Below are 144,179 nucleotides of genomic sequence, written 5' to 3' on the forward strand. Positions count from 1 at the left end.
CCAATCAAAATGACACAAAATGACACTTGAAATCAGGACCGTGGGGAGGAGTAGCAGCTTCAGCTACTTGCCGCAGCCACACAATGACAAGTGCGCAGCAGCCCGAGCGGGGACGTTCCTGGGTGTGGATGAGGGACAGACTGTTATTGGTTCATCGCTAGTGGTCGGGATGAATCCTAGAAGCTGATTGGTCAGTGAGCGTTCCCTGTGCCTCCACTCTTCCTGTCATTGATAGTTGGAGGGATTGTGAGGGGAATGTTTATGTTCGGATGGAGGTAGCTGGTGGTGGGCTGGATAAATGGCCTCCGCAGGCCATATCTGGCATGCGGGCCATAGTTTGGGGACCCATGTTTAATTTCTCCACAGCACAACCTGACCATGTCTCATGGCATACTAGTGTGCCGCAGCACACTGGTTGAAAAACACTGTGTTGGAGACCTTCACACACACACTTCATGATCTGTTCCTGTTGTTCCCCTCTGGGAGGAAGCTTCAAACTATCTACAGTAGGACTACCAAATTCTGTAATAATAATAATAATTTAATAATTTATTAGATTTGTATGCCGCCCCTCTCCGAAGACTCGGGGAGGCTTTGTTCCCTATGCCCTCTGTCTGGTAAACTTGCAAGATTTGTTTCTCTTGCCATGTGCTTGTACAATGAAGTGCTACCAAAAATTTTACTACACACTGTAGGCATGGCTTATTCAGGACGCCCTACATTTTCTTTCAACATATTTCAGTGCAAATTGGGTGCTCTGGGGTGGAGCTCCATTTTCGCTACCCCACTGCGTTTCCCCCCCTCCCGCCCCATCCGGGCAGTAGCCCACCCTTGTTTGTATACATCAGAACTAGACTGTGGTGTTTCTCTCCCATATAATACATGCATAATTTTGTTTATTTTTTATCTTGTCATGTGTATGTAGTGTATATTAGAGGTGGAGGCCCTTTGAGAGCTGTAGGCAACAAAATTTATTTTAATATTTGCCGATTAGTATACATTCAATATGACAATACTGTTTGTTTGTTTATTTGTTTATTTGTTTATTTGTTTATTTGTTTATTTGTTTATTTGTTTATTTGTTTATTTGTTTATTTGTTTATTTGTTTATTTGTTTATTTGTTTATTTGTTTATTTGTTTATTTGTTTATTTGTTTATTTGTTTATTTGTTTATTTGTTTATTTGTTTATTTGTTTATTTGTTTATTTGTTTATTTGTTTATTTGTTTATTTGTTTATTTGTTTATTTGTTTATTTGTTTATTTGTTTATTTGTTTATTTGTTTATTTGTTTATTTGTTTATTTGTTTATTTGTTTATTTGTTTATTTGTTTATTTGTTTATTTGTTTATTTGATTTGTTTATTTGTTTTGTTTATTTGTTTATTTGTTTCAAAACATAATGAGGGTTACAGAGGATATACTCATAGTAAAATATATCAATGAAAGAATATGAGAAAAGATATAGGAATCAAATAAATCAATGAAAGAGTAGAGGAAAGGATATAGGACTAGAGAGAAAGATATATAAGGAAATTTAGGAGAGACAATAGGACAGGGTACGGAAGGTATGCTGGTGCACTTCCAGCGTAAGTCTTATTATTTTAAGTCTCGCGGTACTGTCTAGTTAACAAAATATATTTTTTTTATGGGGAAGTAGGACAAAGAGAGACCTTGAGGAAGTCATTAACTGATGAATAAAGACTGTCCTTGTTTGAACCTATGGCAGCGTTGAAGAAAGTGACTTACAACCAGTCTGTGCACCTGTGAACATCACAATGTCCTTGCAATCACATGTTCTGCCGGCGTGTTTCAACAGCCCGTAATTACAGGGTAATTAGTCCAGGAAGACACACACCACACGATAAAAGGAAAACCCAAAAGTTTTTATAAACAGAAAAACAGAAACAGCTCCCTTTTTAAATGTCAAAGGGATTTCCTGGTACACACAAGGCACAGGTTAAATGCAATCCAATTGCTCATCCAATAATTGGTAAATTGAGTCCAATTCTAAAGTCCAGAGAGTCCACACACAATCTTGAACAGCGCAAAAACCACAATCTTGACAAAACAATGAATCAGATAAACTGCCATGTGGCTAAAACACCAGGCTGCACTTTTACTTGTAGCACTAATTACAGCAGCCCCCACCCAACCACAGGTGGCCTCATTTTCTCTTGTAATAATCCTTCAGTTGTTGTCTCCTATGCATCACTCTACACATGTGTGAATGTGTCATTAATTTCTTGTTCAGAATCCAGGGATGATACAGATTATTGATCTCCTTCTGGGCTGTCTGCCAAACTCCTCTCCACCCCCCCCCCCCCCCCCTCCCCCCCCCCCCCCCCCCCCCCCCCCCCCCCCCTCCCCCCCCCCCCCCCCCCCCCCCCCCCCCGCCCCCCTCCCCTCTTGGTTAGAGGAGACTTCGTTGGCAGATTCCACTGGGAGTGAAACAGACCTGAGGCATGTGGAGCTATGCTCGGTACACATGATCTTTTAGCCCATTGTTTTTAACATATGCTAATCCCAACAACATGCTACACTTGTCAGTCAGGGGGTAAGGCGTAATGGTCCCAAGTCTGGTGGCACAAATAGATCTTTAAACTTTTATGGAAGGTGAGGACGGTGGGGGCATTGCGAATCTTCAGGGGAGGGACTGATTCCAGAGGGCCAGGGCCCCCACAGAGAAGGCTCTTCCCCTAGGTCCCGCCAAATGACATTGTCTAGTTGAAGGCACCTGGAGAAGGCCGACTCTGTGGGATCTAACCGCTTGCTGGGGCTTATACGGCAGAAGGCAGTCCCAGAAGTAATCTGGTCCAAACTCTTCTCTTCCTCAGGTTTGCATCACAGAAGCCTCTCCTACCCTATCATCTTCTATCAGCCTTGGTCCACAGAAGCCTCCACTATCCTATCCCTTTATTTCTCTAAGTAGTGGTTTTCAACCTGGGGATCGGGACACCTTTGGGCATCGAAGATTCGTTTCAAAGGGGTCTCCCATGTGAAATTTCCCATGGTGTTAGGAACTAAAGCTTCAATTCTGGCACTTTGATTAGATTAGATTAGATTTATTGGATTTATATGCCGCCCCTCTCCGCAAACTCGGGCGGCTCACAACAATAATAAAAACAGTACATAGTAACAAATTCAATTCCCACAAATCTAATTACAATTTTAAATTTAAAAATTCATAAAACAATCCCAATATACCGTATTTTTCGCTCTATAAGACGCACCTGCTGATAAGACGCACCTAGATTTTAGAGGAGGAAAATAGAAAAAAAATATTTTGAGCCAAAAAGGGGAGAGGAAGAGAGGAAGGAGTGAAAGAAGGGAGTGAGGGAGGAAAGAAGGGAGGAAGGAAAAGGAAAGCAAGAATGGAGGGAGGAAAGGAAGGAAGGAAGGAAAGAAAGAAAGGGGGAAGGGACAGGAACAGAGGAAGGAAGCAAGGAAACTTATGAAAGGGAGAGTAAGAGAGGAAGGACTGAAGGGAGGGAGGGAGGGGAAGAAGGTAGGAAGGAGAAAGAAAAGAAGAAATAGAGGAAGGGAAGGTAAAAGAGAGAAAGAAAAAGAGCAAGAAAGAAAGCAAGAAAGAGAGAAAGAAAGAAAATGAAAGAGAAATAAAAATAGAGAGGGGGAATGAAAGAAATGGAAGGAGGGAAGGAAGGAGAGAAAGAAAGAGAAAGAAAGAAAGCAAGAGAAAGAAAAAAGAATGAAAGAGCAAGAGAGCAAGAGAGAAAAAGAAAGAAAGAGAGAAAGAAAGAAAGAAAGAAAGAAAGAAAGAAAGGCAACTTCAAAGAAAGGCTCACTGAGCATCTCTCACTCTCTCTCTCTTTCTATCCCTCTTTCTTTCTTTCTCTTCCTTTCTCTCTCTCCTCTATCTTTATTTCCTCTCCCTCCCTCCCTCTCTCTTTCTCTCCCCCCTCTCTCCCCCTTTCCCTCTCTCTTTCTCTCTCTCCCTCTCTCGCTATCTCTCCCCCCTCTCCCTCTCTCTCCCCCCTCTCCCCCCCTTTCCCTCTCTCTTTCTCTCTCTCCCTCTCTTGCTATCTCTCCCCCCTCTCCCCCTCTCTTTCTCCCTCTCCCTCTCTTTCTCTCTCTCCCCCTCTCTCTTTCTCTCTCTCTCCCCCTCTTTCTCTCTCTTCTTCTCACTTTCTCTCTCTTGTTTTCTTTCTGTCTCTTTTGCTTTCTCTCTCTCTCACTCTTTCTCTCTTTTTTTCTTTCTCACGCTCTTTCTTTCTCTTGTTCTCTCTCTCTTGCTATCTCTTTCTCTCCCCCCTTTCTCTCACTCTCTCTTTCTCACTTTCTCTCTATCTTGCTGTCTGTTGCTCTCACTCACTCTCGTTCTCTCTCCGTTCTTCTCAGCGGTGACGCGTGCACGCCCTGCCCCGCCTCACCTTTGCCGAGAGCACTTTCGCCCCGGGCTCTCAGCAAGGGGGTTGCAGGAGAGGCGGGGCCGGCGAAGGTGATATTCAATGTCGGGGGCGCTCGGGCGGTTGCGCGCGCTCCCTATCTCCCTGCTAGCCCACTCGGAATATTCAAAATAAGAAAAACCTTCGCCGGCAAAGCAGGGAGATAGGGAGCGCGCGCAACCGCCCGTGCGCCCCCGACATTGAAGACCTCCGCTGAGAAAAACCTTTGCCGGCATTTCCTCTCGGCGTCAAGGAGGCGCAGCGGCGGGCGGAGAGAGGGAAGGGGGGGCAGCGGCATCCCTCCTGGCCTTGGCGGGCCGCCCGACCCTCCCCACCTCCTGCAAATGTGGCGGGCAGCGGGGGGAGACCGAGGAGCCGGTTCTGGCGGGCGCGGGGCTTGGCTGGCTGGCTGGCGGGGGGAGCGCCGCTGGTGGTGCGGAGGGAGACCCTCCTCCGGGAGGGAGGGGGCCAGGCAGCAGCTAGCCAGCCAGCCGGCGGGATGGCGCTTCCGAGTTCGCAGCCTCCCCCCCCCCTGCCTGCATCTTCGCTCCATAAGACGGGGCTGATTTTTCTTCCTACTTTGGGAGGAAAAAAACTGCGTCTTATGGAGCGAAAAATACAGTATATAAAAAACAGGCACACAGTCAATCAATCAAACGGCAAAACAACATGGGCAAAGGGGAGATGTTTTAGTTCCCCCATGCTTGACGACAGAGGTGGGTTTTAAGGAGTTTACGAAAGGCAGGGAGGGTGGGGGCAATCCTAATCTCCGTGGGGAGCTGGTTCCAGAGGGTCGGAGCCCCCACAGAAAAGGCTCTTCCCCTGGGTCCCGCCAGACGACATTGTTTAGTCGACGGGACCTGAAGAAGGCCGACTCTGTGGGACCTAACCGGTCGCTGGGATTCGTGCGGCAGGAGTTTGGAACTTTGGAACATATTTTTACAATCCGACCAATAAGGTGTTTACAGTGGGGGTGTCTTCGCACTAGATTTATGAATGGGGGTCACCACAACATGAGGAACTGTATTAAGGGGTCATGAGATTAGAAAGGTTGAGTACCACTGGTTTGTTAGAGCTGGCTGGAGAATTCTGGGAGTTGAAGTCCACAAGTCTTAAAGTTGCCAAGTTTGGGAACTCCTGCCCTAAGTTGTTGTCAATATGGGTAGCTATGTACTTTGAATGAATGAATAAATAAATACATAATTTTTTTTAAAAAAATTGCTGTGCAAGCAGTAGCTGAGCTGAGAAATTGATATAACTGTACTTTCCTGTCTAGTGTATATTTTGCTAATGCCATCAGCTAGAACAGAAAAGCCAATTTTTCTTAAGCTTATTTCTTCATTCACAGCGTACATGACTGACATGTCAATTACTTTGCTAAATAGCTAGCCACTGATTTAATTTTCCTCCTTTATTAAACAGTTTTATGTCCATCTTTTGAATTCTGGGAAGTACCAGTAACCGTGTTTTGTTCCTGCTTAATTCATCATTGAATCAAAATGTGTGGCTTATTCCAGTTCTTCCATTTGGGGAAAAGGCTATTCAGACAACGAACCAGTCTTGATCAACCAATGGTAAATTTTCAGAGGAAGTGCTTAACTTGCAGGTGGAGAAAAGAATAGCAGAGAAACATGCTTTTAGCTACAGGTAGTCCTCACTTTGCAACCCTACCCTGTGTTCTGTCTGGGTCCCCCCAGACGCCAACACCAACCAAAAAGAGTAGCCAGACACTGGTTAAAAAGCAAAGGCAGTTTATATAATTGAAAGCAAACACAGGTAAAAAAACCTGTTCTTACAGACAGGAACACGATGAAGCTTCACAGAGGTTTCAGGAAGGCCAGGCAATAAAACAGGATTCTTGCTGGCAAAAACAACACTGGAGATAATAAAACCCATGCCTCCCCCAAGTCTTTCAGCCTTCTAGGCCACAAGCCAAGATCAGAGACGCCAAGAATCGAAGCAAGGTCACAGGACTCCCAGTTGATAACTCTCCACAAGACTGTAAGGGCGGGCCTGCCTTTTCAACCCTGCTGAGGAGAACCACATCCAAACCCAGCTGTTGCCAATTCAGGGATGGAAATACCTTTCTAATTGGCCCCGTCTTTGAGCTGCCTCATGTCTCTGCCTCATGTCTATTATAGCCTGTGCGTCTTCATCCAATGAATCCAGGCTACTAGCTGGGGAGAGGGGCCCCCCCGGGGGTCTCAGGCTGCTCTCCCTCCTCCTCTTCCTGACGTTCCTCTCCCCCGTCTGCCTGGTCCTCCCCCTCCTGGTCACTGTCCTCCTCCTCTGGGCATGGATCCGGCAGAGCTCCAGCCGGTCCCTGAGGAGTCTCAGGCTGAATCACAACAATCATTAAGTGAGAAAACACAACACCACGACATGTAACCTCCTGTTCCCTTACCCAATAGCATTACTTGTTGGAAGCAGACAGGGAAAGCAACAGTGACCACAGGACAATCAGATGACAATCAGATATCATAAATGTGGAACAGTTGTCAGGTGCCTCAATTGTGCTTATGTGATGTTGTGGTTAGCTCTGGCCCAGCTCCTGCCCCAAGGAATGTGCAGGTGGATGTGGCGGAGAAATCTATGTGCCACAGGCCTGTTTTGCTCCCAGTAGAATCTGCCGACAAAGTCTCCTCTGACCAAGGAAGTGTGAGTGACAGGGAAGAGGGAAGTTTGGCAGACAGCCCAGAAGGAGATCAGTCATCTGTATCATCCCTGGATTCTGAACAAGAATTGATGACACATCCACACATGCATAGAGTGATGCATAGGAGACAACAACTGAAGGATTATTACAAGAGAAAATGAGGCCATCTGTGGTTGGGTGGGGCTGCTGTAATTAATGCTACAGAAAAAAGTGCAGCCTGGTGTTTTAGCCTCATGGCAGTTTATCTGATTCATTGTTTCATCAAGATTGTGCTTTTTGCTGTTTAGGATTGTGTGTGTGGACTCTCTGGACTTTAGAATTGGATTCAATTTCCCAGTTATTGGGTGAGCAATTGGACTACATTTAACCTGTGCCTTGTGTGTACCAGAAAATCCCTTTGACATTTAAAAAGGGAGCAGTTTCTGTTTTTTGTTTATAAAAACTTTTGTGTTTTCCTTTTATCGTGTGGTGTGTGTTTTCCTGGACTAATTACCCTGTAATTACGGGCAGTTGAGACACACCAGCAAGAACAACTATTACTATTTGTTCTACCGGGCTCTCTGATAGGTGCCTCCCGAAAATTCAAGGATACAAATTTTAGACACACACACACACGTTTGAAAATTCAAAACAATGTTCTTTATCACAAAAGTCAAAATAAACTAAGCACTCTTTTTGTATTGCAAAGAGCACTCTTCCCAAAACAACCGGGTATTCTGTACAATATCCTTTAAGCAGTCATTAAGTACTTAGCCAGCAGCTGTGAAGAAACTTCACACCCCTCTTCTTCCAAGGAAGGGCGACACACACACACACACACACACACACGTTGCTCTGTTTGGTTTCAAAGGCGTGAAAAAGCAACAAAGTCCAGCACACATGATTCCTGGCGAAACTGCAACAGATATTCTTCCACAATGGCCAAACCCACATGCTACTATTTATAGCCGCAGCCCTAACTACTGGAGCCCTACCCAAACACAGGTGGCCTCCCTTATTTCCTGTAATATGTTCTTACTTGGTCTCTTCTACGCATAATTCTGCGTTTGCGTGGGTCCAAAATGTCATCATCTGAAGCAATAGAAGATAGGGAAGATTGCCTGCCTTGGTTGTGTGCCAAGCCCTCCTCTGCCGAGTCACTCCCACCTTCTTCTTCGTCGGAGGAAACTAAACTCTGATCTGATTCTGTCGGCAATAACACAGGCCTGTGACATGTTGAATTTTCCCCTGTATCCACCTCCCCATTCCCTGGGGCAGGAGCTGGGCCAGAGCCAACCACAACATTATTACTATTGCTATTACTATTACTATTATCTCTTTTATTCATTAAACATGAGACTTAGTCAACTGGGCATTTAAAACAAATACCACCACCACCACCACCATCATTATTAGGTATTATTATTATTATTATTATTAGTAGTAGTAGTAATAGTAGTATTAGTATTAGTATTCTCCCAATAAGGTGACTTATTGTACAATATAAACTCTTCCATCAGAAAAATAGTTCAGACACCTCTTTCATAGGCTAAATTAATATTTTCCTCAATTTTAATTTATGTTTTATTATACATTTTATTCTCAGCTCACATTTTTTTTCATTTGATTGCTACCCACTTTTTTGTTCTGATTAGCAGACTCAAATAAACAAACAAACAAACAAACCGACAAACAAACATCAAGCTCTGAATATGTCTAATAGTACCTTTTCAGGCTAATTTCTAATATTTGGCTATCGTAGAGTAACATAGCTTTCCTCCTAAAATGGTTTATAAAGTGTAACTGGAGATTATGTTAATGACTGTGCCTGCATTACTAAAAAGGTACCTTTTTCTTAGAGAGATCAGCTGTATACTCACAATAGCTGAATCTTCTTCAGGTTTTCTCAAAGATCGAAAGATTACCTTTCCCCCTTCAATCTTAGCTAAAGGCAATGTAATTGGCTGTAATTGAAATGCAATTTTTCAGGGGAACTCAGAGCTTGCAGGGAGTCTTTGTGTAAAGCAATCAGTATTTGGATCTGTTAGTTTGGGGGTTATCTGATATGTGCTAATAGATTTGACTGTTAAGGTTTTGCGTCCCTTTATTTTAATCTGGGTTTTTATAAACAATAAATCAATCAATCAATTGGTTAAGATCATAACATGACATAAGCATTTAGCATTTTCTTTCCAAAGGAACCATAACTAAATACAGTACTGTGTTTCTTTTAAATATTCCATCATTGACGAGCCAATGTTTGTGTGTGTAATAAGGAATATAGATACCCATTTAGAGAAGCACATATAAAAAAGTAATAAATAAACATTAGAGTTACAAAATAGCTGATTTAAAGACAATTTAGGCAGATACTGTATTTAAGTCTGTGAGATCTTAGAACATTTGAATTGGTGAAGCCAACAGGATACCTCAAAATCAATTCAGACGATATTGTGCTTGGGCAGATATTATTTTCTTCTAATCAAATCCAAACAAAACAGAGCAGATTCAGTTCAAATGTCCAAACTGGGTTGGATCAATTTTCCAGATCAAATTGACATTTAGATCAAAGTACGTGGTTTATACCGAGCCTCACAGATCATGTAAGGAGAAAGTTAGACTCATATCCTGTGCTTGGATCATAGATGATACAATTAATTTACTAATGATAATGGATCGGATTGTAAACAGGAATTTATGGTCTAGCACATATGGGAAAATAGTGGAAGAGCAGGGATGGATCTTTTTTTAAAAAAATATAATTTTATTGATTTTTTAAATTTTTTACAAAAAACAAAACATAAAGCATAAAATGTGCCATCACCGAAAATAAAAATAAAAACTCCCTTCACCAAGGAAGATTCAATTTTGTATCCTTCATTTGCTTCATCTCTGGATTACATTGTTCATTCTTTATAAAGTGATTGATTTTATTTCTTACATTTGCATCGCTTACTGATGTTGTTAATATATAATTTTTGACCTTCTCCCACCGCCTCATTGTTGCTGCTAATTTCTCTTCATTATAGTTATGTAGTCTGATTTCCATAATTTCATAGTGAATGTGGTCCGCCATGTATCTGCACCAATTCTTTATCGTCCATTTATTATCATCTTTCCACCCAAGCACTATTGTTGCCTGGGCACTTTCTATCGCTGCAGTTTTGATTTCTTCATATTCTTTTACCTCACTATTTTTTATCAATAATGCTGCTTCCTTGGTTATTTTCCAATTACATTCGTAATTTTATTCACTTCTGTTTCTATTTGTTTCCAAAATTTTTGAACTTTATTACATTCCCAAAACATATGCATAAATACTCCTTTTTCCTTACACCCATGCCAACAATTTCCTTTCTTCGTTGTTTGAAAACGTGCTAATTGTACTGGTGTATAATACCATTTATGTAATATTTTTCTTCTCATTTCTCTTATTCTTGTATTTTTAATTCTTTTAATATTTTCAATTATACCTTCCATATCCCATTCATCGATTTCTAATTCATCCTGCCAATATATCGTCAATCCTTTTACTACTTGTTCTTCTGCTTTTAATAATTCTCTCTCTATATTACCTGTTTGTGCTTTTATATTCTTACTCTTTTCCCTTAATATCTTCTCTCTAAATTTGTTTCTTGTCTAATGAATATTTCTTTATTTTCCCTTTTACATAAGTATGTGCTTATTGCATTAATTTGTAACCAATTTTGTTGTCCAAGGCACCTCTCTATTTCATTTCTATTAGCTCTTTCATCCTTTTCGTATAACTGTTCTATTCTCTGTATACCTTTCCTCCTTAATTCCCATATTATCTTTGTGAGGTTACTTTCTTTCTTTATATTTATCACATGCAGCATTGCTAATTTATAGTTTGTCATTTTCAATTTATCTTGCCATTTCATCCAACTCTCTATTATCGCTTTAGTAGGGATGGATCAAACTACCAAAAACTCAGGTATGTTTATGAGGATATAGATAAAAAAGAAATCAGTATGTTTACCAGAATGCTATTATGAAAATCCCTGATTATTTTTTATATGCATCACATATAAAGCACATATTTAACAAAAAGAACTGAGGCTTCAATTATACAGTTGCAGAGGCCCTCCTTAATTTTTGACACATACCCACAACCCATAGCTACTCCTTATAGCAGCCATTCTGTTCTCCCAGAGGCAACTCACACCTTATAAGTCTTCACTAGAATATGAGGTACCGGCATATTTGATTGGGTCCTGGAGGTGCTACTGAATTCTCATAATTGGTAACTATTAATAGTATCATCCTACATGCATTTATCTATAGTGTTTGAAGTTATCACTGTGACTTATAATAATTAATTCCATAGTGCTTCGTGAAGAAATCCTTTCTTTTATCTCTGGGGAATCAGCTAGTATTCAGCTTCACTTACCTTGTTTTAGAAAGAGTTGGAATTTGCTTTTGTGTTTGATCATTTCAATCATTTTCACTGCTGTTATTAATATGCAAGATTTAAGCAAGCAAATAAAGACAGTGCTTTACAATGCTAATGGAAAGTTCAGAACTAGTAGGAAAAAGCATCAGATTCCGCCCAATTGCATTTGAGTTTTCCCTAGCGATTAAATTATAAAGTATTATTATCTATGTATGATCCAAATGTAATTTGATTGTTGAATATATCCACTATTTATTATTTATTTATTTATTTATTTGTTTGTTTGTTTATTTATCTATTTATTACTTACTTACTTACTTACTTACTTACTTACTTACTTACTTACTTACTTACTTACTTACTGTTCTGTCTGGGTTCCCCCAGACCTCAACACCAACTGGAAAAAACAGCCAGACACTCTGGTAAAAGCCAAAAGTATTTTATAACCGGAAAAAATAAGCACAGAGGAAAACCTGTTCTTCCCAACAGACAGGATATAATACGGTACAGCAGGGTCCTGATGTCCAGACAATACAGCAAGCTTCTTGCTGGCCCCCCCCCCCCCCAAGGTTTCAATAGTCAAAGGCACAAACCAGGATTCCAAGACGCCAAAGTTCACAGTCAGGTCCCACGACTCTCAAAGATAAAACTCCACAAGCCAGGAAGGGTGGGTCTGCCTTTTAGCCTTTCCCAAGAGCACCACACCCAAACCCAGCTGTTGCCACTTTAATGCTGAAAGTATTTAGCCAATTGATTCCGTCTCTGAGTAGCTCTTCGTTGTCGCAGATCAATTATGGCTTGTGCACTTTCCTCTAAGGAATCCAGGCTGCTTGCTGGGGAGAGCTCCCCCTGGTGGGACTCTGGCTGTCCTCCCTCTTCTTCAGCCTGGGATTCCTCCTCCTCGTCTGTCTGCACCTCCTGTTCCTCAGCCTCTCCCTCTGAGCTGGAAACCGACAGAAGGTCAGCCGTTCCCGGAGGGGCCTCAGACGGAACCACAACACTTACTTACTTACTTATTTAGTGGATCTGTATGCTGCCCCTCTCTGAAGACTCAGGGTGGCTCACAACATATCAAACAATATACAAAGTACATATCTAAAAATCCAATATAATATCACTAAAAATCTTTAAAAACTCTAATAACATTAAAAATCATTCATTCCCATTCACACAGCAAGACATACACACTTCTCGGCCAGGGTGCTAGGGTCAATGGCCCCAAGTCTGATGGCACACATAGGTCTTTAAACTTTTACAAAAGGCGAGGAGGGTGGGGGCAGTGTGAATCTCTGGGCAGAGCTGATTCCAGAGGGCCGGGGCCCCCACAGAGAAGGCTCTTTCCCAGGTCCCACCAAACGACATTGTCTAGTTGATGGGACCTGGAGAAGGCTGACTCTGTGGGGCCTAACTGGTCGCTGGGATTCATGTGGCAGAAGGTGGTCCTGAAGGTATTTTGGCCCGATGCCATCTAGGGCTTTATAGGTCATAACTATGTCAATGGTGGGTTATTCCCGGTTTGGACTGGATCTTAGAACTAGTAGCAGTGGTGGCAAGAGGCTTGGCCACCCACCCAGGATGCTTCCGTGCATGTGCAGAAGCATCATACGTGTGCTCATGCACACACACACTGGTTGAAATTTAATTTAGAACCACTGCACTATGTGTTTTGTAATCTTGCTGATTTTTTTCTGCCATTCCCACTGAAAACTCTTCATGGTCAAAGGTACAACATAGTACAGTGAAGGCAAACATTTTCTTTTTGCTTGGGTGGCAAAAGGTTGCACATATGCACTGTTCTGGTACAAGATCAACTTTTCCCAGTCAGATAACTCAGCACAACGAGGTATCACAGATCATTTTATTACAGGCATTCTCACAATAATTCACAGTTATGATGCGATTCTTCTGCAGTATAATCTTTCCCATTGTGCAGGTAAAAAGAGATTGAATTGACCCCAGCTCTGGGTGTAGCATCTATATGCTGACTGGCTTAGTGAGTGAAGACAAAAGACCCGCTGGAATGCTCTATCCAATTATCCCTCATCCCGAGTCAGAGCCAATAGGAATACACAGATGTGGTCACATGTAAAATTACATTACACAAAGTGCAATTTCACTACATTTCCCCTAATGCAATATCTTAAAAAGAAACATGCCTAAATACAGTCCAACTATTATTATTATTATTATTATTATTATTATTATTATTATTATTATTATTATTTAGTAGATTTGTATGCCGCCCCTCTCCGTAGACTCGGGGCGGCTCACAACAGTAATAATACAATATAAACAAATCTATTGGTTAAAAATCACTAAAAAAACCCTTATAAAAAGAAACATGCATACAAACATGCCATGCATAAACTGTATAGGCCCGGGGGTGATATCTCAGTTCCCCCATGCCTGGCGGCAAAGGTGGGTTTTAAGAAGTTTACGAAAGGCAAGGAGGGTAGGGGCAGTTCTAATCTCTGGGGGGAGCTGGTTCCAGAGGGTTGGGGCTGCCACAGAGAAGGCTCTTCCCCTGGATCCCGCCAGACGACATTGTTTAGTCGATGGGACCCGGAGAAGGCCAACTCTGTGGGACCTAACCAGACGCTGGGATTCGTGTGGCAGAAGGCGGTCTCGAATATATTCTAGCCCGATGCCATGAAGGGCTTTACAGGTCATAACCAACACTTTAAATTGTGACCGGAAACTGATCGGCAGCCAATGCAGACTGTGGAGTGTTGGTGTAACATGGACATACCTAGGTAAGCCCATGATTGCTCTCGCAGCTGCATTTTGCACGATCTGAAGTTTCCGAACACTCTTCAAATGTAGCCCCATGTAGAGAGCGTTACAATAGTCGAACCTCGAGGTGATGAGGGCATGAGTGACTGTGAGCAGTGACTCCCAGTCCAAATAGGGCCACAACTGGTGCACCAGGCGAACCTGGGCAAACGCCCCCCTCACCACAGCTGAAAGATGGTTTTCTAATGTTAGCTGCGGATCAAGGAGGATGCCCAAGTTGCAAACCCTCTCTGAGGGGGTCAATAGTTCCCCCCCCCAGGGTGATGGATGGACAGATGGAATTGTTCTTGGGAGGCAAAACCTACAGCCACTCCATCTTATCAGGGTTGAGTTTGAGTCTGTTGACACCCATCCAGACCCCAACAGCCTGCAGGCACCGGCACATCACTTTCACTGCTTCATTGACTGGATATAGGGTGGAGATGTAAAGCTGGGTATCATCAGTACCTCACCCCATGCCCTTGGATGATCTCACCCAGCGGTTTCACGTAGATATTAAATAGCAGCGGGGAGAGGACCAACCCCTGAGGCACCCCACAATCTCTGTCTCTGGGGACAGCACATGCACAATGGCATGATGGTGCATACCCACACCCATAAAGCAAAGGCCTCCTCTCATGTATACACACACAACCCTCCCGCACTGCCTCTACATTTCCAAACTTCTGGTTGGCTTATTAATTTGTTTATTAATTTGTTTATTAATTTGTTTATTAATTTGTTTATTAATCTGTCTATTAATCTGTCTATTAATCTGTTTATTAATCTGTTTATTAATCTGTTTATTAATTTGTTTATTAATTTGTTTATTAATTTGTTTATTAATTTGTTTATTAATTTGTTTATTAATTTGTTTATTAGTTTGTTTATTTGTTTGTTTACTTGTTTGTTTACTTGTTTGTTTGTTTATTTAATTTGATTTGATTTGATTTGTATGCGTAGACTCGGGGTGACTAACAACAATAATAAAACAGCATATGACAAATCTAATATTTAAAATAACTAAAAACCCTTATTAAAAGCCAAACATACCATGCATAAATTGTATAGGCCTTTGGAGAAAGGAATACAGTATCTCAATTCCCCCATGCCTGACGACAGAGGTGGGTTTTAAAGAGCTTACGAAAGGCGAGGAGGGTGGGGCCAATTCTGATCTCTGGGGGGAGCTGGTTCCAGAGGGTCCGGGCCACCACAGAAAAGGCTCTTCCCCTGGGTCCTGCCAAACATTGTTTAGTCGACGGGACCCGGAGAAGGCCAACTCTGTGGGACCTATCTGGTCACTGAGATTCATGCGGCAGAAGGCGGTCCTGGAGATATTCTGTTCCAATGCCATGTTGGCCCATGTTTTGCCATCCACAGACTCCAGAAACTTTTCTGAAGCCTGGGGTATGCGAAAAACAGTCCAATGGGTGAAGATGGCTTTCCCCCGCCCTCCAGAAGGCCAAAAATCAGCTGCCCAGTGAGCACATGTGCATTGGACTTAATAGAGGACCAAGCCTCGCGTGCCTTTGGATATGGCTCCATATGCCACCTTTGCTACCCATGCCATAGGTACCCGTGCCATCACTTACATAGTAGATGGGATTTATAATTATATTACCAAATACAATGACGTAATTTTTCATTATACCTAAAAATAAAAGAAGAGAAATCTAGAAAATAAATACTAAGAGATACTAATTGGTGCTGTTTTTCCTCATGTTTTGAGATTTATTTATAATAAAAATAATATAATGGTAATAACTGATCATTATTTGGAAAGATTACAGAGAATTCTGATACAAAATGGGCAACTCTGCTGGTATACTTCCTGGTTGCAATTTAACTGGAGATCTTGTTTTTTAACTGCAGAGCTACCAGTAGCTGGGGAAATGTGAGGCAAAGGGTCCCTTCGAGGTAAACTTTACTCTGATTCCTTTAGCAATGACATTCCAAAAGCTTAAGAACAAAGCAGGAATGTATATATGTGTATGTATGTACTGAGCTGGTGAACATGGCCTCTTGATATTTTAGTGCTGAATGGCTGTATTGTAACTTGGGGAATGAAAAAATAAATAAAAGGTTTTTGCAGCCTAGTTGTCATATTTATGGATATGTGCAGTTATATTTGAGGCAAAAATGTGAGGGGATAAGAACTGTCTCTCGCGTCCTTTTTGCAAGAATATATTGTTTTTACAAAGTCCCAACATGCAGGATTTGATAAAGAGACTTCTATACAGTGGTACCTGGAAATATAGAACTCTCTCCCAGCTTCATTCAGAAGATTCTTCAAAATATTGGCCTTCTTATGTATTTCTAGATTGGTTGGATGAAGATAATGATGCTTTGTGCCTGATGACAGATTTTTGACTTTAAATAAACTGGTAGGTTTTTTAATGATCAGGGTGTTGTGATTCAGCCTGAGGCTGCTCAGGGACCAGCTGTGTCTCTGCTGGCTCCATGCCCGGAGGAGGATGACAGCGCAGAGGAGGGGGCTGAACAGTCGGACGGGGGAGAGGAGAGTCAGGAATGGGATGAAGGAGAACAGCATGAGAGCCCGGGGGGGGGCCTCTCCCCAGCCAGTAGCTTGGAGTCATTAGGTGATGACGCACAAGCTGTCATTGACATGAGACAGAGACGTTCACAGCAAGGAAAGGAGAAGTTAAAGAAATATTTTCACCAGTGAATTAGAAACAGCTGGGTTTGGGTGTGGTCCTCATCAGCAGGGTTTAAAAGGCAGGCAAGGCCTTGAAGCCATGTGGAGTGTTATCAATTTGGAGTGGCGTTATCCTGTCTTGTTTCTGGGCGTCTCTGTTCCTGGCTTGTGGCCCAGCAGCTTTGGAAGACCCGTGGGAGGTGTAGGTCTGCAATTTACAGCCTTGGCTTGGCAGCAAGAATTCTGTATTGCTGCATGGACTTTTGCCTGTGTGGATATATCTGAAGATACAGCATTTTCCTGTTTGTAAGGACATTTTCTGTTACCTGTGTTTTTCTTGAATTTTATAAAATTGCCTTTGCCTTTTACCAGTGTGTCTGGCTTCTCTTTTTGGGTTGGTATTGGCTTCTGGAGTAACAGACAGAACACAGGGGAAATAATTTGGTCTTCCGAATCTAATTTCAATCCCATTTCATTAGTAATATTTTAACTGTAAAGACAAGTCTTCTTGTCTAATGTCATAAGCGCTGAAAACTAAATTTTAGTAAGAATTTTGTACATTAAACAAGAGAAAATGGCCTGTACCAAAAGTGAAGAATCATAAACCTCAACGAAGTGATTATTTACATCCTATACTTTCATGCCATATCCCATTCACACATTATAGCTGCTCTACCAGGGTTGTAAAAATTCAACCAACCATAAGAGAGCAGTAAAACATTATTGTCCTGTGTCTTTTTGTTGCCATGTTAAATGATTTTAAGAGTTTTGTAGCCCAGATATTATAGCCCTGCTATAATATATTTTAACATATATTATTCAGTAAAACCCTATTCAGATTTACACTCACCGAAATAGAACTAGGTTGGATTTCTAACACATACTAAGTTATGCAAAACCCAACATGAAGTAAAGTTGAACAAGAACTAAGATTAGTACATGATACAAGTGCATTTGCTAAGTCTACTGCTCATTTGGTTAAACATTTAGTGTGAAGTAGTTGGTATAAGCTTTGGTTCCTACAACTTATGGATATGTCATCTCAGAATGTATTAAGAGGATCTCAGAACATCTAAGTCAGTACTAAGATTGTCATGATAGCAGTCTTCCAAAATTTGAGAGGCTGTCACAAAGAAGGATGGGAGGACAACCTATTCTCCAAAACCCCTGAGGGCAAGACAAGGAGTAACTGATGGAAACGTATCAAAGAGAAATCCAAGAACTAAGAAGAAATTACCTAATAGTAAAAACAAATAATGAGCAGAATAGCTTGGATTCAGAAATTGTGAGTGCTTCATTACAATTTCTTCACACATTTTTAAAGTAGAGATTGGGCAGCCATTTGTCCAGAATGGAATAGAAATCTCCTATTTGGTCAAGGGAGTCAGACTAGGAAATTTCCAAGGTCCCTTCTAACTCTATTCTATCAATTTAGATGCATTTTTGCTTTGCTCCACTGACAACTGGTTGTAACACTGAGCCTGGGAACACGAAGTTGTATTCTGAGGATAGAATTTCTATGGCCCCATGTTTTTACAAGTTCTCCACAAGAAAGAGGGACAAACCATACATTGAAGTGTTGATGACTGTTCCAGTATGTGTTGTCATCCATGAAACAAACCAGCATGGGGGGAAAACCCCTCATCAAATAGTATCATGCATTTTATTCAATGTACCATAGTAATGTATTTTTAGCTATCCAGCTTTAATTATTACAGAGCAGAAGGGGTACGTTTGGGATTATATGTTCCCTTTCTACTATTAAACTTACTGGGTGGCCTTGGGAAAATCATTTTTTTCTGCCTGACCTACTATGAAGTGGGGGGAGGAGGGGATAGACAAAATCTGAGCTGCAATGTCATTTTACTCCAGCCGACTTCAACATTCTCCAGATGTGCAGGAGAATAGTTCCCAAAGTTTCTAGGCAGTATGGGGGCCAATGAACTTCTGACCAAGAGATGGGGTCCCCATCCCTTATGCTGGGGAGACACCAGTCTGAGGGAGGTGGCATGGTTGATTGAAAAATCAGGGAGGGAAAATATTCCAGAATCAAAATTGTGCCAAGATGTTTGTACTTCTCTCTTGCTGTAAAGTCATGTTGCTATAATTCTGCATCTTCACCTTCTAATTTAGAGAAACATGATGGGCAGGGTTTGATTTCCTGGGTAAAATGGTCAAAGCATTCATATTTTTTACTGCCATGTGCCAAAAGTATGGCTAAAACTTTCAGACCTGAAGCCAAGGAAGGAAGAGGAAGAAGTTCTTGACATTTAGGAAACATATGCCTAAAGACCTGGATTCAGAAGCCTAGCCTGAGCATCTTCTTCAGTGGTGATGTTCAATCTATTTTTGTACTTTGCAGCATCGTTTTGCTTTGACTCTCCTGAGGTTATATGGGCGGTTACAATACTGGCAGAGTTACACAAATACTGTGTTCATAGCTCAGCAATCTTTGGATCCGCATTTGGAGTTCAAGGTGGGTGGCATCTCAGCAAATGCCAATAGAGAGGCTACAGCAAGGTTGCTACAGAGACTTGGTGACTCAGTATAGACCCTATGCAAACTCTCAATTAAAGGGCCAGAAATCTTTTCTAATTACTAAAGAATGATGGGCAAATCTCAGTTCAAGGCAATTACACTAAATGACCATTTTTATCTACAATTCATCATCCACAATATCCAGAAATGAATGGCAGCCTTTTGCACAGAGTTTTTTTTTTCTAAAAAAGAGTATTTTATTTCCTGTAAACTTGCAGAATTGTAGCTGCACATAATATAAAGATTGATATGATCTGAAGAGAACCACAATATATACGGAAGGAAGAAATCCATGAGGAGGACACAAAAGATGAAATGAAACATCACTTACTGATTGTACTGATAACAAATATCCTTACAAACCATAGGACTTGTATGGACAAGACAGGTTGTATGTGGTTTCCCAATAACTCAAAAATTGGTTCAAAATGGGTGTTTTTCATGCTGCAGTTTCTGCATCCTTTCCTTCAAAGAAAATGAGAATAGGGATACTTGAAAACAATATAGCAAGAGTACTAAGACTTATATGCTGCTTCATAGTGTTTTTACAACACTATTCAAGTGGTTTACAGCAGTGTTTCCCAACCTTTTTTGAGCCATGGCACATTATTCATATTTTCAAAATCCTGGGGAACACTGAACGGGGGGACGGGGTGGCGTGGGGGGGCTAAAGAAAAGTTTGGACAAAAAAAAATCTCTTCCTCAATTTCACTCTATTTCTCCCTCCCTCTTTCTCTCTCTTCCTTCCTTCCCTTCTTTCTCTCTCTCCATCCCTCTTTCTTTCTTTCTTCCTCTCTTTTTTGCTCTCTTTCTCTCTCTCTCCCTCCTTCCTTCCCTCTATGTCTTTCTCTCTCCCTTGCTCTCTCTCTGCCTCTCTTGCTATCTCTCTTTCATTCTCTCTCTTTCGCTCTCTTTCTGTCTCTCTTGCTATGTCTCTTTCTCTCTCTCTCTGTCTCTCTTGCTATCTCTTTGTCTCTCTCTCTCTCTTGCTATCTCTTTCTTTCTTTTTCTCTCTCTCTCTTGCTATGTCTCTCTTTCTCTCTCTCTCTGTCTCCCTCCTTCTTTCCTTTCTATCTCTCCCTCCCTCTTTCCTTTCTATCTCTCCCTCCCTCTTTCCTCCCTCCCTCTTTCCTTTCTATCTCTTTTCTTTCTATCTCTCCCTCCCTCTTTCCTTTCTATCTCTCCCTCCCTCTTTCCTCCCTCCCTCTTTCCTTTCTATCTCTTTTCTTTCTGTCTCTCCCTCCCTCTTTCCTTTCTATCTCTCCCTCCCTCTTTCCTTTCTATCTTTCTCTCCGTCCCTCAGCGGGGGCAAAGAAGAAGGAAGGAAGGCTGCAGAGGGCACCAAGGACAAGAGCGCTCGCTCGCTCCCTCGCCCTCTGACTTCCCTCCCTCGCTGCTGAAGGGACGAGCACGGGCACGCTGCAGGAAGGGTTTTTTTTGCTTTTTTTCCCTTCCCCCGCCTCACGGGAGAGAGTGAGAGAGAGAAAGAGCAGCGCCCTGTCGGTTCCGAGCGCAGCCAGGGAAAGCGGCCTCGAGCCGATTGCGAACTGCGGGATGCGGCAAAGGACTCCTTGTCAACCAAAAAAGGGTGGGGGTGGCAAAGGCAAAGCCTGGGAGGCGGGGAAGGGAAGAGCGGGAGACCCCCAGACAGAACGGCTGAGGGGAAGGAAAGATGGAAGGAGGGAGGGATTGAGAAGCGAAGCCAGGGAGGGCTGAGAGAAAAGGGGAGCGGCGCACGCGAGAGAGGGGCGGGGCGTGCATTCCCGAAACGGATGGAGAAAGCCCTCTCTCGCAGCGAAAGTGCTCCCAGCCAGGGGGCTGCGAGAGAGGGCTGGGAGCGCTTTCGTCCCGAGGAGCTGAAGCTGCAGCCGCCGCCGCCGCGAGAGAAGTCGCGCCCCAAGGCAGGGGGCGGCAGTGGAGGAGAGGGGGCAGATCGGGCGGGGAGCTTGGCGGCACACCTGCCTGTGTCTCGCGGCACACTAGTGTGCCGCGGCACACCGGTTGGGAAACGCTGGTTTACAGAGTCAGAAAATTGCATCCAACAATCTGGGTCCTCATTTTATCAACCCTGGAAAGATTGGAGGCTGAATCAACCTTGAGCCAGTCAAGATCAATCTCCTAGAATTGAGCAGAATTTGCCTGCAATATTACATTCTAACTACTGTGCCACCATGGAGACAAGTCACTCCCATTTCCTTCCTTAAATGCTGCTCCCATTCCTGGTTCCAAATTGCAGTGCTAAAACTAAGTCCATTCTCCCCAAAAAATTTAGTAACATGATTTCAGGATTTTTTAAAAGAAATTTTAATGGTGCTAACAGTGTTCCCTCTAATTTTTTTTGGGGAGTGGGCGGAAAAGTATAGTGTCTGAGCGGCAGTCCCTTTGGGACTGGGCGGCACAGAAATAATAAATAAATAAACAAACAAACAAACAAATAAAAAACCCACCCTGTTTTGCCTCAGAGAATTTCAAAATAAAATACTGTATTGTGTGTCTATAACAGTGAGCTCATAATAGGGCAACTCTATCAATATCAAAATGCCACTTAAATAGTTGAGCTAGTTTCAAACTAGATTTTGATTTTCTTTCTCTCTTCCTTACTCCCATTCTTTTTCTTTCTCTTTTCCTTCCTCTCTTTTTTCTATCTGTTTCTCTCTCTTCCTCTCTTCCTCTCTCTCTCCTTCCCTCTCACTCTTTCCCTCTCGGCTTCTGGGCAGGTTTGGAAAACTCTGAGTTGATGATGATTTTTAAGTGAGCGATTGCTCACTGCTCAGCTTAGAGGGAACTATGGGTGCTAATAGAAGAAAATTTTATTTTAGAGGCCCTTGGCTTCTGTTTCACTCCCGTCTTTTAAAAACCTCACAAAACAGAGGTAGTACTAGTGGAATAGTAGTATAGTGGAATAATGAAAGACAGCTATCTTTTTATTAAGTTGATTGCTTTATCTGACTTTATCTCACTTTATATTTCAAGAACTTTTCGCAGACTTACATGTTTCAGGGAGTGAAACTACAATCTTTTGCATGCAGTATATATAATTTACCATTACATTTTTTCCATCTTGGGGGATGGTGACTAGCTGGCCTTTGCAGAGCTAGAGTCATCCACCTAGATACCATTTCTGTCCATTTTTGGGCTTCTCATCTCTTTTCTGTGAGTGGATAACCTAGTAAATTACTCAAAAAGAATGTAATCTATAATATTAATAAAAGATCTCACCATCAGTCTTCCTTTAAGGATCCTCCAGATGTAGTGTTTCAGTTTCCACATTGCCCAAACTACCTGATTTGCAATCAGGCTGGTTTATAGGTTATGGAAATTGTATGACACATCTGAAGAATATCAGGTTGGCAACTGCTTCTTAATCATGGTATAGGACAGTGATGATGAACCTTTTTTTCCTCGGGTGCCAAAAGTGTGAGTGTGAGTGACCACATCCATAATTTAATGCCTGGGAAGGCCAAAAACAGCCTCCCCTATCTGTGCGTCCATTTCCCGACTTCTGGTGGGCCTGTTTTTCGCCTTCCCCAGGCTCCAGAGGCTTCTCCCACCCTTCCATTGCAGAGGTCCTCTGGAGGCCGAAACTGCCTGCCCAGAGCCTCTGTGCAAGCTGAAAATCAGTGGGCTGGCATGCACACGTGCACTGGAGCTGAGCTAGGGCAACGGCTTGCATGCCGACAGATAGGGCTTCTCCTGCCACCTGTGGCATGTGTGCCATAGGTTTGCCAATCCTGGTATAGGGAGAACAGACAGAGGTTTTTAAGCAATGCCAAACAAGAACATTTAGGAACCTTCAGTGAAAAAGGATGAAATAAGATTGGGAAGACTTAACTTCAAATTCCAGCCATAGCTAACCCATTTATAGGGTTTTTGTTGGCACATAGCCAGGAGTGCCTGCAGGAATGTCAAAAAAGTCAAGATGATGGCTACAACAGTATGCTGATGATACCCGGTTTTACATCTCCACCCCATGTCCAGTCAATGAAGCAGTGGAAGTGATGTGCCGGTGTCTGGAGGCTGTTGGGGCCTGGATGGGTATCAACAGACTCAAACTCAACCCTGATAAGACGGAGTGGCTGTAGGTTTTGCCTCCCAAGGGCAATTCCATCTGTCTGTCCATCACCCTGGTGGGGGAATTATTGACTCCCCCTCCACAACTTGTGTGTCCTCCTCGACCCACAGCTCACATTAGAGAAACATCTTTCAGCTGTGGTGAGGGGGGCGTTTGCCCAGGTTCGCCTGGTGCACCAGTTGCGGCCCTATTTGGACTGGGAGTCACTGTTCACAGTCACTCATGCCCTCATCACCTCAAGGCTCGACTACTGTAATGCTCTCTACATGGGGCTATCTTTGAAAAGTGTTCGGAAACTTCACATCATGCAGAATGCAGCTGCGAGAGCAATCATGGGCTTTCCCAAAAATGCCCATGTAACACCAACACTCTGCAGTCTGCATTGGTTTCCGATCAGTTTCTGGTCATAATTCAAAGTGTTGGTCATCACCTATAAAGACCTTCATGGCACCGGACCAGGGTATCTACGAGACCGCCTTCTGCTGCATGAATCCCAGCGACCGGTTAGGTCCCACAGAGTGGGCCTTCTCTGGGTCCCGTCAACAAAACAATGTCGTTTGGCGGGGGCCAGGGGAAAAGCCTTCTCTGTGGCGGCCCCGGCTCTCTGGAACCAACTCCCCCCGGAAATTAGAATTGCGCCCACCCTCCCTGCCTTTCGTAAGCTCCTTAAAACCCACCTCTGCCGTCAGGCATGGGGGAACTGAGATATTCTTTCCCCCTAGGCCTTTACAATGTATGCATGCTATGTTTGTTTGTAGGGATGTTTGGTTTTTACAATAAGGGTTTTTTAGTTGTTTTAGTATTGGATTTATATGATGTTTTTTATTACTGTTGTTAGCCGCCCCGAGTCTACGGAGAGGGGCGGCATACAAATCAAATCAAATCAAATCAATCAATCAATCAATCAATCAATCAATCAATCAATCAATAAATAAATAAATAAATAAATAAATAAATAAATAATAAATAATAAATAAATAATAAATAAATAAACAAACAAACAAACAAACAAACAAACAAACAATGTAAATGAAGGTCTGCTGCTATATTATGTGCATCACAATGAGGCTTTGATTGTGTAGTTGTGGCCATGATCTTGATTTATTTTTGAGTTTCCCTGCGGTCCCCTGATACATAGTCTTTGAGTTCCTGGAAAGAAGGCAAGGTAAAAATTTAAATATTTTTTAAAATAGCAAGTGTTAGGAAAATTCAACTTGACCATCATTGATTATCTTATTTCCATTTATGTATATTTTCTGATTGTTATATTAAAGGAAAGAAGAAAAGAGTTAGACAACTTCTTTGAAAGCAAAAACCTGAACTTTTCCAGTTTCTTTTTGCCATAAATCTGATTGCCAAAACTGAAGCAGCCACACAGAGAGGTAAGGAAAACATAAAAATTTAGAAATGGGGGAAAAAGTAAACAAAATAATAGTACAGTTCTTTACTGAGAGCAGTGATCCTGCCAAAACAGTCCACAACTTGCAGTTAACCATCTCTCACTGAATGTGTGTTTAATTAAAACAAGAAACCAGGCTGAGCTTTCTTTTAATTTTGTTAAATGCAGGTTACTGCTGAATTTAATTTAAAGTCAGCCTTCTAGGCTAACTTTTCAAAACTTTTATTCTATGAGTGCTTCACCTGGAAGTTAATCCTGATGTATACAGAGGGGCTTCATTTCTGAATAAAAATGAATAAGACAGCCTTTCCTTCCCTAGTGGACTGGACTACACCATTCCTAAATAATAAGTGGCTGGGAATAATGGGAACTGTAGTCCTACTCTTCTGGCCTGGTGCTAGGTTGAGGAAGATTGGAATTTCCCTATCTAAAACAAAGATGGGTTAACTGAGGTGAGAGGGATTGGATTTTGCTGTCAAGATCTTCCCAATATACAAAGGATAAAAGAAGATCTTCTCAATGTGCAAAGAATAAAAGAAAATTATTGGGCCTGGAGGGGAACTACATATTTGAAGGCAAATATAATTTCTTCAGATTATATTGTTTATTGTATTTTGCTGCAAAGAGAAAGTGATATCCACTGTTAAAAAAGAAATGGGAACAGAAAAAATATATCATGATAGAACCCTTCTTTTTTATAAGTTCAGTCTCCAATTTTTTTACTATTACACAACTGTCACTGAAGATTCTATGCTTAATATTAACTAATCTATTGAAGAAATATTCTCTCTGAAGAGTTTATTCATTATCTTGAATGAATATTTAACCTTACAGTAAATAAACCATCATCACTTCCTGGTTCTGATGAACAAAACTGTTTTCAATACATTTCCCGAACTGAGATCAGTATTAACATATAACAGAGGCCACCCAAGAAACTTGATACTAGAGATCAAATAGCAAATGTATAAAATATACTGCATTCCTAAATATAAACAGCATTAACTTTAAAGAAACTTCTACCTTTAATTTAATAGACAGGGCAAACCCAGTCCACAAAAACATGCTAGTCCTTTAGTTTTCTCTATCCACAGAATGAAAGTGATAGTTCTCCTAAATACACACCCGTCCAATTGAACAGGAAAAAAAAGTTGGTAAGATAAGGGAAGGAACCATGGCTGTTGAAAAGAAATTCTGAACATTGGCCATGCTTTTTCAGCTAACGTGGCTGCCGATCAGTTTCTGGTCACAATTCAAAGTGTTGGTTATGACCTTTAAAGCCCTACATGGCATTGGGCCAGAGTACCTCTGGAACCGCCTGCTACCGCATGAATCCCAGCGACCGATAAGGTCCCACAGAGTTGGCCTTCTCTGGGTCCCGTCGACTAAACAATGTCGTCTGGCGGGCCCCAGGGGAAGAGCCTTCTCTGTGGTGGCCCCAGCCCTCTGGAATCAACTCCCCCTGGAGATTAGAACTGCCCCCACCCTCCTTGTCTTCCATAAACTACTCAGGACCCACGATACCGCCAGGCATGGGGGATTTGAGACATCTTTCCCCCAGGCTCCTTATAATTTATGTTTGGTATGTATGTGTTGTCTGGTTTTAATATGATAGGGTTTTAGTTATTTCTTTTAATATTAGATTTGTGCCACTATAATATTGTTTTTATCATTGTCGTGAGCCGCCCCGAGTCTTCAGAGAGGGGCAGCATACAAATCTAATAAATTAAAAAATTAATTAATTACTACAGCAAAATTTAGCAGACTATGTTCCTTCATTTGAAATTTCTACATAGTTTGGCCAGCATGACGTTCTGTCTCTTTGTCCGTCCGTCCGTCCATCCATCCATCCATCTATCTCTTCATCTGCATTTACTCTGAAAAGAAAAAGAAACAAAATGCAGTCTTTAAAGACTATATAACTGTATGCACTACAGTTGACAAAACTTATGTAATAATAAACTAATTAGCCATCAAGGTTTTTTGTTATTTTTTCTGTTAAAGACTACCATGGCAACAGTTCTGAAAACAGTAGGGACAGTTTGATCCTGTCTACTATTGGTTGGAAGCATTTGAGGAATAATTGAAGACACTTCTCTTTTGCCTGGTGTCTCTTAGTTTAAGACTTCCTAAATATCGGGGACTTGCATCTCAAGGGTATGTTGGTACATTACATGTACCTCCTAGATGGAGTCAAAGTGAGTTGGCTTGCAAAGTAGTTTCTGAATTAGCTTGCCCTGAATAGCATGATTATGCTTGAGATAAACTGGGATTTGGTTGCAATTCTGGCACAATGACCAAAATACGCCCAAGCTGTCCATAACTGTTTTTACTGTTAGTAGGGAATGCTGAATGTGACATGGGTTCAACTAATATTGGTAATCTGATTTACATTGCTTCTTTCTCAGCCAAATTGGGCAACATGTTCTAAAGAGTAAGGGATAAAAGAGTAAAGCACAGCCTGTAGAATGCCTGTCCAGCCTAGAAATCCTAGGACCAAATACAACTCAAGGTGACTCCTTTTCTCTAGATGCCAAATGTGAAGTTGGGCAAATCTCTTTCCTATGGGAAACCAACTCTGAATATTGGCCTTGCTAGCCTCTCTGTTCAATTTGATTTGTCTCTTACCTGCTCAGGAACCAATTGTTTCTGAGCAGGTAAGAAGCTCAGGAACAATTGCAGAACAATTGCATTTCAGCCTTAATTGAAATGACATCTCTGCATGAAGACAATATTTTAATGCCTACTGTTGGATAATTAGCCAGTGAATTTATTGCCCCCCATTTCAAAATATGGCTTGTCTTCCACATGGGAATAAGTCTAATTTATTTTTGAACTTGTTTTGTTTGAAGGTTTGAAACAGCATTATCACTCAATCTATCTGTTTGGAAGAATGAAAGGAGGAAAAAGTTCTTAGTTAAGAACTGGTTTCTGAATCCAACCAGCCATGGAGAGTGAAATGCCTCTTAAAGCTCACCATTTGGCATTTAAGTGAATATTGGTCTTCTCATTCCCAAAGTTCAAGAGATGCTCCATTGATTTTTGCCAAGTATGATCAGAATATGAAAAACAATTCCTACCAATATTTTTCTAAATATAGGCCCTTGATCAATGATGTATTGTATGTTTTGGATGCAGAAGATTTGAGGTTTAATTCTAGGCACTGCCAAATAAAGCTGGGAAATTCCCTGCTTAAAATCTTGAGGAGCCTCTGCAAGTCATGTATTCTACTAGAATGGTTTGATTTGGAAGACGGCAGCTTCCTGCGTCCCTGTATTGCTTGTTTATATATATATAAGCACCATCTGTTTGTGAATAACTTGAATTATCTGCCAATAAGGGAGAAATGTATCTGATTCAAACAAAGGCTTCAGGAAAACAAACCAGTTACTTGTACTTTGAACTTTGCTTGACATTGTGTGTCCTTGGCAGTAACAGGATTCAGACACACAACTAAAAAGGTCTTTCAGAGGAAAAGGTAAATTTCCAGCAGCCTCTGGAAATAAAGAGCTTCTTTTTCCTTTCAAACAAATCTATGCAATGGATCAAATACAGTGACTTAAAATATTTTTTCAATCAACCTAAAACTGGTTTGGAGCAAAATAGTTATAGACAGTACTTGGTTGGCATGATGCTGAGGCACATTCTGTGTTGCAACTACCTCCCTCTTGATCCTGTTATGTCCTGAGACAGAGTCAGCATATATTGCCCCCAACAATCTGAGTCCTCATTTTACCCACCTTGGCAGGATAGAAGGCTGAGTCAACCTTGAGCTGCTGAGTTTCTATTGGCCAAACTGCTGGCAGCTAGTGATCAGAAGTAGCTTGCAGTACTGTACTCTAACCACTGCACCACCGCAGTGACAAAAATTGAATTTAGTGTTGGAATAGTCACCTCTGTATGGACTTTGGGACAAGGTGTTATGTCTGTTTAAATGCTTACATTTTCTAGCTAAATCCTCATGATTACTGTATTTAAGTACAGTTAGCTGCCTCCACTGTTGCTTCCTTTCCCTCTTATTGCACACACATGATGATGCATTAGGGGCCCACTTGTATAGAATGTTTTATTGTTAGAATAGGAACCCTTTATTTTTCTTTGCAGTTACTTTGCTGTTGATTCAGAAAGGCAATGCATATTTTATGGGTTTGCCTTTGACTAAACCCATTTCTTTTAACTTTTGTATCAAGAGTTTGAATTCTCAATGGTTAGGCATAACTTATTTCAATCACTTGATTTTTCAGCATTATACTCAGGTTTGCTGACTCTCAAAATATGTGTGAGCTACACTATTAAAGAAATGACTCAAAATGTATTTAAAGCCACAGAGATCAAGCCAGAGCTATATATGGGAAGTGCCCAGAAACCAAGAGCTCTAGAGCAGCAATGTGGTGATCAAAAATAGGTCAGGTACAGCTTTCCACCTATCCCATAAAGTAAACAAACAAAATGTAAATTCAGAAGTATCAGCTGTATGGAAATGCAATACCAGCATTCTGTAATGTTCCCTATCACCCTAACAGAAGCACCATTCTTCATCCTGGGAGTACAGCAATTTCCCTAAGAGTTTTGAAATTTTCTACCATGTGTGGTATAGATGTTTTGTAGCAGCTATATAAGAGGAAACAGAGAGCAAGTGAGATAATTGCTTCATAAAATCAAGTACTCTTAAAAACAGTAGAATGGCTCTAAAATGTTCTTTGTTTAGGTTTGACAAAGCTGGGAGAAGGTATTCTCCTGCCCCCAAGTGGCTACACTGTATAATCCACTTTTGTCATAAACTCTCATTATTTCAGGCTTAATTCTGATGAGACAGATAATATAACTTATATAAATTAAATAAACCTAAGAAAAAAACAACCAACCATTTATATAACCATCAAAGATTTCAAAAATTGAATACATATCTGTATGAATCTACTCTGAATTCCAATAGTCCAAAGTATTCAAGATTATAATATTCTAAAACATTAGAATAATTGGAATTAGCATTTTATTCATATGACTCAAATAGATATTTGCTTTAAGAGAGGAATGTAACCCACTGAAAAGGCAATGTTAGGTTACTTAATGTTTATCCTTTGGTGGCACACAAATTACTGTATTCGCACTAAGCACATTAACCTTAGTGCCAGACATGATCTAAATAGCCAACTTATAATTAAATAAAATAATGTTAAGAGTCAGTGATATAAAGCAAATCATATATATGTGGCACATAATATATTTCCAATATTTTATTTCGTCAGTATTAAGTCTATACAGTATATCAGGGGTTCCCAAACTTGGCAACTTTAAAACTTGTGAACTTCAATTCCCAGAATTCTCCAGCTAGTCCAGTTCCGGTGGGACAGCAAGGAGGAGGGGAGGAACGGCTGCTCCCTGAGACAAAGGGTGAAACATCTCTGATATAGGCAATAAATCATGTCAGCAAGCTTACTCCTTTGCAAGTTTGGCTGGGTGAGTTGTTTCTGTTTCTGAAGCTCCCTGCCCGATGTCTTCCCTTGCATTTAGAGAGCTGCCTGGACTGCAAAAGATCGGGAGGCAGTCAGCTGTGCTGTGGAAAATGGCAGTCTCTGTTTAGGACTTGCTGACTCATTGACCCATGCTGCTTTAAGATTTAAGATTGATTGCTGCTGCTTTAAGATTGATTGAGCGGTGGGAGATCGAGTGAATAAAACGGCCCAGGTTTGGTGGATTGGACGGAAGGGACATTGCCGATGGTATTCAAGGCCTAGACACTGGAGCGCTGGTTGGTGGGGGCACTCGGTGTTGGAAGGTCTGCCGGATGATGGGCCTTTGAGAGAGACTAGGCCTGGCCGCGGCGGTGGAAGAGACGGTCGCGATACAGGAGAGAAAGCCAAGGGCGATGTCAAGGTTGCACCGAGGCCACGTGGGAGCGCCCAGGAGCATTCGGAGCTGTTTTGAGGGTGATTGGAGGTGTTGGGAGCATTTGGAGGCCGTGCCACGCCGCTGGGCGAGTGGGAGTTGGAGGTGTCGCCCGAAAGCAGCGGTGTTACTGGGATCTAACTGGAGGCCAACCAGCAAAGAACGGAGGTGGTGCGAGAACCAGGATAGAAAGAAAGACCTGGGAGTGCTGACCGGTGGCAGCAGCTGGCACCAAAGAGCCTGGAGGACAGGGTAATTAACAACTGGCATACCCAGGACTCGGACATCTCCACCCCCTGGACATCTCCCCCCCCACTTTTAGGGGGCATTGAATGAATTTTAGATCCTAAGCAACTCTTGACTTTACCCTTGAGAACTTGGTACCATTTTTGCTACTTTGCTGCTGACCTTATTTAATCTAATGAACTGATGTATTGTATTTTTCCCTAATGAATTTTAATCTATTTCCTAGTTTTTAACCTTTTTAATTTTAATGTTAACTTTTCACTTTTAGATCTTTTAATATTAATATCAGTAGTAATATTTAATTTTTTATTTTTTTTAAATTGATGGGTAATTGGGGTGGCTTTAATAATATGTATGGAATAAGTGAGTGGTATGAATGGGATGGGTGGGGTGGGTGGGATTATGGTATGGATGGGGTAAATGGGTATGATACGAATGATTTACATGGTCCACCTTGTGGGAACGCGGGAACTAGTGTCCTGGAATGTGCATGCGAAAAGCATAGACCTGTAGCATGACACGTATGATGACCCAGTTTCTCTAGCAACATTCTCCTTCTTTGCTGCTGTTCTGTCTGGGTCCCCCCAGATGCCAACACCAACCAAAAAGAGTATCCAGACACACTGGTAAAAAGCAAAGGCAGTTTATATACTGGAAAGCAAACACAGGTAACAAAAACTGTTCTTACAGACAGGAACACTATGAAGCTTCACAGAGGTTTCACGAAGGCCAGGCAATAAAACAGGATTCTTGCTGGCAAAAACAACACTGGAGATAATAAAACCCACGCCTCCCCCAAGTCTTTCAGCCTTCTAGGCCACAAGCCAAGATCAAAGACGCCAAGAATCGAAACAAGGCCACAGGACTCCCAGTTGATAACTCTCCACAAGACTGTAAGGGCGGGCCTGCCTTTTCAACCCTGCTGAGGAGAACCACACCCAAACCCAGCTGTTGCCAATTCAGGGATGGAAATACCTTTCTAATTGGCCTCTCCTTTGAGCTGCACGTCTCTGCCTCATGTCTATTATAGCCTGTGCGTCTTCATCCAATGAATCCAGGCTACTAGCTGGGGAGAGCCCCCCCGGGGGTCTCAGGCTGCTCTCCCTCCTCCTCTTCCTGACGTTCCTCTCCCCCGTCTGCCTGGTCCTCCCCCTCCTGGTCACTGTCCTCCTCCTCTGGGCATGGAGCCGGCAGAGCTCCAGCCGGTCCCTGAGGAGCCTCAGGCTGAATCACAACAGCTGCTAGCCTAAGAAAAGTGCAATATTATATATCATGAGGTGGGCTGATGGGGCCCTTCCCTCGCTCTTGCTTTCTTTTTCTCATGAATCAGCACTTTGAAATGTAACATAAGTTGTATGATTTTTATTGGTTATATTTTGTACGCTTAATACGTTATGAGTTTGAATGGGTGTAACAGACCCATGTGAAATGTAGCATCACAGAAGCCTGCCTTTCTTTGTTTGCTTTCAATAAAAGGGTCATCCTGGATTTAATCTAGGTTGTCTCACCAAAGAGAAAAAGTTGTTTTCAAGTTTCTCGTTCGAGGTCCTTTCTCTCAATTGGATTTGTGAGTAACCCACAGTCAGTTGCCAGCTACGAGCCTCATTAACCCCCATACCACCTGACGAGAGAGAGGCAGGAGGGGGGGAGGCACCGATCTCTGGGGTGGCAGAGGGTCGGAATATTCCAGTGTTGCTGGGGAAAGGCAGATATGGCGGGAGCCACAGAACTAGCCGTTCCAGGGGAACGAGAGATTGCTTCTTAATAACGATCCCTCGTTCTGGCTCTGTGAGCTCACCCCTGGGCACTGGTGATGAGTGTAACCCTGGCCCTGGGCTCAGGCTGCCAGGTTGATGGTAAATAAAGCTGTCCTCATCAGGGATTTGATCCTGGATGAGGAGGCCAACCTGGCATGTGTGACTGAAACCTGGCTAGGCCCAGAGGGAGGAGTTCCTCTCTCTGAAATTTGCTCAGCCGGGTTTCAGATATGGCATCAGCCTCGACCTCAGGGAAGGGGGGGAGGAGTGGCTATTATAGCCAGGGAGAGCCTTTGTCTGCATAGACTCATTGCTCCAGAGATTGCGGGTTGTGAGTCCTTCCTAGTGAAGTTGGACTTAGGGGTTTAGGTGGGCATGTTGCTCACCTACCTGCCTCCCAGCTGCGTGACAACAGCCCTGCCTGTGCCGCTCGAGGTAGCGGGGCTGGCGGTAGGATTTCCCAGACTCATTGTCTTGGGGGATTTTAACCTGCCGTCACTCGGCGAAACCTCTGGTTTAGCACAGGAGTTCATGGCCTCCATGACAGCCATGGACCTGACTCAAGTAATACAGGGTCTGACTCACGAGGGGGGGCACGCACCCGAAATGGTATTCCTCTCTGAGAAATTGAGTAATGGTCTGACATTAAGGGGCTTAGAAGTGTTGCCTTTGTCATGGTCAGACCATTTTCTACTGTGGCTTGACTTCCTGGCTTCAATCCTTCCCCGCAGGGAGGCGGAACCGATTAGGCAGTTCCGCCCCAGATGCCTGATGGACCCAGAGGGCTTCCAGAGGGCGCTTGGGATTATCCCAGAGGCACTCATCCACAGTTTGGTGGAGTCTCTTGCTGAGGCCTGGAACAAGGCTGCAGCGGAGGCGCTTGACCGGATTGAGCCATTGCCACCTCTCCGCGGCACTAGACCCCGTAGAGCTCCATGGTTCAACGAGGAGCTCCGGGAACGCTAGAAGAAACGCTAGAAGAGACGTCTAGAGAAGCGATGGAGGAAGAGTAAGTCTGAATCCGATTGAACACTTGTAAGAGCTTTTATTAAGACTTACAAAGTGGCACTCAAGGTGGCAAGATGCATGTATCATGCCGCCTTGATTGCATCAGCGGAATCCCACCCGGCCGCTCTGTTTAGGGTGACCTGCTCCCTTCTTAACCAGGGGGGAGTTGGGGAGCCCTTACAGAGTAGTGCCGAGGATTTTAACACGTTTTTCGCTGATAAAATCGCTTGGATCCGGGCGGACCTCGACTCCGATTAGATAACAGAGTCGATTGACAACGAGTCAGTCGAGGTGACTGGGACCCGTACTTGTCCACCTCTCTGGGAAGAGTTTGATCTGGTGACACCTGATGAAGTGGACAAGGCCATTAGATCTGTGAGTTCCGCCACCTGCTTACTGGATCTGTGTCCCTCCTGGCTGGTCTCCGCCAGCAGGGAGGTGACACGGAGCTGGGTCTAGGAGATTGTCAACGCTTCTTTGGGGGGGGGGTCCTTTCCGGATCCCTACAAGGAGGCACTTGTGCACTCCCTCAAGAAGCCTTCCCTGGACCCAGCCATTCTTAACAACTATCGGCCAGTCTCCAACCTTCCCTTTATGGGGAAGGTTGTTGAGAAGGTGGTGGCACTCCAACTCCAATGGTCCTTGCAAGAAGCCGATTATCTAGGCCCTCAACAGTCAGGATTCAGGCCCAGCTACAGCACGGAAACTGCTTTGGTCGCATTGATGGATAATCTCTGGCGGGCCCGGGACAGGGGTTTATCCTCTGTCCTGGTGCTTCTTGATCTCTCAGCGGCTTTTGATATCGACCATGGTATCCTTCTGCGCCAGCTGGAGGGGTTGGGAGTGGGAGGCACTGTTCTTCAGTGGTTCTCCTACCTCTCCGGTCAGTCGCAGTTGGTGTTAGTGGGGGGTCAGAGGTCGACCTCTAGGTCTCTCCCTTGTGGGGTGCCTCAGGGGTCAGTCCTCTCCCCCCTGCTATTCAATATCTACATGAAACCACTGGGTGAGATCATCAAGAGGCATGGGGTGAGGTATCATCAGTACGCAGATGATACCCAGTTGTACATCTCCACCCCATGTCCAGTCAACGAAGCAGTGGAAGTGATGTGCCAGTGCCTGGAGGCTGTTGGGGTCTGGATGGGTGTCAACAGACTCGAACTCACCCCGGATAAGACGGATCGGCTGTGGGTTCTGCCTCCCAAGGACAATTCCATCTGTCCGTCCATAAGCCGGGGGGGAATTATTGACCCCCTCAGAGAGGGTCCACAACTTGGGCATCCTCCTTGATCCACAGCTCACATTAGAGCAGCGTTTCCCAACCGATGTGCCGCGGCACACTAGTGTGCCGCGAGACACAGCCAGGTGTGCCGCGACAGCTCCAGCTGCGCAGGGTGCTGCCGGTGCCTCCGACCTCCCGGCTCCTGCCCGATACCGCAGTTTCTGGCGCTCTCCTGCTGCGCCCCAAAGAAGGAAGGCAGGAAGAAGGAGAGCTTCATTCTTCGCGCCTTTTTCCAGCCTTCCCTGGCATCGGCGGCAAGTGTCCTTTGGGGCCCGGTGGGAGGGCACTGGCAGCGGAAACAGGCTGCCGGCTGCAGCGGTCCCAGGCACCGTTCCCTGTAGCACGCCAACGCACCCCAAAATGCCCCCCGCGCACCCTTTTCCAGGGGCGCGCAGGGAGCCGCGGCCACCCGCCCGCCTGATTTCCCTCCATGCGGCTGGGGACGCGGATCCACCACCCTCGCCAGCCCGATCTCCCTCCACCCGGGTGGGGAGGTGGATTCGCCGCCCCCGCCAGCCCGATTTCCCTCCAGTGGCTGATCTCCCTCCGTGTGGGGGGGGGGGGCGACGAACCGACGACCGGGGGCTGTCCGTCCGTGTTGGGTGGTGCAGGGCAGGCACAGGCAGCCCAGGGGAGAACAAGGGAGGGAGAGAAAGGAAAGAGAGAGAAAGGGAGGGAGAGAAAATTGAATGAAGGAGGGAGAGAAAGAAAGAGTAAGAAGTAGAAAGGATAGAGAAAGGGAGGGGGAGAAAGGAAAGAGGGAGGAAGGGGGGAGAGAAAGAAGATATGAAGGAGGGAGAAAAAGAAAGAGAGATAGAAAGGAAAGAGGGAGAGAAAGGAATGAGAAAGGGAGGGAAAGGGAATGAAAGAGGGAGAAGGGGTGAGAGATAGAAAGGATAGACAGAAAGGGAGAGAAAGGAAAGAGAGAAAGGGAGGGAGAGGAAGGAAAGAGAGATGAGAGAGGAAGGAGGAGACAGAAAGAGAGGAAGGAAGGAAGAGAGAAAGAAAGAGGGATGGAGAGAGAAAGGAAGGGAGAGAAAGAGGGAGGGAGAGAGAAATAGAGCGAAAGGGAGGAAGAGATATTTTTTTTGTCCAAACTTTTTTTAGCGCCCCCCCCCCCCCAATGTTCCCCAGGATTTTGAAAATATGAAAAATGTGCCGCGGCTCCAAAAAGGTTGGGAAACACTGCATTAGAGAACCATCTTTCAGCTGTGGCGAGGGGGATGTTTGCCCAGGTTCGCCTGGTGCACCAGTTGCAGCCCTATCTGGACCAGGACTTACTGCTCACAGTCACATGCCCTCATCACCTCGAGATTCGACTACTGTAATGCTCTCTACATGGGGCTACCTTTGAAAAGTGTTCGGAAACTTCAGATCGTGCAGAATGCAGCTGCAAGAGCAATCATGGGCTTCCCAAGGTATGCCCATGTTACACCAAATTCCGCAGTCTGCATCGGTTGCCGATCAATTTCCGGTCACAATTCAAAGTGTTGGTTATGACCTATAAAATCTCTGGGACCGCCTTCTGCTGCATGAATCCCCGCGACCAATTAGGTCCCAGAGAGTTGGCCTTGTCCGGGTCCCATCGAATAAACAATGTCATTTGGCGGGTCCCAGGGGAAGAGCCTTCTCTGTGGTGGCCCCCACCCCTGGAACCAGCTCCCCCCTGAGATTAGAACTGCCCCCACCCTCCTTGCCTTTCGTAAACTCCTTAAAACCCACCTCTGCCCTCAGGCATGGGGGAATTGAGACATCTCCCCCGGGCTTATACAATTCATGTATGGTATTTTTGTGTGTATGTCTGCTTTAATAATGGGTTTTTTGGGGTTTTTTATGCTTTTAAATTATTAGATTTGTTTTGAATTGCTTTATTATTGTTGTGAGCCGCCCCGAGTCTACGGAGATACTAAATAAATAAATGAATGAATGAATGAATGAATGAATTGAAGTCCACAAGTCTTAAAAAAGACAAGTTTGAAGACCTCTGCAGTATCTTCTAAATAATAATAATGATGAAAGGAACCTTGGAGGGCTTCTAGTCCAACCTCCTACTTAGGCAGAAAACCCCACACTACATTAGACAAATGGTTATCCAATATCTTAAAACTTCCAGTGTTGGAGCATTCACAACTTCTCGAGGCAAGCTGTTCCACTGATTAATTGTTGTCAGGAGATTTCTCCATAGTTCTAAACTACTTCTCTCTTCATTTAGTTTCCACCCATTGCTTCTTGTTCTACCCTCAGGTACTTAGGAGAATAGACTCCCTCTTCTTTTTGTCAATCCGAACACTTCTATATCTCCCCTAATCCTTCTTTTCATTAAACTAGCACTTACCTAGTTCTTGCATGTTTTAGCCTCCAGTCCCCTAATCATCTTTGTTGTTCTTCTTTATTATTATTATTATTATTATTATTATTATTATTATTATTATTATTATTATTTATTAGATTTGTATGCCCCCCCTCTCCGTAGACTCGGGGCGGCTCACAACAATAACAAGAGCAACGTAAGAACAAATCTAAAAAACACTAAAAAACCCATTATTAAAAGCAAACACACACACAAACTTTCCATGTATAAACTGTATAGGCCCTGGGGAGATGTGTCAGTTCCCCCATGCCTGACGGCAGAGATGGGTCTTAAGAACTTTATGAAAGGCAAGGAGGGTGGGGGCAGTTCTAATCTCCAGGGGGAACTGGTTCCAGAGGGTCAGGGCCGCCACAGAGAAGGCTCTTCCCCTGGGTCCCGTCAAACGACATTGTTTAGTCGACGGGACCCGGAGAAGGCCAACTCTGTGGGACCTAACTGGTCACTGGGATTCGTGCGGCAGAAGGTGGTCCCGGAGGTATTCTGGTCCAATGCCATGAAGGGCTTTATAGGTCATAACCAACACTTTGAATTGTGCCCGGAAATTGATTGGCAACCAATGCAGACTGCGGAGTGTTGGTGTGACATGGGCATATCTTGGAAAGCCCATGATTGCTCTCGCAGCTGCATTCTGCATGATCTGAAGTTTCCGAACACTTTTCAAAGGTAGCCCCCATGTAGAGAGCATTACAGTAGTCGAACCTCGAGGTGATGAGGACATGAGTGACTGTGAGCAGTGAGTCCCGGTCCAGATAGGGCCGCAACTGGTGCACCAGGCGAACCTGGGCAAACGCCCCCCTCGCCACAGCTGAAAGATGTTTCCCTAATGTGAGCTGTGGATCGAGGAGGACGCCCAAGTTGCGGACCCTCTCTGAGGGGGTCAATAATTCCCTCCCCCCAGGGTTATGGACGGACAGATGGAATTGTCCCTGGGAGGCAGGACCCACAACCACTCCGTCTTATCCGGGTTGAGTTTGAGTCTGTTGACACCCATCCAGACCCCAACAGCCTCCAGGCACTGGCACATCACTTCCACTGCTTCGTTGACTGGACATGGGGTGGAGATGTACAACTGGGTATCATCCGCATACTGATGATACCTCACCCCATGCCCTTGGATGATCTCACCCAGCAGTTTCATGTAGATATTAAATAGCAGGGGGGAGAGGATCGACCCGAGGCATCCCACAAGGGAGAGACCTAGAGGTCGACCTCTGACCCCCCACTAACACCGACTGCGACCGACCAGAGGTAGAAGGAGAACCACTGAAGAACAGTGCCTCCCACTCCCAACCCTTCCAGCCGGCGCAGAAGGATACCATGGTTGATGGTATCAAAAGCCGCTGAGAGGTCAAGAAGCACCAGGACAGAGGACAAGCTTCTGTCCCGGGCTCGCCAGAGATCATCCATCAATGCGACCAAAGCAGTTTCCGTGCTGTAGCCGAGCCTGAAACAGGACTGCTGGGGACCTAGATAATCGGCTTCTTCCAAGGACCACTGGAGTAGGAGTGCCACCACCTTCTCAACAACCTTCCCCATAAAGGGAAGGTTGGAGACTGGACGGTAGTTATTACGCATGGCTGGGTCCAGGGAAGGCTTCTTGAGGAGGGGGCGCACAAGTGCCTCCTTATAAAGAGCTGGAAAGGACCCCCTCCCCAAGGAGGCATTGACAATCTCCTGGACCCATCTCCGTGTCACCTCCCTGCTGGCCGAAACCAGCCAGGAGGGACACGGATCCAGTAAGCAGGTGGCAGAACTCACAGCTCCAATGGCCTTGTCCACTTCATCAGGTGTCACCAGATCAAACTCTTCCCAGACAGGTGGACAAGTACGTGCCCCAGTCACCTCGACTGACTCGTTGTCAGTCGAATCTGTTATCCAATTGGAGTCGAGGTCCGCTCGGATCCGAGCGATTTTATCATCGAAAAACGTGTTAAATTCCTTGGCACTACTCTGCAAGGGCTCCCCAACTCCCCCTTGGTTAAGAAGGGAGAGGGTCACCCTAAACAGAACGGCCGGGCGCGATTCCGCTGATGCAATCAAGGCGGCATGATACGCGCATCTTGCTGCCTTGAGCGCCACTTTGTAAGTCTTAATAAAAGCTCTTACAAGTGTTTGATCGGATTTGGACTTACTCTTCCTCCATCGCTTCTCTAGACGTCTCTTCTGGCGTTTCAACTCCCGGAGCTCCTTGTTGTACCATGGAGCTCTACGGGGTCTAGTGCCGCGGAGAGGTGGCAATGGCTCAATCTGGTCGAGAGCCTCCGCTGCAGCCTTGTTCCAAGCCTCAGCAAGAGACTCCGCCGAACTGTGGATGAGTGCATCTGGAATAACCCCAAGCGCCTTCTGAAAACCTTCTGGATCCATCAGGCGCCTGGGGCGGAACATCTTAATCGGTTCCACCTCCCTGCGGGGAAGGATTGGAGCCAGGAAGTCCAGCCGTAATAGAAAATGGTCTGACCATGACAAAGGCAACACATCTAAGCCCCTTAGTCTCAGACCATTACTCAATTGCTCAGAGAGGAATACCATGGCGGGTGCGTGTCCTCCTTCGTGAGTGGGACCCTGTACTACTTGAGTCAGGTCCATGGCTATCATGGTGGCCATGAACTCCTATGCTAACCCTATACTCTTTCTAGTGTCTCAACATCCTTTTTACATTTTGAATGCAGTATTCCAAGTGTGGCCTTACCAAGGCATTATAAAATGGTGTTAACACTTCACATGATCTTGATTCTATCCCTCTGTTAATGCAGATTAGAACTGTGTTGGCTTTTTTGGCAGCTGCACATTGCTGGCTTATATTTAAAAGTTTATATTTAAATATTTAAACTTATTCACCTGCTTCCATTTTTCCAAACATATACCACCTCTTATCTCATTTTATCTTTTATCCAATTCATTGGACAGTCAATCAATCTGAGCAAAACAGGTAAAAGTCCTTTTTCTCCTTCTCCCTCCGCCCACCATTTCAATTCAGATGAGAATACTGCAGTGCTGGAGTGACAGGAAACACCAAGAATTCAAAAGCTCTAAAAAGATGACTATTTTTCAAAGGAGGAAGAAAAGGCAGGGAATACCATTTACAAAAATGATGGGATCAAGTAATTTTAGACAACGGAAAAGTGGGCTCTTATGCCTTTCTAGCCATAACTTCAAATAATTGTAAATAAGCACAATTTTGTTGCTGACAAGTATAATTAAAAGTGAAAACTAAAATAATGAACATTGTATGGCCCAGATCATAAAATGCTTTAAAAAGAAGGCCTTTTATTTGTTTGTTTTGTCAAGGACGTATTGGTGGTCTACAGAGTTATAATAATATTAATATACATGATACTAGTAAGAGAAACATTAGAAAAGGGGACGGAAGGCCCTCTGGTGCACTTATGAATGCCCCTTAGTAACGTGCACAGTAAGAGTTGAGGTGGCACAGCAGGTAGAGTGCAGTACTGGAGGCTATTAAAGCTGATAGTAGATCAGCTGCTCAGAGTCCTCAGAGAGGGGCGGCATACAAATCTAATAAATTATTATTATATTATCTGCAGGTCAGTGGTTCAAATCTCATCACCAGCTCAAGGTTGACTCAGCCTTCCATCCTTTTGAGATGGGTAGAATGAGGACTCAGATTCTGGGGAAATATGCTGGCTCTATTAAAAAGTGCTATTGCTAACATGTTGTAAGCCGCCCTGAGTCTAAGAAGGGTGGCATAAAAAAAATCAAATAAATAAATTAATTGCACAGTATTATACTTCTACACAGTAAAAAATACTTATGCACAGTATTGTAACAAGGATTGGCAGCCTTTCTTGACCAGCCTCTTATTGACATCCCACCCATTCTCCCCCACGCTTCTAGCAGAATATTTGTTCCTCTCCTCTTCTCTGTGGGGCCTGGCTCTTTGGTCACAGGTCCAGTCCAATTAGGCGACAGTTGGGATGCAGGTGCAGAGTTGCTTCTCCAATCAATCCACAGCGTGCGTGCCCCACTACCTTTAACACGGAGTTGACCTTTTTCACGGCGTTGCTATCTGTGGCCTCGTGTAAAAGTGCCTTTCATGGCCACGGGGTGTAGGTTTTCGCAAGGCCTTGAAAGGACAAAAACTATCTTGGACTCCGGCCAAAGGACAGTGGGCAGGCCCTTGCCGCCTTGGGCAAATAAGGTAACGTGCGTTTCCCCTCCGCAGTTTATTTTCACGGCAGGCTTAGCTTTTTCACGGAGCCCCTAAACCAGAAAGATAGTTCCGTCCACCTGCTTAGGGTTTTCCAAGCAGCGAGCCCCTAAAGAAGGAGAGACCAGCCTAATGCGATGCGCGACGCGGCCTTCCGGTGCGCCAGGCTAAAAAGCGTTCCGCTATTTGTCGCCTGTCGGCCACCGTCTCCTCCATTTTAGGCAGCCCCCTCCCCTCAGCCGGGCGGAGATTAAGAAAAGCTCGGGGAATCGCATGCTGTCTTCTCAGTCGCAACGTCAGGTAGCCGAGCAGCGCGGCTCTCGATCTGTACGACACCCTCCCCCCTCCCTCTTGTCGCCTGGGCAACGAGCGGTGAACTTCGCCGGGCAGAGTTTGATGGGGCCGATGATGCCTTTGGAAACACTAATTCTGCTGCGGCGAAGTGATAAATAAATAGGCAGGCAGGCAGGCAGGCAGGCAGGCAGGCAGATAGATGATAAATAGAATAGAATTCTTTATTAGCCAAGTGTGATTGGACATACAAGCAATTTGTCTTTGGTGCATATGCTCTCAGTGTACATTAAAAAAAATATACATTTATCAAGAATCATCAGGTACCAATACTTAACGATGGTCATAGGGGTTAAATAAGCAATCAGAAAACAATATTAATAGACATCTTAAGGATACAAGCAACAAGTTACAGTCTTCATAAGTGGGAGGAAATGGGTGATAGGAATGATGAGAAAAAACCAGTAGTAATAGTAGGGCAGACTTAGAAAATAATTTGACAGTATTGAGGGAATTATTTGTTTATTAGAGTGATGGTGTATGGGGAAAAAACCGTTCTTGTGTCTAGTTGTCTTAATGTGCAGTGCTCCATAGCGACGTTTTGAGGGTAGGAGTTGAAATACTTTATGTCCAGGATGCGAGGGGTCAGTAAATATTTTCACAGCCCACTTTTTGACTCATACAGTATACAGGTCCTCAATGGAAGGCAGGTTGGCAGCAATTGTTTTTTCTGCAGTTCTGATTATCTTCTGAAGTCTATGTCTGTCTTGTTGGGCTGCAGAACCAAACCAGACAGTTATAGAGGTGCAGATGACAGACTCAATGATTCCTCTGTAGAACTGTATCAGCAGCTCCTTGGGCAGTTTGAGCTTCCTGAGTTGGCACAGAAAGAACATTCTTTTCGGTGCTTTTTTGATGACGTTTTTGATGTTAGGTGACCATTTTAGGTCTTGAGACAGACAGACACAGAAAGACATACACATAGGTAAATAGATAGGGTTAGTGTTAGGGATAGGTAGGTAGGTAGTCTCTCCCCCTCTCTCCCTCTCCCCCCTGTATGTGTGTTTCTGTGTCTATATGTTATTGTGCCACCAAGTAGTTTTATAATCCTAGTGACCATATAGATTTTCTCCATGCTGATGTGTCCCTAACCTGTTCTTTAAAGCCTCCCAAAAGTGCACCCAGCAATATTGTAACTGAATGCATTTCTTCCTCTGTTTCTACTTTTCACAGCATTGGAGCTTTTTCCAAAGAGCTTGGTGTTCCAATGATTTGAAAATAGTAAAAAGCCTGAATCTGGCCATTTGCTCCTCTGATGAAAATTCTGGATTGATTTGTTCTATGATCCATTTGTTTGTTTTCTTGGCTGTCCAGGGTACACTCAGGAATCTTCTCCAACAATATTTATACATAAGTGTGAATAGATAGATGGATGGGATGGATGGTTGGATGGATGGATGGATGGATGGATGGATGAATTAATGTGTGTATGTGTATTTATCTCTCTGTGTGTTTGTATTTGTGTGTGTGTGTGTATATGTTTTGTGTGAGATAAAGGGCTATGAAGCTGGCCACCTTACATAGTGAGATTTCTCATGTCAATTTAGATGGGAATATCAATGAGATCAATGCAATTTGCAAGCAGATGCCAAATATTTCATTATTGGCCTGAGTCATATTACCCATGAAGTTATAACGTGGTTTCCTTGGTTATTGTAGGAATAAATCCAGCTATTGGGAAGGGTGATCAGGATGTTATATGCTGTCATCCAGTTTATTCAACATCTAGAAATCACAGCTTACAGGTAAAAATTGACTAGCAATCATTCATTTAGTGACCATTCAAAGTTACAACAGCACTGAAAAAGTGACTTATTTCTGTTTTTTCACCCTTATGACCATTGCAGCATCCTCATGATTTTGTTATCACATTTGATAACTAGTATGTATTTATGACAGTTACACTCTTCCGGGATAATGTGATCACAATTTGTAGTCTTCCCAGCCAGATTCTGACAAATCAATAGGGAAAGCCAGAATCCATTTGCTTAATGACTGCATAATTCACTTAAACATCCCAGTGATTCAATTAACAACAGTGCAGAAAGTTTATAAAGTGGGGCAAAACTCCTTTAACAACTGCCTTACTTAGCAACATAAATTTTGGGCTCAATTACTGTAAGTGGAGGATTACCTGTACTTCGACATATAGCAATAGCCTTTAGACTTACATAATACTTCATAGTGCTTTTACAGCCTCTCTTAATGTATAAAGGAATATACTTTTATGTATAAAGAAATTCTAGATGAATAGTTCTTAGTACTCCCAAGTTCTGTCTTTAAAAAAAAAAAACTGGGGGGAGGGGCGGGGGTCAACGGCCATGGCGCCATGGGGCTCCCTCACTCCGCTGAGGGTAGTCCCGAATCCCCACCGTCCAGGGGTCTCCCTGTTGGGGAGGGAACATAGGGGACGCTGCTGGCGGTCCAATTGGGGTATCGGCGAACCCCCATCGGACGAACCGGTCTATCTCGCACCAGCAATCGTGTGAAGTCGGCTTGCCGACATTAGCCATCGACGATCTTTGTACTGCAGGAGATTGAAGAAGAGCGGTATCATCTGGGAAGAGATCAAATATGAAGCATTGGCTACATGAAATAATTGTATTTAAAGAAGGAAGTGACGTGTCAGTCTCAAATAGGGCTCTCCATCTTTAATTTGAGGAGCTATGGTAAAGAAGAAAGTATGGTGCTAACATCGTTACAGCAGAGAGGAGTGCAATAGAGCTATACTACAAAAAACCATTAACAAGATTAGTTTTTAATTTATCTTTCCTTTCCTAGTTAAGGCATTTTTCTTTTGGAGATATAATTGCTGGTGTTTTATGGAACATCAAGAAGAGATATGGTTTAAGATGGAGTGTTACAGAGTATCACGAGGGCCACGGAGCGCGACGGAAAAGGAACTTGAAAATTAATAAAGAAAAAGGAAAATAGAACAACACTATTTGAAGGGTATCAGCAGAGACATAAATATACTTTGTGGCAAGAGACTTTACTTCCCATTAAAATTGGCTAACTATTAATTTTAAATCGGATTGGACTGGACTTGAAATATGGACTCATATTTAAATAAATATTAAAGAATCAAAGTCGTTTGGTATTACTAATAGTACTAAGGAAAGGTGTTCTTTGAAAAGATGGAATAAATAAATTACAATTTTATAATTATATTAAGATGGAGATCAGGTGAATTAGGTGCAGCTCAGAAAAATGGAATGCTAAGGGGAATGCATTTCAGTTTCGGGTCTTGTATGAGTTGAAGAAAAGGGGAATTAATAGATTTGAATAAAATGATATGTAACTAAGAGGTTTATTAAGAACTCTTTCGATAAATTTAAACTTAAAGAATAAATTTTGAAATATTGTAATACGTATTTGAAACATGGAATTAGGGAAATATGGAAACATTTAAATAATGAATATAGAGTTGGGTTAAGTTTTTTAAAAAAATCTTTTTAACTATGTATTTTTGGGTTGAAGAAGACTGATATTAATAATTATTATAAATTTACTGTATTTCAAGGAGGAGATAAGTGGAATAGAACCAGAGATGAGTTAGGGTGAGAATATAAGAATACAAGAAAATAAGAAAATAATATTAAGGAATGTAGGGTACAATTAGTAGGTGTCTTATCAGATATAATTAATATGGTACAAGCTTAAAAATGGAATTAGAAATGCAATGAATTTTGATGGATAATTAATAAATTGTTATTTGAGGTAAAGCATTTTGAAATAGAATTAAGAGATTTAAAACACTGTATTAAAATATAAAAGTTACTGATTTAAAAAGATAAAAATTGTTAATTCCAAAGATATGTAACAGCTTGTTTGATACACTTTATATGATGAAATTTATACAATGTATTGTATTGATTATTGACAATATATAGCTTACAGTCTATTGATAATCTAGGGATAATTAGAATATTTAGATCATAATTTTTTTAAGCTAAAACTAAATATAAATTAATTTGGATCTAAGAGGAGGACCATTGTTATTAGAATAGTGCATGAGAATTCCACTGGCTATACAACGCTAATATTAGAGTAGGGTATAAAGATATATAACTTATTTCCAGTAGGTCTTTGGGGAAGTCTCCCTTTCTTGATTAAATTAATTTTCTTTTCTTTTTTCTTTTTTAATGCAAAAGAAAGCAATATAGAAACAATACTAGATATAATTGGTTTGTTATAAGCACAGAAATGGAACCAGAAATATAATGAATTCTGCTGGATAATCAATGTATTGTTATTTGATGGAAAGTGCATTGAAATAGAATTAAGATATTTAAATTATTGATTCAAATATAAAGTTACTGATCTAAAAAGGAAAAAAAAGATCAAGATAAAAGATAGGGAAGGCTTTTTTTTTCCTTTTTCCTTTTAAGATGGAAGCTATATGATATATTGTATTGATTATTTAAAACATGTAGATTATAGAATATAGATAAATAGATTTAATGGATTAACAGAATACTCAATTATAATTTTTTGAAAAATGCATTAATTTATGAAGGGGTAGAGATTGATTTGGATCTGGGAGGGAGAAGCTTTTTTCTTTATTTATTGGGATCATTATTGTTAGAGTAGGGCATGAGAATCCCGCTGGCTACGCAGCGCAAATACTAGAGTAGGGCACAAAGATATACAACTTGATTCCAGTGGGTTTTTTGAGAAGCTTCTTTTTCTTTGATCTGGTTAGTTCTATCCTTTTCGTAAAGTATAATGCAAGAAAAAATATTAGAAAAATAACAATTGACTATAGAAATTATTAAAATACAGAAAATATAGATTATAATGATAGAAAGGTTTAATAAGGGTTGAAAGGTTTTTATTTGAAGAAGGTTCAAAGAAATTGAATTTTTTTCCTTTCGGCTACCGTAATCAATAAATTTAGGTTAGGGCACGATAATTCCGCTGGGCATGCAGTGATAAGATTAAATTAGAGCAAGAAGATTAAGCTGGGTATAAAGCTTTTTATTTGTGGGTTGATTCCAGTGGGTCAATAAGGGAACTTTCTACTCTTGGTTACTTTCATGGGGTTATTTCCCCATTTTATATTATTTTCTACTTTGGTTTTTTATTGCTTAAAGATATAAGATTTAAAGAGGGTTGAAGTTAAATAAGGGTTACGGTTGAACGTTAAGGTTCCATGAAATTCATTGGATTTACAGGAAGATAGGAGGTGAAGTGTAAGAAAAAGAGGAAGTTTCCTTTTTATTTCTTCCTCTTTTTCTTTTCTTTTTTCCCCCTTCGATCAGTACCTTTATTCTTTCTTTTTCTTTTCCCTGTCTCGTATTATTCTCTTTTTATAAACCTTACCTCTTACTACTTTTATCTTTACTTTTAAATTTTGTTTCTTTTTTTTTGTAGCTATTTTTTATTTGTTTATAATTCCTTTAAAAAGGAATTATTAATTAGGTTTTCTTTAATTCTGTAATTCGGCTAATTGGGTGTAACTATGAGATGTTTTTTGTTTGATCTTTTTTGGTTTCCCCCCTTTAGTTTGTTATTGGAAGTCTTCTGGTGTTTATTTTAGATGTTTCTTATTAATGGGCGATTATCATTTTAAAAGGTTTTTAAATATATATGAAAATAGACATAGAAGAGATATGGAGAAATTTGAAATTCTATAGCCTAATCATCTTTTAGATATTGAAAATGTGAACAGCTTAAAGGAGGTTTAGCTAATAGCATTGTTGTATAATACAAGAAAATAAGCAGTTATTTTTTATCCAGATGTCAAAAGTTAAGGAGGCAGCATTGGGGGGAGGGTTTTGCATACCATATTTTTAAAAGTGACCTATTGTAAAATAATTTGATTGTATTGGTATTTTTTTTATATTGTGCATGGAGAGAAAAAATAAAAAATTATTTGGGGAAAAAAACTGATAAAAAGGCTGGAAGAATTTGGAAAGCAAAGATGTTTGACCTATAAGGTCAAAACACTTTCATAAGAATTCCATCCTTTGCAGTGCAGTCAATGAGATCTGATTTGGAAGTCCCCTTTCTTAGCCCACTCTTAAGTTAAACTGCAGAAATTGTTCTTAAATTCTTTATTTTAGAAGAATACAAAATATAGACAAAAAAACAACCTTAAAAAAAATATATTACCATATATCCATTATTTATTTTTATTTCTGTATTTGCTATTCTGAAGTCTACATTTTTTATTAATCTCCCACCTCCCCAATCTTACTGTTGTAAACTGTCCAGAGTAGCCCAAAACGAAATGAGTGGCGAATAAATTTAATAAATCCTTAAAGTGAATAATAATTTAAAAAAACACAGGAGAGAAATGGAAAACAAACAAATAAAAATGTCTGTTTTACCACGAGAAAGTTTATATAAGCAATTTATAATTTGGGAGCCATTGTACTAAGCCAGTGATGGCAAACCTTTTTTTCCTTGGGTGATGAAAGAGTGCAGGAGCATGCTATCGCACATGGGCAAGTGTCCACACCCATAATTCAATGCCTGGGGAGGGCAAAAACAACTTCCCCCACCCCCCAGAGGCCTGCTGGAGGCTGGAAACAGCCTGTTTCCCAACTTCTGGTGGGCCCAGAAAGCTTGTGTTTTGCCCTCCAAAGCCTTCTCTGAAGCCTGGAGAGGATAAAAACACCCTCCCCCATCTCCCCAGAGGCTCTATGGAAGCCAGAAATGCCCTCCCAAAGCCTCTGTGCAAGCGAAAAATCAGTTGGTCAGTGCACATATGCACGTTAGAGCTGAACTAGGGCAACAGCTCATGAGGCAGCAGATATGTTTCCGCGTGCCACCTGTGGCACCTGTGACATAGGTTCATCATCGCTGTACTAGGCTATTCTAATCATGAAAGTAGTATATGTGTTCCTAATGCAAAACACATTTTTAAAAGCATTCCAGAAAATTATTGCATACAGTTGTATGGCTCCTCTGGATACTGTTAAAGATAATGTCAGATCTTATATGGTCAACAATATATTCCTCCTCCTCCTCCTCTTCTCCCTCTTCCTCCTCCTCCTCTTCCCAGTTTGATGTCATGATTGAGCAGTGAAATGCTTAACATTCAGGGCCCCTAAGGACTCCTCAGACTTCAGCCTCATGAATAAAGCTTAATAGTAGCATTGAATACATAATTTTCTGTATTGCTAATAAAACCAAAATACTATTTTACATGGTGTATTGTGACATACATAAATAGTTCATACCAAAACGTAGTTGTTAAACATTTGTTTAAACATCAGTAATATAATAGCATCTGTAACAACCCAGGCTACTCTCTCACTTGAAAATGATAGCTCTAAACATTCAAAATGTTAACGGAACATTAACCATGATGATAAAAGCATATTCACCTGAACTGAATTAGATTGGCCAATTTACTGAGCAACAGCTACTGACAGTAACTTATTTATTTATTTGTTTTTTTGTTTTGTCCAATACACAATAATACACAATGAGGATTATAGAGGATATAATCAGGTAGAATGTATTAAAGGGGGAATAGAGGAGAAAATAAAGGAGTGAAATATAACTGAGAGAATAGCAGAAAAAGATAGGTATAGAAGATAAGATATATTAGATATAGGAGAGACAATAGGACAGGGGACGGTAGGCACTCTGGTGCACTTCTGTACGCCCCTTACCGACCACTTAGGAACTTGGTGAGGTCAACCGTGGATAGTCTAAGGGTAAAGTGTTGGGGGTTAGGGGATGATACTACAGAGTCCGGTAGTGAATTCCACACTTCGACAACTCGATTACTAATGTCGTATTTTTTACAGTCAAGTTTGGAGCGGTTAATATTAAGCTTGTATCTGTTGCGGGCTCTTGTGTTGTTGTGGTTGAAACTGAAGTAGTCTTTGACAAGCAGGACGTTGCAGCATATGATCTTGTGGGTGTTTTAGTTCTAAGCTTTGTAGACCCAGGATTGTAAGTCTAGTTTCGTAGGGTGTTCTGTTACGGGTAGAGGAGTTAAGAGCTCTTCTGGTGAAGTATCTCTGGACATTTTCGAGGGTATTAATGTCAGAAATGCGGTATGGGTTCCAAACAGATGAGCTATATTCTAGGATGGGTCTGGCGAAAGTTTTATAAACTCTGGTAAGTAGTGTGAGATTGCCAGAGCGGAAGCTACGTAGGATTAGATTAACAACTCTTAAAGCCTTCTTGGCGATGTTGTTGCAATGGGCTTTGGCACTTAAGTCTTTAGTTATTAGTACTCTGAGGGGGGATTATCTGTGATAATTTGTTGATTCAGTTTGTATTTGGAGTTTTGATTCTTTTTGCCGATGTGAAGGACAGAGCATTTGCTGGTTGAGATTTGGAGTTGCTATGTGTTAGACCAATCAGAAACAGAGTCTAGCTCTTTTTGGAGAGCAGTTGTGTTATCGGTGGTGTTGAAGAGTTTTACATCGTCTGCAAAGAGAGCACAGTTGCTTATGATGAGATTGCAAATGTAATTGATGTAGAGAATGAAGAGCATTGGTTCCAGAACACTACGTTGGGGGACACTGCTTTTAACAGGGACAGGGGTAGATATGGTGCTTCCTATTTTAAGCACTTGTTGTCTGTTTGACAGGAATGCTGTAATCCATCTGTGGAGGGATCCTGAGATGCCATAGTATTTGAGTTTTAGAAGTAGTTTGAATCGAAGGTTTTGCAGAAGTCACTATAAATTGCATCTATAGATTTTCCTTGATCAAGATGAGTTGTCCATATGTTTTTGCAGTGGAGGAGCTGCAGGTTGCAGGATAGTTTTTTTCTGAATGCAGATTGTTTTTTAGAGAGCAGATTATTAGTTTCTAGGTGGAGAGTAATTGATTGATTTATATTTGATTCCATGACTTTCCATGGGACGCAGCATAGTGATATTGGTCTGCAGTTATCGACAAGATAGTGGTCTCCTTTTCTGAAGATGGGGATGACCATAGCTTTTGACTATAGTTTGGGAAGTGTGCTGGTTCTGAATGATTTTTTGAAGATTATGCTCAGTGGTTCAGCTATAGCAGAAGATAAGGTTTTTTTAGGAAGTATGCACGTAGGCCATCTGGTCCGATTGATAGAGAGGGTTTAAGGTCACGTGATGCTTTTTCAACGTGGTCTTCACTGAAGTCTATTTGGGTTAGGTCTTAGCTGATGTTCACCCTATTGTTATCTGATTGTACTCCAGTATTCAAATTTGGGCATCTTGAATATTCCTAGAACTGTACAAAAATGACTGAATTCTCAACCTTGTATCATCACAGAACAATAGACATATGCCTTCATTTCGTTATGTAGATCTTCCATCATCCTGGATGAAAATTTCCACAAAATTCTAGAAGACTTCAGTTTGGAAAACATTTTTGTATCTTTCCAATGCTGCATTTTAGAACAATGTGTCATATTTAGGAGATTACCTCTATATTGACATTGAGCAAAATTTGCGAAGTATAGTACAAATTTACAGAGAGTTTACAGACAAGACTTTTGTCTTAGTAGCAAATATGAGAAATATAAGAATGAGAAGAAAAGTTTGGTGATATAAAACAAGCTCCCAAGTCCCTGGGCTGTGGTCCTGTATTGGTCTACGACGCATTGGGAATTGGGCCCTGCAAACTGCGGGATAATACCTGAAGCTTCCTTAGCGTATACACAGGATGTAAGTTGCATGTGAAACCATTCCTTCCTACTGCCACTGACCTCAGCCACTTCTGCCAGGACATGGAACTAGAAAGGTTGGGGACCTCTGATTTAGTGAATGCATATGATAAAATGTATAGATTTGAGTGATTGAATGTTTTGTGTGAGCATGAAATTCAACAGGATAGTTTCCAAATGTAGTAATGGAATGCTAAGTAAATGGTTCAACAGGGACTAGAAGAACAAAATGCAATGTTCCATTAGACAGTGGAACTTAATTTGTTCCGTGACCAGGTTCTTAAGTAGAAAAGTTTGTAAGAAGAAGCAATTTTTCCCACAGGAATCAATGTAAAAACAAATAATGCGTGCGATTGGGGAAACCACAGGGAGGGCGGAGGCCCTGTTTCCTCTCAGGAAACAGGCCCCACGGAGGCTTCTCCCTTTTCCGGTTGCATTTTCGGAGGGTCAGGTTTCTAAGTGGAAAATGTTTCCTGAGAAAAGGCAAAGAAATCTTGAACACCCGGTTCTCATCTAGAAAAGTCCGTAAGTACAGTAGAGGTGCTTGTAGGTAGAGGTACCACTGTATAAGATATTTATGGATAAAAAATATGAAGAATATTTGTGATGAAGTTAGGAGAATTTTCATTATATGAATGCATGTATATATTTATATCACTACAATGTATTGGATATATTTGCAATAAATGTTTGATGCAATGTGGCATATACATCTGAAAGAGAAAATAATGTGAACAAGGTAAAGTATATGGTGTTAATATTAACCATCTTCTCTTTTTCTTACCTTTTTAATTTCTTTTCCCTATTGTAGGTAAATAGATGGTGATAACTTGATTATTACATATGTACATAATGGTTTTCTCTTCCCATCACTTGACAAATTACAGTTTAGTGTATAATTTTCAGCAACTGGGGAGGCCAAACTCAATATTTTTTGAAGCTAGATGTGGTACTGTTTTTCTGAATATTCCCTTCTTTTTTGTCTGCATAAATTACAGAGATTTTGTGTGTGGAAAGTGTAATCAAAGTCCCACACATACCACCCTCTTGCTTTATCTATTTTACGCTCATTGCAAGCATTGTAGTTGCATTTAATTAAGTGGCATCATATGGGTATCTGTCTGACATAGTTATTTTTAAATTGCTTCCCTAGAACAAATACTGAAGCTAGCAACAACAGCAGGTAATCCAGTGTTCTTTCTTGAACATTATGCCAGGCAGTATACGCCATCATGTATCTCAAGTAAAGACGCTGTACAAAAAGATCCTTCAGCTTCATCGTGTGCTGCCAATGGAACTGAAAGCCCTGGGAGATCAATATGTGAAAGATGAATTCAGACGACACAAATCCATCAGTCTTCAGGAGGCCCAACACTTCTTACAGGAATGGGAGGCAAGTGATTTCTTCTATTAATTGGAGTTACCTTTCACAAATCTATAACTATAGAAAGCAGTGGGGAAATCTACTTCCCTTCCTTACCGGTTCGGAATCATCCTACGTGCTTTTATCCTCTGTGCAAAAAAGAAAATGGCTATGTCTGGGCAGTTGGTGGAGCCTCACGCGGCTGCCACTACCGGTTCTCTGAACCATCAGCCACCGCCACTACCAGTACGCCCAAACTGGGCCAAACCAGTAGCATTTCACTCTTGATAGGAAGATGATATGTTCAACAGCTTCTGGTTGGGAGTTGTGTTATAGGTTTTTGGTGAATAGGATTTTAGCTTATTTTACTTCATAATTAATTATTAAATATCTGGAATATCCTATCTGTAACAAAATAATAGGTGGCTAAGAGCTTCCTGAAGCTGCTAAAGATGAGGCATTACAACCTTAACTTTGTAACATTAAATTGTTTGAACTTCAACTCCTAGAATTCTCAGCCAGCACGAGTTTTAAAATCCTGCATTAGTGAATAGACTATTCTAGGCAAAGAATAATATGCAGTAAGACTATGTCATTTTACTTTATTTTAACAGGTTCAACTCTTTTTACTTCTAAAAATCTGAAACTGAATAGTTCTATAATAAAGGAACTGTTTTTGCAAACCGTCCCGGGTGGGGTACAACGCGATATATCACTTGGCAGGTTAGAAGAAACATATCTGCATACCCTATATATGCCATATGGCTAGCAATGATCAACTGATCCATGTTTCAATGACCAACGGATTTGCATAAATACACTTGTATGGCCAAAGGTTAATACGTACTATAAATTGCTCCCAACTCGGTTAATTAATAATAGAATAATGGAGGACTGAAGTTTTTGTATTTTATCCCTGCAAAACTTTTATTATTTCCAGAAAGGTTCTTCTGAAGCTCCAAAGATTGAAGAAAATATATTGAATTAGCTAAGGAGAATATAGGACCCAGCATTTTAAACTCAGGAACTAGAAACTGAACTGAACAGAACAGAATAATAGAGTTACCAGACATTAGTCCAACTACCATTTTAGACAAATGGTTGTCCAATCTCTTCTTAAAAACTTCCACTATTGGAGAAACCACAACTTTTGGAGGGAAGGTGTTTCCCAGAACAACTTCAGAACAATATAATGGATTTTTACTTCCAGTTCATGCCACTAATATTTTGTCAGTTCATGTTGGATCTGTTTGTTTTAGAAGTGCAAACTGGCATTTCATGACAATTTTATTGTCTTCTTATATAAGGTTGCATTTTCTGAAATGATCCACATGATGGCACCAAATACCAGCTTCAGGGATTTTTTTGAGGAAAAAAAAGTTTTAGTGTAGGCAGTAAGTAGTCACAGGGCTTATGGTAAAGTGCATTAACCTGGACTTGTGAACTGATTCATTGTAAAATTGTTTACTGCTGTACTGGTACAAAACCAGACATCACCTCATAATTTAAAAACTCCCATGAACATAAGCAGGAAGAAAATATTAGTGGATTGGATTGGAAAAAATATCTTAAATATTATCAACATAGGACACTGCCTATTAGCAAGTCAGTGACTTGATAAAATTCTAGGTAGTGAATCTTTTCCATTACCTTATCCTTTCAAATGGAAAGGCCACTAATTGAATCAGGGCTCCTTGACATAAAACATAAAGGCTTAGCCATCCTATTCACATCATATTCATTAGGGATTTTAAATTTGTTTATTAATTCAGTGTACAGATTGCCTAATGAAAACAAATAAAAAATAGCATATGGCAGGGAATAGAGGACAATTTTTTTTAAAGGCCAAGTTTTCTACCTACATAGTTCCTTATGCCCTTTTATATGAGAATGCATAAAGAGCTAATGATTTTTATTCTTTTGGGAGCACCTGTTGAATTAAATTTTTAAAGTCTCTGAACTCCCTTCAGAATTATAATTCAAACAAATAGGAGGATATAAGTTGAGGAAAGTTACCCTAATGATCCAGGTGCAGTGCCTTTTGATGATAAACAAAGTAGGTTCTCTGCCCTTTTTATAATAAACATATTGTCTGTATGCACATACTGGATGGAGGCTCTAAGAGATAATGTGAATTACCTGGATTAATAAGTAGAATCAGCAACTTTGTTTTATATGGACCCTGCTATACCTACCAGCACTGAATCTGTTTTTTAAGTCAGCACGAATAAGAATTTCTTTTCGTCTGTCTTGAATCTTCCATCATATAATTTTATTCATCATTTAGCAAATCTTATTCTTATTTATCCATCATTTATTCTTGTTAATTCTATATTATTTCCAGCATCATGTTCTAATGTTATTTAGAAACCCATATTAAGAATTTGACATTATTGATTCTGGAGTATGTTCAACTTAGACTTCATACAAAATGCACCCAAAACAAAATTTTATGTGAACTGACAATTATTATTATTATTATTATTATTATTATTATTATTATTATTATTATTATTATTATCATCATCATAATCATCATCATCATCATCATCACCATCATCATCATTATCATTATCATTATTTATTAGGTTTTTTTATGCTACCCTTCTCCAAAAACTCGGGGCGGCTCACAGAATAAATATAGAAACAAAGCGTACAAATCTAATACATTAAAAAAACTACAGCTAAAAACCCAATGTATTAATCAAACAGTCCAATCACACCATGCATCACATTTTTTGATCGGGGCCAAGATCTAATTGTCCCAGGCCTGGCAACATAGTAAGTCTTGAGACTCTTGTGGAAGGCAAAGATTTAATTTAATTTAATTTAATTTAATTTATTAGATTTGTATGCCGCCCTCCAGAGATTCGGGGTGGCTCACAACAATCACAACAATATACAAATCCAATATTTAAAAATAAAACAAAATATTTTTAAAAACCCATCATTAAGAACCATACAATACAATCATACCATTCATAAAAGCTATATGAGCTCAGGGGTATCTCAGTTACCCCATGCCTGGCGACAAAGGTGGGTCTTGAGTAACTTGCAAAAGGCAAGGAGGGTGGGGGCCGTTCTAATCTCTGGGGGAACTGATTCCAGAGGGCTGGGGACGCCACAGAGAAGGCTCTTCCCCTAGGCCTTTTGTAAATGACATTGTCTGGTTGACAGGACCTGGAGTTGGCCAACTTTGTGGGACCTAACTGGCCGCTGGGATTTATGTGGCAGAAGGCGGTCCTGTAAGTAATCTGGTCTGATGCCATGTAAGGCTTTGTAGGTCATTACCAACACTTTGAATTGTGTCCGGAAACCAATCGGCAACCAGTGCAGTCCGCCGAGTGTTGGAGAGACATGGATATATCTAGGGATATATATATATAAAGAATCTCTCTCCCATCTCAGAATTGGGGATATGCAAGTAGAGCAAAACAGCTATAAAAATATAAGAGAATAGAACCACCATTCTAAAATAATTTCCTTCATCTTGAAAATTGTAAAGGATGTTGATGACAGCAAGAAACTGCTGAGTAGATAAGGTTCAAGAGGATCGAAAGAGGGCAAGGTTCAATCCTGTTGAACCTTATCTTCTCTGGAACAGTTGCAAAGAACCAGTTTGAGAAGATTGCTCTGTTATATACATGAGCAATACAATGGTTAATTTAATTGTTAATATGTGAATAGCTCCTTATAGTTCTGTAGAGAAGAAGTTAACAATTTCGGTGTTAACCTTTTCTGTACACCTTTTTTCATTCAAATATTAATGATATTCTTTTAAAAAAATTTCTATTTCTGGTATGTTAACTGTAAGGTTAGAATGTTTTAAATACCTACATATTGTTATTAATAGCATATTTTATAATGTATTTTATTTATATTGCTTTTAATGAATTGGATCTTTGAAAAGTTTGACAATGAAATATGTACATCAAATTCAGTGGTTATTTTTTTGAAATGAGTGAATAACATAAGAATAGATACTGTTCTGCTATGCTACAATTGAAAGTTCTTTAAATAAAATAAATAAGGCAAGAATGCCTATATGGTTTTTTATATATGCATAAGAGCAATATATATGAAATCATTAATAATTTTTCTTTAACAAATGTGTGAATCTCTCCTGTTTTTAAAATTAATCTTGATATCTATTTTAATTACTTTATACAGCTTAAGACAATTTATTTTTAATTTCAAATATTTGCAGTGTTTCAAATCACACTTGCTTAGATAATGTAATTGGTTAATTAATGGAGTATTATTTTCTTTATTTAATGCTGAAAAAGAAAATAATCCCAATGATCCAAGTTTATCTTGCACATCGGATATGAGCTTTAAGTTCAAAGCATCTGGAAAGCATGAGATTGGGAACAGCTGCTGTTATCTAATATATATTATAACAATAAATTAATGTGATATGCTTAATGATTTAAAGCTAGGAGTATGTATGTATTTTTGCTGGTATGTATTTTTCAGTTTTAAATTGCCCATCTTCCTTAGATTCTGGGCTTAAAGTAAGTTAAATTTAAAGTAAGTACGTAAGAGTCAAGGATGTTAAAACACTATTAAAATTAATTTAAAAAGTGAAAGGAGGGTTTTCAGGGCACCAGATGGCCCCATGGTTGTGTGGCTCTTCACATGAAGCCTCAGAGCCATGTTTGACTCCTTTTTAGACAGCCATGAGAGTAGGGACATGCCTCATTTCCAGGGACAAGATTATTCTACAGGATGGGAACAATGGCAGAGAAAGCTTTCTTCCAGGATCCCACCTCTCAAAATTCTTTAACTGATCGGGTCTGCAATGTACTTTCCTGGCCTGACCATATAGTACTGGTCAGAGCAATGGGACAAAGATGGTTCCATAGTATATGGTACATCACATGAATGTAAATGTTGGTGAATTGTGTTAAGGTTCATGGACCAAATAATAATAAAAAAAGAATATCTACCATTTACCATCCTCATATTCAGAATAATATTTTTGTTCTTGCCTTTGTTCTAGGTTCCATTAACATTCCTTTGCCAATGAAAAGTGATAAATAATAAAACTTTACTTACCGGTACTTACTTACTTATTTAATCAACCTTAAGTTTGCATCTATTGTGTGCTCGTATATTGTTGTGGTTGAAGCTGAAGTAGTCCTTGACATTGTAGCGGATAATTTTATGTACCACACTTAGGTCAGATTGAAGGTTGCATAGTTCTAAGCTGTCTAAACCCAAAATTTCAAGTCTGGTGTCATAAGATATTGTGTTGCAAGCGGAGGAGTGGAGGAGTCTTCTCATGAAATATCTCTGTACTCTCTCATTTGTATTAATGTCCGATATGCAGTGTGGGTTCCCAACAGATTAGCCGTATTCGAGAATTGATCTAGCAAATGTTTTGTGTGTTCTAGTTAGCAGTACAGTATTACCAGAGAAAAAGCTATGCAAGATTAGGTTAACAACTCTTAATGCCTTTTTGACAATATTGTACAATGGGCTCTAGCAATTAAATCATTAGAGATGAGTACTCCAAAGTCTTTGACAGAATGAGGGTCACTTATAAGGTTGTGTCCATCCAGCTTGTGTTTTATGTTCTCCTCCTCCTCCTTTTTTTTTTTTTTGCCAATGTATAAGACAGAGCATTTGTTGATTGAGATTTGAAGTTGCCACTTGTTTGATCATTCTGACACATAGTCAAGGTCTTTTTGAAAGGTAGCAAAACTATTGGTGTTGAATAGCTTTACACCATCAGTGAAGAGAATGTAGTTGCTTTTAATATGATCACAAAGATCATTTTTGTAAAGTTTAAAGAGAGTTGATCCTAGAACTTTGCTGCCTTGGGTGATATTGCTGTTAACAGGTACAAGATTTGATAGGGCATTCCCTATTTTGATAATTAGTTGCCTGTTTAACAGGAATGCAGCTATCCAATTGCGCAGAGGTCCAGAAATGCCATAAGACTTTAGTTTTAAAAGTAGTTTAAAATGGATAATAAAATAGTTCAGTTGTTTTTATCCTGTTTTGTCAGATACTCTATTCTATTCTTTCCTGCCTTGTGCAGTCATATTCTCAGGAGCCATCACATTTATGTAGCTACCTCCAAATGCAAGTGTGATTTCTGTGGAATCTGACGTGCATAAATGTTTTTCTAAACTACTTTTGATAATATCAGGCTTCTTCTTCCCTATTAAGGCAGTAGTTTGAAGAGTTAGCAAAAGAAGATATTCATGCAGGGCAGTCTTAGTCTTTATTATGCAATGAATTACTTTGCTGTGTTCAACAACAAGAAACATTAAAAAAAATTATTATTTTAAAAACTTTTAAATGTTAAAGTTTATTCAAAGTTCAATCTAATTCAAACAGATCCAAGATGTCTTCCAATAGAATAACGTATTATTCCTTGCACATTACTTGTCAGATATCAAAATAGTTTCCCTGTTGAAGGTCAACAGCTGTAATCCATGAAAATTTCCTATCATTGCAATTATTCCTCCAGTCTGTAGGTTGAACCCTTGCTTCCATATCTACTTTTTATTCTGTATTTTTCTTTGATACTTAAATCAGTTTTAATCACACTGAAAATATTATTTTATAATCTTCTTTGCCAGATTTTTAAAAATACTTTATAGCCAAAATCCAGGTTCTTAAAGAATGGCCATCAATTATAATTCCATCTCTTTTCCCCCCTTGTTAAAACTCTATGGTTTCCCATGGTTCTTCGATGCCAGCTAGTTGCTTCCTGTAATTTGAGTCCCTTCATTTCCTTTTAAGTTCTAAGAATAGAATCTTTCAAATTTCTATTGACATTTACACTCACAGCGCTAAATTTAACTCCTCCTTCGCTCTTTAGCATTCTATCTTGTATGTTCTTTCCCAAGTGATTTCTCTCTTCAAAAAAAAAAAAAAAAAAGCAATCCAGCCGTTTGTGGCCACTGCAGCTAGGACAACATTTTAAGTGCCATCTTCCATCACCACTGGCCAAGAGACTTTGTTGGCACCCTAGGAGATTTGCCACCTCCCCAGCTTGCCGACAAACATCTCACTTTGTTCCCACCCCTACAGGGCGGTTCTGGTCCGGTTCCTAATGGCGGAAATATTGGGGTTCCCCAACGGAGTGCAAGGAACACCCATCTCACCACAACACTTGGCCATGCCCTCCACCCAGCAGTTTGAATTGGTACAATTTGAACTGGACCTAGTAACAACCTGGAAGCATTATCGATCACGCAACACCTTCTACTTTGATTACCATATTTTTTGGAGTATAAGACGCACCAGATTATAAATTGCACCTTAGTTTGGGGGAAGGAAAATAGGAATAAAATCTACCTATTAAGTATTCATCTCACTAGTGTCCTTAATCTGTTCAGTATCAGCACATTATTTTATCCCCTGGTTAGGGCTGAAAAAGCTTTATTCATAGGGAGTAAGAATGAAAACAAGCCTGCAAAGACTTAGGCCAAGAAAAACTGCTTTGAAGGGAGTAGGAATTTTAAAAATGCAGCAAGCCAGGAAGATCATTAGCACCACGTTCAGGCTGAAAATGCCTTTTTCAGAGTGAGTAGGAATGAAAGCAAGCCTGCAAAGATTTAGGGCTGGAAAAAAATCTTCTTCTAAGACAGTGATTTTCAACCTTTTTTGAGCCGCGGCACATTTTTTACATTTACGAAACCCTGGGGCACATTGAGCGGGGGGGGGGGGGGGGTTAAAAAAAGTTTGGACAAAAAAATTATCTCTCTCTCTTCCTCCCCTTCACTCTATTTCTTTCTCCCTCCCTCTTTCTATCCCTTTCTTCCTCTTTCTCTCTCTCTCCCCATCCCTTTCTTTTCCTTCCTTCCTGTTTTTTGCTCTCTTTCTCGCTCCCTCCCTCCCTTCCTCTATGTCTTTCTCTCTCTCTCCTTCCCTCCCTCTCTTTCTCTCTCTTGCTTTCTTTCTCTCTTTCGCGCTCTCTCTCTCTTTCTCTTGTTTTCTCTCTCTTGCTTTCTTTCTTTCTCTATTGTTCTCTTTCTCTCGCTCTTTCTTTCTCTCTTGCTTTCTTTCTCTCTTTCTCTCTTTCTTTCTTTCTTTCTTTCTTTCTCTCTTTCTCTCTGAGCTTCGCGGCACACCTGACCATGTCTCGCGGCACACTAGTGTGCCACGGCACACTGGTTGAAAAACACTGTTCTAAGAGAACAGGAAGCTGGGGAGATTGTTAGCATCTAGTTAGGGCTAGAAAAAAAAGCTTCAAAAAAGCTACATATAAGACACACCCAAATTTTCACCCTCTTTTACGGAGGAAAAAGGTGCGTTTTATACTCCGAAAAATATGTCAGCCCTCATTCTTATTTTGTTAACTAGAGCTCAGTAACACAGTAGCTGTATGTGCATCTGTTGCATCCATAACTGGCATTGCTAGCACATCAAAATGGATTTAAATAAAAACAATTTAAAAGACTGAAATACTATGAAAAAAAATTAGATGAAGTTGATAAAATCTCTGAATTTTTTTTGAAAAAAAGAACTTATGCAAGTATTTTGGATGAGTGTAGAAGATGCATTTAAGCTACTACTGCAAATAGTTGTAAACACAGCTCAAAATACAAACCATTGGCATCATCCAAAATAAGAGATTGCTGGTTTAAGGATAATTACTTTACCTGTAGATAAACAACATTTTTGACTGAGAGATGCAGTCTTTTACTGCTTACAACTAGCTACAGTATATAATACTTTCGGAACATTAGTTGTATTTGTCTATACTTCTTTCCAGAAAATAACCAAAAGGTTTGTTTCTTTCCTAATTGAAAAGTTAAGCATGACTTCAACTACCTAACTCAGGGATATCAGGGTTGTTATTATGGGATAGAAATGTAGCCATGGCAACAGAAAGAGAAAAGGGTGCTTGAGTTTCCATATTTATTTCTAAAACAATGTATTCATTTTAAGCCATCCTTTATTTCTGATTACCAGAATAGCAGGGCTTTTAAGACAACAAAGCTGGCACATTGTTTGGTATCCGTGAAGAGCTTAAAGAGGGTTTCAATGCTATCAAAAGAGAAAGAAAAATATAGTTTAACCCTACAAATAGGTATTGAAATCTAAGTAATAGTAACTGGATTTCTGAATATAAATGAACCACAATTTACATAAAAAATACCTCTGTGAGCGTTTCTGCTACTCCTTGAAAATCACGTGTAAAAAAATAAACACAGGACAATGGCTTTAGAAGAATGCTTGCTTCCAAATTTCTCCATAAATTTTAGCTGTACAGGATTTTTGTATTATTTGAATGGGTACCTAGATGCTAATGCATTATTCAGAAACAAATAAGATATATTTTATTCATTCCATTTTTCTTTAAAACGCCACAACATGCTTTTAATGTGATTGGCACAACATGGGATCCTCTGGAAATTGTTATATGATTCCTTTACTAAGGAAACTCTGAAGAATGCCATGTCATTTCTCTAGGGACAGATAAAGAATGCTTGGCTAAACCAGTTAAAGATTAAAAAAAAAATCAGAAGATATATTCCATTGCTTTTTGAATAATAGTAGTTTTTCTCCTGCTAGCTTCATAAATCATATTCCCTTTATTATTATATTTTTGGACAGGGCTCTAGTTAGCCTAGCAATGAAACTGGGATGGCTATGAATTCATGACTCCTGTGGGAAATTCAGAGTTTTGTATTGTATCTGGATTCTAATATGACAGCATTCATCAATATATCTAAGACAAGTTGAAAACAGGAAAACAAACTTCCAAAACAAATTGTTTAAGCTAAATCCCAGAAACAAAGAAGTACCTGAAGATAAATGGAAAATCACATCAATGTTTATGTGCCTACTATCCAGAGAACACAATATTCTCTAGAAAGGCCTCAGCTATAACCTAGACCAGTGATGGGCAACCTTTTGAGCTTGATGTGTCAAAATTCGCCAAAAAACCGAGCATAACTCGGGTGGTGTGTCACCTTGAGAAAAAAAACATAATTTTGTGCTAAAAGTGTCTGGTAACCAATTCCAGGCACTCCAAATTTCCTGTTCATAGTGGCACTCCTCTTGATTCTCCAAGCGTCACCTTTCTAGATTCTTAAGCTTTGACCTCAAGTCAACAAACAAGCTTCGCGGAGTCTTACTTTCACTTTGCAGAATAGTCCCCGGACTCTTTTTTTTAAAAAAACTCCTGCAGGAGAGGGAGGGGCGCCCTTGCCCCAAAGACTCACTGAAATGGCGAATTCTCACGTGAATTGCAAGTTATTTCCAGAAGCCTGGGACAGATATCCTTGCAAAGGTTTGACAGAAAAAGCAAGCAAAGAGCAAACTTCAAAAGAAGGGGAAAGACGGGAGGGAAGGAGGAGGCAAAAGGAGGAAGGGAGAGAGCAGAGGGAAGAAGGAAGGAAAGAAGGAAGGAAGGAGAGAGAAAGAATAGTAAGAAGGATGGAAGACAGAAAGAAAGAAAGAGGGAGAGAGAAAGGGAGAGAAAGAAAGGAAGCAAAGAAAGAAAGATGGTAAGAAGTTAGATAGAAAGAAAAAGAGAGAGAGATGGAAAAAATGAAGGAAGGAAGGACGGAAGGAAAGAGAGAATGAAAGAGAGAGAAAAAGAAGTAAGGAAAGAAAGAAAAAGAAGGAAGGAAGGAGAGAGAGAGAGAAAAGAAAAGTAAGAAGGAAGGAAGATAGAAACAAACAAAGTGGGAGAGAGGGAAAGAGAGAGAAACAAAGGAAAGAAAGAAAGATGGTAGGAAGACAGAAAGAAAGAGACAGAGAGAGAAGGAAAGAGAGAGAGAGAGAAAGAAAGAGAAAAAGAGAGAAAGAAAGAAAGAAAGATCCCATGGGCTTTGAAAAGGGGGGGTGCGTCGAAGGGCAGCCCAGCCTCTCTCTTTCCGGAGAGAAGCGGGAATAGCCCGAAGAGCAAGGCTCTCTCCAGCCCGCGCCCAGCTGAAGCTGCGGAAAGAAAGCAAAGGCCGCTCCGCCAGTTGCCTCCGTTGCCCGATTCCTGGCATAGAAAATCGAACGGAGAGAGGGGGAGCTTCATCCAGAAGAGGGAATGTAAGAGCTACAAGAAGATTCCCCCCCACCTCACGCGCGGGCGCCCCAGATCCCTCCATCGTTCCTCCCATTGTTTGAAATCTCTGAACCGCAGTTGGTTCGAAGATTTGAAATCTGGTCGAGGTCGAGAGTAAGGCAAAAGGCGGCGATTTCGTGCTAAGACCCATTTTCTGCGCGAGCGATGAATGGGATCGTAATGCCGTCTGCTGGACAAACCGCGGCATTGCTCCCTCGCAAATGATTAGAAAAACCACTTCGGCCCAGCTCCGTTCCCCGAAGGGGCTCTTTGGAAGGAACAGGTTTCTCTCTAAGGGAAAGAATCGGCTCACCCAATGAAAGTGAACGCGAAGCGACGATATTTCTTCATCTGGAAAAAATGGACATCTGACTTCCTTAGCGGCCGCGTGTCACTGAAAATGGCTACGCATGTCAGTGCTGACACGCATATCATAGGTTCGCCATCACTGGTTTATGGGATTCCCATCCAGAAGAGGTCGTGACAGCTGTCAGCCTGGATAGCTTCAAGGCAGGATTAGACAGATTCAGGGAGGCCAAGTGTTTCGGTGGTTATTGAAACGGATGTCCATATGCCGCCCCTATGGTGGTTGAGGCAGGCAGGGTTCCCCTGGGTCCAATTTGTTGGGGGTCGAGGGAAAGGGAGGCTTTTTCCTTCTCTTTCTGCTCAGAATCCCCATGGACAATTCATGGACCACTGGGTGACTTGATGTGATTTGGCCTGATTCAGCAGGGCTCTTCTTAGATTATTATGTCCGGAGAGGCGATCTTGCTCTGGCTTGGGCTGCAGCTGGGACGGTTCCTGTCGAATGGGCCATATGTGGGCCTCTGATTCCCCCCTTGGCTTTTCTGCTGAGTCCGAGGCTTCTCCGTGGACCGCTCAGGTCTGGGATCCTGGGAGAACCCTGCTGCAGCTCTAGATCCCCCCAAGCGACGTAGGGAGCTTTGCAAGAGGTGATGCAACCGGGGCTTCGGCCTGGGGAGCCCCAACTGGGGAGCCAAGGGAGGTTGCTGCTGTTCTTGAGGACATGGGACTTTGGATTGAGGGGTAGGAGGAAGGTGTGGGGCGTCTCCAGAGGTGGGCTGCTAAGGGGGAACGGTGATGTTTGCTCGTGCGTGCTAGCAGAGTCCAGTGCAATTCTACTACCGCACCTGGGCAGTGTCTGCACGGGATTTTGTTACCTGCCCAGGGGCAGTGGCAGAATTGCCCTGGACTCCGCCAGCACTCAGGGCCACAAGGGGGAACACACCTGACCGTACCCCCTTAGCAGCCCATCTCTGGGTAGAGTCTCTGCCAAGGTCGGATGAGTTGGAAAGGTGGGGGCTGGTGAGGGGGGAGGAAGAGAGCCAGCACTAGGCTGTCAGTCTCGCCCTCTTTCTCCATCTCGGCCCATTTAAGAGGAGGGCTGACCTTCCCCACCCGGAACTCCCCGGCCTGCACGGCCCCTCTTCCCTCCCGGCCCTCCAAGTGAGCCCAGAGGTCCCTTCGCCTCTGCTGCCTGGGAGACGCTGCGAGGCCCAGTCCAGTGGGTGTCTGGGGGGGTCTGTATTAGTGAATTATTACTAGTATCTCTGGTCTATCATCTGGATATTTAACAACAGCAGCACTGCAAACTAGTGGCTGATGACCGGTCCTTGCACTGATAATAGCTGCCGGATCCCCACAGTCATGGGATCACAGTTTGGGGGTTTGTCAATGAGCCTGTCTTTACAATGATCCCGGGATCACGTGATCGCCCTTTGCAACCTTCACCGCTGGTGGCCCCCCGGGGGGAAAAAGAGGAGCAAGGGAGGCCCAGGTCAGGAGGAGCTGTCCAGCAGGGAGACACCCCAGGGAAGCTTTGCCAGGCGATGGAGAGGTGGACACAGCTGGCAAGGCTTCTCTTCGGTGGGGATGATGGATTAGGGCAGGGATGGCCAACCTTTTTTTCCTCAGGTGCCGAAAGGCCGTGGGTGTGTGCTATTGTGCATGTGCGAGTGCCCACCCCTAGAATTGAAGGCCTGGGGAGGCCGAGAACAGCTTCCCCTGCCTTCCGGAGGCCCTCTGGAGGCTGGAAATGGCCTCTTTCCCAACTTCTGCTGGGCCCAGTAGGCTCGTGTTCCCCAGGCTCCAAAGGCTTCTCCCCAAAGGCTCACTGGAAGACCCCTGATTCAGGTGACCCGGAGGGTGCAGGTAAACCCCCAGGGGGCCTCTAGGCATCCCAGAAAACCCAAAATTTGCCTTCCCAATGCTCACCACCCAATGACTCTGCAAAGAGGAGAAACCTTTCCAATCCCCACCATTCAGTCAGAACTGAAGAAGCTTCTTATATGAGAAGCAAAAGGTTTTCAAGGGGGAAAACCTCCCAAAATCCCTTTTTTGAAAAGCCCCTTTGGGATCTGGGCTGACTGGGGCTTCTGGGGTCCCTCCCATCCCTGAAGAAGGAAAAGGGGTGAAGGGGAAGAGCCGTTCTTTTCAGCTGCCCCTCGGGTCTGGAGACTGAGCTTTCCTGGGAAGTAGGAGGTGAACCTGCCAGGCCTGCTTGGGAGGAATCCGGGTTTTGCCATGGGGGGTGGATATGATTGGATGGCCTAGTCCATGGAAACAGGTGGGATTGAACCAAGGCTTGGGGGGTCACTTCTGGGGAAGCCCCACAGAGCCTGGCCATCCGAGGGTCCACATTCGGGGCTCTGCTTCGTGACCCAGGGGAGAACTCCAAAGGGGGCTTATCCGTGGCCTTCCATCCCTGAGCAGGAGGGGGATCTGTGCGTTGGCTGCCAGGGCTGGTTGCTGGCGGTTTCAGGGGAGCAGAATTTAGCAGAATACTACAGAGTTGGAAGGGACCTTGGAGGTCTCGTAGTTCAACCTCCCGCTTAGGCAGGACCCCATGGATTCCCCTCTGCTGAGCGCCACTCAACTCTTAACCTTCCCTTGTGAGCTGAAGGGGGGGGATTCCAAGGGAGGGAGGGGTCACAGATTGAGCAGAGGCAGACATGTTGTTTGATCTCTAGGTTACCTGGGTACCTGGATTAATAATAATAATAATAATTTATTAGGTTTGTACGCCGTCCCTCTCCGGAGACTCGGATTCTGTTGGGATTCTTTTCAGTTACTCACTTTTAGTGGTTTGAGTGAGAAGGAAGGCGAGAGATGTTGGCCCTGCAAGAGGAAGAACCACAGCCACAAAGAAAGACCGAGTGGGAAGCAGGACTTGATTTTTGTTCTCGGGAATTTTTTTTCCTTCCATGGGAGTTCCACCTTGGGATATTTAATCTTGGTGGGGAAGCATCATCCATGGAGAGCAGAAATTTATTCTTCTCCCCCCTCCTTTTCTCTTTCAGCCATGGAGCCAGAAAAAGATGCAGCCACAATAGTCACAATTACAATCTTTGTGGCCTACTTTTTCATTTGTCTCTGGCAAATTTTGCGCTATTGCAAGTAAGTGGCTCCTGATCGGGGTAGTGGCGTCACCACAACCTTGGGAGTTCCACCTTGGGATATTTAATCTTGGTGGGGAAGCACCAACTATGGAGAGCAATGGAAAACGAGAGATTTTTCGTCGTGACGATTCTGATGCTGGTTGGATACCTGTTCATCTGTCTCTGGCACCTTTTGCGGTTTTGCAAGTAAGTGGCTCCTGATCGGAGTAGTGGTGTCACCACAACTGAGGGAGGCCTGGTGCCCTGGAAAGCCCCGCCCCCAAATCCTGGTTGGGCCAATAGGAGGAAGGATAGACTCCCTTGGGGCTGGAAGGGACCTTGAAGGTCTTCAAGCCCAACCCCCAATCTATAAGAATGAGCTTTGTTATCCTTGTGGAGAAAGCAATGGACCACTCACTGATATTTTGTTCTTTTCAATCCACCGAAGAAGGTTTCAGGAAGTACCACCGGAAACACCAATTGAAGATGTGGAGGCCCACATCATTTACGTGGCACCCTACATCCCAGACCCCGCCCATCCCCACCTCTCCCTGATTCATGAGGAGGATGTCAGACCTCTTCCTGAAATACACGACAATGTGATGGTTGGTAAGTGTTTGCACTAGTGCTATATTTTGCACTACTGCAAGTAAGTGGCTCTTGATCGGAGAAGTGGCGTCACCACAACCTTGGGAGTTTCACCTTGGGATATTTAATCTTGGTGGAGAAGCACCAACCACGGAGAACAGAAATTTACTCTCCCCCCCCCTTTTCTCTCACATTGTCGACCAGGGAGATGTGGGAATTGATGGATTCCGGGATGAGGATCGAAATTGATGGTTGTTGCAAAGGCCGCTCCGCCAGTTGCCTCCGTTGCCCGATTCCTGGCATAGAAAATCGAACGGAGAGAGGGGGAGCTTCATCCGGAAGAGGGAATGTAAGAGCTACAAGAAGATTCCCCCCCACCTTGCGCGCGGGTGCCCCAGATCCCTCCATCGTTCCTCCCATTGTTTGAAATCTCTGAACCGCAGTTGGTTCGAAGATTTGAAATCCGGTCGAGGTCGAGAATAAGGCAAAAGGCGGCGATTTCGTGCTAAGACCCATTTTCTGTGCGAGCAATGAATGGGATCGTAATGCCATCTGCTGGACAAACCGCGGCATTGCTCCCTCGGAAATGAGTAGAAAAACCACTTCGGCCCAGCTCCGTTCCCGGAAGGGGCTCTTTGGAAGGAACAGGTTTCGCTCTAAGGGAAAGAATCGGCTCACCCAATGAAAGTGAATGCGAAGCGACGATATTTCTTCATCTGGAAAAAATGGACATCTGACTTCCTTAGCGGCCGCGTGTCACTGAAAATGGCTACGCGTGTCAGTGCTAACACGCGTGTCATAGGTTCGCCATCACTGACCTAGACAATACTAATCAGTTAGAATTCTTTGTAGCCTTAGAAGCAGCATTTGAAACCAGAGAATTTGCCATACAAATCCAAGAAAATATATTTGTGAGGGTTCCAAATAGCGTCCAAAATTAAGAGTCCAAGGCAAAGTATTTCTCAAAATTCCAATTTATTAATAGAGCCATGTTGGCACATCTCGGTGAAACCAAATCTGAAGTCTTCACCACCCAGTTCAGGTCTGTTAGGACTCTCTCCAAAACAGTTGGGTTAGCAATACAGTGGTACCTCTACTTATGAACTTAATTCATTCCGTGACCAGGTTCTTAATTAGAAAAATTTGTAAGAGGAAGCAATTTTTCCCATAGGAATCAATGTAAAAGCAAATAATGTGTGCGATTGGGGAAACCACAGGGAGGGTGGAGGCCCTGTTTCCTCCCAGGAGATTCCTAGGGAGGTCCCACGGAGGCTTCTCCCCACCTTTTCTGGCCCTGTTTCCTCCCAGGAGATTCCTACAGAGGCTCCACTGAGACTTCTCCCTGCCTTTTCCGGCCCTGTTTCCATCCAGGAGATTCCAGGAGGGGCCCCACGGAGACTTCTCCCTGCCTTTTCCAGTTACAGTTTTGGAGGCTCAGGTTTGTAAATGGAAAATGGTTCCTGAGAAGAGGCATAAGTACAGCCGTCCTTAGGTAGAGGTACCACTGTATATTACCCAACAATATGTGATATAAACTGAGCTATGTCTGATTTGCTGAGATGTTGCAGACTGCCAGAAGAGGGAGCTAGAGTTCATAGCTTATTTCTCTGAGACACACTCTTTGTTTTTCTTTGTCCAGCTGCTCACTGCTAATGGCTACTAACTGTTAAGTGTGCTCTGCAATGTCTATGCAATCTCTCTGTGTTGTAGTTATGTACAGTATTATAGCTAAAATGTGTTTAGGCTTCATATCTATATATAACAAAGACAACTGGTAAGAAAGAATATGTAAATAATATTTGGATTGTTATTCTGACTATTATGTGTATGATTTTGGACTGTTTATAAGAACATGCTATTTCTCAAAGTAAACTTTAATTCAAATTAGTATATCTTATATGGCTGAGTAGTTATTCACAACTAATCTCAATATACAAATGTATGTGTGTGTACAACCTTGGTAACAAGGATTACCCTGCTCATGCATTACATCATACATTGCTCTGCTCATACATTAATAAAGTCCTTGCCCACACACCCACAAATCCATCACATTATCCAATATTCAACTGCCAGGGTGGCACAATCCACCATCTTCTGTGCAAGTGTAGAGGTGTAGAGACAAAGGGTGACCTTGGCTTTCTAGAAAGAATTTGTTATCGCTACATTCTAAAAATCTCATACAACCCCCTCTCCCATTTTCCACAGTAGAAAATGCATAGTGAAATAGTATAAAATGTGGCAGTCCTAAGCTGCCTAATAAAATATCACAGGCCCACTGACGTCAAGGCCGCCTGGGGAAGCGGCGTGCAGCGACAGAGCCGGAGAAGCCGGGCAGGGCTTAGAGCCCACGGGCCGCCGGCTCCATCGCGCTGGCATGGAAAACTCTGTGCTAAGCTTGGTAGGGAGGGGGGGGGACGCTTGTAATCCCCTTGCCTCCACTGCCTCCTCTTCCACTGTAGCCCACTGCATGAGGCCATTTACAAGAGGCTGGTAGAAGATCCAATGTCACTTGCTCTATTTTTTTTTGCCTACTTTTAGCAAAAGCGACATCGGGTCTTCCACCAGCCCCTTGTAAATGGGCTCAGGCAGTGGGGCGGTGGAAGAGGAGGCAATGGAGGCAAGGGACTTGCAAGCGTACCCCCCTCCCATGGCACAAGGCGAGCACGGCGGTCAGGGCAGCAGGGGCCCCCTGACATCAAGCCCTGCGATGGCCAGCAAAGCTACCCGCCTAGGGAAGTGGCGTGCTTTTCAAATGCACCGCTTCCCTGGGCAGCTGGCTTTGCTCACCGCCGTCGGGCTTGATGTCAGGGGCCCCCTGCTGACAGAAACCACCCAACCGCTGTGCTTGCTTTGTGCCAGGGGAGGGGGAGCTCGGGCCATCCCCAGGAACAGTACTTTTTGCTGTGAAGGAGTCTCAAAAGCCTCCTGAGGGGGTTTAAAGCAGGGCCTGGAAGATTGCCCCCCCCCCCCCCACATTTTGAAATGGGGAATCCGGCAGTCAAAAGAGACGTGAGCTGTTCATTGTGAGTGCTGAGACAATGGGAGGAGTTGTGAAACTTTGGAGACGGGGGTGGGGGTTGGAGAGGGAGGGCGAAGCTTCGGAGAGGGAGGGTGAAATGGCGGGAGGGGCTGGAGCCGTGTGTCTGGCAGCATGTCTCTTCCCCACCCTGTTTCCCTCCAACACGGCCACCCGCTCCCCCTTTTGGAGCCAATGGAATCTACTCTGGGATGATCCTTCCTTTATTTCTTTATTGGCCAAGTGTGATTGGACACACAAGGGAGGAGAGAGAAACAAATGAGAGAGTGAAGAGGGGGAGAGAGGATGCAGGAATGAGAGAGAGGGAAAAGAGAGAGAAAGAAAGAAAAGGGAAAGAGAGGGAGGGAAAGAAAGAAGTGGAGAGGAAGGAAGGAAGGAGATATGAAGGGAGGAGGGAGGAAGAATGAAATGAATGGAGGGAAAGGGTAGAAGGACTTTTTTTGGGAGTAATTTTTTAAATTTTTCTCTCAACATATATTCAAACAATATAGTGTACATACATTTTCTTTTACTTAAATTCCCTCCTTAATGTTCTTTGAAAAAGTACAACAATTATATTTCTAACGTATTAACCATTATGCCAAAGTGCTAAATTCAATTCCATTTATGCATTAATCCAAATCAGTATCACCTACTGCATATCTTATTATAATCAATACTTCTAACTTTATTAAAACAGATCAGCAATTCCTAAATTCATATATCTAAATAGAAAAAATAATTGAAATTAAAAAAGAGCAAACAAAACAATACTCCAAGCTTAATCAATCCTTCTCAAACTCCAATTTTTTTAATCTGAGCAGAACTTTGAACCAAACCCTTTTCTTTTTTATTCTTTTGTATCCCCTTTTAATCCCCTTTTCCATTTTATTCTTTCTATTCTTCCTTCTAGGAAGAAAGGATTTTGTCCCAGGGACAGGGTTATGTGAACATCTTTTGGGATCTTCTGACAAGCAGCTGCAGGGATTCACTTAACTACTTGCAAGAAAGGTGGTAAAGTGAGGCAGAACTCACTTAATAACCGTCTTACTCAGGAGATAGAAATGTTGGCCTCCATTGGGGTCAGAACAGAAGTCGAGGATTATCTGTCTGAGCAGTGCACTCTTTTAGAAGCAGATCAGCAGATCAGGAGTCCATTTTGAAGTTCCACAGAAAACATCTAGGGGGGAAGGTAGGTTGTCCTTGACTTACAATGGTTCATTTACTGACCGTTCAAAGTCAAGGTGACTTATGCCCCCTTTTCACACTTAGGACCTTCGCAGCAGCCCGATGATTGCAGGATCAAAATTTGGCTGCCGTTTCATTTTTATGACCGTTGCTGTGTGTCCTGAGGTCACGTGACTCCCTTTTGTTTCTAACCGATCCACGCCCAGGCACGGAAATGTGCCGCTCAGACATTATACTTTTCTGCTCACACCGAAAAAAAATTAGAGGGAACACTGCCTGACAGTAGGTAAATCTATTGAAAAATAATCTACTGTCTTCCTAAAACCAAGAATGATGCAGAATAGTTGGACCCAGGAACATCTACAGTTTAAGGACCATAACAACCACTATGTGGGGCAGATAGGTAAAAGACTAACAGAATGTATCCATGAACACCAACTAGCTGTCAGAAGATGCAGTTAATCCCCCAAGATATCAACGGACTCAATCATACTTTTAATTTGGAAACTCCGAGTACCCAAAAGCTATCGTGTTTTCTCAAAAATAACACCCTGTCTTATATTTTTTTGAACCCTTATTGCCATGCACTCAAAAGCCCAATTGGGCTTATTATCAGGGGATGTCCTATTTGGGGTGGGGGTGGGGAACAGGGTAAATCCCAAAATGGTAGGAAAATACTACTGGAGGCTTGGCATTTAGACAAATGGACCATCAATAGATACAGAGAGATAAACCACATATATACATCACCAAAAGCAATAAAACTAAGAAGTAAGCAAAAAGACCACAAATACATCCTCTCTAGCAATCAACACCCAAATAAAGCACAGATTACCGTACATTCACCACTGTTATCATCAATATACATGTAGCAATGACAACTGAGCTGAAACTTTGGGTTCCTGAGTAAGACATTTGTTTAGTTAGTTTTGCCCATTTTATGAAATCCCTTGCTTCATTTGTTAAATGAATCACTTCAGTTGTTAAATTAGTAACACAGTTGTTAAATAAAATCGACTTTTTCATCGATTTTGTTCGTCAGAAAGTCATGAAGGTGTTTACATGACCCTGGGATACTACAATCATCATAAACATGAATCAGTTAACAAGTATCTGAATTTTGATCACATAACTGCAAGAATGCTTCAATGGTTGTTAAGTGTGAAAAATGATCATAAATCTTATTTCAGTGCCATTGTAACTTCAAGCAGTCACTAACTGAACTGTTGTAAGTCAAAGACTGTTTGTACTGATTGGCTGCATAAAGACTTGAATTCAGAAACAAAGATTGCCATTCTTGTAGATCAGGGGTGTCAAACTTCATTTAATTAAGGATCGCATCACGATTGCTTTTGACCTCAGGGGGCCGGATGGGCACGGCCAGCTCATTGTCACTTGTGTCACAATGATCTCCTGCAGCCCAATGCTGGTGAAAACAGCTTGGAGGTGACTTGCTCTGTTTTTGTTGGGGCAGAGGGCTGCAGGAGGTTGTCGCAGCTGAAAACAGAACTTGACCTCAGCTTTGTTTTTGCTGGCAGAGGGATGCAGGAGGCCTTTGCAGTGAAAACGGGAGGTCGGGGACCCCATGCATAACCTTCCTGAGCTCCATTTTTTGTTGTTTTTGCTGACAGAGGCAATACGGGCCACTCCTTTGCTGTATCCAGGGCGGCTCCAAGGGCTAGATCTAAACACCCCGTGGGCCAGACTTGGCCCTTAGCCCTTGAGTTTGTAGATGATATTTCAGTACCATATATAACTTTTTTCAAAAAAGTATTAACTACAATTTAGATTTGTTGGTTTGAAAAAAATTTCTTTGTATATATTGTGAGAATAAATGGAGCACTCTGTATTTTTGCAGACTGAGTATCTTTTTTTATTTTCCTACTATGTCTTAAAATCTTAGTATTGTCATTGAATTAGCTATCTTTGCTGTGATCATTTTTCATGCATTTGACGTTATTTTCTCCTCCCAGTAGTGAATCTTTATGACAATAAAACATAACACAATCAAATCCTTCAGGGAAATAAAGATTTTAGAGATACTGATAATAGTATCAAATAAATGCATGACTTGAAAGTGTTGCCTAGAATTAGGAATGTGATTTTTTTTTTTGTATTGTGCAGCTGGAAAGCTTTAATGTTGGATGAGAAATAGTATTTTTGTATGTTTAAAAATGTATCCGAATTGCTACACACGTACAGATAGTCCTTGACTTACAATCACAGTTGAGACCCAAATTTTCACTGTAAGTAAGACAGTTGTTAAATGAGCTTTGCCCCATTTTACAACCTTTCTATAGTTGTTAAGCAAATCACTCTAATGATTTATTCATTCCTTTTCCAATCTATTTTAATTTTTCAAATTAAAATTAACAGAACATTAAATATAAATAAAGATGATAGAAAATGAGAGAGAGAAAGAAAGGTGTAGATATTTGGAGGGGGGGAAGCATTCACTTTCAACATTTTTCAGTGTAGTAAAATACAGAATAAAATTACCACCTCAACCTTTTACTTTACCAATTTAAACAAATACAGTCGTACTTCTACTTAAGAACTTAATTCGTTCCGTGACCAGGTTCTTAAGTAGAAAAATTTATAAGTAGAAGCAATTTTTCCCATAGGAATCAATGTAAAAGCAAATAATGCGTGCAAACCCATTAGGAAAGAAATAAAAGCTTGGAATTTGGGTGGGAGGAGGAAGAGGGGGAGGAGGACAGTCACTGCCGAAGGAAGAAGGTGAGGTGAGGGGAATCAAAAAAATCTAAAACTTTAACTTAAAAAAAAAAAAAGGAATTCTGAAGTGGCGAGGAAGAGCACGTGCGTCCCGTGCACCCGGTGCAAGGCTGCCTCTCATACACTGTGCCAGAGAGAGAAACCCAGGCAGGTGAGAGGGGGGAACCTCCCACTCCTTAGACTGAAAGATTTCTGCTGCTGCTGCTACCTTCTTCCTCTTCCTATGCTGAAGGGCTCCCCTCTCCTCTCGTTTGCTTTGTAGCCTGCGCCTTTCCTTCACTTTGGTGACTCCTCGGTTTGGCTGTAGCCAAGTTGATCTGGCCGGGCCGAGGCGCCCCCTTTTGCCTTTCTGCGCCCAGACGCCCTGGAAGGCAACCTCGCACCAGGTGTATAGGAGGCAGCATGAGGGAGTCACCACAGCGAAGTGGTTTATTCCCTCTCCAAGCACCCAGAGAAAGGAAAACCCTCCGTTCGTTCTGGGCTGCCACACCACCGAAAGGCTCCTCTGGCAGCTCAGAAAAGCCCAAGATGGCCGATATTAAAGGGGGAATGGCAGGAAACTGTCTGGGCCTTTGTGCCACTCTCAAATTTCCTGGGAATTTTTTACGGGTTCGGAAAAATTAAGTAGAAAATGGTTCTTGAGAAAAGGCAAAAAAATCTTGAACACCCGGTTCTTATCTAAAACAGTTCTTAAGTAGAGGCGTTCTTAGGTAGAGGTATCTCTGTATTAGCCATTTGTATAAAACCAAACTATATTAATCAGCAAAGCCCAATGTCAAGTGTTCATTTTTTTTCTGTCTCGAGCATAAAAACTAGAAACGGTTGCCAAGTAAAAACAAAGCTGGATATGTTCTTTTCTCTAATGAAAACAATCGATTTTGCTATTTCTACTAGCTCCATCACTCTTTCTATCCATTCTTCTGTAGAAATAAGTGCACTCAGATTGCTTTCATACATTTTTAGTACAGTGCAGTAGAACCAGAAGTGGCCTGTCACAATTTGCCCTTCCTCAATATGCATCAACATTAATCTTTGCTTACAAAATACTTACTATACTTTACTATCTGCATTGTTCACATGTGGTATGAATTGATGATTCTGAAGATCAGGGGCTGGCAACCTGCAGCTCTGGAGCCGCATACAGCTCTTTGGTTCCTCTGACACGACTCCCTGTCCCTTAACAGATTGGCCCTGCTCCTTGCCCCTTTTATTTCTTTTTTGGAAGTGAAGGCTGCTTTGCGTGCAAATGTAGTATGAAGGCAGGTACAGGGCTGCTTCGCTCCTGCTCTCTCCTCACCTGTCGTGACCCTTTGGCCGACTGATGAGCCAGAAGCGTGTGCAAGTGCGCTGCTTAAGCGAGCTGCTGCCCCGCTCACACATGCCTTTCCTGAGATTTGGTGTCCTCTTGAGGGTCTCCCCACGCATACGCCATTCCCAGCTCAGCCACAGGCTGGCCAAAGCATCACGAGAGGGGAAGGAGAAGGGTCGCCAGAAAGTGCAGGAGCAAAGTGGCTCTGTATCTGCTTTTGCTGCACATAAGGCAGCCTTCGCTTACTGCAGCTTCGGGCTGGTGTTCGTGCCCTCTGTGCTCAGCTGAAGAGCTATTGGGGGTGGTGGATGATACAGCAAGGTGATTGCCAGAACATTAATGCAGGAGAGAAGCTGTGTCCTGTTTAGACACTCTTTAAGAAAGCTGCCGCCCATCCTGCATGTGCCTTTGCTGCGCTTTGGCGCTCATTTAAGGAGAATCTGCCCATGCATGCCCACATTCTTGGTTCAGCCACAGTCAGCCAGGGGTCATGACAGGAGGGAGAGGAGGAGGATGGTCACCCAAAGGGAGGGGAAGACACAAACACACCAGCACACTGAGAGAGAGAGAGAGAGAGAGGGAGGGAGGGAGAAACACACACATGCACACACACAGAGTGATACACAGAGTGGGTGAGAAAGAGAGACATACAGACTAATACATAGAGAAGGGGTGGGAGAGAGGAAGAGAAGGAGAGAGATACAGATGGAGGGAGACACAGAGGGGAGAGAGGGGAAGATAGGGAGATGGACAGACACAGAGATACAAAAGGGGGGAGGGAGAGAGGCATAGTGGCTCCCAGTATGTTTTTTTTTCCTGTGGGAAATGGGTCCAAGTGGCTCTTTGAGTGTTTAAGGTTTCCGATATAAAACAAAATCTGCACTAGCTAAAGACCAGCCGTATTACCAGATTGACCTTTGATTGTGATTTTAATCATATTAACAAAACTCCTTACATCTGTCTTCTTACGCTCTTTATACTCTGGTAAAAAAGTGGTATCCCATTAGTATGGACTACAATCATACTTTGAACAGTTGTTATCTTCTTTCTGACATTACAAGCTATTATATAAAATTTGCCACATTGTGATAGCATCTTATCCTTATCTGACAAATGTATAAAAAAAGAGATATGACTTGTCTAATATTTTCAACAAAAATAGAGTAATCTCTGTAAAGAACAAAAATCTTTGTAAAGAACAATTTCTGTAAAAAAAAATACAATATAAAATGTGTGGATAATATTTTCAATTACTCCAGATCTACAAGGGAAGAAATGCCTTTTTAAATAAAAAGTTTTATTGTATTTTTATTTTTACGTTTTTACATTTACATTTACATTTTATTTTATATTTACATTTACATTTATCAATACATGAACAGTGTGGCTCTGGGTATAATTCATTTTTATACAAACAGCAATGAGAATAATAAAAATAATAGTTGTTATATTAATCAAACTTATATAATCCTAGTATTGATATAGATGATTATTTTAGAGTAGTTTTTCAATATTTCAATGTTCCATTTTAATGCCAGTGATATTATTATTAAGCATACATAGTAATACCATCTTTCAACATAGTTTTTCCATCTAGTTATTATTAATATTATTATATAAAAATACATCTCCTAATATTCCCCCTATTTCTTATTTCTACCTCTCTTCTAACTTCTAATCAGGCCACCATTACTAATCCTAGTGTTAATTCACTTGTTTCTATTAAGATATAGTCCTTCATTATTTAGCTGTTCAAAGTACCAGTCATCCTATTAATTAAACATACCTGATAATATCATCTTTCAACTGCCAAAATTTCCATCTAACTATTGCTTTATATAAAGATGTGTGTTCTTATTTCTGCCTCTATTCTAGTTTTTAATTAGGCTATCATATTAGAAAAAAGAAAAAAAAGTAATAATAATTCCTTTCTATCTATCAGCTTTTGTCCATTTTAAAACATTTTAATACTTCAATTCTTATTCATTTTTTGGCTTGCCTCCCATGCTCCTCTCTGGGATCTTGTCTCTATCAGCATCTCTGCCATGTCCCTTGAAATCTCAGTCATTTTCCCCTGATGGAGCATCTTGTCTTATGCCCACTTTTACTCAAGTCCAAAAACAACATAGTCAGGTCCAATGTTGCTCCTCAGAAAGTTCAATAATCCTAGTTCTTTTCATTTTCAGATTATTAATCAGTTTCATTTAAGTAGTCCAAGCAGCTTCCAATCAAGAGTCACTTTACTTTACTTAAGATTCTTCCTTATTCTCACATTAGAGTCTCCAGCAATTATAAAGTAGATAGTTATATAACAATAAATATCACCACAGTCCTCCAGAAGAATGTTACTTATTTATTTTATCAAGAATTTTCCTATTCTTTGAACAGTATCGTATATTTTCCATTCACAATTAGATGGTGCCTAATTGTTTCAGCATTGTTTCAAGGCTGATAAATTGATTAATCCAGATTTAGTTCAAATTATAAAAGCAAAGTCGGCTATTCAAATAGATTCAAGTAGATCATTCCAGCATTTTATAACACCTTTGCAAAACAGTGCTTACAAATCCAATTTTCAATGTTTTAAAAGGTCTTTAGCTTTTCTCCTCTTAGCTCCTTTCTTTCAGGTCTAGGATTTTTCTCTCTATGGTTGTTCGCCATTTTAAGAAATAGTTCTAAGAGTCTCTATTCCTGGTTTTTCCTCTTTCTTTCTTTCTTTTAAGGTTAGGGTCTAAATAAAAAAGGAATCTTCTCACTCAACTTCAGTCATTGTTTACCTACAGCAATCCTGCACATTTATTTTTTTACCTGGCTGTCCTAGTTTTATGGCAGCCATGATAGCTGCCTCTTCTTCAAGAGGAGGGCTTTAGCTCTGGGTCAAACAGGAGAGTTGTTGCTCTTTGTGACTTGAAGGGTTCTGCTCTTTTCTTTACCATCCCTACAGGGTTGGAGCCCTCCAATGGACAGAACATTGTGTGGGGGCACAGAGACCCGCTCCTCAAATTCGATCTCACTGCAATCTCAGTCAAAAGTCATCTGAAATGCTTTTTGTATAGAATGCCTATAACTGTCTTATAGAAATGCTGATAATAACATACCAAATATTGTTTTTATAATACATTATTTTGGAGATAACAAAGAGAGAAGATAGGAAATAAATTTCCTTCTAAGTGAATGATCCCGTCTCAGATGTCACTATTTTTAAGGACGTGATATCTTGCTGGATCAATATTTTAAGAGTGTTGTCTCGTCACATTCTTGAATTGCTGCATGCTCATAACCCAAAGGAAAAAAGCACTTTAAGAGATCAATCTACCAAATGCAAGTTTAACACTATGGTCTATTTCTACCTGGATAAAAGCCAAAGATCAATAACAAGTGCTGTTCAGTTTGTTTGAAATATGATTTTGAACATGTGGAAGCACAGATGAAAAGATTTTTTGAATAATGAAACTAATGGACTCTCTTCTTTTTCTCCTATTAGTGCAACAGAACCACATCTACTGATTCTACATGCATAATGCACATAGGGCCTCTTCAATTTATAATATCTCTTGCTACGTCCCCACATGCACACTATATGTTAACTCATGCATCTAATATATTGTGTTGTCCAAAATTGGATGCAGAATTCCACGTGTGGTCTTATCAAAGCACTAGAAATTAATATATTTATTTATTGATTTATTTATTTACTTACTTACTTACTTACTTACTTACTTACTTACTTACTTACTTACTTACTTACTTACTTACTTACTTACTTACTTACTTAACTTACTTACTTACTTACTTACTTACTTACTTACTTACTTACTTACTTACTTGATTGTATGCCGCCCCTCTTCGCAGACTCGGGGCGGCTCACAACAATAACAAAAAATAATGTATCACAAATCTAATATTAAAAAAATCTCTAAAAACCCCTTATTTAAAAAAACAAGACACACACACAAACATACCATTCATAAATTGTATAGGCCAGGGGGAGATGTCTCATTTCCCCCATGCCTGACGGCAGAGATGGGTTTTAAGAAGTTTGCGAAGGGCAAGGAGGGTGGGGGCAATCCTAATCTCTGGGGGGGAGCTGGTTCCAGAGGGTTGGGTCCGCCACAGAGAAGGCTCTTCCCCTGGGTCCCGCCAGACGATATTGTTTAGTCAACGGGACCCGGAGAAGGCCAACTCTGTGGGACCTAACTGGTCGCTGAGATTCGTGCGGCAGAAGGCGGTCCCGGAGATATTCTGGTCTGATGCCATGAAGGGCTTTATAGGTCATAACCAACACTGAATTGTGACCGGAAACTGATCGGCAACCAATGCAGACTGCAGAGTGTTGGTGTAACATGGGCATACCTAGAGAAGCCCATGATTGCTCTCGTAGCTGCATTCTGTACGATCTGAAGTTTCCGAACACTTTTCAAAGGTAGCCCCATGTAGAGAGCATTACAGTAGTCGAACCTCAAGGTGATGAGGGAATGAGTGACTGTGAGCAGTGACTCCCGGTCCAGATAGGGCCGCAACTGGTGCACCAGGTGGACCTGGGCAAATGCCCCCCTCGCCGCAGGTGAAAGATATTTCTCTAATGTAAGCTGTGGATCGTGGATTCTTTCCCCTCTGTTAATGCAGCCTAAGACTGTGCTAGCTTTGTTGGCAGCTGGAGCACACTGCTGGCTCATATTTAAGTGATTGTCCACTAGGACTCTAAGTTTCTTCTCTCAGTTACTGCTATTGAGCCAGTTAGATTTGATACAGCAAATAAGAAGTGGTTTAAGCACAGATATTTTTAAATACAAATAGAAAAAGTTTACCAAGAAGCATGGAGAAGAGAAATTATATTTTAACAGGTATTTCCTTTTCAGAAACAACCTGAGGTAGTTCAGTGATTCATTGCTGCAGAGTACAGCAATCAAGAGTTAAAACTGAAATGTAAAATACTGTCAGCTAATTCTATAGGCTTTTTCTTAACTTTTTCAGTTAATATTTTGAAATGTTTTAAATTGGTGGTTGTGGGGAAGTTCCTATCATATTACATTGATACAGAAGTTAAAAAAATATTGACTAGCAAATGAGACAATGAAGCTACTAGAACTCTTGAGTGTGGATGATTTCCAAATATAATTAATTCTCAAACCAGATGAATTGAAATTTGCAATCAAGTTTCTGAATGTGCAAATTGCTTTAGAGCAGTGTTTCCCAACCTTTTTTGAGCCGCGGCACATTATTCATATTTTCAAAATCCTGGGGAACATTGAAGGGCGGGGGGCGGGGGGGGCGGGCTAAAGAAAAGTTTGGACAAAAAACCCCTCTCTCTTCCTCCCTTTCGCTCTATTTCTCCCTCTTTCTCTCTTTTCCTTCTTTCCCTTCTTTCTCTCTCTCCATCCCTCTTTCTTTCTTTCTTCATCTCTTTTTTGCTCTCTTTCTCTTTCCCTCCTTCCCTTCCTCTATGTCTTTCTCCCTTGCTCTCTCTCGCTCTCTCTCCCTGTCTCTCTTGCTATCTCTTTCTTGCTTTTTTCTCTCTTTCTTGCTCTCTCTCTTTCACTGTCTCTTGCTATATGTCTTTTTCTTTCTCTTTGCCTCTCTTGCTATCTCTCTTTCTTTCTCTTTCTTTCTTTCTCTCTCTTTCTCTCGCTCTCTGCTTCTCTTGCTATGTCTCTCTTTCTCTCTTGCTATGTCTCTTTCTCTCTCTCTCTCTCTGCCTCTCTTGCTATGTCTCTCTTTCTCTCTCTCTTTCTCTGCCTCTCTTGCTATGTCTCTCTCGCTCTGTCTCTCTTTCTCTGCCTCTCTCTCTCTGCCACTCTTATATGTCTCTCTTTCTTTCTCTCTTTCTTTCTCAGCTGACTGCAAGCGGGAGCCCTGACGGCGGCAGCTGGACGTGCTGCTGGACGCCGTATATGCCAGGCCCACAGTGCGAGCAGGTACGGCGTCCAGCAGCACGTCCAACTGCCATCGTCGGTGCCTCCACCCTGGAGCTCTCCCCGCAACTGCCTGCGGCCGCTGCCATCTCCCCGCAACTGCCATCTCCCCGCGACTGCCTGCGGCCGCTGCAGCCACTCCCCCTTCCCACCGCCATCTCCCCACGACTGTCTGCGCCACTGCAGCCGCCACCCCCCTGCGACTGCCTGCGGCCGCTGCAACCACCCCCCCTGCTCCCACCGCCATCTCCCCGCGACTGCCTGTGCCGCTGCAGCCGCCACCTCCCCTCCGCTCCCACCGCCAGTGCCCTCCCGCCGGGCCCCAAAGGACACTTGCCGCCGACGCCAGGGAAGCTCCAGCTGGGCGGGGCGCTGCCGGTGCTTCCGACCTCCCGGCTCCTGCCCGATGCCGCGGTTTCTGGTGCTCCAAAGAAAGAAGGCGGGAAAAAGGCGCGAAGAATGAAGCTCTCCTTCCTTCCTGCCTTCCTTCTTTGGGGCCCAGCAGGAGAGCGCCAGAAACCACCGCATCGGGCAGGAGCCGGGAGGTCGGAGGCACCGGCAGCACCCCGCCCAACTGGAGCTTCCCTAGGAGCTTCGTGGCACACCTGACCGTGTCTAGCGGCACACTGGTGTGCCGCGGCACACCGGTTGGGAAACGCTGCTTTAGAGGCTCCTGTTACACGTATATTATAGGGTTAAGATTTTGACCTTGAGGTAAAAAAGGAAGAATAAAAACAGTACCAGAGCTTCTTTAAGCCTTGATCCACAAAGAGAGAAAAAGATGTGTACTTGTTCAAAAAATTGAACTTGAAGACCAGGGGCTTTTGTAAAAGTATTCCTTAAGCACAGTGAGGCCCTTAATTGCTTATTATTGTTACAAACTTGGATGATATGGTAGCTCACATTTCCAGCATAAGCCTAAAAAAATGGGATTGAATTTCTGGATTAGGTTACAAAAAGGGACATTGCTCAAACACTGATATTTCTGGAGCAAGGTATTTTCCCCTGGTACTGGGTGACAGTCACATTCATTTGTTCTACTTGATATTCATAATCATGTGGATTAAATAAAGGTTTGGGGATGATTCAAAAATTATCTCTCCATTGTTCTTTAAAGTGGAAGCATGATTAGATTATGATTTAAAATAATTATTTTTAAATAAAAATATGTGGTCTATATTCCTTTAGATTGATTTTACATTTCTATTGTTTTTTTAAATATTGAAGTACTTAAAAAAACCCTTCTCCATATGATAAGGTTATCTATCATCCCTGCAGTCTCTATCTTGAAAAATTATGCCTCTCACCAAATTGTCATGCACTTTATTCATTTGTTTTTTCTCCTCTTCTTAGAACTATGCAATGATGCTGCAGCAGCAAGCTGATCAACATATGCAAAACACCACTGATCAGCCTGATTTTGGAGCGCATCTCACAAAGGAGAAATTTAATGCCCTTCGAGATGAGCAAGTTGGACAGCTACATGAACTAATGCAAGAGGCCACCAAATCCAAGAGGCAGTTCAGTATTTTAGATGATGAAGACTGCAAACATTAGCACATTTTTAAAATTTCATTTTATGGTGTTACTTTTTTGTAGCTTTTCAAAAATGGCTTTATTCTAAGGAATAAAAATATGCATAATGAATAATCAAAAGTAGCTAGTGTCATCTATATAGATATGTATAGCTTGAACTAAATGTGTAGAATATCTCAATATTTTGGAATATTTCAGCTGTCTTAAATTTATCATAGGCAGGAAATAGAATTAAAATGGCTTTGTACTAAGAATGTATTTTGTGGATGGTCAGAACATCAGAGAGAGACAAACTTAGATTTCCATATTGATGCATTCAAAGTTTAATAGTCATTTTGCTTTTTAAAAATAAAATACAGCTGTATGTACTTAACATAATTTATTGTTTGAGTCCAGTGTCTTGAAGATCATATAAAATTATGTCATTGAACTTATTTTTAAATACCAAAATCTGCCCCTTTTTTGGCCCACTGTTTCTTTCCTGCAATTTTTTTGGGGGGTTCTTCCTATGTTCCTTTGTATCTTTCTTCAGTTTCCCATATTGCTCTTGTTTCCTGTTCTAATAAACGTTCCCTTGCATGTGTTCCCTTGAGATTTAATTGGAATATGACAAGTCGATCAAGCTCAAGACTGCAGGGAAGAAGATAGTTCAATTCGAGAAGAATATCTGCATACACAGTCTAGCTGTTCCTGAACTTAAAAAAAAAACCCCAAAGAAGTTCTGCATCTAGGTTTTAAGAAGAAAAGTTAAATTGAATTGGTGGACCTTCCTTTTATTTAATGTACCCAATAAATCTCTTCTTGTTTAAAAATAGTTATGTTGTGAGCAGTGTTCCCTCTAATTTTTTTGGGGGGTGGGCGGAAAAGTATAGTGTCTGAGCGGCAGTCCCTTTGGGACTGGGCGGCACAGAAATAATAACTAAATAAATAAACAAACAAACAAACAAACAAACAAACAAATAAAAAACCCACCCTGTTTTGCCTAAGAATTTCAAAATAAAATACTGTACTGTGTGTCTATAACAGTGAGCTCATAATAGGGTAACTCTTATCAATATCAAAATGCCACTTAAATAGTTGAGCTAGTTTCAAACTAGATTTTGATTTTCTTTCTCTCTTCCTTACTCCCATTCTTTTTCTTTCTCTTTTCCTTCCTCTCTTTTTTCTATCTGTTTCTCTCTCTTCCTCTCTCTCTCCTTCCCTCTCACTCTTGTAGGCTTTGTATCCTTAGTAAGTATGGCTGAAATACTGATCCTTTTGGGGTAATGGTGGAAATTTAAAAAGCAAATGGGTATATTAATACTGGTGTTAAGCCCTTATTTTAGAAAAAAAATGAAACAAACCAAGCAACCACAGGATATTTATTTAGGCAGCTGTTAATTGCATCTAGACTAAAATTTATTTCAATCCATAGATTGGATTACCAGGTTAGTGGAATGGATTCAGTTCAATAACAACAACAACAATAATAATAATAATAATTTATTAGATTTGTATGCCCCCCCTCTCCGAAGACTATATTGGTTACTGGAATGCAAATTACTGTTTCTTTAGGCAGAAGAACCAATGATCAAACACACAAGAGTACAGTATGACTTGCTGTTATTACCAGTGAAGATAAAATTTATTTTCTCACTGTACCCTGCGAGCGACATACTTGAATATATTAAATTCAGTAATTAATATTGGGGCAATCCATTTATTGACAGACTTGGGATACTAATATTCTCATGCATCTTTGATTTGGCAAATGTATCAGTCTCCAATTTGTTTCCATCTCCAGTACAAAGATGACTTGTTGTTTTCTTTTAAAATGAGGATTCTTGTATGCACGCACGTGCTATGCATACATGCTCATGTCCCCAGTGTGATTTTGCTTCCATGCATGCACAGGAAGCAAAAATACACCAAAACCTCGTGAGGGGATACTCGCATGCACATCCCCTTCCAAGATTTTGTTTCTGCACATGCGCAGGAAGGAAAAATACCAAAAAAAAATTTAAAAGATGGTGGCGCCCAAAGGATTGGCACCAGAGCAGTCACACACTGTTGCGGCCGCTATGGTATGTGTTGTGGGTTGGCTCTGGCCCAGCTCATGCCCCAAGGAATGTTGAGGTGGATGCAGGGGAAACATCAACATGTCATAGACCTGTTTTATTGCCGACATAGTCAGGTAGTGCAGTTTCCTTGGACGAAGAAGAAGGTGGGGGAGACTTGGAAGAGGAGGGCTTGGCACACAGCCCAGGAAGCCAATCTCCATTATCTTCAGTCGATTCGAATGAGGAAGTGTTAGACCCACGAATAGACCAATTGAAGAAATATTACAGGAGATAAGAGAGGCCACCTGTGTTTGGATGGGGCTCCAGTAATGAAAGCTGCTGATATAAATAGCAGCATGCTGGCTTGGCCGTTGTGGAAGATTATCTGATCGTTGTTTCTTCAGGACCGTGCCTTGTTGTTTCCAAACTTTGTTGATTTTTCACAACTTTGAAACCAAAGCAGAGCAAAGTGTGGGGGTCTCACTTCATGGAAGAAGGAGGGCTGTGACGTTCCTTCACAGCTGCTAGCTAAGTACCTAAGGACTGATTAAGGGGATTGTACAGACTACCAGGTTGTTTTGGGACAAGTGCTCTTTGCAATACAAAAAGGGTGCTTTGTTTCTTTTTAATTTTTGTGATAAAGAACATTGTTTTTGAACTTTGTGTGTGTCTGAAATTTGTACCCTTGATTTTTCGGGAGACTCATACCATAGAGCCCGGCAGAACAGTATGCAGTCGCCTACCGCACTGATATCAACCCATCACTGTAATACATCCCTTGGATCCTGCTTCTCTCAAAATCTTCCTCCCCATTACTTTGATACCTTCAGGTTTTCTTCCTGCAGAATCCCTGCTTTAGGAGTAAGTTTAAGAAGAGTAGTAGAGTAAGATGAATTCCCTGTTTTCGATTAATTTCCCCCTCCCACCCCCACCCCCCCATGGCTCCTGATCTATTGGTGAATTCATTTAATAACCTTCCTATTCAATATATTAAATGGAAATTTTTAAAAGGTTGATAATTTATTATAAAGGCAGTTACATTTTTCAGGTATAGGTTCTAGTGTGGGTTTGGGAGGGGTTGCTTTTAAAATAATAAATAACCTTGGAAAGTGCAAGTAATCATAAAAATATAGTTTGATTATAATAAAGCAATATACATAATGAAGGAAATGAGTGGGACTTTGAAATGTCACAATAATCATAAAGAAATCGTGGAAAGGCTGCTCAAACTTTTCATCTATTTCCTGGAATAACTCTGGCCAGTCAGAAAAATATAATCAGAGCCCAAAGTTGACATTTTTCTGGCTTCATTATGAATCTGCTTACCTAAGAGAAACTGATTTTGGAATAAATAAATGATCTAATCCACAGACTTTAGATCTAATTGCCTTCCTATAATGAACTTCCTATTTTCTGCCCTGCTGTTGGTTAGGTCTGCAAAGTAGGCAAGATAAAAAAAACGAACTCCACAGGATTGTCCTTTATTGAGATACTTTATAGTAACAGATAGCTTCATTTAGCAATTGTTCACAGTTACAATGGTGATGAAAAAAAATAAGTAAAACAAAAATTCAAAAATAAAACCATAAGTTAATAGCAATAGAACTTAGATTTAAATACTACTTCATAGTGCTTTACTGCCCTCTCTAAGTGGTTTACAGACTCAGCATATTTCCCTCAACAACTCTGACTCCTTATTTTATTGAACTCAAATGGATGGAAGCCGGAGTTAATCATGAAGCGGTAAGAATCGAACTGCTGAACTGCAGGCAGAAATAGCAGTACTGTGTTCAATCCACTGTGCCACCACAGCTCTTAAATTGTGGTTTCAGTGACTTTTCTTAATCACCTAGTTGTCAGTAGATGAAAAAGGATTATCTGTAACAGAACCTTGCAAATCTGCCTATGTTTTCACTTTACTGCCTCTTATACCCCAGTGTGTCAGCCACCCAATACTTTGGTCTAACATGCTTTTGCATCTAATGACTTCTGACAGTCTTCTTCAAGGACTTCTCCATGGCCGCCTATGCTACCCACTTTACTGATTTTTCACAATTTTTAAAGTTTCTGACTTTCTCACAAGCCTTTTGATAGGATTTTATCTTTTTATATTATGGACCAATGCTACGGCCAATTTAATTATCTTTCTTCAAGATATGCTGTTTCTTTTAAATTCTTTTTTCAATTCTAAACTGGCCGCAGTTGTGGAGTTGGATGGTTTCACAATTAAAACAATACATTAAATTAAACAATCTCAGCATCTGTAGCACTTTTCTGTTACAGTGCAACATGTGCCAAATGTGTATCCTTGGGACTTTTGAATTAACAGTAAAATAAAACAGTAAAATAAAAGTAAAATAAAAGTACTTTAAATGTGTTCCTGAAATGGATTAATTTTGTAATTAATTAACAAGACTTTGTTTATAGTAGTGGTTGTGCTGCTGGCATAGAAACCAGGAAACTGTGACTTCTAGTTTCATTTTAGGTAGGGAAGCTGGCTGGAGACTTGGCAAGTACCCTTCCCCATTATTGTTTTAGAGAAAATAGGAGAGAAAAAACGTGTTATGATAAACCAAGCGTGATCTGAGCTGCCTTCCCTCTGGATGTCACACGACTTTCGTTGCCAATGACAATTCGTTGTTTTGACAATGACAATAAATTTATTATTATTATTATAAATACAGGCGGGTAGGTGTGGAGTGCCAGTTTAGCTGTTGCAAGCTATATTGAAACTTCCTGGTGAGTTGGTGGAGTAACACCTTGAGTAATTGATGCAATTGCTGTATGCAGATTAGTTGATGTTTGCGAATTAGGGGTGATATCCTGAGTAGTTGTGGAAGATGGAGGCTGCAGATTAATCAGCTTTGTGCTGTATATATAATTTCATCCTATCCTATTCTATCCTGTCCTGATTTGTCTCATTTTTTCTATGTTCTAACAATAACGGTGTAAGAAGCTTCCACCATAGCTATCACTACACTAATTGAACAAAGGACTAGTACATATTTTTAAAACTTTGCAAAACATTTTGAGATGAAAAATCTTCACTCTTCGTTATCCTGTTGCTATTCTGTTCCAAGGATGCTTCGGGACTGAGACCTTTTGACCTTGAAATGCATAGCACATCTTTACATATTTTCAGCAATCAAAGTGAAGTAGCAAGGAAATCTGCAGATCTGGTGGGTATTTTTGAAACAAGCATACATCATGGCAACGTAAAGGTAAAACAAGAATAGCCTTGACTCCTCAGAAGGACTATGTGAGAGGCCTTTGACACCAAACTGATCTTCTATGTTTTATAGATATGTGCTTGTTTTGAAGATTTAATATTTCTTCAGATGGTTGCTGAGCAACCACAAACTGTTACCAAGTAGGAGGTGAAGTTTCCCATCAATTTTGTCACTCACTTTAACTTTAATATAAAACAGCCATATCTGATGTAAACATCAAGGGAATGTAGTTATTCATAGAAATGTCACACAGAAATCTGGAATTTTTTTGCCTCTGCACATGTTCCAGTGTCAAAAATATACTGTTATAGAAAAGAACACAGTCTTTCTTATATTTATACATATATTTGTTAAATTTTAATATAATATAATTTCAGCCAGCTTGTTAAAACTGGAAGTCTTTAAATATTTTTTAAATATTTTTAAACAGTAATTTAGATTTGTTGTAAATTGTTTTCACTTTGTTGTGAGCCGCCCCGAGTCTGCGGAGAGGGGCGGCATACAAATCTAAATAATAAATAATAATAAATAAATAAAGTCAGCGAGCCCAAAAGAAAAAAGGCAAGAGGCAGCTTTGTATTAAAATAGTTGTTTATTCAAAGACTTAGCTTAGTTAACACAAACTAAAACTGACAATCTTCCCTATTTATAGGGAAGCTGCAGGGGAGGACCAATAAAAACTATCAAGTTTTTTGCGCATTGGCTTTTTAAGTTCAACCAATCAGGTAGCAGCCAGGACAGTTAAGCCAGGATTTAACAAAAGCTGATGCTGTTTAAAGAGTATAATCTGGAATTTCATATTTCCATTTTTTGTTTAGCAATCATATTCATAGTGCAGTTGGCTAATCCAATTGAAGAAATGTAGTGCAATGTGGAAGACTATTGTATTTCAAGACATTTAATGGCATATTTTCATTTCTATTTCATATTAAGAAAAGTTAAAAAGGTGTCTTGCTTGTTGAATAAAGAAAGTGTTGGTAGAATCTTCAAATAGTGGCAAAGATTTTAATATCTATGAAAGTCTTAGACTTTTGGTTCGCATCCCAGAATCATGTGCTAGCCGATCAAAGTCTTGTAGTCTCCTGATTAAAGAAGTGGGGCCATGAAATCATAATGACAAAAAACACTAGTACAGTACTGGCTTTTAAACAGGCAGCTTCTGCACAGAACCAGGCGTTCTTCACGGATTGAAAGAGGTTTGGGTACTGCCCAAACTCCATGATTTTTATGTTATGTTTTTCAATATGTTTAATAACAAAACTTAAAGTTTCCTTTTCACGAATGTTCTCAGTGTCTATGAATCCAAAAGAAACAGTTGTCTTGAAACCCTATTACTGCTCTGACTCTTGTCTAAACAAGTACAAGAACACGGGGCACAATCTGAGGCAAGTTGGGGAAAAGATCAGAAGCAGAACTACAGAAGAGCAGTAGATGTTTGGAACAAACTTCCAGCAGGCGTGGTTGGTAAATCCATAGTAACTGTATTTAAACATGCCTGGGATAAACATATTGTATATCCATCCTAACATAAAATACAGGAAATAGCATAAGGGCAGACTAGATGGACCATGAGGTCTTTTTCTGCCGTCAATCTTCTATGTTTCTAAGTAGACCTAAGGAGATGGGGTTAGCCTAGTGTTCATAACTCCTCCTGGCCCAATCTATGCATTGTGTTAATTATACACTGTATTTTGTCTTCATTCTTAAATTGCCCATCTGGAATTCTAGATATAGACTGCCACTCTACTATGGAAGAATCAAATGGGATAAGATTTATTTTTATTTATTTATTTATTGTTTATTTATTATTTATTTATTTATTTTGTCCAATGCACAATACATATTGAAGAGGATAGACATGAGTTATTATATATAAAGAAAGGATATAAAAGTCCAATACACAATGAGGGTTTTAGTGGGTATATATCAATATACACATAGTAAAATACATGATGAAGGTTATAGAGGAGATACTCATAGTAAAATATATCTAAGAAATAATAGAAAAGAAGATATAGGAATAGAATATATCAATGAAAGAATAGAAGAAGAGATATAGGAATAGAGGAAAGGTATAGGAGATACAGTATAGGAGAGCAATAGGACAGGGGACGGAAGGCACTCTAGTGCACTTGTACTCGCCCCTTACTGACCTCTTAGGAATCTGGATAGGTCAACCGTAGATAATCTAAGGGTAAAGTGTTGGGGGAAAGATGAATGGCAACACGGGGCAGAGTTTCAACTGAAAGATGGCATACAGAATCAGTTTTCTGAAGACTTTTTCAATGATCATGAGACTGAAAATTCATGATGGATGCACTTATTAGTACTTTTAGATATTCAGTGGCCATTCTTTTGTACCCAGCCAGTGTGCCTTTTGCAAGGTCATATGTAGGGAATATGTCATCTCCGAGAACCATATTTTATAATGTGAAAAACAAAATGTTTTCGCAGATAGAAAGCTTGCATAGAAGTGCTTTCCATAAAAGGCCTTTGTGCCAAGTAACACATAACCAATTTCACTTAGAGACTGTTTATGCATTAATCATTCTTTCGGGAATTCTTTGCTTTTCTAAAATTAAGGGAAATGGGAACATATTATTTTTTCATTAGTTCTTAGTGAGTTCACCGGTACTATACACTAACAGATCAGGAGGTCTTGTTGACATTTTTAAAACTAACAAAATGAGACGATATGAACTCTCTTGATGTTCTGAAAACAAATTGAACAAAATAAATTACACCGGATATGAGTTGGTGTGCTTTTTGTCATGATGATAATTTGCAGTGTGATACTTTTAGTCTGTGATTTGTATTCCTTTTTCCATTCTCCTCATATATCATTTTTCTGAGTCTATAATGCAGAATAGCATTTATAATGTTATATTTTATACATAGCAAGTGACTATATGTTTTCTTTTTATCATATTCAAAAATATATACTGGAGATGAAATCTCCTTAGGCTTATGACTCTCCAAAAGTTACTAAAAACCTATGAAAAAGATTGGCCAACACTGATGGGTACTAAGAGTTTAACAAAACTTTGAAATTTTATATCTTTGGCATAAGTGCCATTAAAAAAGAGCCTCCATTGAAACAAATAGGAATTAATTTCCACAATGCAATTCAGATATATCTAAACTAACTCTGAGCAGCTATCAATATATCAGAAAACAAGTATTTAAACAAGACAGGATTTGGCTATTTAGCACGAAAGCATATGAGATGCATACCCAATAAGGCACTTTGTTCACTCTAACCCAAGGCTTGTTCTTTGAAGATTTTTAATATGCCATCAAATGATATTATGAGGGATTTAATTTCAAAGGATGGTGCTACTACAAAGGAGCCATACTTTCTGGATCCTGGTAGAAGACACTTCATTGCTGGCTCAAGGTTGACTCAGCCTTCCATTCTTCCAAGGGGGTAAAATGAGGACCCAGATTGTCGGGGCAATATGCTGGCTCTGTTAAAAAGTGCTAATGTTAACATGTTGTTAGCAGTCCTGAGTCTAGGGATAAGTGCAGCATAATTTTTTTAATAAATAAATAAATAAATGAATGAATGAACGAACGAACGAACGAACAAACAAACAAACAAACAAACAAACAAACAAACAACTAGGAAAGAAAGAAAGAAAGAAAGAAAGAAAGAAAGAAAGAAAGAAAGGATAAAAAGTCACTTTTTATTCATTCCAGCTGGGCTGAAACTATCAAACATAGGCAGCAATCTGGCCCTGTGCCATGGAGGGATTTATAGATGACAAATAGTGTTTTGAAATGCACCCAGAAACATACTTCTGAGGAATAGCTTTGTGCAAAGTACATTGCAAATATCAAACCTTGATGTGACTAGGGCATGGGAGATTCTGAAGAGCCTCTGAACCAGGAAAGGATGCAGTTGTCATACATGGAGCAGGAGCTCTGCACCCAAGAATATCCCTAGGTTGCACACCATAATGAAACTTCCAAAACCTGGAAAAAACAACTGCACAATTGAAAAACTACATAATTTATTGAATAGACTGTCTGGAACATTCTGGGGTGCTGATGCTAACATCCTACAAATAACAGTGGTGGCTTTGGTTTATTTCACAGATGAATATTGTGCCGGTGTGTGGTTTAATAGCTTCCACATCTAAGAGGTCCATGTCCACCAGATATTGTATACCATCTCTAGCACATTGCATCCCACACCTGTGCAGTACTTAGCAATGTCATACCATACTACATTAGAAGACAACAAACTATGTTCAAGGATGCTGAACACCAAGGCTTTCCCTATTCATCAGAAGAATGCACAGTCCACAACAAGACTGAAATTCCATTGGCCAGCATGGAAAACTCAGTTTAATCCCAAGAATGCCTGGAGAGAGGAATAGTCCAATGTACTTTCTTGTTGCCTGGTCATTAGTGATCCCTCTACCAAACCATCAGGTTTTAATTTGTTTTTCCTCTGTGTTGACACAATTGAGCAGAATTAGATGTGACACTGGAAGAAGTGCCTCTAGCCTGCATGAAGGTATGCCAGAAATAATTGTCCAGAAAATTGAGTTGGACATCCAATAATGAGCCTATTGCCAGGGATGGGATTCAGCTGGTTTGGACCATTTCAGGCAAACTGCTAGTTGTGACCTATGGGTGGGTGGGAATAATATAAAATATTGGGAAAAGATTTGCAAAAATATCCACAAGGTAAAACACTTAAAAATAAAATGACTCACATTTGAAACATTTGAAAATGAAGGGATTGTCCAAAAAATAAAACAGGTAAAACAAAACCTTTTTGAAAATTCAATAAATCAGGACGTTGGTTGGCCTATAAAATCAAGAAAGAGAGAGAAAAGAAAGCTATAAACCAATTAATAGATGTGAAAGGAAATTTACACTATCAAAACAATGAAAAAAAATAGTAGAAAATTGTTATGAACAATTATACAAACAAGAAAACACAAAGAAAGAAGAAATAAGATACTATTTAGAGAATACAAATATACTAAAAATCTCTTAAAATTTCAAAAAAAAATTGGAGAAAAGGATATCAGTGATGAAATTAATAGAAAGGATCAAAACACAGAACAATGGGAAAACGCTGGCACCTGATGGATTACCAGCAGAATTTTACAAAATATTACAAGATACATTAAGTGAAGTTATGTTAGAAGTATTTAATTATTTGCTATTGAAAGCCAAAATCCCAGATACATGGACAGAAACATATTTCAGTCTTATTCCTAGAGAAGATTCTGACTTACAATAAATAAAAAATGTAATGATTTAGGTTGGCTCTGCCACCACTGATCGTTAATTTAAAAATACCAGTGTATCTACTTGTTATATATTTAATTAGCATGTAGTTTAATCCTGTGACAATTACCATGCTATGTCTTAATAGTTATTGAACTGGTAGCTCATATGCAAAATATAAAGGATATAATAACTAATCAATCTATAAATGTAAGCCACATGCCTTGAAAAGGAGAGATATTTTCATTTTTTTAAATTAGCATGGACACTATTAATTTCAGTGTGGTAATTAATATTTCTCAAGGCCTTAGTTCAGTGGTGGGCTCCTACGGGTATGGTCAGGTATGCAGTACCAGTAGCAAAATTTTGGTCCAATACACAGTACCGGTAGTAAAATTTTGATTCCCCCCTCCCCCCCCCTTCTGGGCTCTGGGTATGTTTTTCCTATCACAGTACATTTATTTATTTATTTATTTATTATTTAGATTTGTATGCCGCCCCTCTCCGAAGACTCAGGGCGGCTCACAACAAGATAGAACAAATCATAAATAATCCAAATAACATTAAAATATTTAAAGATTTAAAAGAATCCCATATACTAACAGACACACACACAAGCATACCATGTATAAATTGAACATGCCCGGGGGAGGTGTTTCAATTCCCCCATGCCTGACGGCAAGGTGGGTTTTAAGGAGTTTACGGAAGGCAGGAAGAGTAGGGGCAGTTCTAATCTCTGGGGGGAGTTGGTTCCAGAGAGTCGGTGCCGCCACAGAGAAGGCTCTTCCCCTGGGGCCTGCCAACCGACATTGTTTAGTTGACGGGACCTGGAGAAGGCCCACTCTGTGGGACCTAATCGGTCGCTGGGATTCTTGCGGCTTGAGGCGGTCTCGGAGATATTCTGGTCCAGTGCCATGAAGGGCTTTAAAGGTCATAACCAACACTTTGAATTGTGACCGGAAATTGATCGGCAGCCAATGCAGGCTGCGGAGTGATGGTGAAACATGGGCATACCTAGGTAAGCCCATGACTGCTCTCGCAGCTGCATTCTGCACGATCTGAAGTTTCCGAACACTTTTCAAAGGTAGCCCCATGTAGAGAGCATTACAGTAGTCGAACCTCGAGGTGATGAGGGCATGAGTGACTGTGAGCAATGAGTCCCGGTCCAGATAGGGCCGCAACTGGTGCACCAGGCGAACCTGGGCAAACGCCCCCAAATGAGGTTGAATGTGTATAATTTTAGAAAAGCTGTGCATGTGTGTGTGTACATACACTTTATATAGTAGATAATCTGGAGTGGGCTACTGCCCGGACAGGGGGGAACGCAGTGGGGTAGTGAAAATGGAGCTCCACCCCAAAACACCCAATTTGCGCTAAAAGATGTTGAAACAAAATGCATAAGCCAAGCCCACAGTGTGGTAGTGAAAATTTTGGTAGCCCATCACTGCTTTAGTCTATTCTTTCATCAGTAGGCAAGGGTGATTTGATCTCATATAGACATAGCTGCAGTAATTATGTTGATTTATGCCATGTCATAAATGTTATTAAATAAGTTTTATTAAACCATTTTCCTTTATTAAATAATTATGCTGCTCAATATTTTTTCCCATTTAATTGTATCTGATTCTCTGAAACTCTCTAGACAAAATCCCAGGCAAACCATTCCTTTCCACCCTAGGGCAAGGGAAAGTGACTGGCCCAAAGGCACCCAGCTGACTTGGTGCCTAAAGTGAGGCTAGAGCTCATGGTCTCTTAGATTCTCGGCTGGTTCCCTTAATCACTACATCAAACTGGTTCCATTATAATGCATGATAAATACTTTAGTAGCTCATTTACTAATATTGCAACTAACTCAACACAGTGAAACAGAACAATTCCATTGATTGAAACATTATTTTGTGATTTCTTGACCTCACAAAATATACTTTCCTTGAAAAAATATTCAGGCCAAAATAATTGTCAAGTCCTCCATTTATCTTTCAAAGCAAGCTAATAGCATATTTATCAAAGCACTATGCCACAGTTGAAAATTTGTGTGATGTCGTTTTTAAAGAAAAAGGAACAAAAATTAAGTATTTAAAATAATTACAGTGATGTGAAACTGGTTTTATAGCCCACCTCAAAGATTTATGGGTATTTGAGTTATTTTGTTGTAGAAAAATGAAAGATAATGCCACGTTTTGTATTACATCAATTATTTGATGGAGTTGATTATAGCAGTTTTCCTGCAATATCATTGTAATGCCAAACTGTATGACCTGAACTAGATTGTTAAATGCTACATGATCGAGAGCCATTCAGACAGAACTGCTACCCTCTGACATTGCACCATCTTAAACGGTTTTGCTATGACAGTACTTCATCAGCCACTCAGGATGACTTCCAGAATAGTTGCCTATTAACAGTAATTTCATTGAACTGTTACAGAGAGAAAGGTAGGGTGCAGAGTCTACTCCATTGAGTTAATTATGACATTTCTCTGTATTTCTTTTATTCTTTCTTAGCATGGGTAGACAGTGTAAGGCACTACTTTTGCTCAGCAAAGAGACCAGCTGCATTTTAATTTTTATAAACTTCACTAAAAAAATTCAGATTCACTAGTTTATTAGCTACACATACAGATGAGATAAATCCAATTTTAAATGACCTTTCAAGTTAGTTTAGTGCCTACACATTTGATTACAGATGGAATGCACTTTTCAGTCCATTATTACCAATTGGTAATCTTTGAATATCTCAGGAAGTGCATTGGAAAGTCAGTAGAAAAATAACCGATTTTCATATTTCACTCTTTACTAATGTCAAGTCCAATCTACCTAACTAATATAGCAAATGTAGAATAGAGGTAGCAAAGCCCAACCAATATGGTACACTAGGATATTCATATTATGATGAACTATGCTTTTTAAATTTTATTATTTATTATTTATTTTTTCCATAATTTTTATTGATTTTCTTGTTTTTACATCTTAATATTTTTAGGTAGATCGACATCCATATAATTAAATTCATAATAATACATTGTATACTTTATACATTGTATACATTGTATTATTATTTGTTGTCTTTTCTCGTTCCCAAATCCATCTCCTACTGGTATTTTTTGTTTTTGTTTTTTATATCCATTTATATCTTAGTTTTTCTTGAATGATAGTAACTGTGAAAATAACAAAGATAAATTGTTACTTATTTGAGCACTGGTTTTGGCTCAATGAAAGTGAAATAGCATGTATGGAATGTTCAAATGTTATAATAGCCTTTTCGATCATTCAGCTCCATTCTTAGCTTGTCCATTTCCGCACAATCATAATTATTTAAATAATCTCCTTTTCCAAGGGTATTTGGGGATCTTTCCATCATTGTGCGTAAATGATTCTAGTCACTGTCCCTATGTGTAACATTAAATACTTAAAAACTTTGAGGCATGATTTCTTTAAATACCTACAGTGTTCCCTCGATTTTCGCGGGGGATACATTCCGAGACCGCCCGCGAAAGTTGAATTTCCGTGAAGTAGAGATGCGGAAGTAAATACACCATTTTTGGCTATGGACAGTATCATAAGCCATCCCTTAACACTTTAAAACCCTAAATTACCATTTCCCATTCCCTTAACAACCATTTACTCACCATTATTACTGGTACTTACCGTTGAATAAGACACTTAGTGATCCTGATATTTATAAACATAATTATTTATTAACAATAATTAATTTTTTTGTTATTTATTTGCAAAAAGTATTAGTTTGGCGATAACGTATGATGTCATCGGGCGGGAAAAACCGTGGTATAGAAAAAACCCCGCGATGTATTTTTTTATTAATATTTTTTGAGAAACCGTGGTATAGGCTGTCCGCGAAGTTCGAACCCACAAAAATCGAGGGAACACTGTATTCAGAAAAGTTCCGGTGTGAATTCAGTTACTGTATCAATCATTTCTTGCAACCATTTATACCCTGCTCTTTTTTGCATTTCCAACATTTCTAATTCGAATTTGAATATGCTTTCTGATCTCTGTCTTAATCTCTGCCTGATTCAGGTGAAGAGTCAGCAGAAACTAGTTCAATTTGATACTTTTGCTAATCTTAAAAAATACTTCTCTAATTCTTGATTTCCTTATGGAACAAATGCTGGAAGACCTGTTGGACTTGTCAGTGAAATAAAATATGATCTTTTGATGTCAATAAGGTTTAGAAAGATAATGTAAGTATTGGAGTCCCACCTTTAAAAATATTGAAAAAGCAAATCCTAAAGTTTGATCAAGAAAGGAATAGAATAATCTTAATTTTTCTTGAATGATAGTAACTGTGAAAATAACTAAGATAAATTGTTACTTATTTGAGCAGTGGTTTTGGCTCAATGAAAGTGAAATAGCATGTATGGAATAGGTTTCCATTTTCTGCCTTTGCATTGGTGAGAGTATTAAACTTTTGCAGTTCCCCTTATGATTATATTTCCTTTCTTTGCTTGTCTTGCTCAAGCTATTTAATATCCAACAAAATTTCTTGAGAAATTGGGACACAACTCAATCTCTTAAGAAATATTTGGTTTTCATTAACTTCTATATGTTTTTATGATTGATTAGCAATACTTAGATTTATTTTTTCCATTTACTAATCTAAAGTAAACAATTAAAAAGGAAAGCAGATGTCATTTAAATGCTCTCCTCCCTGCAATTGTCAATTACCACATGATAAAAATAGATAGCTAAAATGCACGTTATTTTTTCTGCAACCATCTTTTTCCTTTTGTATTACTTTATTAGAGCATATTAAGGACAAGTATCCTGCTTTTAATTCCTGTTCAGCACTTTAAAATAAGAGGCCCTATATAAATGTGAAAAATAATTGTTATTGGGTCAGGTTGTCCTGTTTTTACCAATGCATTATGCAGAAGCATCTTTCTGGACTATATATAAACACTGATTAGTCCACTAATCTACTAGTTGATAAACTGAACACAGTAAGATTAAATAGGTTTTACTAATTTATGAACTGCCTTCATGAAAACGTGGCTGTATTTCAAAAGTTCTTAATGTTGCTCTGTGTTTGATGAATCCAATCACCTCCTATCTGGCATATGCATAAAATAACATCCAATATTTGCTTGTCTGTTTCTATATTTGTACCTCCCTTTTTCTTCAGAGGTTCAAGGCAATATACAGTGATACCTCGTCTTACAAACGCCTCGTCATACAAACTTTTTGAGATACAAACCCGGGGTTTAAGATTCTTTTGCCTCTTCTTACAAACTATTTTCACCTTACAAACCCACCGCCGCCACTGGGATGCCCTGCCTCTGGACTTCCGTTGCCAGCGAAGCACCCGTTTTTACGCTGCTGGGATTCCCCTGAGGCTCCCCTCCATGGGAACCCCCACCTCTGGACTTCCGTGTTTTTGTAATGCTGCAGGGAAATCCCAGCAGGGAAATCCCAGCAGCGCAAAACGGGCGCTTCGCTGGCAATGGAAGTCCAGAGGTGGGGTTTCCCAGCGAGGAGAGCCTCAGTGAAATCGCAGCATCGCAAAAACACAGAGGTCTGGAGGTGGGGTTTTGAGAACTTTGGTGTTTTTGCGATGCTGTGATTTCACTGATGCTCCCTTCACTGGGAAACCCCACCCCCGGACCTCCGTTGCCAGTGAAGCACCCGTTTTTGCACTGATGGGATTCCCCTGCTGGGATTCCCCTGCAGCATCGCAAAAACACGGAAGTCTGGAGGTGGGGTTCAAAAACAGGCACTTCGGCTGGCAAAAGGGGTGAATTTTGGGCTTGAACGCATTAATCGCTTTTCCACTGATTCCTATGGGAAACATTGTTTCATCTTACAAACTTTTCATCTTAAGAACCTCGTCCCGGAACCAATTAAGTTTGTAATGTACTATGCATTATATATAATAACAGACATATAAGATTGATTAGGCTAAGAAAGAGTGGCCCATTTAAAACTATTCAATAAATTTTCCTAACTAAGCAAAGATGTGGCTTAGATCATCCTGGTCCTAGTATGACATTGATAAACTATTCACACTTGCTACCATTAAACCATGGCAAAATTCCCAATACCACCCATGGCTTCTATGGGTCAAGGTTCCAGGCAGCATCCAAACTAAATCAGAATCCAAGTCAAAGTGCTCCTCAAAGTTACAATTTATTGCCAGAACCATTCTGACACCTACACTGAAACCTGAATCTGAGTTTTGACCCAGTTGAAACTTTACATCCATTGTCCCTCACCCACAAACTTGTCCCATTGCCCACTCGGATTGTGCCAGTGTCAAGACCTCTTCGTTTTTGCCCAGGTGGGTGGGCAGGGAATGGCCTTGAACAGTAGTGGGTTCCTACTGATATGGATAATTGTGCACAGCTCTGCAGCTCTGGTGTGTGAGCGTGCAAAATTTTGCTTTCTGCATCTGTGCAGGAAGCAAAATCTTGTATGGAGATGCACGTATACACAATATTTCGGGGAGGTTTTTTTGTTTCTGCGCATGCACATGTGGAAGCAAAAAACCTTACTGAAATCTCATGCTCGAGCTTGAGCCTTGTTGTGTTTGGGCCTGGGCCAGCCGTTGCTCCCACAGATGGGAGAGATGCTGCACAAAGTGAGTGCGAAAGCCTGGCTGACAGCCAAGAAGACGTGGCAGACAGCCAGGAGGAGGCCACTGGTTCACAGGACTCAGCAGACAGCCCAGGGGATTTGGCATGCAGTCCCTCAGACAGTCTTTCGTCCTTGGAATCCTGTGCAGAACAATTCATAGACATGCGTAGCAGAAAAACGATGCAAAGGAGGGATCAATTGAAGGATTATTACAAGTCATCAGAGTAGCACCTTGGTTGGATGTGGTTCTTATACTGAGGGCTGGGTGTGGTTCCCTTAATGAGGGCTAAAGGGATAAAGGGGAACAGAGGCACAAGGCAAACTGTGGCTGTTTATCTGTGTTATTTTGTGGTTCCTGCTCTGAAGTTTCTGTTCCGTGCCTTTGGAGTTTTCAACCCAGCTTTTTCAGACACGTGGGAGGTGAAACCTCTGGGACTTGCTGTTTGCTCCAAAGATTCAAAAGGACTCCTGAAACATCTTTGCTCATTCCAGGTTGTCTTTGTTTGCTTTTTCCTGTGTTTTTGTATGCGGCTGAAATAAGCCTTGCACTATCATTGTTTCCTGACACTAAGGACTGTTTTGAGTAACCCTTTTTTGTTTGTTTACTACAAGTTTGCTGATTAGAAGAGCACGTGTGTGTTTGATTTCTTTTCCTTGGACTGTTACGCATTGCCTGAGCCCAGTCAGGCAGAACAAGCCTCAGCAAAATTTGGTTACAATTGGTTAGTCTTGAGATTTCTATTAAAATATACTGCTCAAAAAAAATAAAAAATAAAGGGAACACTCAAATAACACATCCTAGATCTGAATGAATGAAATATCCTCATTGAATACTTCGTTCTGTATAACGTTGAATGTGCACAACAGCGTGTGAAATTGATTGTCAATCGGTGTTGCTTCCTAAGTGGACAGTTTGATTTCACAGAAGTTTGATTTACTGTGAGTTATATTGTGCTGTTTAAGTGTTCCCTTTATTTTTTGGAGCAGTGTATATGAACAAAACTCTGAAGACTAACCACATCCAACTCGCACCGTTAAAACTGAGGACAGAAATTTGTTTTCATAAAATTAGTTAAACACTGCTTTCTTCCACTTAGTTATTTTTTCATATGATTGAATTCCTACTAAATGTCTCACATATTATTTAATGTTTTATTTTCCTCCTTTTCCTTGTGCAAGTCTCCATAGCATAAATATTTCAATAGACAGCTTCACTCCTAAATGTTTTCTTTTATACACTGCAGAAATGGGTTTCTCTCCTAAATATAAATTCTTATGAATGTGTAAAGTTTTACTGAAATAATTTTGTAATTTCTAAGATTGCTATAACAGTTGGAGGAAAAACAAGATAGATAGAAGAAATGCCTTTTTCTACCATTTTCTACTATTGTGATTACCTATTTTTTAGACATTTTTTAAAAAAAGTCAATCTTATATTTTTGAACTAGTGAAACTTTTTCAGTGAATACTATTGGACATTAAAATAGTTTTTCAAAGTAATATAAATCAGATAAAGAATATTATTGTTAGCTTTTAAAATAAAAAACACACAAAATCTGTAGAGTTATTTTTATTCTATAGAGAAGAGGACTGGTGTCTGGTTCGCACATGACTCCTGGGAATGTCAGAATAGTTGTTTAATGCAAACACAATTATTTCTGCTACCTACTATTTACAGAACAAGATACAGCATATTTTCTTTCATTCTGCAGATCAATTCCATCTCCTTCTGTTAACCAAACTCATTGGTAGAGAAAGAAAGAAAAGCGAGTTCAAAATAAATCATAATAATAATCTTGGATTATCCCAATCCCTGGTAAAGCATTACTTTAACATCCTAATACCTATAGTTTTAAAAAGTTTTTGTACAATCTCTAGAGAGAGAAAAATGAAGGACTATTCAGCCCACACATAATTTAAAGGGAAAAAAATCATTAAAAGGATTAGTTGAATAAGATAGAACAGCATCTGCAGCAATGGTTATTGACTTCATAATGGCAATCATGATCAGTTAATTGATGTTCAACCCTTATTAACATTGGTTACATATATTGAATGGATATAAAAAAGGGCAGAGCTTTGACTGTTCTTACACAGCAGACTAAACAGATCAAAGGCACCTTGTCCTATGAAGAGAGAAACAGGAAGCTTGATAGTTACCTATCGCAAGTGCAGTCGTTTTCTCATTGGAAATAACTACAAAAACTAACCTAAGCCTCACTAAAAATTAACATAAGTTAAAATTAACATAAGAAAGAAAGGAGGAAGGAATACCTCCCTCAAAGATAAAGAATACAATTTTGCATAAAATCGAATGTGCTGATATATATGAATAGAGCAGGGATGGGTTCCAATTTTTTTTACTGCCACTCTACTGAATGTCGTCTGGCGGGACCCAGGGGAAGAGCCTTCTCTGTGGTGGCTCCGACCCTCTGGAACCAGCTCCCCCCTGAGATTAGGATTGCCCCTACCCTCCTTGCCTTTCGCAAACTTCTTAAAACCCACCTGTGCCGTCAGGCATGGGGGAACTGAAACATTTCCCCCTTGTCCATGTTGTTTTGGTGTTAGATTGATTGTATGCGTGTTTTAATATTCTGGGGTTGTTTTTATGAATTTTTAGCTTAAAATTGTAATTGGATTGGTGGGTATTGGATTTGTTATTATGTATTGTTTTTATCTTGTTGTGAGCCGCCCCGAGTTTTCGGAGAGGGGCGGCATATAAATCCAATAAATCTAATCTAATCTAATCTTATTTTGTTGGTGTGGCCTGATGGCCATGTGACAATGGGCAAGGCTTGGTGATCATGTGACTAGGTGGAAGTGTTTTGGCAGTCATGTAACTGGGTAGGAATGGTTTGGGTCATGTGACCGGATAGAGGTTGCTGGATTGCCATGTGACTGGGTGGGCAAGCCAACTTGACATCACTCAGGTCAAGGGTTAGGCTTCGGGTGTCAGACTTATCACATCAAAGGCCTCAATGAAATTTCCCTACTACCACTGAACATCCAAAATATACTATTTAATCCTATGTATATATGCCATACATATATGTACATATTACACACAGGCACACAAAAAGATATGTTATCTAATATATACTGTATGTGTATGTACACAGACACACATATACACACAAAACACACAGAGCTCTTCTAAAACCATACCTCACTGCATTTTGAAAAACACACCCAGAGTCTACTTTCTGCCACACATTTAACCATATGTTCTGTACATTAGAACATTTCAGATGTTCTTCCCTAGCTTGCACATGATTGATAGTGCCAGGAAATGTCATGGATTGAGTAAAATGTTGTGAAACTCACTTAACAATGCTCTTGCTTAGCTTCCAAAATTTTGGGCTCAACTGTGGTCATAAGACAAGGACTATCTCTGCCTTCCTCTGTATGGCAGCCTTGTCCAAGTAAACAATTTCCCCCTCTGTTAGAGACACCAAAAGAGACAATGTAAGGTTTCCTGCTGCAGCATGGGATTGGACTATATGATCTCTGAGATATCTTCCAGCCTTAAATTGCTGTGCTGTTTCAAAGTGTCTTTTGAAGCCATCTCTAATGGCAGGGTTTGTGGTGCCTCCTTTCTCTTTTTCCTTTCTCCCTTTTCTCCCTTCCTTCCTTCCTTCCTTCCTTCCTTCCTTTCTCTTTCTTTCTCTTTCTTTCTTTCTCTCTTTTTCTCTCTTTTTTCTTTTTCTTTCCCTCTTTCTTTCTCTTTTATCTCTTTATCTTTATCCCAAATATGCCCATCTTACTCCAACACTCCACAGTCTGCATTGGTTGCCAATCAGTTTCCTGTCACAATTCAAAGTGTTGGTCATCACCTATAAAGCCCTTCATGGCACCGGACCAGGGTATCTACGAGACTGCCTTCTGCCGCACGAATCCCAGTGACCGGTTAGGCCCCACAGAGTTGGTCTCCTCCAGGTCCCATCAACTAAACAATGTCGTTTGGCGGGACCCAGGGGAAGAGCCTTCTCTGTGGCGGCTCTGACCCCCTGGAATCAGCTCCCTCCAGAGATCAGAACTGCCCCCACCCTCCTTGCCTTTCGTAAACTCCTTAAAACCCACCTCTGTCGTCAGGCGTGGGCCAACTGAAACATCTCCCCCTGCCTATGTAGTTTTTTGTGTATGATATGATTGTATGTATGTTTTCATATATTGGGGTTTCTTGTTTTTTTTTAGAATTTTTAAATGTATTATTGTTATTTTAGATTCTAACTATTAGATTTGTCATTACATATTGTTTTTATCATTGCTGTAAGCCGCCCCGAGTCTACGGAGAGGGGCGGCATACAAATCTAATAAATAATAATAATAATAATAATAATAATAATAATAATAATAATAATAATAATAATAATAATAATATAATAATAATAATATCTTTTTCTTTCTTTCTTTCTTTCTTTCTTTTTTTCTTTCTTCTCTCTCTCTCTCACACACACTCTTCCTCTTTTTCTTTTTCTCTTCCCCCCTCCTGCCAAAAACTCAGCTTCTGTTCATGCGCAGAAGCAAAAACAACTCAAATTACAAAAAAATCTGAAAACAAGACGGCAGTGCATGTGCAGTGCTGGAAACTCAGCTTCTGTGCATGCGCAGGGGGGAAGGGGAAACCCAGAAAAGAATCAATTTAAATTTAAAATTTTTTAAAGGATGACAGACTGTCATTGACCAATCTAGTTTGGTAATGTCATTGTGACATCACCAGTGGGTCACTACCAGTTTGGGCAAACAGGTCTGAACCGGGAGGAACCCACCCCTGGAATAGAGGGTATCTTTGGCCAAAAAAAGTATGATTTATCTCAATATTTTGGAAAAGACTAGGTGACATGACCTTTAGTGTGAAATACTTACTTCAAGTTTCAAGTTTCAAGTTTTATTGGATTTATATGCCGCCCCTCTCCGAAAACTCGGGGCAGCTAACAACAATTATGAACAATATGCAATAAAATCCAATACTAAAAGCAAATTAAAACCCCTTAATATATAAAAATCAAACATACATACAAACATACCATGTATACAGTAGTAACGGCCTAGGGGGAGAAAAAAGTCTTAATTCCCCCATGCCTGGCGGCAGAGGTGGGTTTTAAGTAGCTTACGAAAGGCAAGGAGGGTAGGGGCAATTCTAATCTCTGGGGGGAGTTGGTTCCAGAGGGCCGGGGCCGCCACAGAGAAGGCTCTTCTCCTGGGTCCCGCCAAATGGCATTGTTTAGTTGACGGGACCCGGAGAAGACCCACTCTGTGGGACCTAACTGGCCTCTGGGATTCGTGCGGCAGAAGGCGGTCCCTGAGGTAATCTGGTCCGGTGCCATGAAGGGCTTTATAGGTCATAACCAACACTTTGAATTGTGACCGGAAACTGATCGGCAACCAATGCAGACTGCGGAGTGTTGGTGTGACATGGGCATATTTAGGGAAGCCCATGATTGCTCTCGCAGCTGCATTCTGCACGATCTGAAGTTTCCGAACCCTTTTCAAAGGTAGCCCCATGTACAGAGCATTACAGTAGTCAAGCCTCAAGGTGATGAGGGCATGAGTGACTGTGAGCAGTGACTCCCGGTCCAGATAGGGTCACAACTGATGCACCATGCGAACCTGGGCAAACGCCCCCCTCGCCACAGCTGAAAGATGTTTCTCTAATGTGAGCTGTGGATCGAGCAGGATGCCCAAGTTGCGAACCCTCTCTGAGGGGGTCAATGATTCTCCCCCCAGGGTGATGGACGGACAGATGGAATTTTCCTTGGGAGGCAAGACCCACAGCCACTCCATCTTGTGTGGGTTGAGTTTGAGTTTGTTGACACCCATCCAGGCCCCAACAGCCTCTGTCTTATCTAAAGAGATCGAAGAAATTGGGAATACTGTTTCACCTTAAGAAGACTGTAGGGAGATATAATGTCAGATTTAGGAGGAGTCCCACACAGAAGGTGGTCAAGATATATTCTCCATTGGTAAGAAAATAAGACATAGAATAATGAACTATAGTAACAGGAAGTCAGATTTCAACTCAATGTCAGAAGGGCAAGGAGAGAAGCCCTTCTAAAGAATGAATGCAATTTGACAGGATAACTTATTATTCAGAGAAATGGGGTACTCCTTTTCTAAGAGTGTTAACTGCAGACTAAACAACCATTGTTGTTGACAGTAGAGTAGAATGGGGATGCTTTTAATTTCAGGTTGTGTGTTAAGAATTGGATTGGATTCAAACCCTTCAAAAGTTATCATTCCGATTGTTGAATAATGCATTCAAATAATTTAGTTTATATTTGGTTAGTCATTCAGAGTCTAACATGAACTGATGTAAAATTTGTCTAAATGTTTTAGGACTAAAATCAGCAATTTTAATTTTTAAAAATCCATTTAAAAAGGGGGGAATTTCTCTCTTTAGATCTTCATCCATTAAGTTTAATGGAGAATACAAATCCTTGTTTTGACAGTAACCTGCAAACTAGCAGTAATTTTCCATTTTCTCATTCTACAGGAAACAAATATTTACAAATGCAAGTTTCAGTTTAACCTTTATCAGACACCACTTTCCCCCAAAGTATGTTTATTGCAGCAGTTTAATGAGAAAAAAAATGCAATCCATATTTCTTTACTCCACATAGTATTCACAAAGGGTATGCTAATGAAATTATGTAAACTAATTAACTTCAGAACTCTACACATTCAAAATTGATATATCTTCCTTGCCTGCTAGTATTCACTTGTCATTCTGTTTTTCCACTGTCTGGTTTTGAAGAAATGCTCCCCCATCTTTTCTAAATTGTCATTGGTTGTTTTCTAGGACTCCCAGACATAATTTGAAAAATTGCAGTTCTTCTATTATATTCAATATATTTTCCCAAATATGCTCTCCATGTGTAGTTCAATTCAACTGCATTAGTCGATTTTGCTTTGTTGTAAAGTATACCTATTCTGCCCCAGCTACGGAACACGAAGAATGCAGCACACACAAAGTCTGTCCAAACTTTATTTTACTAATTAAGGTCAACTAATGAGCTTTCTTAGTAGTTGTCAAACACAAATACAGTTTAAACAGTTTTTTTCTGAACACCAGCCGTTAATTCAATTTCATTAACAGCCAACATGAGTCCACAAAATAATAATTCAATTCTGAGTAAACAGACTTGAAGATAGCAGCAATCTTATAGTGGTTGGCAAAATGCCCAGAAGCAATTTGCAGGAAAAATACCAAGAGAGAGAACAAAAGCTGATTGGACATTTCTGGAATCAAGACACAATGTTGTTGAACAAAGTTACTTCCTTCAAATTGGCTCTTTCATCGTCATATCTTAAATAGGCTAGGGGAATGGCCAATTAGCCCCAAATAGGCTAGGGGAGTGGCCAATTAGCCCCCTTTTCTGGAGGAACAATTTCTTCCTTTTGGCAGCTCTGTATGCACATGCATTGAGAATAGGCTCATCCTTTTCTTCCTTATCATTGATGGGAACTTCTGGAGGTTCTGAAGGCCATGGATGAATCTCTGTCTCTGGCATCGAGTCCTCTCCAGCCTCCTCACTGTCCAACTCAGGTGCCACCTGCACATGCCACTGGCGCATCCCCACATCAATTTCTTCACTGTTAGAATCAGCCAACAGCTGCACAAGCTGCTGGTGAGCCACAACACTACTTTACAAAATGTATCAAAATATTATTGTTACTTATAAAGCATATCAACAGCATGGGATGTAGGTGACTGCTTGAGCATCATAAAAAGTAGAGCAGCGAAGTTAAATTCTTCTAACTTAACAAAATGTATAAGTAGAATTAATTTTATTATAGAAAGGAAGAGGACAAGCAACTGAGTTGTTTTTTGGTGTAGCCTGTTCTCCAGGCATAAACTATTAATAAGCAAATCCATGGATTTTTGGAGGAATAACTAGTTCCCTCCTCAAAATCAGACAGTGGAAAAAAATGTTGGTATGCAGAACCATATTTGCTGGAACAGGGGGCACTGCTATATATCAACTCCAGCTTGCATGCGGGTGCTGGCCAGTTGATTTTAGGCTTGCCATGCTCCCCTCCCCTTCTAGGAGTCTCCATGTGGCCTATTTTGAGACTCCACTTGGCCAGTTTTGAGTAAGGTGACCAGATATCCCACTTTTGGTGGGACAGTCCCGCTTTTTACAAATTTGTCCTGTGTCCCGCGGTGTTTTAAAAAACTCCCAATTATTTATTTATTTATTTATTTACTTACTTACTTACTTACTTACTTACTTATTTACTTACTTACTTACTTACTTACTTATTTACTTACTTACTTACTTATTGGATTTGTATGCTGCCCCTCTCCGTAGACTCGGGGCGGCTAACAACAGTAATAAAAAACAGCATGTAAATCCAATACTAAAACAACTAAAAAACCCTTATTGTAAAACCAAACATACATACCATACCATGCATAAATTTTAAAGGCCTAGGGGGAAAGAATATCTCAGTTCCACCATGCCTGATGGCAGAGGTGGGTTTTAAGGAGCTTACGAGAGGCGAGGAGGGTGGGGGCAATTCTAATCTCCGGGGGGAGTTGGTTCCAGAGGGGGTGGTCAGTTTGCAGAAGTGCACTCACTCGCTTTGGCTCTGCAATGCCTTGCTGCCACCTCTGTGATGCCCCTCGCCCACCTGGCCCTCCTGCTGCTGGGCTTGCTGCAGCTGAGCCATGGGCAATTCTGCGGAGACAAGTCGCCCAGCAATAAGCTCCTGGCGCAGTTTGTCTCTGGTCTCAGGGCCCAGCCTGTCTTACTATTTTTATGCTTTCAAGAGTGCCTGTAGAGATTTGCCAGCCGTCCGTCCGTTTCCCCCATCAATGGTGTCCCACTTTATTGAAGTTATAATCTGGTCACTTTAGTTTTGAGGTAAGTAAAGGGTTTGTGCGGAGGCTCAAGGAGGGCACTTCTGGCTTCTGCAGGGCTTCTGGGAGGTGAAGGAGGCCATTTTCACCCTCCCCAGCCTCTAGGAAAGCCTCTGGAGCAGAGGTGGGTTCCTGCCAGTTTGAATTCAGTTTTATAGAACCGGTAGTGGAAATTTCCCTCCGCTCAACGAACTGGCAATGATAGCTGGCTGGACACCCTACCCCCCAAACAGGCTCTCTCAGGGGCGCCATAGGTTACATTTAATAGATTATAGGCTTATGCATTAGAGTTTTGAGTGAATCAATATTTTGACACCTCACATGTCTCCAAATTAATCTGGGTTTCAGACAAATAACAGCTTCAAATTTCTGTTGCAAAATAATAGAATGTAGCTGACTATAGCAAGAGAACTAAATTTGCTAGGTTGCTGTCATGAATGCCTTGGGCTACTTCTTCCTGGAGGAAGCTAAATGTGTTGTAGGATAATAATATTGACTCTATATCTAGTTTTTCTTGCCTGCAGGATATTTAAGCATTTCTAACTGGAAATGTTCAGATCAATATAAGTCTGGTCCATTTTCATGCCCATTCTTCTTTGAACCCCAACGACTACCATATTCCACCCTATATTTATTTAATGTTTTTCAGAAAACCTATTAAATATCTGCACCATTCTCCTCACATTTGTTAAATCAACAGAGGTATTTTTATGCAACTTTAGTAAGAATAAAATTCTTGTTTACAAAATAACTACCACTTGCTGTTTCAGCAAAATAAGTTATTTTTCATACGTAACACTCAGAAACTTCTATTTCTTAGCAGATTTTTGAACAGAGACAAATGGTAATTCCCTACTGCTTGAAATTCACTTCATAAGTATGCAAGATGCTGACCTGAGAATGAAATTCAGAAGAACATGGCGTAATTGAACATTCCTGCAACAAATCCTGGGTTCTTTCCAGGGCAAAAACATATTCCCACCTTGCCCAATTTAATATTCATCAACCAGTTTAACCATAAATCTGTCTCTGTCTTTAAAATGGGACTAGAATGCAAAGCACAAATGAGAATCTTGAAAAGTAAATGCACATTAGAAGTTCGTTTACCTCCAAAAAGAAGGCATGCATTAGACAAAGCATGGAGGCTATAGGGTATATTCTGTGACTCAGTGATGGGTTGCTACCAGTACCAGTGCTATAGGCGACTATACACTGGTAGCGGTCACCAGATTGCGCAATTTGAGTGCAACCGCTCCAGTGCCAGTCCTTCGGGCACTACAACACCTTTTTAAAAAAAAAAATGATATTTTTTTTCTTCCTGTGCATGTGCAGAAGCAAAATCTTGTGAGTGGACACTTATGCACATGAGATTTCAGAGATTTTTTGCTTTTGCACATGCGTGGAAGCATAAATTGCCCAAATCTTGCACATGTGTGCATTCCCTTGCAAGAGTTCAGCACGTTTTTGCCTTCTGCGCATGAATGGAAGCAAAATCACGCTGGGCACGCATGCACACACAAGTGCATAGTGCACATGCTCACGCAAGAATCATCATGCTGCCCACACAGTGCACCGGTAGCAGCAGCTAAGAGCAATCCGTCCCTGCTGTGACTGCTTAAAATGTCTCTGACGGGATAAATGACACTATGTGAACAATTTGTACCATCTGGTCTTCCTGTTTCCAGCAGCATTGTAATGAATTCCGAAGCTGCTTCCAGACAAGCAGCTAGTCTGGTTGATGTGAGCCAAAATTATAAGGAAAGGAACTTGTTAAAAGTTATGTCAATGGCTGGGTCAAAATTAGAATTCACAAGGCAATCGGGCAGGATGCTAAGTGAATGTATGAGTTGCAAGCAACACCGGTAATGAGAAGTAAGTTGCTTATATCTGCCTAGGACAGTGATGGCGAACCTTTTTTTCCTCGGGTGACGAAAGAGCATGGGCTCGTGCTGTAGTGCATGCGTGAGTGCCCAAATCCATAATTTAATGCCTGGAGAGGGTGGAAAGAGTTTCCCACACCCCCTGGAGGCCCTCTAGAGGCCAGAACTGGGCTGTTTCCCAACTTCTCGTGTTTCACCCTCCCCAGACTCCAAAGGCTTCCCTGGAGCCGGGGAAAGGTAAAAATGCACTCCCACATCCCCCCAGAGGCTCTCTGGAAGCCAAAAAAAAAAATGCCTCCCAGAGCCTCTGGGCAAGCCAAAAATCAAAAGGTTGGCACACACATGTATGTTGAAGCTGAGTTAGGGCAACAGTTTGCTTGCCAGCACATATGGCTCTGCATGCCACCTGTGGCACCCGTGCCATAGGTTTACCATCACTGACCTAGGATATAAATTCTAGATGAGGGATTATAGGCATGGATACTAACAGCTCTATTTCTTTCTGATATAAGTTAAATGATTGGTCTCTGTGAATCCATAAACAGGCACAAGTTTGGAAGGGCAACTGAAAAATATAATTCATTATCTGGCTATTAGCCACCATTTCAGGTATTTAGGAAGTGAATGATGTTGGCTTCTATTTTAAATGTCCTTAAGAACCAGGAATTAGTGGTAAAAGGAAAGCAGGCCATCAAAGAACATAGTGGCTGGACACATTCCAAACTGATATCAGCCGGAGCATCTTTCGGCTGTGGCGAGGAGGGCGTTTGCCCAGGTTCGTCTGGTGCACTAGTTGCGGCCCTATTTGGACAGGGAGTCATTGCTCACAGTCGCTCATTCCCTTATCACCTTGAGGTTCGATTACTGCAACGCTCTCTACATGGGGCTACCTTTGAAAAGTGTCCGGAAACTTCAGATCATGCGGAATGTGGCCGCAAGAGCTATCGTGGGGCTTCCTAGATTCGCCCACATTTCTACAACACTCCGTGGCCTGCACTGGCTGCCGATCAGTTTCCAGTCACAATTCAAAGTGTTGGTAATGACCTTTAAAGCCCCTCATGGCATTGGACCAGAATACCTCCAGAACCACCTTCTACCGCACAAATCCCAGGGGCCGATAAGGTCCCACAGAGTTGGCCTTCTCCGGGTTCTGTCGACCAAACAATGTCATTTGGCAGGCCCCAGGGGAAAAACATTCTCTGTGGCAGCCCCGGCCCTCTGGAATCAACTCCCCCCGGAGATTATAACGGCCCCCACCCTCCTTGTCTTTCGCAAGTTACTCAAGACCCACCTATATCGCCAGGCATGGGGGAATTAAGACATTTCCCCCAGGCTTTCTTATATTTTATATTTGGTATGTATGTGTGGTATGGTTTTTAAATTGTTGGAGTTTTTTAATATAATTTTATTATTAGATTTGTTCCATTATTCTACTGTTTTTATTATTGTTGTGAGCCACCCCGAGTCTTCGGAGAGGGGCGGCATACAAATCTAATAAATTGAATTGAATTGAATACCAAAAACTCAAAGTAGTGCAAGACCAGAAGGTGTGGAGAGACCTGGCCCATCAAATCTCCAAGAGTCAGGCATGAATGAATAGATAGTGTGAGCATCATTACGACCCATTAACTCTAATGATGGAAGGCAGGATATCACTTGCTGGCATTATACTTGTCAAACCAGCTGCATCCACTCTATTATATCAAGTCAGTTCCCCATGCCCCAGGAGAGGCAGAAGATGGCTACTATTTTAACTCTCAGTGTAAAATATCCAAGCTTAAATATGGGGGCTGTAGAGCTGAATGGACCCTTAAATTTCTAAAAAGGAGGATGCAGCAGAAAACTAAATCTGTCCACCATTGATTTAATGGATCTCTTTCTCTTTCCTTTGCCCAAGTCTAAAATTTACTGAACACATTCATCTAAACATAGAATTCTATACTTCCCATTCTATGGAAACAGCTGTGAGCTTAACAGATAACATAGCTATTTGGAGCACCACAACTCCATGTCATATAAATATATGTTGGAATATTTATGAACTGTAACCTTAGCAGGGTTGAAATTCAAAATTTTTCCCTACTAGTTCTGTGGACGTGGGTTGGTAGATATGACAGGGGAAGCATGCTGCAAAATCCCCATTCCCTCCCCACTCCACGGGGAAGGATATTGCAAAATCTCCATTCTCACCTAACTCTGGGGCCAGCCATTGATGGTATTTGCCAGTTCTACGAACTACTGAGAATTTCCACTAGCAGTTCTCCAGAATCTGTCAGAACCCGCTGGATTTCAACCCTGAACTTTGGGCTCTTCATACTAGAAAGCTTAAGAGTAGCAAACACAATTAATTTCTACTTGACCTTGACATCTGTAACCTACAGAGACAATGTTGTTCCTGCTAGCCCGAATGTATTCATATGTACCAGTTATTAATCCTGCCTTATATAAGTCAGAGTGGCATTCCATGTCCTGGTTTGTTAGGCTGAATTGAATTCAATGTCCATTTCTGTAATAGGAGTGACCTTTTTCAGTTACTCCATTTGGACTCACTGTCCAAATCAATTTATACCTGAAGCAGCTTGTACTGCAAGTTAGATCAAATGATCTCTGTCACCTCAATTTTTTACTTAAGTGACAGTTGGGAATTTCCACATAGACAGGTCAAAAATGTCCCTTCTTTTTAACAGATATTTATGGGCAGCATAAATAAAAAATTGAGATTGCGGTTTCTACCCCAAGTTAAAGAGATGATATGTAATTTATTGTTTAATTTATTATTTATTGCTATTATATTCTATTAATTTTATATGTTAATTGCTTTCTTCTTTTTCTAAGAAGTGTAGAAGTATCATTGAATAGTGAGATTAAAATAGATGTAATTACAATCTAAATGACACAAAAGTTGTTGCTTTGCTAATTTAAATGCACCCGAGGTCGTTTTAGATATCTAGAGATCTGTATTTGTCAATCCACAAGAGCTAATTCTAGGGAGGGGAATCAATAGGAAAAATGAGGAGTGGTGAACCTAACTAAATTCACAAGACTTGCCTTGAAAGCCTTCCTTACAGTTCGTGTAAAGTTGAACTTTACCATAATGGTAAAGGCAATGGATCTTCTTAAATGAAATGAATACTGTATAGGTATGGTACACCCACACACATCCATCTAACTATTCCCTGAAGAATTAGCATCACTTTTGCAAAGTGCACAAAGTAAGAAAATAATATTAAGCAAAACAAATTAAATGCAACATGGGAGGAAGCGAACCGGTAGCGAGGTTAGGAAACCCCCCCCCCCTCTCTATCTCACACACACACACATACACACATTTATATGTATATGTATCTATACATGTATGCTTACTAGACAAAATTCAGGTCCCAGTTATCATCAAGTGGGGAATATATATATATATATATATATATATATATATATATATATATATATGTGTGTGTGTGTGTGTGTGTGTGTGTGTGTGTGTGTGTGTGTTTTCATAGATTTTCACAGGTACAGGTATGATGGTCTTCGCATATTCGGGTTTCTTCCCATGTAGGATTTGGAAATTTCTGGCGATGTTTTGACAAGGTCCCACTTGTCATCTTCAACACCAGCCTGAAGATGACGAGTGGGACCTTGTCAAAACGTCGCCAGAAATTTCCAAATCCTACATGGGAAGAAACCCGAATATGCGAAGACCATCATATATAGATGACTGCTGATAAGAACTGCTTGTTTAGTACCAGTAAAATTGTAGATTATAATGTAATAGGGTCGACTGAAACAAAATCAAGTGGTTTTATGTGCATGGAGATTCAAGATCCAGGTTTTTGTCATCCTTAGTTCTGAATGAGGTTGCAGTGCCCCATTCACAACCAGTTAACAACCTAGCGATTCTTCTAAAGTCATGATGCCTGCTCAAAGAGTAAATGCTAGGTATGACAACAACATTTGCACAGCTCAAATGTGTGCACAATCCAGGAAACTACAGAACCTATCAAATGAACTCAACACCAGGGAGGATTCTGGAAAAGATAATCAAGCAATGAATCAGTGAACACCTAGAAGCAAACAAAATAATAACCAAAAGCCAACATTGGTTTATCAAAAACCATGCCAGACTAATCTTATGGCATTATTTGACAAAGTGACAGAATTAGTGGGCCACTTGAATGCTGTTGATATAATTTACTTAGACTTCAGTAAGGCATTTGATAAAGTAGACCATAACATACTACTAGATAAAGTAGAAAAATGTGGGTTAGATAGAAATAGCACCAGATGGATTCGAAACTGGCTGACTAACCATGCTCAATGGAACTGCCTCTACTTGGAGGGAAGTATGCAATGGAATATCTCAAGGTACTCTTCAACATCTTTATCAATTACTTGGAGGAGGGCATAGATGAGGAACTCATCAAATCTGGAAATGACACCATAGGCTTAAGATACAGAAGGATCTTGACAGATTTGAACATTGGGCGCTATCTAACCAAATGAAATTTAATGGTGAAAAATTCAAGGTTCTACATTGAAGCAAGAAAAATAAAATTCATAAGTACAGAATATGTGGTACGTTGGTGTGGTGACTGTGAGAGGGATCTTGGAGTCCTAGTGGACAACCTTTTAAATATGAGCCAGCAGTGTGCTATAGCTGCCAAAAAAAGCCAATACATTTCTAGACTGCGTAAACAGAGGGATAGAATCAAGATCACATGAAGTGTTAACACCACTTTATAATGCCTTGGTGAGGCCACACTTGGAATACTGCATCCAGTTTTGGTCACCATGATGTAAAAAGGGTGTTGTGACTCTATAAAGAGTGCAGAGAAGAGCAACAAGATGATTAGGGGACTTGATAAAACATATAAAGAACCTTTGCTGGAAGTCTTATGAAAAGAAAGACTAAGGACGACATGATAACAGTATTATGATATTTCAGGGGTCATCATAAAAGAAAAGGGAGTCAAAGCACCTGAGGGTAGAACAAGAAGCAATAGGTGGAAACTAATAAAAAAAAGAAGCAACTTAGAACTAAGGAGAAATTTATGGACAGTTAGAATAATTAAGTGGAACAACATGCCTCCAGAAATTGTAAATGATCCAACACTGGAAGTTTTTAAGATGTTGGATAACTATTTGTCTGAAGTGATGTAGGGTTTCCTGCCTAAGCAGGGGGTTGGACTAGAAGACCTCCAATGTCCTTTCCAACTCTGTTATTCTACTCTACTTTAGTATAATTCTTTCAGTGAGCTTTCAGGGCTGAAGATGGACTTCAGTGGTGTGGGTCCTGCAACACTGGAGACTTTTAAGAAGAGTGTGATCAACCATTTCTTCTAAAACAGTATAGGGTCTCAAGATTGAGCAGGGGGTTGGACTAGAAGACCTCCAAGTTCCTTTTCAACTGTATTATTCTGAATCTAGATCTTCTGGGTCAAAGTCATCACAATAGTCACCTAGTTCTTATCAAACCGTGTCAGATATCCCCCATCTAAAAATTATGGGTAAGATCAATTTCTTTTTACTTCCAGTTGCCACTTATAAAACCTGGTTGTTTTTCACCAGCTCTGAATTAATATGTTTTGTTTAAAAATGGAAGTATATATTTTTTTAAAAAAAATACTCTGAGCATAACTATTTTTTTAAAAGGAGAACTTTATTGGGTTCATATTAAGGAAGGCCCACCAATTCAGTTTAACATTTCTTCTTAAAACCTGGATGCAGAATTTCTTTGGGTTTTTTTTTTAAGTTAAGGAACAGTTGGATTGTGTGAGCACATATTCTTCTTGCATTGAAAAATCCTCTTCCCTGCAGTCTTGAGCTTGCTTGACTTGTTACATTCCAATTCAATCTCAAGGAAAGACATGGCTAGGGAACTTTTATCAGAACAGGAAGCAAGAGCATCATGGGAGGCTAAAGAATGATACAAAGGTGCCTCATAGGAAGACTAACAATGCCATCTGCTACTCTAGTGCTTTAAAATGAAATGGAAAATCCAAAAAAAAATTGCAGGAAAGAAATAAGGGCAAAAAAAGAGGCAGATTTTGGTATTTAAACGTAAGCTCAAAGGCATAATTTCACATGATCTTCAAGACACTGGAATCAAACAATAAATTATGTTAAATACATACAGCTGTATTTTATTTTTTAAGAGCAAAATGACTATTAAACTTTGAATGCATCAATGTGCAATTCAAAGTTCTCCCCTCTCAAATGTTCCGACCATCAACAAAATACTGTACATTCTTAATACAAGAATGGTTGCAGGAACTGGGATGTCTAGTTTAATGAAAAGAAGGACTAGGGATGGCATGATAATAATGTTCCAATATCTCAGCAGTTGCCACAAAAAAGAGAGAGTCAAACTATTCTCCAAAGCATCTGAGGGTAGAACAAGAAGCAATGGGTGGAAACTAATCAAGAGGAGAAGGAGCTTAGAACTAAGGAGACAATTCCGGATGGTTAGAACAATTAATCAGTGGAACTGCTTTCCTCCAGAAGTTGTGAATGATCTAACACAGGAGGTTTTTAAGAAAATGTTGGATAACCACTTGTCTGAAGTGCTGTAAGCAGGAGATTGGACTAGATGTCCTCCAAGGCCCCTTCCAACTCTGTTATTCTGTTCTGTTCTGTTCTGCTTTGCTCTGTTCTGTTCTATCTTTCTATCATCTTTCTATCTTTCTATCATCTTTCTATCTTTCTATCTTTCTGTCTTTCTATCTTTCTATCTTTCTATCTTTCTATCTTTCTATCTTTCTATCTTTCTATCTTTCTATCTTTCTATCTTTCTATCTTTCTATCTTTCTATCTTTCTATCTTTCTATCTTTCTATCTTTCTATCTTTCTATCTTTCTATCTTTCTATCTTTCTATCTTTCTATCTTTCTATCTTTCTATCTTTCTATCTTTCTATCTTTCTATCTTTCTATCTTTCTATCTTTCTATCTTTCTATCTTTCTATCTTTCTATCTTTCTATCTTTCTATCTTTCTATCTTTCTATCTTTCTATCATCTTTCTATCTTTCTATCTTTCTATCTTTCTATCTTTCTATCTTTCTATCTTTCTATCTTTCTATCTATCTGTCAATCAAGTATAGGATAGTAGTTTATATAAACATAGCATAAAAAGTAATGATAAAACAAGACAGTAGGACAGTGATGGTAGACACAACGGTGCACTTATGCACACCCCTTACAGACCTCTTAGAAAAGGGGAGAGGTCAATTGTAGACAATCTAAGGTTGAAGATTTGGGGGTTTGGGGAAGAAACAACAGAGTCAGGTAGTGAATTCCAGGTGTTGATCTATTCTACGTAAGGAGAATAAAATACATTCATCAAGAAAAAAAGAACACTTAGTGATAGTCAAGGTTACTAATAAGCTATCAAATTGTACTAGGAAACAAATAAAAATATAAATTGAAAGATACAAGCAACATGGTTATAGTAATGTGAGAAGAGATAGATATTAATAAGGAGTAGAAGAATAATATTAATACAGTCTTAGTAAGTTGTTTGACAGTTTATAGGAATTAGGAATGGCATTTGGGAAAAACTGTCCTTGGGTCTAGTTGTTCTGGTGGCAGTGCTCTATTGTGTTGTTTTGAGGGTAGGAGTTGAAACAGTTTGTGTCCAAGATGTGAGGCGTCTGTCAATATTTTCACATCCCTCTTTTTGACTTGTGCAGTATTCAATAGAATACAAGCTGGTAGCAATTATTTTTTCTGCAGTTCTAATTATCCATTGAAGTCTGTGTTTGTCTTATTTAGTTGCAGAGCCAAACCATTATGGGGGGTGCAGCTGACAGACTCAATAATTCCTCTATAGAACTGAATCTGCAGCTCTTTGGGCAGTTTGACCTAGATGAGTTGAAGCAGAAATAGCAGTCTTTGTTGTGCTTTTTTGATGACATTTTTTATCTTAGGTGTTAGGAAGGAAGGATGGAAGGAAAAAAGGAAACAAATGAGTAATGTGAAAAGCAGTCTGGCATAGAAAGATGGGTGTAATATATTATAGTAAGTGCAGAAGAATCCCCTGGAGAAACACTTTCAGCTATAGTGAAATTGATTTCCTACAGAAATATTACAAGGACACTAACACAGAAAAATACCATGAACACATTTAAGGGAAACAATTTATTTCCCACAGTATTCTTATCTATACGATATTGAGATGTATTGAGTTATATGAAATGTTTCTATAAATGGCAATAAATAAATTCTAAGGACTGAGTAATTCTAATTCCAATAAACTGTTTTTTAAATAAATGTTTTTATTCTGTGATCGCCTCCCCGCAAAAATGTAAAAGAAAAATAATTCTTACCCATATGCTATATCAGGAACATATTCAGAACAAATTCTTATTTCACAGATATTTCAAATCTTCAACAGTATGTTTGCTGGCTGTAATGTCTTGCTAAATTTACAAAACCATTAAGAATCCTTCTGAATCCATTACTTTATGACATTTTTTCTTTTATGTCCTTTTCTGAGGTTAAGAATCCAAGTCAATTTAAGCCTATTCTGTAGTGATTCATTATTCATACAATGCGGTAAAGTTGTTTTGTATTCAGACTTATATTTAAGTGGAAACATAGAACCATCGTATTGAAAGGGAACAGTTAGGTCACGGTGTCCAACTCCTTCTACGATGCAGTAATCCAAATTATACCAGGAATTGCAACATCCAGGATTCCTTGTCCATAGTCCACAGTCATCCAAGAGTCATCTTGAGTCATTCTTCACTGTTCCCATTCAAACTAGGAAGCCAGTTACCAAAGAATCAACTTTTTGTCGGCAGGTGAACCAAATATCCTTCACCATTCAGCACACCAGTTTGGAGGGAAATTCATCCTAGGGGCTCTTTTTGAAGACTTGATAAAGTTATCTGGCACTTCAATCATCTTAGTAATACTGTATGTAATATATAAATATTTATTAATTAATTAATTAAACAAATTTACATAACTACCATCTCACCCCAAAGGGGACTCTCAGAAGAACACAATAATAAATTAAACAGCTACTAATAAAATATATAAAAATCTAAAAGCCAGTAATGAATTGCAAAAAAACAAAAATATTCACTCTGGGTGTAAGGAGGATGAAAATGACTCCCTCAGCAATGGAGTTACGGGGATGAAGTTCCCTACGAGTCCCAGGCCTAGCAGCATAAACAGGTCTTGAAAGTCAAATGAAAAATCAAAAGGGTTCAACCAGATCACCAAGTATCTCACTCAGTACTATCTGTTGCAAAATCTGATGAGATTTAAACTCCTGCAGAAGATATTCGGCGGTATTGTTTCTTTCAGTTCAATCCTGCCCTACTCAATTTCCTGGTAGAATATTTATTTTTGGTTGGAGAAGATTGAACCAGAAATAAGAATTAAGATATTTTTTTTGTTGTTATTTGTCTACATTTGATCCTTTCAATGGCCAGCCATTATACTGATTCTTCCCTTTTCCTTTCATTTTGAAAGTAACTGAAGAAGCCCCTTTGTTATTCGTTCCATGCTTTGCTAACCTCAGTTAACCCTGAAATTTTACTTTGCCACCCTAAATATGAAAATCGTGGCTATCTGTCTATTCTTTTCCTTTTGTTGTGATTCAGCCTGAGGCTCCTCAGGGAACGGCTGGAACTCTGCCGGATCCATGCTCAGAGGGGGAGGACAATGAACAGGAGGGGGAGGACCAGGCAGAAGAGGAAGAGGAGGAGGGAGAGCAGCCTGAGACCCCCGGGGGGGGCTCTCCCCAGCGAGTAGCCTGGATTCATTAGATGAAGACGCCCAGGCTATCATAGATATGAGGCAGAGATGGGCAGCCCAAAGAAGGGGCCAATTAGCAAGGTATTTCCATCCCTGAATTGGTAAAAGCTGCGTTTGGGTGTGGTTCTCCTCAGCAGGGTTGAAAAGGCAGGCCCGCCCTTACTGTATTGTGGAGAGTTATCAATTGGGAGTCCTGTGATCTTGCTTCGATTCTTGGCGTCTCTGATCCTGGCTTGTGGCTTCGAAGGCTGAAGACTTGGGGGAGGCGTGGGTTTTATTACCTCCAGTGTTGTTTTTGCCAGCAAGAATCCTGTTTTATTGCCTGGCCGTCGTGAAACCTCTGTGAAGCTTCATAACGTTCCTGTCTGTAAGAACAGTTTTTGTTACCTGTGTTTGCTTTCAAATATATAAACTGCCTTTGCTTTTTACCAGTGTGTCTGGATACTCTTTTTAGTTGGTGTTGGCATCTGGGGGGACCCAGACAGAACACCTTTGAACTTGTTACTGTTCAATTTCCTTTGTATCTGAATGGAAAGAGACAAGCCGAGACTAAATTAATATTAATCATTAGATTTACAGCCAGACTTTATATTTAATCCCAGTGAGAAGCAAATGTTTTTTCTTCAGAAACCTTCTGCCATCTTTTTCTGTCACAGAGATAACTATAGACAAAGACAAGCTACTGAAAGAGCAGGTCCATGAATTGTGAGGCTAATTTTAATCTATAAAACCTTTTATAGCGTGGAATCTGGATGTTTGTAGCAATACCTCTCAGAAATAACTGTCTTGATGAGAACATATATTGTAAACCCTACTGTGGAAATTGACATAGTATTTACAGCATATGTTTCTGGTATCTGCTCCATCCTTTTGGGAACATCTTAACCAGGTAGATATAAATAACCCCTTCTTTATGGATTTTAGAAAGGCAGTCAAAATAGTGTTTTTCTTCTAAGCTTTTAATGAATAATTTTATTGGTTTCATGACCAATTTTGAATGTAGAATTTTTTTGTTCTTTTCTGCTGTTTACTGGGATCAAATTATTCTTTCTTCATGGTTGTGCTATTAAATATCTCTCAAAATAAATAAAAATAGAATCAAAAGTAGTCAACAACTTGCCATTATCACACACTCGCATAATATCTTGTCCTCTAGTGTTTCATAAAAAATATTGCATGCTTAAAGATAATGTCACAAAAGGCCCATTTACCATCATGAGGAAATAAATTAAGACACTATTCAACTAACAACTCCAGGCTAATTTAAAATAAAACAAAGCTTGTGTTATGAAAGATCATTTCTCTTTTAAAAGGCTGTGGTGACAATGATGCTAAAGTTATCAAAACATATGCTTGGATCGCTTTTTTATTTTGACCTAATTGCTGATAAAGAACAGAATTAACCTGTAGAATGCAAGGATTGGAGACATATTTAATAAAACCGAGGACAATAAATTGCAGTGCTCTTTTTAGAATTGTACTAAGTAACAAATAGATATTAAAACACTTTGCTTATTCAAATTTGAAAGTACTGTAATTATAAATGCCAGAGGACCATTTGCTGGCCAGCATAGTCTGCTGCAGCGAATGCAATGCAAAGTCTGCTGTTTTCTCAGACATAATCGGAAGAAACCAGTGCCCATTTAAGCCAAAAGTAGAACTTACATTCCATAGGATTTATTCTTAAATGAAAATTGCAGTCTGAAATTCTTCACCTGCATTTGTTTGTATCTTGAAATCTTCCTGCATCGTACATCCTATGCATATAGAGTTGATCATAGATGAGCCATATATCAGTAATGGGATTTTACTGATGACTAAAAACGTATGGCAAGCAGAATTTTTTCCTATTACTGATATTAAATAAAACTTTCCCAAAATTTTCAAATATTCATGTTAGCGCTCAAAATCTATCAAATTTACTTAAAGGCATCTACATTATATCTGAAATATGATTTCAGTGAGGTCAAAGGAATTGTGCAGGCTGAGCTAACAGAAACTACCTTGTAAAGATGCTTTATAATAGTGCCATGTGCTTGGTATCTTTATAAAGTTTGTCCCTATCGATCTTTATAATGTTTGTCCCTATCGGTACCATTTTAGACTACTGGACTACATGAAACAGCATCAAGAAAATTTATGCACTTCCTGTAGGATGAAGTGTTACTATGGCAGCAAATAGTTGAGTACACAGGAGTTCCTTTCTGGTATTCATGAATCCAGTTTGTATTCATAGCATGCAATAATGAGTGAAAAATATTACTGTATTGTGTATACCTAAATCACTTCTGCTTGTGTGGCAAGCAAGAATTATTTTCCAACACAGGGATAATTTTCCTACCCATTACAATTTGCTTTGTTTAAGCCATGATGAAACATTTTCACATGAAAGAGATTGATGTGAATTGCTATCATCACCCAGATTTATTAAGAAAGTCTTCCATATCAGGCTACAGTTTCTCTTTTATATGGGTCCAGGGAACTGCTGGCATTGTAATGAGTGTGTCTGCAGCAGTTTTAAAACTTCTTTCTGTAGGGAGGTTCCCTTTATAAATAGAACCACAAGGCTGGAATCCTGCTTTAATCGGTACCATTTTAGACTACAAGCAGAGACAGGATCAGGATTAAATACACTGTCATAAATAGCATTTTCAAAACATAGAAAGTATCTAGCAAAAAAAAAAACCTCATCATGAAGGCATATGCATACTTGCAGGCAAACTCTATTATGAAGAAACATTCCCAAATCAGAATCACTGGATAGAGATGAGCCGCTATTTAAAAATGAATAAATAACAAAATACTATTCTCCACCTACAGTCAGAATCTCTACAATCTTCTTCTAACTTAACAAGTGAGTTCCGTTTTCACAGGAGGTTGGGTTTTATCTGTGCATTGATATAGTTCATTTTAATGACGTGTTCTTGAGGAATGATTGGAGAGATTGCAGTAGATAATTTGCACAAATTAGATTAGAATTCTTTATTGGCCATGTGTGATTGGACACACAAGGAATTTGTCTTTGATGCTTATGCTCTCAATGTACATAAAAAGAAAAATACACTCATCAAGAATAACAATAGAATAGAATAGAATAGAATAGAATTTTATTGGCCAAGTGTGATTGGACACACAAGGAATTTGTCTTGGTGCAGATGCTCTCAGCCTACATAAAATAAAATATACATTTGTCAAGAATCATGTAGTACAACACTTAATGATTGCCATAGGGGTCGAATAAGCAACGAAGAAACTATCAATATTAATAAAAATCTTAGGATACAAGCAACAAGTTACAGTCATACATTCCTGAGTGGGAGGAAAAGGGCGATAGGAATGATGAGAAAATCTAGTAGAATAGAAGTGCAGATTTAGCAAAATACCGCCGGTGGTCTTTATCCCCCGGCACATTTTGCAGGAGGCACCGGGGGACACGGGCACCAGTGGCAGCCGCCATGTTGGTTCGGCCGAGATCTCGTGAGATTTCGCGAGATCTCGGCCGATAATCAGGCCAGAAGTGACCTGATATGACGCAGTCCGGGCGGAGCCTGCCGCCCTATAAAAGGGTGGGCAGGCTCGGAATCGGCCTTTTCGCCCGGACTACTGAGGATCTAGGTCAGGGTCTTAGGCTAGGTAACCTCTCTGTGTCCTCTTCCAGGTAGCCATGCCAGTACGAGACCGACGGCGTTGCTTTGCGGCCACAGTATGATATTTTGGGCCGGCTGCTCAGCAGCAAGAAGCGCCGTGGGGACCCGACCTGTCTTGGGCCGATGGGTCAACATCGTCTGGATGGGAAGAAGAGGCATGCGGTGGGAAGGTCTTCTGCCGCTGTTGCTGGGAGGGCAGCATCCCATTGCTGTGCCCAGATGGCTGGTCTTACACCTCGGTGGTAATGACCTGTGTATGCTTGGAGGTCTGCCATTGATCTGCCAGGCTTGCGAGGACCTGTGGAGGCTTTGCCCTGTGTGGCCCACCATGCAAGTGGTGTGGTCTGAGATCCTCCCGAGGATCACTTGGAGGGACGCCATTTCCCTTAGGGCCATTCACCAGGTTAGACGGAGAGTTAATAAGGCCCTGGGGCAGGTAGTCAGGGAGTTAGGTGGGGTTGTAGTGGCCCATCCCCACATCACCATAGATCAGCCTTGGCTTTACCGGGCTGACGGTGTTCACCTGTCAGAACAGGGGAACACCATTTTCTTACAGGACCTGCAGCAGTCACTGCGCGAGCTGGTGCAGTTAGAGGGGAGAGTCGGGGGGCCAAGATAAAGATCTGACCCCTGCTCCGTGGCAGGTTAGGGGCAGAAAACTGGGTGGTGGTTTAGCAACTGCGTGTTCTCCGTTGGGCATCTTTGGGGATGATTGACAGGTTCTCTCCAAAGGCTTGTGGTAGTGGTGACCATAGTTCCCTCTAAGCTGAGCAGTGAGCAATCACTCACTTAAAAATCATCATCAACTCAGAGTTTTCCAAACCTGCCCAGAAGCCGAGAGGGAAAGAGTGAGAGGGAAGGAGAGAGAGAGGAAGAGAGAGAAACAGATAGAAAAAAGAGAGGAAGGAAAAGAGAAAGAAAAAGAATGGGAGTAAGGAAGAGAGAAAGAAAATCAAAATCTAGTTTGAAACTAGCTCAACTATTTAAGTGGCATTTTGATATTGATAGAGTTGCCCTATTATGAGCTCACTGTTATAGACAAACAGTACAGTATTTTATTTTGAAATTCTCTGAGGCAAAACAGGGTGGGGTTTTTATTTGTTTGTTTGTTTGTTTGTTTATTTGTTTGTTTGTTTGTTTGTTTATTATTTCTGTGCCGCCCAGTCCCAAAGGGACTGCCGCTCAGACACTATACTTTTCCACCCACCCACCCCAAAAATTAGAGGGAACACTGGTGGCGACCTGAGCAGTTGGGGGGAACCTGTCTTTGGGTCCCGCCCATTTTAATTCCACTGCTAGGGGTGCTGAATAGTAACTTTTGGCGGTCTGACCATTTAACCATGACCGTTTTTTCACCTATTCCACACTGTGGAGACGGATAAGCAGCTAGGGGATGCTTGCCTTTGTTTTAGGTTAATTGGCTTACCTTTGGTCATTTGGGTAGGCAGGTTAGGGGCGGAAAACTGGGTGGTGGTTTAGCAACTGCGTGTTCTCCGTTGGGCATCTTTGGGGATGATTGACAGGTTCTCTCCAAAGGCTTGTGGTATTGTCGACCTGAGCAGTTGGGGGAAACCTGTCTTTGGGTCCCGCCCATTTAATTCCCCTTCTAGGGGTTAGCCGGCGGGACCTCCCATATGCAAGTGCATGGCAAGGTCTCAGGTGAGGGAGTGGTCCCTCACCTGGATTAGCATGGAGCTACGCACATAAGTTGCCCCGGAAGTTTATTCTACGTCATTTTCCACCCCGGAAGCAATTGTTTGACCCTGCGGGTCCTTGTTAGGGTCATAGTTAATTATGCTAATTATGCTAATTTATTTAAATAAATTATGCAAATTTATTTTAATAAAATGACCCAGTTTTAAATCCAGCTCTTGTGTCCGTGTCTTTACTCCGCCTCTCCTGCAAAGTCTGACAGTGTTGAGGGAATTATTTGTTTAGTAGAGTGATGGTGTTCGGGGAAAAACTGTTGTTCTTGTGTCTAGTTGTCTTGGTGTGCAGTGCTCTGTAGCAACGTTTTGAGGGTAGGAGTTGAAACAGTTTATTTCCAGGATGCGAGGGGTCAGTAAATATTTTCCCCGCCCTCTTTTTGACTTGTGCAGTATACAGGTCTTCAAGGTACAACACTTAATGATAGTCATAGGCAGGGATGGCCTTTTTTAAAAAAAATCAAAAACAGATGGCAGCGGCCACAGACTGGCACTGACCAAACTGGGTCATGATGTCATCATGATGTCACCTGCAGGTCACTACCAGTTCATTAGAAAAAGGTCTGAACTGGGAAGAACCAAAGCCTGGCTATAGGGTACAAATAAACAAATCAAATCATGCTAGGAAATGGAAGTGAATTCAACTAACACTAGAATCAGAAGTGAGGAAGCTTCTTGGATGAGAAACGAAATGTTCTTCAAAGAAAAATCAGAAAAAAAGTTGCCTCTTGAAAAAAGAAAAAAAAAGCACCTTTGGGATAACAATAAAATGGTTAACATGATGTTCATGAGCATTAATACAACCACACACATTTGTTTACTTGTTTATTTGTTTATTTGTTTATTTGTTTGTTTGTTTGTTTGTTTGTTTCTTTGTTTCTTTGTTTCTTTGTTTCTTTGTTTCTTTGTTTCTTTGTTTCTTTGTTTCTTTGTTTCTTTGTTTCTTTGTTTCTTTGTTTATTTGTTTATTTGTTTATTTGTTTATTTGTTTATTTGTTTATTTGTTTATTTACTTGCTTGCTTGCTTGCTTGCTTGCTTGCTTGCTTGCTTGCTTGCTTGCTTGCTTGCTAGCTTACTTACTTACTTACTTACTTACTTACTTACTTACTTACTTACTTACTTACTTACTTACTTACTTACTTACTTACTTACTTACTGGATTTCTAGGCTGCCCTTCTCCGAGGACTCAGGGCAGTTCATCTGACTTTATTTTCATTTTCAGGAATATTTCTGGTCAATATTATGTTAATGATTTGATATGATATCCATCCTTAGGACACAAAGTGGCATGTGCATATATGTACATACACACACACGCACACGCACATACGATATACATGAGAGGGAGAAGGAGAAGTAGGAGAAGAGAAGCAGGAGAGTTGTTTTTCTTGGGCAATCAGTCATAATTTAGGAGTATGTAGTAACACTGGTTTTGTATAATTTATTTTCAAATCCACAAAACTATAACACTGATGAAAAAACCAGCAGTTGTCTCTGCGCAAACTAATTCCCATGGGTAGAAGATCCATTGCTGACACAATAAAATAGTGGATTTTATCTATTCACTGACTTGAACTACATTCTATGAACTATGGGACCCTTTCAAGAGTTTGCAAAGTTAGTTGTTTTGAATCTTTTGTCTTCTATGCAGCATTGGTAATAAGGTGAAAGAGACCAAATGCAGTGCCTGACATTTTCAATTTTTAGATGTGTATGGAATTTGGGGTGAAAATAACTTTCTTAAGCCAAAATAAATTGCATAAGAAAAGGAAGCACTTAATTCGGAACAAAATGGAGCCTTCTGTCTTGAAACTTATTATTTTAGCTAAAGGGTGTCCAGGGGACTTTGATCTTCAGAAAATGGCATCAGTTTTTTTAACAGACAAATAGCTGAAAAGTAAAAATGCTTCTGAATAACGAAGCTGAGACTTGAATAGAACCACTAAGAATTTAGTGCACAAAAACTAGAAATTGATGAACTGGTTTGCAGAGCTCATAATAATACTTTAAAAAAAAAAGATACTTAACTATTTTGCTTATTTGTAATTAAATAATCCAAAGAAGTAGGTATGTTTTCTGGCATCTTAAAAACTGGCAATTGCTTTATGAAATAAGCTTCTCTCTCTCCTGAAATGAAGGAAGCATTTATCTGAATTAGGTGTATATCTCTATTGTATATCTCTATTCAGAGCCAAGAGGCAAGTGTAAACATATTTCTTTTTGGCTTTAAAATAATTTATGTTAGCAGATTTTTAATTAATGAATTAAAAAGAACAATTTACTTTAGATTAGGGTGACCCAAGAACAATTGTATTTTTGTTTAATTTTAATAATTTCTGCATTTTAGAGTGGATTTGAATATTAAACATTATATGATTAAATTTTAAATTAGTATAGACAATATTCTGCATACTAGCATTCATTCCCCTCCTATTCTGTTAGATGCATAACTAATCTGGACCTGAGAATAAAATCTAAGGTACATTGTATAGTGCTAGGACAGGTAATTTAATTTTTTTTAATTTATAGTGCAGGTAATGTTTAAATTTTTAATTTTAAAACCGGGTTTCAGAGGGTAAGATAGGAGAAAACATAGGTTGCAGTAATCACCTATGTTTGTGGTCTGATGTAAAAACTGATTGTGAGCAATCCTATACTACAAACAAAATATTGGATTTCAGAAAAACAAATTTCAATAAAATGGGGGAATATTTAAATAATGAATTAAAGGGCAGGGATAAAACGGCAGGAGCAAGCGCCCAGTGGACTGTATTAAAAAAGGCCATCTTAAAAGCCACTGGACTGTATGTAAGGCAAATAACTAAAGGTAAAAAGAAGAAGAAACCGCTGTGATTTAGTAATGATGTAAGGGCTATAGTCAAAGAAAAAAAGTCTGCCTATAGAAGGTATAAAGAGTCTGGAAGTATAGCTGACAGAGGGGTATATAAAATGAGACAGAAGGAGATGAAACAGATAACATATGCTGCTAAAGCCTCAAAAGAGGAAGAAATGGCCAAATCTGTGAAGTAGGGGGATAAAACCTTTTTCAGATATATTAGTGATAGGAAGAAGAAAAACTGCAGCATCACAAAGCTTAGTACTGGAGATAATACATACATTGATGGCAATAAGGAGGTCGCTGACCATTTGAATAGCTACTTCTGTCCAGTTTTCTCAGAAGGCAGTTTACAATATAATACTATGGGTGGATATTGTTAAATATTCATGAAGAAGTTTCCAGAGTTCAGAACCTGCATGCAGGGCCACCATCAGGAATTTTGGGGCCCCATACAGCCTAAGTGTCTGGGCCCCCCGCCATTGTAAAACTACTTTAAGTCGCCAAGCCACTCCATCCCCCGGGGATCATTTCCCACTTTACGCCAAGCGAGGCGGTCTCATAGGCCAGTGTTTCCCAACCTTGGCAACCTGAATATATCTGGCTGGGGAATTCTGGGAGTTGAAGTCCAGATATCTTCAAGTTGTCAAGGTTGGGAAGCACTGCCATAGGCTATTTCAGGAACTGGGTTAAGCCGATTGTGTGGACTCATCCAGGAGAAAGAAAGAAGCAGGAGCAGCAAGGAAAAAAAAGAGCCTCCTGGCATCGGTAAGGCGGAGCATGGCTTATTTACAGCTCCTTGGCACTTCTCCCTTCTTGGAAGAGGCCTTGTTGACAAAACCACGTGCTTTCTAGCGAGGGGAGAGGGGAGGGGGATCCCTGGAGACCATCTCATTGGTATAGTCCTCAGTGGAAAGGAAAGATTGCATACAAAGTTGCTTTTCAACGTGGCTCCTTCTCTTCAGTTTGTTTTCCATGATCTGTAAGTCATTCAGGGAGAGGGAATTGCACTCACTCCATTCTAACATTCTCCTTTTTTTCTCGTCCCCCCCATTTATTGCTATATGGCGGAATATGTCTAATTTCCTGAATGATTTTGATTTCCAAGGCTTCTCTCTTTTGTCTGATTTTGTGAAAGAGACTCAAATCCAAAAAGGCATCTGAGGAAAAGCTGAAAGGGCTGCAGATTGTTTTCTTCTCTATTCAATCTTTAATTTATCACTTGAATAATGAATTTTATTTGAAATCGTGGAATCAGTTGTAGTTGCCATACCTCAGCCAATTTCCATATTTGTGTAACTGATCATTGATTTTGGTTCAATGCTGGCTTAAGGTTCAGTAGGCTTGTGGAGGATTATATATTAAAATAAATATTTGTTCTAGCTATCGATTATAATCTCACTTATTTTTACAATAGGGATGTTTTTGGTTTTCCAGATGGCTTAATATTAATTTTCAGCATTCAACTGATCAACAAGAATTCCCTGTTCCTGCACAACCTCACACTTGGCTACAATATGCTGGCTGGGGAATTCTGGGAGTTGAAGTCCAGATACCTTCAAGTTGTCAAGGTTGGGAAGCACTGCCATAGGCTATTTCAGGAACTGGGTTAAGCCGATTGTGTGGACTCATCCAGGAGAAAGAAAGAAGCGGGAGCGGCAAGGGAAAGAAAGAGCCTCCTGGCATCGATCAGGCGGAGCGAGGCTTATTTACAGCTCCTTGGCACTTCTCCCTTCTTGGAAGAGACCTTGTTGACAAAACCATGTGCTTTCTAGTGAGGGGAGAGGGGAGGGGGATCCCACACCCGGCAGCCACCGGCGAGGAGCTGGAAAGGACGAGGGGAGAGAAAAAGCAGGGCACCAGCAGTCGGGCAGGTGTCTTGAGGGGGCACTCCCACCTGGAAGGAAGGGAAGAAAGGCAAGGGCAAGCTATGAAGGAAGGAAGGAGGAAGGAAGGAAGGAAGGAATGGTAAAAGGGGCGATCAAGAGAGGAATGGATGAATGAATGGACGGAGGGTGGGAAGGAAGGAAAGAGGGAAGGGACAGGAACAGAGGAAGGGTGCAAAGGAAGCAAGGAAAGGTGTGAAAGGGGAGAGTAAGAGAGGAAGGAGTGAAAGAAGGGAGTGAGGGAGGAAAGAAGGGAGGAAGGAGAAGGAAAGCAAGAAATGGAGGGAGGGAAGGAAGGAAAGAAAGGGGGAAGGGACAGGAACAGAGGAAGGAAGCAAGGAAACTTATGAAAGGGGAGAGTAAGAGAGGAAGGACTGAATGAAGGGAGGGAAGAAGGTAGGAAGGAGAAAGAAAAGAAGAAATAGAGGAAGGGAAGGTAAAAGAGAGCAAGAAAAAGAGCAAGAAAGAAAGCAAGAAAGAGAAAGAAAGAAAGAGAATGAAAGAGAAATAAAGAGAGGGGGAATGAAAGAAATGGAAGGAGGGAAGGAAGGAAGGAGAGAAAGAAAGAGAAAGAAAGAAAGCAAGAGAAAGAAAAAAGAATGAAAGAGCAAGAGAGAAAGAGAAAGAAAGAAAAAGAAATGAAAGAAGGAAAGAAGGAAAGAAAGAAGGAAAGAAAGAAGGAAAGAGAAATAAAAATAGAGAGGGGGAATGAAAGAAATGGAAGGAGGGAAGGAAGGAAGGAGAGAAAGAAAGAGAAAGAAAGAAAGAGAAAGAAAAAAGAATGAAAGAGCAAGAGAGATAGAAAGAAAAAGAAAGAAAAGAAAGAAAGAAAGAGAAATAAAAAGAGAGAGGGGGAATGAAAGAAATGAAAGGAGGGAAGGAAGGAGAGAAAGCAAGAGAAAGAAAGAAAGCAAGAGAAAGAAAAAAGCATGAAAGAGCAAGAGAGCAAGAGAGAAAGAAAGAAAAAGAAATGAAAGAAGGAAAGAAAGAAGGAAAGAAAGAAAGAAAGAAAGAGAAAAGAAAGAAAGAGAATGAAAGAGAAATAAAAATAGAGAGGGGGAATGAAAGAAATGGAAGGAGGGAAGGAAGGAAGGAGAGAAAGCAAGAAAAAGGAAGAAAGCAAGAGAAAGAAAAAAGAATGAAAGAGCAAGAGAGAAAGAGAAAGAAATAAAAAGAAATGAAAGAAGGAAAGAAAGAAAGAAGGAAAGAAAGAAAGAGAAAAGAAAGAAAGAGAATGAAAGAGAAATAAAAATAGAGAGGGGGAATGAAAGAATTGGAAGGAGGGAAGGAAGGAAGGAGAGAAAGAAAGAGAAAGAAAAAAGAATGAAAGAGCAAGAGAGAAAGAGAGAAAGAAAGAAAAAGAAACGAAAGAAAGAAGGAAAGAAAGAAAGGGAAAAGAAAAAAAGAGAATGAAAGAGAAATAAAAATAGAGAGGGGGAATGAAAGAAATGGAAGGAGGGAAGGAAGGAGAGAAAGCAAGAGAAAGAAAGAAAGCAAGAGAAAGAAAGAAAGAAAGAAAGAAAGAAAGAAAGAAAGAAAGAAAGAAAGGCAACTCCAAAGATAGGTTCACTGAGCGGATGCATGAAAAGAGGGACCTTGCCTCCCCCTCGCGCCTCGCCCTTCCCATCCGGCCGCCCGCGCGCACTTACTTGCTCCCAGCGCCAGCAGCAGGAAGGCGAGCGAGTAAGCCAGTGCCCGCCCAAAAGAAGCCATTGGCTCTGGGCGGCGGGTGGTGTTCACGGCCCCCCCCCGAATCCCCGGCACAGCACCTCCGGAGGCCGAAAGCCGCGGCTCTCTTGCCCTCGCAATCCTCGGGGGGACACAAGGCCGGCGGAGAAGCCGGCCAGGCTCAGCCCTCTCCCGGCTTCCCCAGCAGCGCGGCTTGGCTTCCGGAAGGCAGAGCCACCACCCCGCTTTCTTCCGCGGCTGCCATCGGGGTTCCCTGCCTGTCTGCCAGCCTCCCTGCCTTCTTTCCTCGCGGGGGTGGGAAGAAGGTGCGGGCCTTGGCGCGCTTTTCCCCATTGCAATTGGGGTTGGAGAGTTTTTGGCGGGCGCCGCCCCCCCCATTTTTCAATTTGGCCGGGCCCCTGATGCCACTCCCAGTAGTACCGGCCTATCGGCGGCCCTGCCTACATGGAGCCTCCTAAGCTGTCCTGATTGGTTGCTTCATTTGGCGAGAGACTTGTTACCATGTCAGATAGAGTTTGTTACTTTGTGAGCCCTATAAATACAAAGCCACAGCACTTTCTTTTAGAGCGATTTTAACTGTAACCCGTTTGCATTAACCCTGTCAGCTCTAGCTGAATAAACAACTGCTAATTCTACCAGTTAACTCTCCGAGTATTTTTCAGATATAGCATTGCTTCCAACTGTAGGGATTCAGTTCCAGTGATCTCACAGGCTGAACTGTCTATGGGAAGAAAAGGTTGAAAGGATAAGAAAAAAAATGGAAACTTTACTTTGCATGGGTGGAAAGGGATAAGGCCAATGAAGACATAAAGAAGAAATTGTCTAGAACACTGACCTGGCTGGGGTTATGAATAAGAAAGAACTGAGGGAAGGGAGGGGGAGGGGTAAGGGTGAAAAGTATGAAAATTATAAAAATAAAATTTTAAAAAATGTTTCCAACCCCTATCTTTGCAGGTTTTTTTTTTTCATTGCTCTAACTTGCTCCAATGTTTCTTTCAAGTCCTAACCAGGTGCTAACAATATTCCCAGCTCTTACTGGCTTGCAAGATCTTTCATTGTTGCTCTCTCCAAATAAGGTTTTTTAAAAGCCGTAATCCGGGGATAAAATAATGTGCTGAAACTGACCAGACTAAGTATGCTATCCAGATGAATATCAGGTAAGCAGATTCTTTTCCCTATTTTCCTCCCCAGAAACTAATGTGTGTCTTATACTCTGAAAAATATGGTACAATGCAATCCAAGTCTGAACCATGAAAATGTAGTCTGTAGGACATAATCCAGCTGTGCATATTACATAGTTAGCATGTATTGTAAATAACCAATTTCTACCCAGGGGGCAGAGTTATTAAAACACTTGAAGAAACACAAAATGATTGTTTAGCAGAAAGAAAACTCAGGATTTCAAACCAGTCCTATTGGTACTTTATATACTCAGTGGGCATAAAATTCTAGCTGAGGAGAATAAAACTGGGGGGAATTGAATGATGTGGAATGTGCTGAAAAAAAAACCCATGCTAAGTTTAAGTAGAAGAACCGTGCATCATTTTGTTATAAGTCCTTCTGGAGTACTTCTATATCACAATGGAGTGAACAAAATAAATCATTCGGTGTTGTCTGCTCCACTGACCAACCAGATTCTATCCAATTCAATCAGTGCCTTATCCAAGCTGTGGAAATTGTGGCACAACAAAATCCCTTCAGATCAACATACAAAGCAAATGGAGAAAATGTATTTTTATTTATTTATTTATTCATTTGTCCAATACACAATACATATGGAAGAGAATAGACCTGAAGTAATATATATAAAGATAATATGTAAAAATAGAGGAGAAGATATATGAAAGGAAGAAAATATATATGATATATGAGATAAAGGACAGACAATTGGACAGGGGACGAAAGGCACACTAGTGCACTTATGTATGCCCCTTACTGACCTCTTAGGAACTTGGAGAGGTCAATGGTGGATAGTCTAAGGGAGAAATGTTGGGGGTTAGGGGTTGACACTATTGAGTCCAGTAATGAGTTCCACGCTTCGACACCTCGATTGTTAAAGTCATATTTTTTACACACACACAATTCTCTCAGTTTTTGTCTGATTTTAGAAGGAAAAAGGTGGATAGCGGAGAGAAGATTATAATGGTTTGAACCTGTCAGTGTCACTCTTAATATATGAAGTCCCACTGAGACTCCTGAACTTTTGAGCACATTAAATAGCCCCTTATTTCAAATATATTTACTCTGTATTTCAAGATGCTAACCAACTATTCCCGCAAATAGCTCTTGATATAGACTTGTAATTTCAGTTATTGAAGCTTTGTCTCTTTTAGAGTACAGTTCAATCTCACAGTTTGCCCTCTGCTGCTGGGTCTTAATGATCTAGTATAAGACTGTATGCAGTAGTGGGTTCTAAATACTTTTGCTACTGGTTCACGCATGCTCAGAAGCATCCCACCGCTGCTACCGGTTTGGAAAACCGAGCCGAACTGTGAGCAACCTGGTTGCTGTTTGTCGGGGGGGGGGGGGATTCCAAAAATAAACAACAAAAAAGTCATGCAAAAAATAATTCTGTGCTCTGTCATCTCTTTCAAATTTATTATTTATTTATTTATTATTTAGATTTGTATGCCGCCCCTCTCCGCGAACTCGGGGCGGCTCACAACAAAAAATATAAACAATCGTACAAATCCAAATAAATTCAATAAATTTAAGTATTTAAAATAGTTTTAAAAAGAACCCCACTATATTAACAAGCACACACACAAACATACCATACATAAATTGTACGTGGCCGGGGGAGGTGTTTCAGTTCCCCCATGCCTGACGACAAAGGTGGGTTTTAAGAGCTTTACGGAAGGCAGGGAGAGTAGGGGCAGTTCTAATCTCCGGGGGGAGTTGGTTCCAGAGGGCCGGGGCCGCCACAGAGAAGGCTCTTCCCCTGGGGCCCGCCAACCGACATTGTTTAGTTGACGGGACCCGGAGAAGGTCCACTCTGTGCTATCAATGCTATCAAGAATTACTTCTAATTAAGATGTCAGCCAGAAAAGCAGACAAATACTATGTTTCTGGTCATAAGTCTGTAAATAAACTTGGGGTGCAATGAAAGCAGACTAACTGTAAGCATTTCCATCTTCAGATGGCTGGCCATGTGCTAATTACTAATTTGATTTAAAAGGAGAGAAAAAAAGGAGAAAGGATTTGATAGATTTGGTTACAATATTTCTTTTTACTTGTTTTGCCTTAGGGTTTGGACTATAAACAGGGAAACAAGGAGTTTTGCATTTTTTAAACAACACTTACCATAATAAATATGCAGTTAACAGCTACTTACAACTCTTTTAACTCTATATCTTTTCCCATGATCACATAGAGCATGTACCTAAACATTTCCTTAAACCCAACCTTTCGACCAAAATTGGCAAGTGAATTGTGCTTGACTTTGTAATCTTTTTTTATCACAGCTGATAGGCAAATCGCTGCAGTTGTTAAGTGATTTATAAAGCTGTTGAGCCAGTTTGGCTTTCTTCCCTCTTGATTTTGCTTATTGGAAGCTGTCAGGGAAGATTGCAAATGAAAATCACATAACTGTGGGATATTGCAACTGTCATAAATAGACGCAAAGTGCTCAAATTTTGATCAAGTGACCGGGGGATGCTGCAATTGCTCTAAACGCAAGGGCCAGCTGGCAGGGATATTTTCCATCACTGTTTTAACTTAATATGGTCACTAAACAAATAGTAAATTGTGGACTACCTGGACTGTTAGCAAATCCACAAAGATACCAAAAAATGACACTGGATCAATTTATTGATGTCAATATTCTGGCATGAATTTGTTTTACTCCCAACGTTCTTCTATTTCAGTACATGTTTATATAAAATCATTTTTTAAAATGTTATCTAAAAATAATGGCATTCAAATATGCATTAAAATCCATACACTCCTACATGTTTCATAAGAAATAAATGTATTTAAATGCATATTTAAATACCATTTTTCATTATTATTAATCTAAAAATAAACACCTTTCATTTCATATATTTGATCTGAAGGTTTCAAGCGAAAACTATGATGAAAATTATATAAGTAAGTAAGTAAATAAGTAAGTAAATACATTGTTATCTGCATATTAGTTGGGACAAGTAAAAATACACCTTCTAAATATGCAGCCAATTAAAATCTTCAGATTATGAAATATCTCTACCCTGAAGATTCTGAAAAGTTTGCAGAACTATGGTAACAAATAACAGATTCATGCTCCCAGCTGCCACTGATAGAAGCAGCATGACCTACTTCATTTATTTGCATGTTATGATGTTGCACACATGTCTAAATGGTTGGAGTTTGTGATTGTAGAAAGTCAGCACCTACCCCTAGAAGAATGAAATATTTTGGGAAATATTAAAAAGGCAGAACATTATATTTCCCTAAATGAGAAATGGAAAAACATATTTTTTTAGAGGCAGGAAGCAAATTCAATCTTTAATAGTCCCAAGCAAATATTTTTTGCCTATTAAATAAGATTGGATCAGCCTATCTATCCACGATTGACCTCTCCAGGTTCCTTAGAGGTCAGTAAGGGGCGTGCATAAGTGCACCAGTGTGCCTTCCGTCCCCTGTCCAATTGTCTCTCCTTATCTCCTTTATCTTTTCTTCCTTTCAAATTTGTTCACCTATACTTTTATATCTTTTCTCCTATTCGTTTCTTTTGTTATATTACTACATATCTATTCTCTTCAATGTGTATTATGTATTGGACTGAATGAATGAATGAATGAATGAATGAATGAATGAATGAATGAATAAATATCTACAGAACAAAAGACCTTGAGCTCCAGCTCCTAAAATTAAGCACAGGACATGACCCTTCGGGAGATAATAGGATAACCCACTACTATTTAGTCGAAGACACAGAGCTCATTACATTGCACAATCTCCTAAATGCAGTGGTTCTCAACCTTTCTAATGCCGATACCCCTTAATACAGTTCCTCATGTTGTGGTGACCCCCAACCATAACTCTAGCATCAATTCTCCCAATAGAGCTTTAAGCTTATTGGCAGGAAGCTCAGGAGGACACCCCCGTTGTAAACATCTGGTTGGTCAGATTATAAAAATATGTTCCAAGATGTCAGAATAGAAGCTTCAGTTTACACCATGGGAAATTTGTCTTTTTCTATGGTCTTAGGCGACACCTGTGAAATGGCCGCTTGACCCCCAAAGGGGTCCTGACTCCTGACTCCAGGTTGAGAACCACTATCCTAAGGGTATTTCAGACATTGCATCATTCCAGAGCAGTCCAAACTTGGGAGCTCAGAAAAACATCTAGGATTTGCATTTCCTCTTTTGCTTATAGCCAGCTATGACCTCTCCATGGCACCATAGGAATCTGACAAAACCCAATAGAATACACTTTCTTGCCCAAGAACAGGAAATTCAGGTGCAAAGCTCAAAGAAGGTATAAAAGCCCCTCACTCTCAACTTCAATTTGTCAGCTGCCCAGAACCACAACCCCATGTGGTTCTGCTTCATCAATAAATGAACCCTCTTTCCAATCAGCCTCCAGCTTGCATGTTGTCTCCAGTGCCTTTCTCCCAGCCTGAAACTGGACCTGGATATTTTTTTTCCCCACCAAACTGTCATTATCGTGATTCTGATGAAGCAGCTGGTGACTATGGATGCTTATGCCTAATTCTAGACTTGATTTTGTTCCATTTTATACTTCTTGGATAAGAACCAAAACATTTTCTAAACAACCATCTAGGAAAGTCCAGTTACCTTTTGGAAAAAGCATCTTTGGAATAACCATCCCCTGGATGTGATATACTCCGTAAATATCACCTAATCTAATAGCCATCACCATTGTTTAGCAAAAACTACATTTGGGTGCATATTTTGTAGACTTGTGGCACATTGTCATATAGTCTAACAAACATAATTTGACTGCCCTATGTGCCGTGGCTTTTTCCTTTTCGTTCCAAAATTTGGGATAGTTTCTGACTACATTGCTCATAATTTTTCTACTTTCTCTTGCTAGTTCTATACATTAAAGCCAACAACTCATTACCAGCTGCTCATCTAAACTGAAACCAATAAAAATATTATATCGTAAATATGACTTGAATATATAGTAAGAATATATGCTCTATATTAGAATACAATGATATCCTTCTACTAACTGTTTCACAAAAATAGTAATTTTCTTTTGTAATAGAATGCCATCATTATCAGCACAGAGGGGTGTCTTTGACTAAATTTCTTACAGAACTATTATTACAGTTGTATTTTTCATTTCTTTGCTCATGCTGTATTTTAATACACAAAAATTACTTTTTTAAAAATGTCTTCCTTAGTACTTTAAAAGCTAAAGGAAGAAACTGAGACAAAGTAAGCAGTGTTTGTATCTATATCTATGAAAGCATCCAACTGTAGAGACTTTGGAATTCAAATAATGTAAGGGAGGAAAGTATACAGTGGTACCTCTACTTACAAACTTAATTCATTCTGTGACCAGGTTCTTAAGTAGAAACGTTTGTAAAAAGAAGCAATTTTTCCCATAGGAATCAATGTAAAACCAAATAATGCGTGCGATTGGGGAAACTATAGGGAAGGTGAAGGCCCTGTTTCCTCCCAGGAGATTCCTAGAGAGGCCCCACGGAGGCTTCTCCCTGCCTTTTCCAGTTACAGTTTCGGACACTCAGGTTTGTAAGTGGAAAATGGTTCTTGAGAAGAGGCAAAAAAATCTTGAACACCCAGTTCTTATCTAGAAAAGTTCATGAGTAGGGGTGTTCTTAGGTAGAGGTACCACTGTATATTTGAATCTCCCCTTTTAAATGGCAATATTCTTTCAACTTCTTTTAAACAAATTAGCATCCTTTAAATCTCCCAAAATTGCTTTCTATAAAGCATGATGTTAAATCTTTAATGCAGTTTCTTAATCTAGTTATAGTTTAATGTGTTGGCATCATTAGATCCTATGGAGATCTGACATTATTGTGTCTTAGCATCATAGGTTGTACTGTATTTTTTTTCTTCTGGAGAATATGCCTCTGTTTGAAAATTCTTGGTAAAGAAATTTTGGTAAAAGTCTTGTGGGTAAACATGTACTGTTCTTGTGCTTATGATATCTCAAGGGATACTTATTCATTTATTTATTTATTGGACTTATACAGTGAAGGGCTACCAAAAAACTTTACTACCACACTGTGGGCGTGGCTTATTTCATGGGTGTGGCTTGCTGGCCCTGTGACCAGGTGGGAGTGGCTTGACAACCATGTGACCGGGTTTGTTTGTTGCTTATCTGAGTTTCTGTCTTGACCCAGTGCTTCTGAATGCATTACCAAATCTGCATTTCTTAATGCTGGCCTCCTTTGTTTCTCCTTGGGGCAGGTAAACTGGAGTTGGTTTCTGAATAGGCTGAGCCAATCTTTCTTAATGGGCAGAAAATATCTTCTGGGGGCTATTAAGAAAGACTGAGTTTGCTTTCTATCTTTAACAAAACATGTTTCTCCATTTCTCATCTAGGGAAATATAATAGTCTGCCTTTTTAAATATCCCCCAAAATATTTCATTCTTCTGCGGGATGGGTGCTGACTTTCAATACTAGCATGCTCAGAGATTATTTTGCATCCAGGGTTCAACTGACATAACCTCATTCTTCCCCAGGTACATTTACTGTTTAATATACATGTGTAAGGGTTATTATAAATTCAAAGGTGATTTATTTTAGCAGTGGTGATGAATATAATATTGTTTTAAAACAACCCAATAGGCAAATATTTATTAAAAAGCTGCTAAGTCTAGAACATTTTAACTTGAATCCATATACTAAAATTGTCCATTTTCAAAATACCTTTCCTTGCTTTTTCTATTTTGGAGTAGTTAGAAAGATCTTCATAGATCATAGAACATAAAATGTAACATGTAATATGGCAAGACAGAGTTGACATTTATTTTCCTTTTCCAATTCCAGTGTATCATAGGTCAAGGAAACAAAAGGAATTTCATATTCTCCTAGTGATTAAGTGGGTCAGCGATCATCTGGCTCACTGGCATGGTAATTTCTCTGCTTTCTGGAGTCTGGGGTCAACAAAAGAAGGGATTAGTGAAAGTTGTGGGGGGGAACTGTTTTGGAAATATTAGCAAATAGAAATGACCATCAGTACTGATATTGTCTTTATATTTCAGCCATATTTTTTTTTGCAGAGCAATTGATAGCACATAATGTAATACAATATCTCCACTACTGTGTGTCCATTAGATTTAATTTCATGGAATATTTCATCTTTGAGCTGAAGAAGGAGCACCGGAAGAAGGAGGGCGCCCAAGCGGGCGTGGAACGAGGCCCCAGGGGCAGGGCCTGCCGGGAGGCAGGATAGTGAGGATGGCCCCAGGGGGGGTGGCGACCCCCAGGGGGCGCACGAGGGGTCGAAGGGGAGCTGCAGTGGGGGCGAGGGGGCCCCGCCAGGGCCGGGCCCCGCCCGTGGATCCACTGGGGGCCCCAGGGGTGTTTTCTGGCGCAGAGGAGGGGCCTCTCAGCGGTATGGAATCAGGTTTCTCTGAAGCAGAGGCATCTGCTGCACGGCCTGCCAGAAGGGGGCAGGGGGCGAGGGATTCACTTTCTGTTTCCTCACGTATACTGTCTTCATTACTCGAGAAACTGGAAGAGAGACCAAAGAAGCGGGGCAGGTCTCGTCGGGGCCGGGCCACGCAAGTTGCCGGCGCAGATGGGTCTCGGAGCTCATCAGAGTCGGCTGGGAGCCCGCAGAGATCCCACGAGGACCAGCATGCGCAGTCAAAGACCAAGCGGAGGAAGGCCAGCAGGATGGTGTCCGGCTCTGAGGAGGCGGATGACGACTCCTCTCACTGGGGTGAGTGCCCTGTGCCTAGGCACCGGTGGTCCCTCCCAAGAGGGCCTCGTGGCAGGCTACGGGCTTCAAAACGCACGACACAGGGGGGTCAGAGGACCTGGCGCTCCCGCACAGCTGCGCAAGTCTGGAGGAGGGGGCGTAGAAGGGCAGTGGCTAGGAGGCACAAACGGAAGAGGGATACCTCGAGGGACAGCTCAGGGTCAACTACCTCGGGGTCTACCAGTACTTCTTTTGACAGCGATAATCCTTTCGCGCCGGGCCTACCAGACACTCCGCTCAGTATGCACATGTCCCAGTCCCTCAAGCGTAAAATTTGGCGGGGCGCTTATGTGGACATGTTTCAGATTTTGCTACCGGCAAAGTCTAAGAAGGAGAAGGATAAAGAGGGCAAGAAGGGGTCGGAGGACCCAAAAGGCACCAAAATGGACAAGGGAATTTTGTCGTGGGCGTATGCATTTTTGGCCTACCACTCTGTGGTGGTAGAAGACGATGTCCATAAGACACATGAGCTCATCTTGTACATGAAAATGATTCTGAGAGCGTATCAGGAGTTTGGGGGGGAGGCTTGGAAGCGATATGACGAGGATTTTCGCAGGTTCGCCGCCCACAACAGGCACTGGCCGTGGGATATGCGGCATAACGATTTGTGGCTTCAGGCCACGCAGCAAGCGTCAACTCCGGCCAGTGGGCGAACACCCACTGGTCATTTGCTCTTAACAACGGGCAAGGAGGCTACTCTTCCCCGCCCGGCGGTGGGGACGGGGACCCCGGCCTCCGGCCAACGCAGCACGGCTGGGTCGTCCTTTCGAGGCCAGCCGTACTGTTACGAGTACGGCGCTAGAGGGGCCTGTTCCAGGGCATATTGTCGTTTTCGCCACGCCTGCGCCTTGTGTAGTGGCAGACACCCGACCTCCGCTTGTTACAGGGGGCGCGGTGGGGCCGGCTCCAAGGACGCTGGGACCCCCCGCCAAACCCCAACCTGGGGGAGCTCAAGGTAAGGGGCCCAACCCCCGTTAGATTGGACAGGTTGCAGCATTGGCTTACCGGCTACCGCCCCAAGAAGGGTGCGGATTTCCTGCTCGTGGGGTTTACCGCGGGTTTCAGGATCCCGTATGGGGGGCCGCGCAGGGCCTGCATGGCGGACAATTTGAGGTCTGTGGCAGGTATGGGCCACGTAGTGCGGGACAAAATTATGAAGGAGGTGCGCGAGGGCCGGGTTTTGGGCCCCTTTTCGGAGCCCCCCCTGCCCTTACTGCAGGTGTCCCCACTCGGTGTGGTGCCCAAGAGGGCCGCGGGTGAGTTTAGGCTTATACATCACCTGTCGTTCCCCCCTGGTGAATCGGTGAACGACCACATTCCCGAGGAGCTCTGCTCGGTGCGCTACACACCATTCGAGACGGCTGTCGCGATGGTCCGGGCGTGCGGAGTGGGGGCGCTGATGGGGAAGTGTGATATCAAATCGGCCTTCCGGCTTTTGCCCATTCACCCGGGGGATTTCGACTTGTTGGGTTTCCAGTTCGAGGGCGGGTTCTTTGTTGACAGAGCCTTGCCAATGGGTTGTTCTATATCCTGCTCGTTGTTTGAGAAGTTTAGTTCATTTTTGGAGTGGGCACATGTTAAGAGTACGGGCTTTGCGTCTGTAGTACATTATTTGGATGATTTTCTATTCGCGGGGGCCGGCGGGCGCCGTCGATTGTCAGCAGGGAATGTTGGGTTTCCAGGCTTTATGCGCGGATTTAGGCGTACCTTTGGCTCACGAAAAGACCGAGGGGCCTTCAACCAAACTGACATTTTTAGGCATCGAGGTGGACTCCGTTGCACAAACGTGTAGGCTGCCCGATGACAAACTGACTAGACTCAAGGAAGCGGTGAGGGTCGCACGAGCCGCGAAGAAGGTGACTCTGAGACAGGTGCAGGAGCTGGCTGGCCTGTTGAATTTTGCTTGTCGGGTGATTGCGCCAGGAAGGGCCTTTATGTTTAGACTGTACAGGGCAACGGTTGGCGTGTCAAAACCGCACCACAGGATCAGGTTATCGAAGAGTGTTAGGGAGGACCTCGTGGTGTGGCAAGGGTTTCTGGACGGGTACAACGGTGTGTCATTGTGGAGGCAGGATATGCTGCTGAAAGCGGACTTTCAAGTGAAGTCCGATGCGGCGGGCACGACCGGCTTTGGAGTGGTGTGGCAGAGCAAATGGTTCCGGGCTGACTGGCCCCAGGAGTGGCGCGGAGGAGCCATCTGTAGGGATTTGACATTTCTGGAGCTATTCCCAATAGTCG

The 144,179-nt window shown here is 41.0% G+C and overlaps 1 protein-coding gene across 4 annotated transcripts; it reads left to right on the top strand.

The window, feature by feature from the left end:
• The first annotated feature begins 30,269 nt into the window (after nt 1-30,269).
• On the top strand, nt 30,270-84,470 carry SDHAF3 (succinate dehydrogenase complex assembly factor 3). Of its 4 annotated transcripts, XM_070730022.1 has the most exons (4): nt 41,757-41,908; nt 43,619-43,704; nt 52,734-52,973; nt 83,476-84,470. In XM_070730022.1, exons 3-4 carry the CDS (start codon nt 52,791-52,793, stop codon nt 83,677-83,679), a joined length of 387 nt encoding a protein of 128 aa, XP_070586123.1. In that variant the 5' UTR covers nt 41,757-41,908; nt 43,619-43,704; nt 52,734-52,790; the 3' UTR covers nt 83,680-84,470. The 4 variants fall into 4 exon arrangements, with proteins under 4 accessions (XP_070586126.1, XP_070586125.1, XP_070586124.1 ...); XM_070730025.1 differs by lacking the exons at nt 41,757-41,908; nt 43,619-43,704 and adding an exon at nt 30,270-30,350; XM_070730024.1 differs by lacking the exons at nt 41,757-41,908; nt 43,619-43,704 and adding an exon at nt 41,458-41,599.
• The last annotated feature ends 59,709 nt before the right edge of the window (nt 84,471-144,179 follow it).

This window comes from Erythrolamprus reginae, chromosome Z (genome assembly GCF_031021105.1).
Source record: "Erythrolamprus reginae isolate rEryReg1 chromosome Z, rEryReg1.hap1, whole genome shotgun sequence".
Classification (NCBI taxonomy): domain Eukaryota; kingdom Metazoa; phylum Chordata; class Lepidosauria; order Squamata; family Dipsadidae; genus Erythrolamprus; species Erythrolamprus reginae.

Bases quoted from the DNA above. Each gene is read 5' to 3' on its own strand.
- SDHAF3 (XM_070730025.1), top strand. From the start codon at position 52,791: ATGCCAGGCAGTATACGCCATCATGTATCTCAAGTAAAGACGCTGTAC. The intron at 52,974-83,475 runs GCAAGTGATTTC...TCCTCTTCTTAG, and splicing joins ACTTCTTACAGGAATGGGAG to AACTATGCAATGATGCTGCA.